Raw genomic sequence first — 123,349 nt, 5'->3', positions numbered from 1 at the left:
TTTTACTTTGCATTGAGTGTTAGACTTCAATAACTTGTGTGGTTACCAGTAAGACTGATTTAACTTGTGTACCAAATCTCGACTGTTTAATATTGCCATTTCGTTTGTATTGCAGGAACAAAAAGCTTTGGCAGAAGTTGTTTAATATTCAATCATCTACTGATTTTTTGTCTTGTTTCGATTTGCAGTCATTAATCATTGTCTTTTTTCTTCTAGATACAGTACCGTGGTTAGCCGAGATAGTACTGGTAGTGTACAGTTTTGGGACGGTGAACAAAAAATTCCTTTCCAGACACATTCTTTGCCGCAAGGGTAATGTCAATGCTTTGGCATCTTCTCCTATTCATAATAAAGTATTTTTTTTGTTGGTTCTGATGGTCAGGTAATGATTAGCAATCAGTGATCAGTTCCAAACTAGCTGTAAATTTGCATGAAGGTGTAACGCATAGGTTGTTACTGAGGGTAGTTAAGTATGCTGATATATTCTTAATTTTTTTTAGCATTTTATGCAACTGGAAATCAAAAATGGGATCAAGGGTGTGTTTCCCCTTGTAGACCATGGTAATTTAATTTACGGCACCACTGTTGATAGCTAACTAGCATGCTGATTGCAAGATTCCAACATACTGTCATCATTTTCTAGTGCAGACAGAATATGCTCTTGTTTTGAGTACATATTTGCTGCACCAATTTTATAAATACATATTATGTGCCCCAATTAAACACAGATTCTTTACATTGCGAATACACTACTCGTGAAGCCCATGAAGCCACTAGCACTACAGTGGAATCTCTCAAGCTACTTTGCAGAGTAGTCATTAAACAGTACATATATGTTGTAGTAACAATTGTGCCTCATTCAATTCCCTGGATTTTGAGTGGTGCCTCATAATGATGAGGTCGCTGCTGACAGTGTTGGTGTAGACTCGAAGAGGACAGGTTGAATTGGATCTGACATTTTCGACATTTCTTATGATGAGGCTGTTGGTGCTTTGGGAGGATAAGGTTCAACGAAAGTGGAGCAGTAGGGAGTGTTTCGGCTAGTAGTGGCTCGTTGGGTGGTAGGGAAAGCTGGAAGGGTGGTAGGGAAAGCTGGAAACTCGTGGCACAAAGCATATTCCACTAAGGTTTGTTTTATGTTATGGGAGGCATGTCCAGATTTACTGCCTACTGTGAGGATTCTTGAAAAAAGAGGATTCCAGTAACTAATGTCAATGGTAAATTTTGTAACTTAGAGGAGGAAAGTGCGAATCTAGTTGTCCAAAAGTTTATGTTATTTCTTTTTCTTTTTATGTTTTTGTTTTACGTCTTGGTCTTGTTAAATGATCATTTTCTTATTTATTTGACACGCTCGACGCCAGGGGCTAAATATGTCTTTTCCATATTTTAAACAAATATGGACCCTAAGCTAAGATTATTCTCCGATTGGACCCTGCTATAACTAATATTTTGGGCCTATGACCAAACAACAAATTTTTCTTAAAACTTTTGTTTAGTGATTAAGTTTTGGGTAGATGAAAAAAGTTTTGTTTAAGCCTACGCTAAGATAATTCAGAATTATAAAGTTTTGGGTAGATGAAAAAATTTGGGGAAAAAAATCAAGTTTTTATTGAGAAGGAGAGAAGGAAAAGGAGAAAGTGAGAAAAAAAATTCTTGATTCAATGGAGGATAGGGTCATTCTTCATCTAAAAAACCTAGGAAAATACATATCAACTACAACAATGATCCAGAAATGGCTGATTTCTTAGACTATGAGAATGATTTTACACAAACTCAAACTCAAGATGATGATTTTTATGAGCCAAATCCAGATGATGAATACATAGATGAGGAACCCAATGCTTCTAACACACATGTACACTTCTATTTTATGTTTAATCTCACTTTTGTAGCTTGAAATCATCAAAAAATTGTATTTTTCATCATGGTTCAGCGAACTAGGACTATGTTCGGCTTCACAATATAAGCTGAACCCACTAAATTGATGAACAGTCCGGCTAGCTGAATTTGTTAACGTTATACGCCGAACCTTCATTTTTCAACTTCCAATCTATTTGCAAGATCCTAGGCTTATATTAAAGTCTAATAACAATCCGAACCTATTCCTGAGAGTTAAGTTCGGTTTTCACTCTAAATATCGTATCAGCCGAATCATATATTTTCCAAGTTCGGCTCATATTCAAAAAATCACATCAGCCGAACATGATACTGATTTTCCATGAAACACTTAAATTCATACACATTTAGGGGTTAGGATTTTTATTACATATGTTTTCTATTGTGCAGCCTTTTCATAGGATGAACCAAACAAAAAAAGTGGAAATTACTAAAGTGTTAAGAAAGTGAAGTCTAATGATGGAGAATACCAAGGTCCATATTAAACTCATTAAAATCAATGAGATCTTATCTTCAACTTCAATAGAATTAAAAGACAAACACAATGCAAAGAGAATGAGGTCATTCCGACATCGGACGAAAAAGTTATGGTCAAAACAAGATCGAAAAACTTGAGTGTGCAAAGAGAAGGTTCGGCTGATAACTCAACAACACGAGCTAGCCGAACCTAAAGCCTGCAAATCAATATTTTCGAAGTGTTTACAGAGAGAGGTTCGACTTGAATGTGATCTAATCGAGTCAGCCGAACCTGACAACCACCTGGGGTAAATTTCACTTCTCAGGTTCGGTCGGGAAGGTTTGCAAGGTATTAGCCGAACCTGACACTGTTCTAGGACGCATTTAATACACATTTTGGGGTTCGGCTAAAACCTGAAATTTACGGTTAAGCCGAACTGTTCATACACACATTCAGGGTGAATTTATAATAACAGTTCGGCTCAAAACTCAACTCAATTATCAGTCGAACCCGCTACTGTAACCGTCAAAAACCCTAAGTTTTTAGAAATTTAACCCATTCAATCCATGAAAAACAACAAATAAAAGATTGGGTTTGTAGGGAATACCTTCTTATCCTCATTTCAGTATTTGGAGCTCCAAATGGTTGAATTTCCGATTCAATTTCTGGTTCAATTATAGTTTTTACACCTTCATCTTCAATTGGTTCTTCTTCTTTAATTCATGGATTGGAAGAGGATTTAGAACACCCGATGTTTGCTTTTTTCTTTGTACGATCCATTATATAGTTCAATTTAACCAATGATCGAATTTTCACGAATCGATAATTAATTACGGTGATGAAAAAAAAATCTGAGAGAAAAGGAAGGTGGTTTGGCTGGAGGAAGAAGAAGAGATGTTTAGGATAGTTTATTTTTTGATTTTAGGTTCAAGGGTATATAGGTAATTGAACTATCCAATAGACACCCCTTATAAGGTCACCTAGGATGGGAAAACTATTTTGTATGTCTTGAAAGTTTTTGATATGCCTAAAAACAGCCTTCTTAAAAATAGGGGTAGTAACTTAAAGATATTTGCTTTCAAATTTTTTGCTTATGGACCCATTAAATACCAATGTGTGTTTAGAAAAGATTAAATTTATGGTTGCATGCGCGGCACAGTTGCACCTTATATAGCTCAGCAGTAGTTTGTTCATTAATGCATATATTTTACCACATTTTTTTTTTGTTCGTAAATGCATATATTTTTAATTTTGTACTCATTTTGTTGGAAATTACTTATACATCGTGTAAAAACTAGTGTCATTTATAAAAATATAATCATACTATTAATTTTCAAGGGATATATAAAAGTGACTATGAATCTACGATGCACAATTCATTATACGATTCGATTCCTTAAACATGAAAACGATTACGTTACGATTTACGATTTCATAACCTTGCTTATGGAGGAAACGAAAGAAATGATATGAAAGAAAAGCATGACTAAAAACCACCATTTTTTCAGAGGGAAGTAAAAGTTGGACGAGAATTCATTTCCTGTAATTTATTAAAAAATAAATTTACTTTCTGTTTCAAAAAAATAAAAAAAGATAAAAAAATTATCTCAATGAAATAAATTTACTTTATGTTTCAAAAAAAAAAATTATTTGCTGGACCCACTTTTGATATTTAAAACAATTAATCCCTTGAAACGAGAAAATATGTTTTGTCATTTTTCCTAAATATCAATCTTTTGTTGTATATCAATTTTTTTCTTAAGTATTTCTTTTTCTTTTCTTATATAGTCTTAAAACTGAATCTTTAAAAAATCTGAGAATTGAATTTCCACTGTAAAAACTACATCAATTTTTGCGCCACCGACATGGACTTTTCTTTAGGCTAGGTTTTAGGTTTTTCTTTTTTTTTTTAGTTTTAGTTTTTGTTTAGTTTAATTTAATTTAATTTTCTTTGATTTTGATTGGGTATGTTCTTGTTTTGATGTGCAGGTAATTTTCTGCGTCTATTGTGGAATTTCCTACCAAAAAAGGTAAGTAATAAGGTGTCCGAAAAATCTAGGCTGGTTTCATATTCAATAGGCATCCCTCCAACTAACGTGTCAGCACTGTTCAGAGGGTATGTTATCTCCTCCATAAGACTCATCCTAATGTGAATGTAGTTTGATAATTGAGAAACAAAAATGTTATTCTCTTTATGCAGAAAACAAGGGATTTTTATTAATTAAGAGATGTCTGGAATAATAACATAGCTAGAGATCAGAATTTCCCTCTTTGCATGCACAAAATTCCAATTGTCATATTTATTTATTTTTAAATACATAATATCTTCAGCAATCCCTCTAAACTCTCATGGAACAACTGATTGTTTGCCGAAAATTGTGTTTATCAAACGTTGATTATCAGTCTCCATATGTATCCTCTTAAAGCCAAAAAATAATTGGTCATTCAACAACTTCCAAAACAATAAGATGCTCTTATCATTCAGATCTCCTGCACCACTGAAGCTTTTACATTTTGAGACTATATAGGTGCCTGCAAAATTTCAAATTATTAGACTATTGCTTTAGGATAACATTAATATTGTGAAAAGTAAGGGGTAAGTCGAAATTGTAATGAGCACGAGAGATTAAAATTGAACAAGACATCCAAACCAAGAAATGGTCGTTTGAGTATTTCTTAGGTCACAAAAGGAGAAGAAAGGTTGATCTACTATATTAGACTTGTCGGTGTAAGTCTGAAATGATTTTTGAATAGGTTGGGGAACCTATTTATAGTAGTAACCATACACACTGATCTCGTCATAAGTAAAAGTTATGGAGAAGTTGAGACTATGGAGAACGTGGTGAAGTCATGTCCGCATCGGTTGGAAGACTGACAATTTCATGCCTACTTAGTCACTTTCTCATTGTGAGTGTGTTGCTGCACCGCACATGTTGTAGAACGCCAAATCAAAATCCTAAAGAATATCCTCTCGTGTAACATAGTTAATATCTCATAGTAAACTAACAATAGATTTAAATATTTATACTGCTAAGTTGATTAAGTTTTTTTTTTTTTTGAAAAAACTATAAATTCATTCAAAGGAAAGATGAGTACAAACTCTTGTACTAAGCAGAAGGACACAAACCAACACTAAAATTCTAAACATTCAAACACATAAGCATTTAACATGGATTCCGCATTGATATATATATATATGATAAGGATACGATTTACAAAAGCAGGAGGATTCAACTTCCATATTTTGTTACAGCTATTGACTCTGCCATGCTTTGCAAGCGCATCAGTGGCCTTGTTACTTTATCTAGGACTAAATTGGACTTTGACATCTTTTGGACTCCTAATTAACGATTTACAATCTGAAATAAGATGATGACCTTCACGTCCGCCATTACTCTTGCCTCTTAACTTTGACCTCTTCATTGACTTCTCTATTATTTTCTTCAATGTTGATTTTACTTTTGTAATTTTTTCTGACGCACTTGATATCATGGTTTTTAAAATCGCACGATTAGAACTTAAAAAATTCGAACTCGGTTCACATCGTAACATTGAATCGTATGACAGTAAAATCGTGTTTATTCCTTTTTAAATATACGAATATGACTGTTTTATCTTGGTTAACTTATAAAACAAGGTGTAATAATTGATGTCCCCTCGTACTTTTGTGTCCTCACGGACCCATCAACCATCTACATATATAGGGGTAGTACTTAAAGATAGGGGTAGTAACTTAAAGATATTTGTGTTCAAATTTTTTTCTTATGGACTCATCAAATACCAATATGTTTTTAAAAAAGATTAAAATTATGGTTGATGCACGGCACAACTCCACCTTATATAGCTCAGCAGTAGTTTGTTCATTAATGCATATATTTTACCACAATTTTTGTTTGTTTGTTTGTAAATGCATATATTTTTAATTTTGTACTCATTTTGTTGAAATTACTTATACGTCCTGTAAAAACTAGTGTCATTTATAAAAATATAATCATACTATTAATTTTCAAGGTATATATAAAAGTGAGTACGAGTCTACAATTCACGATTCATTATACGATTTGATTCCTTAAAATACGAAAATGATTCACGTTACGATTTACGATTTCACAACCTTGCTTATGGAGGAAACGAAAGAAATGATATGAAAGAAAAGCATGGCTAAACCCACCATTCGTTCGGTGGGAAGTAAAAGTTGGACGAGAATTCATTTCCTGTAATTTAATATAATGAAAATTTATTTGTTGGACCCACTTTTGATATTTAAAACTATTAATCCCTTAAAACGAGAAAACATATTTTGTCTTTTCCCTAAATATCAATCTTTTGGTGTATAGAAATTTTTTGTTAAGTATTTTTTTTCTTAATTAGTCTTAAAACTGAATCTTTACAAAGTCCGAGATTCGAATTCTACTTCCATTATAAAAACTACATCAGTTTTTGCGCCACCGACGTGGACTTTCCTTTAGGCTAGGTTTTAGGGTGTTTTTTTTTTAGTTTTAGTTTTAGTTTAATTTAATTTAATTTAATTTTCTTTGATTTTACTTGGGTATGTTATTATTTTGATGTGCAGGTAATTTTCTGCATTTATTGTGGAATTGCCTACCAAAAAAGGTAAGTAATAAAGTGTCAGAAAACTAGGCTGGTTTCATGTACAATAGGCATCCCTCCAACTAACGTGTCAACACTGTTCAGAGGGTATATTCTCTCCTCCATAAGCCTCAGCCTAATGTGAATGTAGTTTTGATAGTTGAGAACAAAATGTTATTCTCTTTATGCAGAAAACAAGAGACTTTTATTAATTAAGAGATGTCTGACATGATAACATAGCTAGAGAGCTTGGATAATCGCTTAGCTAATCAGAATTTCCCTCTTTGCATGCACACAATTTCAATTGTCATATTTTTTTTAAAAAAAATACATAATATCCTCAGTAATCCCTCTAAACTCTCATGGAACAACTGATTGTAGTGGTAAATTATTTCATACTTTGTTCCCAGTCAGGCAAACTTCTAGGTCGCCACTGGGACCAGTTTTGTTAGTTTTTGGAATTATAGAAGCATCTATATTTATTTTTAACAAGTAACAAGAGGGGTTTTCCATTTCCGATTTTTGCTCTTCCTATTGGCATGACTATTGTTACCATTATGCATTTTGTGTATATTAATGCTAATATGATTAGAAAACAAAAAATAAATATATGTTGAATGATGTCTCCAGAATAATTGGTGGACGTAATCATGGTTGGGCAACCATTTATGTTACCAAATTTGTTTTCCATCACCTAAGGGCCAGCAAATAAACTCAACATTTATTCATTACTAATAATTTCCCAATACCAAGTAAAATATGATTTCTTGGAAGTATGGATGTTTTCTTGAAATACTTAGTCTTAGGGGAGGTGGCCCAGAGATTGTTTTGGACCGTGCGTAATCTCTAAGCATCCTTAGATAGTGGCGAAAACATCTTAAATCTCTTAAACTTAAGCCCACCATCTAAAATAGACGTACATACAGTGTTCCAAGAAGTAATAAGAAATCTCTTCTTTTTAGGTTTATCCCACCAGAATGTCAGTTGTATAAATTTCATCTTCCTAATATTATCTTATGGTGGCTTCAAGGAGTTCACCTGATGCAATGGAATAATGTTAAGTACAATCTTAACAGATTTCTCTGCTTGAGACCGCATTTTATCCAACTATTTTGACAATCTTGTCTGTATTTTACCAATAATGTGATTGAAAGAAATGTCCATACTCTTTGTGAGAATCAATGGTACACCAAGGTATTCTTCATTAGGATCCATCTTCTTAACCTGTAACACATTTTGTATATGATTACAAGCGGAATCACTTAAATTCTTACCAAAATAAATGTAAGAGTTTTGATAGTTCAATAGCTGACAGAAGAAGTACTAAATCATCTTTCAGAAAGATTAAATAGTCATCTACTTTTGCAGATGACTAATCGGTGGGGCTCTTTTAGCAATTTTGATACCCTTGATTTCTAAAGAATATTTTCCTGCACCCATAGCTCCAGAAAAAGCCTTCATAGATTTTGACAAGGTGTGATGTGATCCTATTGCATAGTTTACCTTGTGAACCATTTCGAAGGACATGTAAAATAAATAGGTTACTTGTGAAGGACTAAATTCCAATTTTACACATTTAAAGGTCAAATTATTAAATTGAATTGCTGGGAAAAAATATTATTAGTCCTATATAACATAAAGTTTATTAGGCGCGTTAGCAAAGAAAATAGGTCAATAATATAATTGATTATAGAAGGCCTTGTGATCTTAAATTCGTGTTCAAGCCGTAGAATATTGAAGACTTTGTCACAATTATTTTTGAATCACTTAAATGAGTCAAAACTGATGCCCAGAACTAGGGGATAACTATGGATTGGATCCTATAGGTTTTATCCCATTTTCATTCAGTCAAACCTTATGATGATATCAAGATTGTCATATACATCAAATCTATTAGGTTTAGTGGATAGGGGCAAAAAACTGTAACCTATGCTATTTACACATATATAAAGAGATTTCAATTTCAACCTACCTACATCGACATATGAGCCAAACATCCACCTTTCACCAGTTAATCAAAGCCGAAATTCTTACCCATATCTTCTTATTGCTTTATTTTGGTCTCTGTGAACAACTAAAATTGAGCTTACTTACTAGAGAAAACCATAACAACCAAATAACATTGTGAAAATGACAAATCAGTTGTAAAGCGAGTTCACCTAGACTAACATAATACTACCGCCCACTTGTTAAATATTAAACTAATTTTAAAGGCCATTGTCACCCAAAAAATAAGACAACAATATATATGGTTTGTTTGTCTCATTTTAGCAATTTTTTGTTGCATGGTAATGTACGTAAGATTAAAAGACCCATGATATGCATGCACGTTAGTACATGCACATGAACGCTCCTGTGTAGATATCATTATCACCTGAGAAAAACAAGTTATGGTGAATGTGAATCGCTAAGAAAACGAAGGATCCACAATACGCTCCTGTGTAGATATCATTATCAAGAGGCGTGTGTTGTATCATTTTTTAGATCAGATTTATTCCCGGGTGACTAGAGTATAATATATTATGCTTTGTGATTGCTTTGTCATTGAAAATCTACGTATTTATTTTTATATATGATTGAGATATTTTTGAGAACAAAAGAGGATATATTTAAAAGGGATTCAACTATTCTAGATTCTAGTTTCGTGGTTGCCCTTATATTGGGACCCTTAAGGTGGTTGTACCTGTAAGATTAGTGGTTATACAAGAAAGTGTTCGTTGTTAAATAATACATAACTTACTGTGGATGGTGAAATTTAGATGAAGGTGAAAAAGCGGGGGTCTAACAACCACACCCAATTTTCATTTAGGCAATCTGTATGGACTAACTCCAATATAATTCCAAGAGAATCAACTAGACAGTCAGACTCAATCAAGGAAAATATATCCAAGAGTTATATCTTTGTTTCTCAATGTAATCAGCAAATCAAACAGATAGAATCCGCGAGCCTGATTATTATGAGAAACAAATTGAACGGTACCAAAGACCAATGTTCAAGTGTCAATCAATTTCAATCAACAACCAAAGGTTGGATTTACTGATTGATTGAACTACGCACAACCTGTGATATTTCAATTATATAGAAAATATAATGCGGAAAAGAAATAACACAGACACCAGAAGTTTAGTTAACGAGGAAACCACAAATGCAGAAAAACCCTGGAACCTAGTCCAGATTTGAACACCACACTGTATTAAGCCGCTATAGACTCTAGCCTACTACTCTCTCCGTCCTAGTTTACTTGCCTAAATTGGATTTTGCAAAAACTTGAAAGAAATTCAAATTACTTCCACATACACCATTAATCTTCCAAATTACTTGTTTAATATACTAATTTTCACATCCTAGTTTTTGTTTCTTTCTTGATAATTAGAAAATTTTAGTGGGAAACATAGAAATTTTCTGGTACACTTTGCTAAAAAAAACTCAATTTAGGAAAGTAAACTAGGACGGAGGAAGTACAAGTTAACTTCGGACTGGAATGTAGTTGAGCCCTAACCAATGCCACACTGATTAAGGTACAGTCGTGTTCCTTACGTCTCTGAATCCCAGCAGGACTCTACGCACTTGATTCCCTTAGATGATCTCACCCACAACTAAGAGTTGCTACGACCCAAAGTCGAAGACCTGATAAACAAATCAGTCTCCCAAAAAAAAGTCCATTCTGATTGATAAATCTGTCTCCCATAGAAATACCTATGAAGTTTGTTCTGTCTTTCGATAAATCAAGGTGAACATGAACCAATTGATAATCCGGTCTTATATTCCCGAAGAACAGCCTAGAAATATCAATCACCTCACAATAACATAACTATATGGTAGTAGAACAAGTTATTGTGGAATCACAAAGAATGAGACGAAGAGCTTTGTGATTACTTTTTATATCTTACCTATCGAAGATAAATCTCGATCAAATCTTAGAGAAGATAGTACTTAATACGATAGAACAAGTAAGATCAGAACACGCAAGACAGAGAAAATAGTTGGGTCTGGCTTTAGAATCCCAATTAAGTATTTAAGTCGTTAACTTGTAATGGTTTTAGGAAAAAAACCTAGGTTAAAGGAGAATCGACTCTAGTCGCAACTAGTATCACACATGAGGTGTGGGGATTAGGTTTCCCAATTGCTAGAGTTCTCCCTGATATAATCTTCAAATCAGGGTTTGATAACTTTGGAACAAACCAATCAATATTCACCATTAGATGAAACCTGATTTAAGATTCAGGATAATATCTTTCCACAGTTAAATGGTCTTAGCTTGTTACACACAAATGAAATATACCTTCATTTAGATATGGGTAATCGTACCTAAACGTGTATATTGAGTTGGCTCAACAGTTAATCGAAGTTAGCCATATAAACACTTTTGTATTAAACATGTTCATCGTAACACTTCTAGATCAATTGATAATCAAATGAATCTAATTGTGCCACTCATAGAGTTGTTCAATTGTTTATATTCTCATAGAAGTAAACAAGACACAATTGAAGCAAAATCAGATTGATTCAAAAGAATCAGTTCATGAACATTTTAGCCACGGTTTGCAAAGATTGCATCCTTAATATATATAAATGTATTTTTTCATGAGTATGAAATCATACTTAACCGATTTTAGAACTTGAACCACTTAAGTTTGCAAACGGGTACGCAAACTTAAGTTCCTGACATTGGTCACAAGCCAACAGTTTACAAACGGGTACGCAAACGTTAGTTCCGGACCAAACTCAATTGAAACCGCTTGCGAACGGGTACGCAAACTTGGTTCCCGGACTTCAACAATTAAATCGGTTTGCGAACGGGTATGCAAACTTAACTTTCGGTCATGAATTCCAACAAAACAGTTCGCACACTTAGTACACAAACCGTAATGTATCCAGACATGGGTTTTAGTTCTTAACTCCCATTTCAACAATTGAAACATTCTTAGAAGACGACAATAGCTGTCTCACACAAACTATTAGCTTATAAGCAATTTTCAAGTGATCGAATGATCAATACGAAACATTCCGAGTCTACATCAAATGACTGTCTCACACAAATCATGTAAGATGTTACCAGGTGATTTTCACATGACCATCTTTTGACTTTCGTCAAGAATAATAATGAACGTATTTACAGCAAAAATCTTTCCAATACATATTTCGAGAAAGATATAAACGAGTTAAACTCAGCTCGAAATATCAAATGTGTATGATGTAAAGTCTATATAGCTATACGACTTTGTCTCAATAGGAAATAGAATCGAATAGACTTCTGAGTGATAGATGAGTTCAAGTCTGCACATACCTTTTGTTGATGAAGTTCCACAATCTCCCCTTAGTAGTTATTCGTCTTCAATCGATGAATGTCGTGAAGTCTAAAGCTCAACTACACATTCTATCATAATCCGAGACATAGCTATAAGTATACTAGAAATCAAGACTTATATTTTTGACAACTAAACTTGACAAACAAGCTTGAGATAGCAACGCTTGCGAGTTCGACCGAGCAGTGTTCTAACAGAAGGGCAGAATTGTCATTTCAAGACCAAAGGTAAAATGGATATTCCATAATTATGGGGTACATCATTCAAAGCCAATAGTTGTATTCGAAGTTCAGCCAAAGCTAAAATGAGAGAGAATTGGACGTGAAATGGGAGCTTTAGAGACAAGTTAGATCTTCATTGCCAAAAGAAAAGCTCAGCCCTATAGAACAAAACTTAACTCTAACATGAGAGACTCAGTCCTTGGTCTTCAAGGCACACATAGCCCGGATTTCTAGTATATGTTTCCGTGAGACACTGTTGGTCGTGATGTCGTGACTCCTAGAATACATCCTCAACGAGATACTGTTGATCATATAGGTTTTGTAGAGCGTAAAAACGTCCACGGCTGACTTATGAACCAGAACAATGATAAGCACGTAAGTGCTACATTTTATACCCATATTTATATTAGTTAGGACTCGATATTTTGGCTAATGACACTGTTTTAGTGCTTTTGTAGAAAATACACGCGAATTCAATCATCCGAAGATAAATGACTAAATGAGAAGCTAGTTTGGCGTTTGCGATGATAATAAAAGTGGTTGGCCTGGTATTTTTATATATCAGCACCACTAAAGCTTTTATAGCACCAAAAGAGACATCTGAGGATTGTGGACTTCTTTATCAACTTGTTATGCACGGGGATCACTTCACCTTTCACGGCACTAGAAACATATGGAGCTTTATTCTTCATGATACGTTTTGTGGATCTCCCAAGCAGCTGCTGCTACTTTCCACTGAGTGTTGCGAGATGAAAAAGTCATCGGGAGATAATCAAGAATCAAGTTATTGATGAGAGAAGAGTAAGAACGAAGTGATGATTCGAATCAGTCGAGTAATGATGGGTTTGTGCTAAAATAGTTGTTGTTGGTGTTCATCTGCAGAACACGATTTCCGAGTAGCAAATTTGCGATAATTGTTCGCGTGGGTTAGTGATGCTCAATAAGTCTTGGGACTGTGAACAAAACTGATGGTTCATCTGTAGTATGGCTATGGCCTGAAATTGGGTTACGTTGAGAGTTATCAATAAAGATAATGAGTAGCAGCGAGACAAGGAGATGTTCGTTGGCAGGAAGTGATGACTGTAATCTGTAGAAGGCAGTAGAGATTGGGTCTCATGGTGTTTGAAGCTGGCTGTGAATGTTAACGGCAAGGTGCAGTACTACACCAATTGGAAGAGTGATTACAGGGGTGGTTTGTAGCATGGAATTGTTGGTTATGTTGGTTTCTTTGCATGGACTGAAACTTGCGTCATTTTGAGATGCGAGTTGGACGTAGCACTCTTGACGGTAGTGGATGACTGAGACATAGATGGATAGTGGCAGAGGAGATGCAAGTTCTGGATCGAATGTGGTCTTAATATGTTGCTGCTGATCGTGATTGATTGGCAGTGATAAGAAGATGAAGAAAGGGAGTTGTTGTCATTGTTGGTGATTAATCATGACGGTGAGACTGTTAGCTGGTAATTGATATGCAGCTGAGCTATAATGACAATGGTGATTGACGGAGGAGTTTCGAAGCTGCTGTTGATATGGAGCAGGATAATCACCCGGCTGTTGAGGCCGGAATTAGGAAGGAGTGGCCGAGATTGAGATGGTTGCAGTCGGGTTTAGACGGATAGATAGAAGTTGGGGTCTGTATGTTGGCTGAGTTGGTCCTAGTGGAGTGAAGGTTTGCCGGACCTTGTACAGCCAGTGGTGACAAGTTTCAGAAGTCCATGGAGAAGAAAAATTGGTGGTCGAAGTCCCGTGGAGTTGGATTTTGGAAATTATTTGTTCGTATTTGGACTGGGCCTTGGCTGAGTCTTGCTAGGTCCGACTCCTCAAACCACTTATATATATGTTTCTTTCGACACAAAACAAAGGGAGGCGTGCCGCTACGGCCGTGAACAGAGAATACTAGGATTCGGAGTTTCTTCTTCTCCGGATCCATTTTTGCTTAGCTAGTTTGATTTGAATATGTTTATGGCTTTTGAGAAAGTCATGTCTAGGTAGAGCCATGTTAAGGTTTAGGTAGAAACCAATTTAATTGTGTGAACTTTTTATCTGTATGCTAAATAATGATTTGATTGATTAATAGTTTTTCTTCATATAGCTTGGTGTTTAATCGTTTATGTGATTTTCTTGATTATTTATGCTTTTGAATTGATATTTCGTGCTTCGATTAAATCCCTAGACGTGGTATGCAAGGATTGATAGGTAATGCTTTAGAATCACTACCCATGAAGCGAAGAAAACTATCGCGGAGAAACAATATTTGTCAATGCATGGAATATATTTTTAACGATTAGTAGAGTTTGCATAATTAATTGGTGGAAACCGAAAACCTTAATAACCCATTTTTATATTATATCATTTTCTTCCAAACTCCTGAAAAATCGTTAAAACATCATCTTGTCGATTAGTTACTTTTGATATTAGTTGGTTGAGTATTTCACACTCCTCGAGGGAACGACCTGTACTTGTCATTTTTCTACTAGTTAGACACTGTGCACTTGCAGTATTATTATTGTAGGTTTTCGAGCCTACCAAGTTTTTGGCGCCGCTGCCGGGGATTGGTTGCATGATACACTCTGATTGATATTAATTTTTGTATATAACTTATTTTATTTTTTTGTATATAATTTATTTTCCTTTTTCTTTTAGATTTCTTTTAGTTCTTTTTACGCAGTTCGTTTGAATATTTTCCAGGTACCTTAGTCTGAAGTGCTACAGACGAAAAGATGCACTCGCAAAGTTTTTGCAAGAGTCACTTGGAAGATTCACTAGAGGTTTGCTTAGCTCATTTTGGGTATGATTTTGATGATGATGTGTTATTTGTGAAGTCAGTGCCTTATTAGACTCCACACCACTGCTAGACACTAATAAATGGAAACTCAAACTAGAACCTCTAGTTTTGCCCGAGCTTCGACTAGTTCCATCAGTCGAGAAAGCTCCGACTTTGACCCTTAAGCTATCAAGTTATGATTTTTTTCATCTTGGTGATATTAATAATGAAACTGTTGTGGATGAGAATGGGTCTATTACTCATGATATTATTGCTCCATTGAGCCCTTGTTCCGCAGATGAATTTGAGACAACATATGTTCATGTGTCTCATTTTGTTGAATTTCAACCAATATCCGTGGAAGTTATTTGTGCTGATTTAAAGTCTGATTTAGGGCACGCACCTCAGCAAGATGTTATTGAACAGTTTATATCTCATTGTGTGAATGATTTACATATCCCGACAATGCATGGCTTGATTACTAAAGATTATTTTATAAGGGGAATGGATTCACATATATTTTTGGACGAATATAGTGTTTGCAGGTGCATATTTTCAGCTGACCGGACTAGTTGGGTTGATCCCCAACTTTTCAGACTCTATATATATGATTGACAGCTTACTTTGGGATTCCAACCTCACCTTGTTTGAGACTACGTGCTAATGGCAAGCAGTGAAACAAATACCTTTCGCTTCATGGGAGTCAACCCATCAGATTTGTTCCCTGCACTCTATCTTTTACTTTTATTGTATCTTAAAATTTCCCGCCTTAATCTTTACACTGGATGACTCAATTACATTGAGGACAATGTAATGTTTAAGTGTGGTGGTGTGACACTTTCGTTGGGAATTTTTAATAATAAAAAAAATGTTATGACCAGCTGTGTAGTGGGTCTAAAAAATAAAAAAAAAGATGATCAGCTGTGTAGCGGGTCTTAAAAAAATATATCATTATGATTTTTAGGGTTATGACCAGCTGTGTAGCGGGTCTCGTGTATGGTATTTGTCATGACCAGCTGTGTAGCGGGTCTTGGTATGGTATTTCAAATTTTCATTTTATGACCAGCTGTGTAGCGGGTCTAACTCTCTCTTATGATATGACCAGCTGTATAGCGGGTCAATTCTTTATTTTGGTCGAGGACTAGCAAAATATAAGTGTGGGGGTGTTGATAAGCACGTAAGTGTTACATTTTATACCATATGTATATTAGCTAGGACTCAATATTTTGGCTAATAACAGTGTTTTAGTGCTTTTGTAGAAAGTACACGCGAATTCAATCATCCGAAGATAAATGACTAAATGAGAAGCTAGTTTGGCGTTTGCGATCATAATAAAAATGGCTGGCCTGGTATTTTTATATATCAGCACCACTAAAGCTGCTCATAGCACCAAAAGAGATATCTGAGGATCGTGGACTTCTTTATCAACCTGTTATGCACGTGGATCACTTCACCTTTCACGGCACTAGAAACATATGGAGCTTTATTCTTCATGATACGTTTTGTGGATCTCCCAAGGAGCTGCTGCTACTTTCCACTGAGTGTTGCGAGATAAAGAAGTCATCGGGAGATAATCAAGAATCAAGTTATTGATGAGAGAAGAGTAAGAACGGAGTGATGATTCGAATCAGTCGAGTAATGATGGGTTTGTGCTAAAACAGTTGCTGTTGTTGGTGTTCATCTGCAGAACACGATTTCCGAGTAGCAAATTTGCGATAATTGTTCGCGTGGGTTAGTGATGCTCAATAAGTCTTGGGACTGTGAACAAAACTGATGGTTCATCTGTAATATGGCTATGGCCTGAAATTGGGTTACGTTGAGAGTTCTCAATAAAGAGAATGAGTAGCAGCGAGACAAGGAGTTGTTCGTTGGCAGGCAGTGATGACTGTAATCTGTAGAAGGCAGTAGAGATTGGGTCTCATGGTGTTTGAAGCTGGCTGTGAATGTTAACGGCAAGGTGCAGTACTACACCAATTGGAAGAGTGATTACAGGGGTGGTTTGTAGCATGGAATTGTCGGTTTTGTTGGTTTCTTTGCATGGATTGAAACTTGCGTCATTTTGAGATGTGAGTTGGCCGTAGCACTCTTAACGGTAGTGGATGACTGAGACATAGATGGATAGTGGCTGAGGAGATGCAAGTTCTGGATCGAATGTGGTCTTAATATGTTGCTGCTGATCGTGATTGATTGGCAGTGATAAGAAGATGAAGAAAGGGAGTTGTTGTCATTGTTGGTGATTAATCATGACGGTGAGACTGTTAGCTGGTAATTGATATGCAGCTGAGCTATAATGAAAATGGTGATTGACGGAGGAGTTTCGAAGCTGCTGTTGATATGGAGCAGGATAATCACCCGGCTGTTGAGGCCGGAATTAGGAAGGAGTGGCCGAGATTGAGATGGTTGCAGTCGGGTTTAGACGGACAGATAGAAGTTGGGGTCCGTATGTTGGCTGAGTTGGTCCCAGTGGAGTGAAGGTTTGCCGGACCTTGTACAGCCAGTGGTGACAAGTTTCAGAAGTCCAGGGAGAAGAAAAATTGGTGGTCGAAGTCCCGTGGAGTTGGATTTTGGAAATTATTTGTTCGTGTTTGGACTGGGCCTTGGCTGAGTCTTGCTAGGTCCGACTCCTCAAACCACTTATATATATGTTTCTTTTGACACAAAACAAAGGGAGGCGTGCGGCTACCGCCGTGAACAGAGAATACTAGGGTTTGGAGTTTCTTCTTCTCCGGATCCATTTTTGCTTAGCTGATTTGATTTGAATATGTTTATGGTTTTTGAGAAAGCCATGTCTAGCTAGAGCCATGTTAAGGTTTAGGTAGAAACCAATTTAATTGTGTGAACTCTTTATTTATATGCTAAATAATGATTTGATTGATTAATAGTTTTTCTTCATATAGCTTGGTGTTTAATCGTTTATGTGATTTTCTTGATTATTTATGCTTTTAAATTGATATTTCATGCTTCGGTTAAATTCCTAGACGTGGTATGCAAGGATTGATAGGTAATGCTTTAGAATCACTACCCATGAAGCGAAGAAAGCTATAGCGGAGAAACAATATTTGATAATGCATGGAATATATTTTTAAAGATTAGTAGAGTTTGCGTAATTAATTGGTGGAAACCGAAAACCTTAATAACTCATTTTTATATTATATCATTTTCTTCCAAACTCCTGAAAAATCGTTAAAACATCATCTTGTCGATTAGTTACTTTTGATATTAGTTGGTTGAGTATTTCACACTCCTCGAGGGAATGACCTGTACTTGCCATTGTTCTACTAGTTAGACATTGTGCACTTGCAGTATTATTATTGTAGGTTCTCGAGCCTACCAAACAACCATAATTTCAGCATGTCTTCACAAGACACAGCTGGTTGTGATGCGAAGATTTCTAGTATACATCCTCGACGACATACCACTAGTCATGTAGGCTCCGTAGATGCGTAAAAATGTCCACGACTGACTTATGACCCATAACGGACACATTCATGTCCCCCGTAAGCACGACCAACCCCCTATTTGAGATCAAGGATTAAATCCTAGTACATCATCACGAGATATATTGGGTACGTCTGCTATAGGCCCCAAATTAACTTACTGAGGCTTTCCTAATTCCTGGAACATCCCTGCGAGATACACTGGTTATTCTACCTTCTGGCCCTTTCAACAGATTCCTAGAACATCCTTTCGAGATCTAACCGGTCATGTCATCCCCACTATACGAACACAATTGACTCCTAGCACATATCCGTAAGATATGATGTTCAAAAAAAAATGGGTTAAGGTCTTGCAGATATGCTATAAGGCATACAAGCCTCCCTCATTGTCTCAAACATGTCCTAACTGACTCCAAAAAGATTCAATATCATGACCCAAGCCTCAACTGAACTCATGCTAATCCGAGATGAACCAGCTCGTCTAAAGAGTCTCGTATAAGTACAGTACTCAGACACAAGCCTCAACTACGACAAACGCCTCTTTCTCAGCTTCTCAAATGCACTAACGACTAGTGGATTAAATTTGAACTGTAAATGTTTATCCAAAAACGTGGATAAAATCCCTTAAGCTCCTCATGATCTATAAAAGGACCCACGAGTAAGATTCCTGCCTCAACATGGCATATGTGACTGGGAACAAAGAGATATTCCAATCATAACTCCTCTCACACTCTATACACGATTTCTCAGGTATTCCTAGCCTTTTCATGTGAGTCATCCTAGTCATGCTCACAAATCAGGGAATATCTCCTTTTCTAGGTTAACGTAGGCTATATAGAATAGTTCTCTCTAAGTCTCAATAAATTATCTCAAAAGGCTGACTCAGCCACACACAAATGGGGGGATACCAATTAGGGTTTTGGTCTGGCGGTCGTGTAAAAAATACCTAACATATTTTTCACCATAGAATAGAGTAAAGGGAGTGGAATAAGAGGATAAACTCAACCTAGTTTATCTTTAGTTATTCATGAAAATATGGGAAAAGTGCTCTGCACGGCAAGCAATCCCTATTTTTACCGACCTGAGATTAGAGAATTCAACTATAAATATGTCATCTATTTCTCCAAGCTAAGACAAAACTTTCTCAAAACTCTCAGAGCAGTTCTTCTTCAAACCCTAGAATTTTATTATCTCTCTCTTCATTTCTGCTTTTCCCCCTATAACCGGCCCAAAACCTATCTTGTGACTGAAGCAGCCTTTGAACTGCCATTATATGTGGTTTAGATGAAGACTGTTTGTGCTCAACCTCCCGTAACTCACTTTTGAAACCCTAAAATCCCACTTTTATCCTCTCATCAATTTTATGTAACTACACTTACATATGTCAAAGTTAACTCTATGATTATGAAGCTTAATGCTTGCTCCTCTCAGGGCTGAGAAGTAGTTTTGTTTCTTTCTTAGGAAAAATATAAGTTGTGCTATTTGCATATCTGTGACTGAACTTGAGTCCCAAAAGTAATGAAGTTTGGTAAATATTTTATTTGCCTAATCCAGAATTTCTTGGGATAACCATTTAATTGAGTTGTTGTTCCTTGCACATACCTAATGATTGATTAACAGTCCCCTTTCACGAATAGAGGTTGAATTTGTTTTTGTTTAGCCCACATAGTTACCTGTGTAAAAGCTAAAGCTAAAGCTTTTACTTTTACTTCTTTAGAAGAAGTTTCCTCAGCTAGATCGTTTGAAGGTACCTGTGTGATTTTATATAATCAAACCAAAACCCAAATAAGTATTACGGGGTGTCCAAGATGCGTCATAATTTAGTTTCAGAATGTTTATAGCCATTTTTACTCAATGTTGACTTTGATCTTTATATTTTATTATACATGATTGTTTTTGATCCCTCATTGGATTCCAGCACATGCAATGCCTCAAGTCGTATCCAGCAAACAAGATCGGATGTCTCTACTATTATTGATCAATGCAAAACCTGTGATATTTAAATTATAAAGACAAACAATATAATGCGGAAAAAATAAATAACACAGACACCAGAAGTTTTGTTAACGAGGAAACCACAAATGTAGAAAAACCCCGGGACTAGTCTAGATTGAACACCAAATTGTATTAAGCCGCTACAGACACTAGCTGAAAAAGCGTGGGTCTAACAACCACACCCAATATTCCGATTAGCAATCTGTATGGACTAACTCCAATATACTTTTAGAGAATCAACTAGATAGTCAGACTCAATCTAGAGAAAAGTATATCGAGGAGTTAATATCTCTCTCACTTGATTTGATCTTTACTCAAGCAAATAAGAATTTGCGAGTCTTTATCAAATACAAAGATAATAAACTTGTATGGTACCAAAGACCAATATCCAAGGATCAATCAATTTCCAATCAACAACCAAAGGTTGGATTTCACAATTGATCGATACAACGCACAACCTGTGATATTTCAATTATATAACAAAATATAATACGTAATATAAATAACACAGACACCAGAAATTTTGTTAACGAGGAAACCGCAAATGCAGAAAAACCCCGGGACCTAGTCCAGATTGAACACCACACTGTATTAAGCCGCTACAGACACTAGCCTACTACAAACTAACTTCGGTCTGGACTGTAGTTGAACCCTAATCAATATCACACTGATTCAAGATACAGTTGCGCTCCTTGTGTCTCTGATCCCAACAGGATACTACGCACTTGATTCCCTTAGCTGATCTCACCCACAACCAAGAGTTACTACGACCCAAAGTCGAAGACATCAATAAACAAATTTGTATCACACAGAAAAGTCTACGATGATAGATAAATTTGCCTCCCACAGATGAACCTATGAGTTTTGTTCCGTCTTTTGATAAATGAAAGTGAACAGGAACCAATTGATAAACCGGACTTATATTCCCGAAGAACAGCCTAGTATTATCAATCACCTAACAATAATCTAAATTATATGGTGGCGAAACTAGATATTGTGGAATAACAAACGATGAGATGAAGATGTTTGTGATTTCTTTTTATCTTGCCCTATCGGAGATATAATCTCAAGTCAATTATTCAATTGAACTCGTACGACAGAAAATGGCAAGATCAGATCGCTCAACTACAAGAGAAGTAGTTTCGTCTGGCTTCACAATCCCAATGAAGTCTTTAAGTTGTTAACCGACGGGGTCTCGAGAAGAAACCTACGGTTAAAGGAGAATCGACTCTAGCAAAACCAACTAGTATCACACAGGAGGTGTGGGGATTAGTTTTTCCAGTTGCTAGACGTCTCCCTTATATAGTTTTCAATTCAGGGTTTGCAATCTTAGTTACCTTGGTAACAAAGCATTCAATATTCACCGTTAGATGAAAAACCTGATTTATCCAAGCTAATATCTTTCAGCCGTTAGATCGAAACTTAGCTTGTCTCACACACAAATGAAATGTATTTCATTTATGTTTGAGTAACCGTACCTAAACGTGTACATTGGGTTAGTTCACAAATAGTTAGCCAATGGTTAGACATATGAGCACTTTCATATTAACCGTATTCATCTTTCTCATAACTAGTTCAAATGACTCATAAGAACTAGGTCAAGAGTTGTTCAATTGCTTAGGTCTTTATACATAAACACAATAGAAACAAAATCGGTTTGATTCACTTGAATCAATTCATGAACAATATAGCCACGGTTTGCAAAGATTGCATTTCTTATTGATTTATTGTTTAAGTTCATGAAACTACCGATTTGAGAAATAACCAGCTTAGGTACACGTACGGGTATGCGTATCTTAGCTACCGGATTTGAGTTTACAAACTCAGCAGAAATTTTCGGTTCGAAAACTTCTGTGGATACGCATACGGGTATGCGTACCTAAGGTGATTGGTTTACTAGTTTGCAAACTTAAAACTCAGCAGAAATTTTCGGTACGAAAACTTCCGCCAGTACGCGTACCTCACCTGTCTCCTTCACCAATACCGCATGCACGCATATGCACGCACTTGGTTTCCGGCACATGGATTTATAAACTAATGTGCGAACACACTATATGCTTATATCCATAGTTGGTAATCTCAACTCTACATTTCAATCATTGAAACATTCTTCTATAATGTTATAATAGTCGTTAGACAAATAGAATCGACTATCGTTATCAAGGCTATTTTCAAGATTGAAACGTCATCATGACTTTAGTCATGTGTAAAGATGAAAATGGTTAAAGCAAAAGCTTACCAACATATATTTCGATAAAAAGATAGGCGAGTAAACTCGGCTCGAAATAGCAAATGTGTATGTATGAAAACTATCATGCTTATACGACTTTTGTCTCAAGAGTAGGATATAGAGTAGATAGACTTTTAAGTGACATATGAGTTCAAGTCTCCGCATACCTTTTGGTCGGATGAATTTCCACTGGTTCCTTGAGTAGTTCTTCGTCTTCGTAAGATAATCGCCATGGAGTCTGGAGCTCAACTATACCTTATTATCCTAGACCGAGACTTAGTCATAAGTAAACCAGAAATCAAGACATATAGTTTTGATCACTAACATTGACAAACATGCTTGACATAGCAACGCATGCGAGTTTGACCGAGCAATGCTCTAACAATCTCCCTATTTGTCAATTTTAGGTACAAAATTATCAATACATATGGATTACAAAATAGATAAAACTTTGTAGCTTCTCGTCCACATGCTTGATCTCCTTGGTGCTTCAACATTACTCGAAAACTTCGTCTTTTCCAAGTACTCCCATGATTCCATAGATGTTCAATTCAGCATCATAGTTGTTGAAGTTCCGTAGCCATAACAATGAGAAAAAAAAGCTCTCGATCATTGTTATACAGTGTCATAGTATTATTACACAACACCAAAGTTCTTATATCACAACTTCGACAACAATATTATGGTGATATGTATCACTCCCCCTTAGTCAATACTTTCGTCTCAACATGAAAATCACTCCCCCTTACATAATGACCCGTAAAACACGTAAATCATAAGTATTTGTAGTGTGAACTACATATTAATTCTCCCCCTTTTTGTCAATAAAATTGGCAAAGGTACGAAAACGGGATCCTAATGAAATTTCCACGAAGACGCTTCAACATCATAGAAAATTACATATCAACTTATTTAGATGCAATCATAAAGCCGAAGCTAAATGCATTCATCAAGGAGTTTATAAAGATACAAGATAACCCCTAAATAATTCCACAGCCGCACTCCCCACAAAGATATGGAAATTAAGCGCAAGTTCAAAAGAACTCTCCCCCATTTGATGTCATTCCCGAAAGAACAACAAGAGCGACCTTACTTTTACAAGAAAAGAAGGATTTTAGTGGACACCAAAAACCATAATGAAATGATTTTCTATATCCAAAATTCTCAATTAAACTAACCACAAGTAAGCCCATGATTAATTTAATCGGAATACTCGATCAAATTAAAGACAAAAGTGATCAATTTAATTGAACATGCTCGGCATAAGAGAACTTACGGAGCTACGACTATGTTAACCATAAAAGAATGATTAACTCAATCGTTTTATGCTCAACACAAGAAATCCTTATGGAGCATTGCAGTATACACATAAAATATGGATCAGGGAAAGATCAATACTGCGGCATATATAAAGATTCATTCCATTTTCATCACTATTTGCATAACGACTTATAATAGACATAATCTTTTTAACAAAAGATTTTAACCTATCTTCCATCAATAAATGACATAATAGGCTTAATTTTTATTTTTCAAAAGTTCATCGATCTTGCATCAATACTTGCATATCGACATATAAAAGAGATAACTTTTGACAATATATGGGACAATAATAGTTCACAGACGCAAACACACATATCCCATAACATATTGCAATATATAAAACCATAAAAATTAATACTGCAATCATCATCTTCCAAAATAACTTTATAATTTAAAAAAAAAAAAATCTAAAAACATTGCAAGATGAAAACGTTGGACATAGTTATGTGTACTCACAATAATGGCTATTCCAAACCCTAGTTATCCTTCTTAAACAAAAACAAGAATAAAACTCTTTTAAGAAGTTTCCTAGATATAAATAGCATTTCACTGAATTTCCGGATTCTTCTCGTATTCCCTATAATCTCCAAGCTCATCTTCAATCAGGTCAATCCTTGATTCGAGGTTTTCAATCTTCTCTTCCAATCTTTTGGAAGATAGAATCAGTTCGTTTTTCAGAGCACTCACTTGTTCCAAAACGAGATTCATGATTAAAAAGAGCTTCTCAAACTAGGATACAGACGAATTTCCATCAAAGGAATCATCACGTTTGTCGGAGCACAACTCATTATCAGATGAGTCGAAACGAATCTTCTTAGATGGAAATAGAACAGTCCACACATCACTTTCTTTGCTTGAAAGACTGAATGAAGACATGATGGAAGAGAGAAATGAAATGCTCAGTCTTTGAAAAAGACTTCTTAAAAAGATAATATTCCAACAAGATCTTTTGACTGAAACCCTAGACCAAGGGTAGGCAAGACATAACGGTTTTAAAGAAGAAACCGTTTATGAACACTCATCAGAAGAGACTATTAATCAAACCCAACAGACTAAGAATAGATATACAACCCTCTCAGTTGGATATGGTCCTTGTTTGAAAAGAGGGTACAAGAACCATCTCTAACTCTTATTACAGAATAAGTTCCTTCCTATCCAGACTAGGATCAGAAGGTCTCCATCTCAAAGATGTACTTTGATTTTGTTCTGCCTTTAAAAGAACAGAATTAAGCGTTTTATCCATTCTTCTCAGAACTGATTGGAGTGTTCTGTTTGTTGATTTTAGTGGGCTATGAGTAGCCTTGGAATTCTCTTCTGTACTATTAATAGTACCAATGAAAGATTTCTTTTTCCTCTTTGACAAGCGTTTTTTGATAGAGGAAACAATTTCTTGATTTCTTATGCTCAGATTTTCAGGATGATCCGGTTTTTCACACAAGGTATCAAATTTTTTTGAAAAAATCTTGTGGTTTTCTATATCATTCCTTTCATTGGAAATAGAGTCAGGAGTAATTTGCTGAGAAGAGATCATCGAGTGATGGTATTTCTTATATGAATCACGATTGCAAGTTGCAATTTCTTGTCTTAGAGCAGCCAGTTGATCTTCCAAAAATTCAATCCTTTTCATTAGACTTTTTTCCTTTGAAGTGACAGGATTGAGTGATTTGGAGAGGACTGGATTGTTTGGAGAACATGTGCGATTGTCAGCAAAGAGGTTAATGGAACTTATACAGACTTCTTCCTCTGGACAGTAGTCAAGAGTAGCCATCCAAGCCTCTGTTAACTCATTAACTGTCTCATCAGAATTTTTTGAAGTGTGAACACTTCTGTAGCACTTTAAGCAAGACTTATTTTTATAACTCTTTTGATCTTTATTATTCTCCTTATTGATTGAGTTATTTTTCTTATGAGACTTTATTTTATTCTGTATGAGTGTCTTCTTCGACTGTTGTATGAACAATGAAAGAGATTAACTAAAGCTATTCTCATTTTCTTCAATCATTTTTGAGCGGCGAGATTTCTTATTAGTTGTGGTAACAGAGTTTACTACCAATTAATGTTTCTCTCGTTGTTGTAATTCAAGATAAAAAATCTATAACTTTCTGACCAGAGTATTTCCGGCGAGAGTAACCAGGTTATTTACCTCAACGATGACATGCTTCTTAGATCGTATCTAGATGGAAGCGATCTGAGAATTTTCATCACAATGTCCTTTTCAGGAATAGTCTTACCTAATGCAAAAGATACATTAACAATTTCAGACACTTTGTGATTAAACTCATCAGATGAATCTTCATCTGCCATACGAAGGTTTTTCCAATCGGAATTAAGGTTTTGAAGCCTAGCTTCCTTTTCACTGGTATTTCCTTCGAATACGGTTTCTAAGATATCCCGCGCATCTTTAGACCTAGCGCAATATGACACATGGTGCTGAAGATTTGGGGTAATGGCATGTATGATGGCGTTCAAACCGTCGGAGTTTTGCTTTGCAGCAAGTATCTCAGCAGCATCGTATTCGCCAATATTTTTTGGAACATTAACATTACCTACTGCAACAACGGGAGCATCATATCCATTAACAAAGATATACCCATGATTGAAAATTACGCGCTTGAAGAAAGGCTCGCATTTCCACCATAAGTAATTGGAGCCATCGAAGACTGGTGGTACGTTAATAGAGATAACACCTCTGTCCATAGAGTCATATCGCTACGAACACATACTTGTAAGGTCTTGAACGTGTTTGCCTGCTCTGATACCGATTGAAAAGGCGGGGGTCTAACAACCACACCCAATATTCTCATTAGCAATCTGTATGGACTAACTCCAATATACTTTCTAGAGAATCAACTAGACAGTCAAACTCAATCTAGAGAAAAGTATATTAATATCTCTCTCACTTGATTTGATCTTTACTCAAGCAAATAATAATTTGCGAGTCTTTATCAAATACAAGGATAATAAACTTGGATGGTACCAAAGACCAATATCCAAGGATCAATCAATTTCCAATCAACAACCAAAGGTTGGATTTCACAATTGATCGATACAAGGCACAACCTGTGATATTTCAATTATATAACAAAATATAATGCGGAATTGAAATAACACATACACCAGAAATTTTGTTAACGAGGAAACCGCAAATGCAGAAAAATCACGGGACCTAGTCCAGATTGAACACCACATTGTATTAAGTCGCTACAGACACTAGCCTACTACAAACTAACTTCTGTATGGACTGTAGTTGAACCCTAATCAATATCACACTGATTCAAGGTACAGTTGTGATCCTTACGTCTCTGATCCCACTAGGATATTACGCACTTGATTCCCTTAGCTGATCTCACCCACAACCAAGAGTTGCTACGACCCAAAGTCAAAGACTTCGATAAAAAAATCTGTATCACACAGAAAAGTCTACGATGATAGATAAATCTGTCTCCCACAGATAAACCTATGAGTTTTGTTCCGTCTTTTGATAAATCAAGTTGAACAGGAACCAATTGATAAACCAGACTTATATTCTCGAAGAACAGGCTAGTATTATCAATCACCTCACAATAATCTAAATCGTATGGTAGCGAAACTAGATATTGTGGAATCACAAACGATGAGACGAAGATGTTTGTGATTTCTTTTTATCTTGCCCTATCGAAGATATAATCTCAAGTCAATTATTCAATTCAACTTGTACGATAGAAAATGGCAAGATAAGATCGCTTAACTACAAGAGAAGTAGTTTCGTCTGGCTTCACAATCCCAATGAAGTCTTTAAGTCGTTAACCGACAGGGTCTCGAGAAGAAACCTACGGTTAAAGGAGAATCGACTCTAGCAAAACCAACTAGTATGACACAGGAGGTGTGGGGATTAGTTTTCCAGTTGCTAGACGTCTCCCTTATATAATTTTCAAATCAGGGTTTGCAATCTTAGTTACCTTAGTAACAAAGCATTCAATATTCACCGTTAGATGAAAAACCTTACTTATCCAAGCTAATATCTTTCAACCGTTAGATCGAAACTTAGCTTGTCTCACACACAAATGAAATGTATTTCATTTAGGTTTGAGTAACCGTACCTAAACGTGTATATTGGGTTGGTTCATAAATAGTTAACCAATGGTTAGCCATATGAGCACTTTCATATTAACCGTATTCATCTTTCTCATAACTAGTTCAAATGACTCATAAGAACTAGTTCAAGAGTTGTTCAATTGCTTAGGTCTTTATACATAGACACAATTGAAACAAAATCGGTTTTTGATTCACTTGAATCAATTCATGAACAATATAGCTATGGTTTGCAAAGAGTGCATTCCTTATTGATTTATTGTTTAAGTTCATGAAACTATCGATTTGAGAAATAACCAGCTTGGGTACGCGAACGGATATGCGTACCTTAGCTATCGGATTTGAGTTTACAAACTCAACAGAAATTTTCGGTTCGAAAACTTCTGTGGGTACGCGTACGGGTATGCGTACCTAAGGTGACTGGTTTGCTAGTTTTCAAACTTACAAACTCAGCAGAAACTTTTCGGTATGAAAACTTCTGCCAGTACGTGTACGAGTACGCGTACCTAACCTGTCTCCTTCACCAATACCGCATGCACACATATGCACGCACTTGGTTTCCGGAACATGGATTTATACGCTAATGTGCAAACACACTATATGCTTATATCCATAGTTGGTAATCTCAACTCTACTTTTCAATCATTGAAACATTCTTTTATAATGTTATAATAGTCGTTAGACAAAAAGAATCGACTATCGTCATCAAAGCTATTTTCAAGATTGAAACGTCATCATGACTTTCGTCACGGGTAAAGATGAAAATGGCTAAAGCAAAAGCTTACCAACACATATTTCGAGAAAAAGATAGGCGAGTAAACTCGTCTCGAAATAATAAATGTGTATGTATGAAAACTATATACGACTTTTGTATCAAGAGTAGGAGATAGAGTAGATAGACTTTTAAGTGACAAATGAGTTCAAGTCTCCACATGCCTTTTGGTCGGATGAAGTTCCATTGGTTCCTTGAGTAGTTCTTCGTCTTCGTAAGATAATCGCCATGGAGTCTAGAGCTCAACTATACCTAACTATCCTACACCGAGACTTAGTCATAAGTAAATTAGAAATCAAGACATATAGTTTTGATCACTAACATTGACAAACATGCTTGAGATAGCAACACATGCGAGTTTTACCGAGAAATGCTCTAACAATAGCCTACTACCAATTAACTTCGGACTGGAATGTAGTTGAGCCCTAAAAGGTATCCCACCGATTAAGGTATAGTCGCGCTCCTTACGCCTCTTGAATCCCAGCAGGACTCCACGCAATTGATTCCCTTAGATGACATCACACCAACTAAGAGTTGATTCAACTCAATTGAAGACTTTAAATCAAATCTGGCTCCCACAGATTAAGCCTATATAATTGATTCCCTGATTACGATCAAACGTATGATCAAGGTGATGGAAATCGATAGCAATTCGACAAAGTCTAGCTATCCTAAAAATCCAGACTTATGCAACCTGAAGTGCAACCTAGATTATTATTCACCTCACAAGTATAAAATTTTTGGAATTAACAAAGTCTTGGACGAAGATAATTTTGATGATCATTATCTATCTTGATGTTTGGAGAAAGCTCTACAAACAATCAAGATCAGGATACTCGAGTTATCAAGGAAAAATGACTGGACCTGGCTTCATGTATCCCAATGAAGTCTTTATTGTCGCAAAACCCTAAAAAGTTTTCTGGAGAGGACGACTCTATATACAACTAGGACACACCAAAAAGTAGTGTCAGGATTCAAAAATCCCAGTTGCTTGGAGTTCCCCTTTTATATATATTCAAACCATGGGTTGCTTTAGGTTTAAGCTAAGATAGCTTTGGAACCAAGCAAACAATATCCACCGTTGGATGAATCTTTGAATGTGATTTACATAAGCAATATATACACTCTGGTTAGGTGAGACCGTAACCGAACCGTGTACAAAGACTATGTTCAATATGGTTAGCCGAAACTAGCCAGTTTGAACTTAAAAGCTTAATCTTCATTTTCATGAACGCATAAGACATTAACTTTGAGTCACAAACATGTGATAAATTTAGTCTAGTGTTTATAGAGAATTAATCAAATGTTAATTATCTCGAAGAAATAATTTAAACACGCTTGAAAATATAATCGACATGATTAGTAGATGTATGAGTACAAATACATAGTAGTTCGTGAGTCGGTTCAGTCACAGTTCGCATACCAGTTTGGAAACTTTAAACCAAAACCGAGTTCCGGAGTTCACAAAACTTTTTAGGTTTGCGTACCAATTTGCAAACTTTCTAAGAAACCTAATTTCCGGAGTTCACATAACTTTTAAGGTTTGCATACCGGTTTGGAAACTCAAAGACTGTCGTCGGTTCCGGAGTTCAATAACTGAATCAGTTTACGTACCGGTTTTGAAACGCTATCGAGTTCAAGAACACATAACTTTTTAAGTTTGCGTGCCAGTTTGGATACTCACCCCTGGTTCCGTAACCACAGTTCAATAATGGTTTGCATACGAGTATGCATACCGATCTGGTTCATGAGTCACACAGATTTTCAGTATGATATGCGTAAGAATATGTTTACCACTAATCTGTAAGTCGATATGTATATAACTACTCCTCTACTTGTACAAATACATGTAATACAGGTTCAGACTTATAACAGTTTTCCCCAGTAAAACTGATACCACTGTCTTGTATCTGAAGCAATAGTAGTTCTGTATTTCTCTAAATTAATTCGAAATATTCCTGAATACCATCAATGACACATATTACTGTTTCAGGCTATTTCCAAATGATAAACTTGAATCATTTTGATTCCGAACAATAAATTTTCCTTAACCGAAATTCATAAAGTATAAACAAATATTCACTAAGCTTAGTCATTATATTTCGAGAAATTACCGAGATAAACTTGACTCGAAATTCTTGCCTATGCATACTAGTCTAAATAGTTATGCGACATCACCTCAAATGATAGAAAGTGAATATAACTTGAGATATAGTTGGTTCAGTCTTTACTTACCTTTCTTTGATGATGTTCTCCAAAAGCTTCGGTTGATCTTCGCATTCAAACGGTAGACGCAATTATGACTGATGTAATCCTCTATTTCTCAACTACGTTTATATCCTAGTCCGAGACTTAACTAATTGTAGAATAGAAATCAAGATATAGTTTTGACAACAAGCTTGAGATAGCGACACTCGTGAGTTCGATCGAGCAATGCTCTAACAGTTAACTTGCGTAAAAAGAATAACTATTAAGAGTCTAATATATAAAAACTCTTTAAGAAATTCACCATTTTTGTTCAAACTCAGTCTGAGTTTATCTTATTTAATATTGTCATTGTAAGATCATTAAAGCCATATGCTCAGGGTGTTAAGGACCACTTTTACAAGAGAGGTTGTAAACAAGATATCTTGTTTCACTTCATAGTAACTGGATTTAATATCAGTCACGAGTATTAGAAGTGTACTGAAATTTGTTCAACTTTGTGGGTGGAGTTGCTTCATGGGTTCAATATAACTTATAATGCATTTGTTTATCCAAATATCAATAGAATTTTCATCTTCTGCCTCCCAAGTGCTATATTGTTTGATATGACTCAAACTTTATCTTATCCCAAGCGCCTTTAGGTAGTCTGGGTTTTTTTTCCTTGTAAATTGCAGTTGAGTTTGGAAATGTTTTTCCTGAAATATGGTAGTCCAGAAATCATTTGGTTTATCAACTAGTCACTGAATAATCCTGCTTATCACGACCCGATTAGCCTTATTAACTTTATCGAATCCTAACCCTTTTATGTTTAATGATTTGCACGTGCCATCTCAAGATTTGAGATGTAATTTTTTAAAATTAACGTCTTTCCACAATCGAAAATCCTTTTAGGTTACATCCAACTTGTTAGTAAAAATAAAATTAATATAAATGAATAACTCATTTGAAATATAGACAAGCTGGAAAAACACTTATTCTTTATGTTTTTGGAAAATATATATTATTAAAATTTTCATTTTGACCCATTTTTAGGCTAAAATGAAGAAAATAATAGGTACCATTTTCCAAGCTTGGGAAACGTTCGATGTTTATGCTTGAAATTCGTTTATAAACAATTTTTTTTTGTTTAGTAATTAATTTGTCATTATTAAGAATTAGAAGAATAGTTTACATCGACGTATGGGGTAAGCGCGCAACAAGCTGCGCCGCAAGCCCTTTTTGAATTGCAAATCCTATTCTTTTAAAAACAAACTCTCTCGAACTAGGAGTCATGACATTACTGTGCATGACTTTCTGGGACCAAAAAACCAAATGTGTCAAAAGCAAAGGGAGTAAAGACATGTCCGTTATCATGACATGCTTTCTCATGTTTCTCTATCTTACCTGAGGCAGCCCTCAATGCTGCTTGTCCCACTGTAAACGAGTCATGTCCAGTACCTACTAAAGGGAACACCCCAGTGAGGTTAACACATGCGTGTTTTTCGTTTGCCCACCCAAAAATAAGAACATCGGCTGGCCTAAGTGTTGATCTCCCTTCGAGTGGATCTGTCAAAAAGTTGACAGCCGCTTCTTTCTTCGCTGAAATACCGGCTCTCCATAATATATCATAAAAAGTATCCCTCACATAATCATGTCTATGTTTAAAATCTGGATCTACCTTGCAATAAACTGTGTGTTCCCCGTAAATATCGAGACACCCTGTGAAACAAGCATGACAACGTGTATCCGAATTGTATAAAGGGATCATCAACCTGTATTTAAGGATGGCGCGATACTCGAAAGGCGACATCTTCTGTCCAAGGCCTTCAATCGGAGTAGCAACGAGCAATTTTATTTGTAATAAATCGGCACAACTCGCGAATTATTGACGGAGGTGCCAGACTGCTGGGGCTCCCAGATGTACTAGGTAGAATACATACAGTGTATTCTCACTTTATCTGAAACGGACCGACCAACCGCATCAAAAGAGGATCGTAAAAAAGAATCGCCCAGAATTCCTCTCTCTCTGTCTGGTGAGAGATTTCTCCCTTAAAATCCCCTTCCACCGAATTCATGTCCGAGTGACCACAACTTGTTGTTCTTCTTCTTTTTTCTTCTTGGTCCTCTCTATTTATCTTACTTCATCTTTCCTCCATATTTATCAAATCCCCATAATCTTTATGGAGACTGCAAATCAATCCATTACAATTTCTGAAAAGGTAATTTCTTTACAATAATTTTTTTTCTCTATCATCTCATTGATTTGATTTGATTTGATTATTTACTAACCATCTCTGGGTAATTTTAGTTTTTGGTTTGTTAATTAGGGTTTCTTTGAATGTGTGTAGGAGGAGGAATCATCAGCATCATCATTGGTTGATGAGTGTGTGATGATGTCTGAAGCTGAAGGAATATGTTCAATTTGTATGGACAACATAGTTCTTCAAGAAACTGCCCTAATAAAAGGTTGCGAGCATGCCTACTGGTTTGTCTGACCCTAAACATCTCTTCTTCCTTTTCTATTTTGTTCATTATCTTTTATTCTATCTTTATGATTTCAAGAATTTTAGATTCAAATGTTGTGAAAGTTTAGGAATTTACAGATTACATATCACGGTTGTTGATCTTGGGGTAGTTGAATGAACTGATATGAGAAGTGGAATAGTATTGGAAAAAAAAAAAAAGAAGAGAAGAAGTCTTAATGAAAGAGTTTTAAAGTTTTAGATCACCTTAATATAGTTTAGGTTCAGTTCAATTCAATCATACCTTGTGAGATGGTATTTCACACCATGTTATCAATCTTTTATCGACTCTTTGGTCCCTTCTGTGTTTGTTGTGTACTAACATAGTTGTTTGTTGTGGATGTTTCGAACCAAGTTTTACAATTGCTGTAATCTGATATCATCAGCATGACTAATGTGATTCTTACTGTTCAATTATTTCTACTGTTTAGGTGGTGAATTAAGTCTCTCAACTGTCAAGAAAGCTCATAAGTTCACCAACTCATATTCTCATAAGTTCACCAACTCATATTGGGGTATTCAAACTTCACCCAAATGGGCTGTTATGTCCATGTCTTAGTTTATCAAGCTACACAGAAGCTCATTAGTTCACCATTATCGGTTGAGAGGATATTGATCTGCATTTTTATTGTTATTGCTACCATTTCTTCTTGTTAATTTCTTCATATGACTGGAAATCTGACAGACAAAAGTCGACTACCTATCAAATACGATATGTATAGATTTAAACACCTCACCAAATATATGCAATAACAACTTCTACTTTCATAACGGACAACAGTCAAAAATATTTCCATCTAAGTATTTTTTTTTTCTTGCTTTCTGTTCACAGTTTCATTGTAAATGATGTTAGAGATGGAATATCAATTTATGTTACTCTATTGGTCATATTAAAAAAAGAAAGAAAGAGTATATGAGATTCTTTTTCCAATATCAGTTCACCATCTTATTGTCACGAGATGCTGGTGATTTACTTATCATTGTTTTTACCATGTAGTGTGACTTGCATTCTGAGGTGGGCCACATACACCAAGGATCCTTGTTGCCCGCAGTGTAAGCAGTCATTCGAGTTCCTTCTTCTTCATCGATCTATTGATGGCAGGTTTAAAACCTAAAGACTACTTTTGGATGTTTACATGTATAGCCAACAAAGTTATCATGATTCTATTGTCTCACCAAGATGCTTTATTTGCTTCCACTTGTGCCAGTATTCATGACTACATGTTTGAGGAAAGTATATGTCTGCTTCTTAGAGCACCGTGGTTTAAGCCTTTGGAGGTGGATTCCCATGAAGAAGAGGCACATGAACAGCATATAGATATTTATGATTACCAGATTGAGTATGACGACGACGAAGATGATGATGAATACCTAGAGACTATGAGGGTGAGAAGCTCATCGAATCTTCGTATTGGTAACCGAATGTGGGGTGATAATGGTTTTGTTAGGGGAGGGCGTGTTGAAGCAAGACCCGTAAATCGTAGCAACTTTCCCAACCTTGATGCAGGTCCTTCTCGTGCTTCTAACCATAAAAGCAAAGAGACTACCCCAACTGGGCGAAGAGCAAAGAGAGCATTGAAGCGTGAAGCTGCAGATAGGGCCGCTGCTGCAAAAAACCTTCAGTCATTAAAGTTATCAGGGAATTGATTTCCTTTGCAGAGAAAGTTAAGATTATCTTCTCTCCTCTGGAACTCCTGTGAAATAATGAAAAACATTGTAGCTCTTTCCTTCTAATGTGGCCAACTATTCTGGTTCATGTGATCATGGAATAATTTGACGCTCTTGTTTATTTTTCATTAGGAATTTAATTTTTCTTTTCTCAGATCAGTGGGATAGCACATTGGTTTAAAAATGTATAAAGATTTAGTTTAATCATGGATGTACACTTTGTTGTAAACATTACTGTGTGGGTTTCATTAGTGCGCTAATAGCTGATATGTAGGTCTTTGGTACCAACCTTCAATTCTTTCAGTGGGATCACACAGCTATAGGTACAATATTTTTAAAATCTGCTGCTTCATTTTATTAATCTTGTTCTTTTTTCTTTTTCCTTAGCCAGTGGACCACTTTGAATTATAGGACTTCAAAAACAGGCGCAGCTGGAAATAGTTCAGGAGGAATCCGTTCTCATTACAGAACCCGATGTCTATTTACTACAGACATATTTTGCACAATCCAGAGAGGAAATTTCGTGTGGTCAGCAGCACACAACTGAGTACACCGACACACTCAGGTGTCATTGACGCACTTGACTTGACAAGAATAACAAATATTACAGTTCAGTGGATTCTTACATTACAATTCAGTGGATTCTTACACTAGTAAACAGTAAACTTCCCTTGCGCTGTCAAGTTGGCCGGGAGTAGGCACATTGAGCTTGTAGCAGAAAGAAAGAAAATCTGGAGTCTTGGACCATAAAACTTGTATGAAAGATCGCTACAAGCAGTAGAGCATATGCACATTCTTCAAAGTGGTGTCACCACTGTAAGTTGTGGTGTAACCCTTTGGGAAGATATTAACAGCTGGTCATATTTTGGACCAAGAATCTAAAATCATACTATATATATATATAGAGAGAGAGAGAGAGAGAGAGAGAGTAAAAGTTCTCTATCATTACAGATCTGATAATTGATCAACAAAATTATCGACTTATTGAGGTGCCTATACACATTTGTGCATCCGGCTTTTTTGCCTCCAGTATTTTATGAATGAGAGCTTCTTTTCGATAGTCCTTCCAACCTCTCAGACCTAGTGACATCCCATGTTTCTGCAACTGTTTTAATTTGAGGTTATTCAAATCATCGTAAGTTGTAGGCTCCGGCAGACTCAGGGTTTCATTAGAAGCAACCATAGGCATTTTCACTCTCTCTCCATCTTTCTGAATTATGCGGCTCTTCTGTTTCTCCCGTGACGTCAAGCTGGCATCATCTAGAACTTTCTGAGGTGCACTTCTTCTGTAGGATTTCTGGCCTTCCACTTGATCCTGCTTTCGTTTCTGTGTCCCTCTTGATTTGGAAGATGAAGCAGAACCGGTCATGCTTCCTGTAAGAGCTGCAGCAGATTTTTCAGTACCCAACGGAAACAATTGAGCTTTACTCTCCACACTCTGACTTATCTTCCTTTGAGAGTTCAAGGATGAATCCCGATGAACTGAAACACCAGTGATACTTTTAGGCTCTTCGACAACATGGATCTCTGATTTGATTCTTACCTTTCGTTGGATAGCCGAAGATGGTAAAAGTTGAACAGGTTCATAAGTAACAGAAGTCAAGGGTTCTGTGTTGAACTGCATTACTTGTTTATCCATCTGTTCTTGCAACATCAAAGATGAATTAGAACTTGAAATGTCGCTAGTAGAATTGTGTCTAAGTGACACTGGCATACATCGTCCATTCACGTGATTCTGCATGTGTTTCTTTGTCCCTTTTGAATTCCAGTACGACGTAGATCTCTTCCTGTTTTCAGTAACAGTTGGACCAGATTTTTGGGTACCTGATCGATTTGATTGAGCAATACTCTCTGGTTTTAGTGCCACCTCCCCTTTTGAATTTACGGATGGATTTGAGAGAACGAAAGAAGATTTACTGGCCATATTCTTTTCTTGTCGCTGCTGTAACTCCAAAGAAGGTACTAAACTGAGAGTCTTTTCAGTAACAGAAATCATGGGTTCTTGGCCATGAAATTTCAATGGCTGGATTGCAGTTTCATTCATATGTCCTGGAACCATCAGGGATGAAACTATACTAGTAGTGCCAGAAGTAACCGTGTCACCAAATACCTGGATGTTCACTGCTGCTGAGACATCTGGATTCGGCTTCAAACACAAGCTTGACTCAGTAAAGGAAGTAAACTTCGATTTGGCCTTTTCTGTTTCTGCTGTAGTTGAGTCAGACGGTCCACTAGAATGACTTAAAGTATCCGTTCTCAAATCTTCAGTAACAATCTTAGAAGGTTGTTCATCTGATCCCAAATCTCTGGAAAGAATGTCTGCAGGCAGCTCACTCGATCTCAAATCTTCAGAAAAAATGCCTGCAGGCTGCTGATCAGATCTCACCTCTTCCGGGATGCTATCTGCAGGCTGACCCATCTAGAGCAAAAAAATAGCAACAGATTAGAGAACATAGAATTTAGTCATCAAAACAACTTGTATTTTAACATGAAAACCAACTTAGTTTGTGAGGTTTCGGTGAAATAGAAATCCCTAAGCATGTTACAACTTACATATCTATTTTATTCACTTAATTATTCTTAAAAAACAACCATGGGACTGTAAAATCTAAGACATGCACGGTTGACTAGAGGAATCCCAGGCAATCAAGTAGTTTGGAGTTGCTACCAATTAAAGAAGGACAGTTATAATATAAGTTCTTCAGGTGCGAACCTGCTCGTGTTTATTTTGTAACTCTTTGCTAAGTAAAGCTTTTATAACCTCATGGACTCTCCTCGCAGGCTCTCTAAGCACTTTTGTGTGATTATCATCAATATCTCCATGTCCCACATCCTTCAAACTGCATATTGACAACTCGAGCTTTTGGATATTTTCTTTCAATCCTTTGTAGCATGTGTCAAACCATTCATCATGTTTATTTTTTTCTGCCCACTCCAGCTGTGTTTGAAGGATGAACAGGTCTTCTTCCAGTTCTTCCAGTTCATGATCTGCCTTCTTTATCAGCTTTCTGAGTACTTTCTTACAATACTTTTCGTTTACAGCATCTTCCTCGATCACATCTACAGCATGTGTGGAACCAGGTCATCAGAAATTCAAGTCTAATTCTACTAAATAAATTTGAGAGATACAACATCAAATTACCAGGCCAGTAGTCAACGTAGTCAATACACTTCACGCCATCTTCCATGTATTTTTTTCCATCTGGTGCACAGATGTAGATATTCAGGAATAAGGTAGGTAACTTGTTAAACCATAATGACTAAATTAAATTTAACTACCCTCGTGCAGAAACAAATTGTATCAATGGAACTTGAGCGAAGCATGAAGGTAAAGAAGAACCTTGGCTATATAATTGACCACAGATACCCCAGTCCATAACTTCTTGTATAACCTACAATCTAAAACATGAAAATATTACTACTTCGATTAACGAAAATACGGAGGCAGCGCGGAATTTGCATTGAATTTTTAATGAAACATATATACATGTAGCATATCCATTTCCATCAACTGGCCTGAAGTGGCGGTTGCTTAAGCATACTGACAAAACTGAAACACCTGATTATATTAAGATAGGCTCCGTAAAAGACAGACAGCAACAGAATAAATAAAAACATAACAGCAAACTGAATTATATAGATATGTGTCAATTAAGAATGAATTATCCGAATAACCTGTTAGTGAGAGATATGGAACATGCATTGCAAATCTCATGAAATGTGAAGTTGGATGAGTCACGGAGATGAGGCTACATTTTGGATATAAAATGAATTGCATCAATGATTCGTTGTCAGAAAACCTTTTCAAGTATGTGGTGCACAAACTCTCAAAGGTATTATGAGTCCGTCATCAAATAATCCGGTGACTAAAACTCACCAGAATCATCAAAAGCAATTTCAAAGCAATAATTTGTTAATGAGAAACTCCAATCGCAATCAAGCCCCGTCTAGAGGTTTTAAAACATCTTAAGCAGATGAAGAAAAAGTTTAGTCCAATACATAAAATTAGAGAGAGTGGCATATGTTCAACCAATTTTTGTTACTTCAGAAAAATGTTCCTATTCATTATAGCAGTCTTTGATGAGATGAGAACAGCAAAATTACCAGTCACACAACTATACCCCTTAACCTAATTTCTAGATGAAATGACAGAATCTAAATGAAGGAACAGTATGGAAGCAACAATTTACACTAAACACAAACAAAGATAAAATCATGTATCAAAAATTCAAGAAACAATAATTTTATATCAATGAAAGTTCCGATTAACAATAAAAAACTAGGGCATTACAGATACACTCAGAAATGAACAAAAACAAAACGAAACAAAAGAAAAGAAAAATATATGAAAACTCAAATCTGACGAGTAAATGAAACAACAAGGGTAAATTTATAGGGTAAACAACATGATATGAACAACAAACATGAAATTAAGCTTTACAGTAAGAGTCAGAGAGAATGTACCTTAGAAGAATCCAAACAGAAAAATCAAAAATGTAATATGAATGGCAGATGTAGATTTATTTTACGCCATTCCTTTCTCCTAGGTCAAAATTTCTAGGGTTTCGTAGTAGAAAAAGAAGAAGAGAAAGAGACCTGATGGATTCACTTTAGTGGGTTGGAGAAAACGCGGGTAGAGAAAGTATGCGACGAGTTTTCAGAGAGTGCCCAGAATGAGCAGAGGGAGACAGAGACTGATGGTAAAAATGAGCAGAGAGTGACAGAGACTGATGGTAAAAAAACGTGAACATGGTAAGAATGGTAAATAATAGTCAACAGCAGGGGTAATTTAACTATACGAAACACTGGTGGAGAATCTTTTACCATTTACCTTTTTTGATGTTGGAAAATTTTAGGGGCATTTTGACTATGTCCCCGGTTTAAAAAGGAGGGTTATTATTGGGGCGTCACATTTCATTAGAGGGGCGTCACTTAATATGACAAAAAACGGATCATCCATAAGTAATATCAAAAACTCCTTATCTCAATAATTTTATAATGACTAAACAATCCTTATTTAGTTAATTTTAATTTAATATAATTAGATAAAAATTAAATTAATGAATTTTGTTGTATACTTGATGAATTCTGGGACAAGGTTTTTATGGGAAGAAAAACTGGTCGTAAAATAAACTTCTACGGTTGGAAATAATCCAAATCTAGACGTAAAATCACTTTTACGGTTGGAAATATTCCAAACCTGGACGTAAAATCATATTCTACGGTTGGAATTAAAAGGAACGTGGACGTAAAATGAGCTTCTAGGGTTGGAACTAATTCAAACCCAGACGTAAAACTACATGCAAATAAAATTCTACGGTTGGAAATAATCCAAACCTGGACGTAAAATCACTTTTACGGTTGGAATTAAAAGAAAATTGGACGTAAAATCGGATTCTACGGTTGGAATTAAAAGAAACCTGGACTAAAATGAGCTTCTACGTTGGAACTAATCCAAACCTGGACGTAAAATTACATGCAAATAAAATTCTACGGTTGGAATTAATCCAAACCTGGACGTAAAATCACTTCTAGTTAAAGGGTAATCTAGACATTTTGTATATGTGTTAGGATATCCCACAACCACTTTTTTGGACATTAAGAATCCAAGTGAAGCCCCTCTATTGGAATGTGACGCCCCAATAATAGCCTTCTTAAAAAGACACCTCAGAGTTACTTATACTAACGGTGGGTTTGTTTGTAGAATTTCACAATTTCCAGGATTTATAATTCCATGGGATTACAAATTCCGGGATTCAAGTAAATCCCTCATGTGTTTGGTAACTCAGTTAAAAATATTACGATTCATAATATTATCTTGTTTTAAAGTCCATATACAGTTTGACATTATTTTAAAATCTTAAAATTGCATATATATGGCATTTAGAGATTAAAAAAGTGGATCCATAAATCCCTTGAGAAATTTCCCAGCAAATCTTAGGGGGAGGGGTGGGACTCCATATGGAGGATTTGCTGGAAAAGTAATTCCCATGGGAAACGTGATTCCAGGGATTTGGGCAACCAAACGTACCGAGGGAAACGTAATTCCACCAAATCCCCTCGACCCATAAATCCCACCTTTAAAATTCTACATCCAAACCCACCATAATATTATTTTTATCGTGGTTGATATAAGCATATTTAAGAGGGATCAAGCTCACTATTAAGCTTTTTTTTTCATAAAAGAGGCAAGCCCTCGTATACATTGATCATTAAACTGTGATTCAAAATCAACAGTGATTACAGGACTGACTCGGACTTCAGCTATTACAACGAATTCAAAGATTTCAAATAGACAACAAGAACATTCATATCATTTTACACCATAGTCCCAGACCCTAGTTTGGAAAAGGCTTCCCACCAATCCTAACCAATTCTAACATATTGTGACAAGTTTAAATGGTCTTGTTCGGATCAAAAGTAACGCATCTGAATCATAGAACAAATCTACATACAATAGAGATGTTCGGATCCAAAGATCCAACCATTTCTCAAAGTTTTTTTCAAAATCATAGTAACATAGACAACAAAGGTATAACAGGATCTATAAATCCATCCTTTCGCCAATGAGTTTTTCATAGTAACAGTAACACAGGTAGCAAGTGTAATCAATAATCTTCTTGTTGAAACTGTCTTGATGGGTACGGGTCTTCTTCTTCCAAATAGGTACTGGTGTTTTAGGTGTATTTGAATCGATCTGTATCTGAGTCTTTGGTGTCTTTGAAACGGTTTGTGCCTGAGTCTTTAGTGAAGTTGCAGCTGTTGGAGTGTTGAAGGAACCGGGTGTCATGGAACCTTTTGAAGATGCCGCTGGTAGAATCTTTGTTGCTGCAGCTACCAAATAAGTTTGTTGAAGATGACAGTCTTCTTTGAAGAGAAGAACTTAAGCAGCTGGATCAAAAATCAATCAAAAAGGACTTGAAAGCAAACTTGATGAAAAATCCCAACCCAATCTCTTTAATCAACAAACAATAGCAGATTTAAAATTTCAGCAAAGATAAAAGAAAATCCTAAGCAGCAGATTTCTGGAAAAAAAACTTCAAATATAAAAACAAACAAGGGAAATCTTATACTAAATTAACTCGATTGAAAGTGAGAGAGACTAGTAGATGTTGTAAAAACAGAACCCAAATTAAATACTCAGATATCAACAAAGGCCAAAGGTCAATTACAAAGGAGGAGATCGGAAGATTCAGTAGATGAGGGAGATGAGTTGAGGTTCTCCTGCTCGGATCTGCTCCAAAAGAGCCGATTTGAGCAAGAAAAACTCCAAGACGGCTAGGGTTTCAGTGGATTTGGGGAGAAAATGTTTTTGGGACTTGGGAGTGAAGGAGAGTGAAAGGAGAAAGTTCACCAATGATTTTTCTTGCTCACTATTAAGCTAAGTGAATGTATTAATGTTATGGATTTATGGAAGCTCTGCTAAGTCATCATGATGTAAGCAAGTTCTTTGTTTTTATTTTATTGGATATGTAATTTCCCGGTTACGAAATATTCATAAATTCATCTCATCTATAGTTAAATCAGCCGGTTGTTAACCCAATTTCTCAATTGCATAATTTCATCTCATTTATAGTTAAATCAGCCGGTTGTTAACCCTATTTCTCAATTTCATAACAAGATTTACAAACCCAATCATCCAAACTTTTCATAATTAACCCTCAAAATTATCTTAGCAACACCAACTACAAATTCATTAACAAAACATTTTCTTTTACATCTAGTCTATGTTCAAGCAAAAAAGGACCCTTACCTGCAACTTTCTCATCCAAGATTACCATTTGCAGAAAATAACTTACCAAAGCACTAAACTTTCAGATCCGAAAAACACAAAGCAAAATTATATTTACATCATAACCATCATAAACACTACTATCACACACATTTTACCGACTGAGCATCACCAGCAACAAATAAACCAGTCTTCTGCTATTCATCTTCCACAAAAAAAAACTTTTTAAATAAACCATAAACACACCATACTCCGTTTCAAAAGATGACAGAAAATGGAAGACTAGTTACCTCCTTCAACCCCAGCAACGATAAGCACCAGCAAAACCCCTACATATTTTCACGAAGAAGCACAGGAAATCTGTATGATCTTAATCTCCAAGATTCTCCTCCAAGGTTCCTCTGATGCTCTCCAAATGATCGGCACTGATCATTAGCATTGTCGCTTCCAAATTCATCTTCCTCATAGTAAAAGTCACGGCCACTTTCGTTGATGGAAGAAGCAGAAGTGTCATAACCCTCGTTATCCTCATCATCTTCTTTCAAATCGCCATGTCTCTCATCTCTTGCAACTGGGTTGCTGTTAGAGTATAACTCAGTTGAACCGGCCAAGGTTGGTATGTTAAGTTTGGTTGTCATATTTTTGTTCTAAAACTCAAGACCGCTTGATTAGATTACTAGAGTCAACTTCGTTAGGTTAGACTAGGATGTCTAAATATGTTGAGACGTACAAGTATTACTTTAAAGAACCTGGAGAACCTGAAGATGTATCGACATCAACGAACATTTCATCTTTCTGTTCGAGGTTAGTAATACAAGACTTGACATGATTTCATTTATATCTACGTTAATTTCAAGTCGTTTAGATTGAAAACATAACATGCAAAGTTATATATATGAAAATATAATATTATAGACTTGATCATTTTATTATGATCAAAGTGTTAAGGAAGAATATACAAGTTGTGTCACAACTTCTGTTTATTGAATTACGAAGTATAACACTTATCTTTTGAACTTCCTAATTACGACATAGACACTATCTTTATAACTTGTTACTATATTATGTAATGAACATGAGATTGATTCCATGCCTAGAAAACTATATTTAACTACATGAGTTTAAGGAAGTTAACTTACGGAACTTGTTTCGTAGTTGAAAGGAATCAATGGGATTAGTGGTCCGATTTTTTTTTGGGATCCATAGTATGACTGATTCATGCCTTTGGGATCTATGGAAGGAACGATTCCTATTGGGGATCTTTTGCAGGACCGGTCCAAATAGCAAAACTTATATTTCCGGTTTTACATATACATTAGGGTTTTGTGAATATCGGGATATGAGTTGCTATTAAGGAAAGTTCAAGATGTCAACATAGTGATTAATTTGAACATGTGCTAAAATCTTATGTTTCATTGTTCAAAGATATTCCTTGATACTCAAGGTGAGATCCCGAAACCGAAATATTTGAGAATCTTTTAATTAGGGTTTTCAAACTTATATGTTTTATTTTTCCATGAAGAAAAATATATATATGGAAGATATATTAGTCAAGTATACTTGTAAACTATCTAATATTGAGTTATTATCCATGAGGGATTTCCATTTATTAGTTGGATTAGACAAAACTGAAAATTGATGTTTATTGCATATCTTTAGATATTTTCGGTTATGAAAATTCACCGGTGTTCAAACTACCTTGGTCTATAAATAGTGAAGTTTGTTCTTCTTACAAACTTATCATGATACAAGCACTTTATTATGTAGTCACTATGGTAGTCGACTAATAGTATTACTTGTAATATTATCTTGGAGAGGAGAGTAACTTAATTAGGCGAAATTTCTTACGTCCACTGGTTTAAAGACTTTGGTGGGATCAGGAAGCGTCTTGATAGTATCGTTGGTGGGAAAGTATAATTTGCAATATTTTTAGTTTTCGATTATTAATTTGAGTGACTAATGGTGGTTAAACCTTGATTGCACTAGTTTGATTATTCTTGGGAGCCTTCTCTCCTGGCATTAGGTCACTCCGACTAGATCAAGGATTGACGATAGTTCAGATATGTCTTTAGATCTGACGATAGATTTTTTATCATCCATTATTAATAGACTATGTTCTGTGCATGATCGATCACAAGTGGAATCAAGTTTGTTTGTGCAGGTACTTTGAAGACATTGAAGATCCGAAGACAAAATTTTTTTATTGGTTTCTGATTTTTTGTGATTTATTTCGTGTACATGCTGGATCGGATGGGATCCTACTTAGCTTTGTTTATCTTTTGATAAACATCTTATTCCTAGTCGTATAAATCGGTAATTTATCATTTAATGGTCTTCTTCAGGATCCGAATTTGATAGTTTGTAAACCTAGATCTGATTATCTTGATAATCTATGTCTTGGTTGATCTAAACCGAAAAAGGGAGTTTATTAGATTAAACGGGAGAACCTTTTTTTTAACTCAAAAAAATCTCTGATTTATTTCTTGACATTGACAGAGTAGTTACCAAATACATATTAGTCATTTATTGTTTCGGAATACAATTCAAAAGAGTTGAGTGCAAGAAGTTTTCACAGCTGGTGAAGCAACTTAAGATGGCGGACTCTCTCTTAGGAATCACGTGAGTTGGCCACATTGGATTTAGGCGCAGAGAGACTGAAATAGCAGGGTAATTAGGGTTAGTTTACTTGGTCTCAACTATATGAAGTTGGTAGTAGTCTTTGTATAGCGGTTTAATTCTGAGAATATTCATAACTGGACTAAGATCTCGGGTTTTTTGTGCATTTGCAGTTTCCTCGTTAACAAAATCTTGTTGTGTGATTTTACTTTACTTTTCGCAGTATAATTGTTTAGTTATAATAAAGTAATTGCACTTGTATGTTAATCAAAACAATTGGGTTGATCTTTATAGTTAAGTTTGGTTGTGATACCTATTTTATATACCAAGTGTATACCTTGTAGTTGTTATATTCTTGATAGTCTCTGTCTATATTAAGATCACGCAAGGTATTTGTCATATAGGTTGATATCGAAAAGATTGTGGTGTACTTGGTACCCTCATCATTTGAATTGGTATCAGAGCAGGTAAACACGAAAAGGTATAATAATCCGTGTTTGGTGCGATCCAACCTATAAGACAATGAGTTTGAGTTTACATGAATCAAGTCCAGTTAACATACCTCCAAGATTTGATGGTACTAACTATATGTGGTGGAAGTCCGCTGTGAGATCCTTTTTTCAGTCACGCGATATTAAAATAATTGGATATTAGTCGTTGATGGGTATGATTGTCCTAAAATAGGAAATTCAGAAACTGAGTTTAAATGCTTAGTGTTTTATATGAAGAAGAGGCTATCGCCCAACAAAATTCAAATGGTTTAAATACTATAATAGACGCAGTAATTAAGTCGAGATCTTCAGCATCATGTCTCTACGTGTGAAACTTCCAAGGAAGCTTATGATACCATTGAACTGTATTCAGAGGTAACACATCAAAAAATGAAGCTAGATTTCAGTCTCTCATTTCTAATTGGGAAAACCTTCGGATGGATGATAACGATACCTTAGAGGAGTTCCATGTAAAACTCTCTAAGATTCTCAATGTTTCTTTCTCTCTTGGAAAGACTATTTCTGAAAAAGGATATAATATGCAAGATTCTCCGATCGTTACAATCTAGATACGAGTCCAAGAAACATGCTATCATGGAAGCCAATTATCTTTCAACATTTTCTCAAAGCTACCTTGTTGGAAAGTTAAAGACCTTTGATCATCAGGTCTGAAAGACAAGAATGTTGCATTGGAAGCTTCGAAAAAGTAAGTATAAAGTGGGTTGAGGAATGTTGTAAAGAAGATAAGTCACTTGTTGAAGATGAGCTTGATTCAACAATAGTACTTCTAACACAATGTGTTAAAGATCTTCTTAAAAAAAGGAGAGAAAAACTAATCCTTAACAAGTCATCATCCGGACAACATTTTTCTTCAACCAAGAAAGAAGTTGTGTCCAAAGACGATGAAGAAATCCAATGCTTCAAATATCACGATTTTAGAAACATGGATAAGATCTATCCCAGTAAAAGAGCATATAGAGGAAGCAGGGAATAACACACTACTCTTGATGATATTCCTGAGGACAAAACCTATGAAGGAGCGTCATGTTGTGATGCATTCTTTATTGAAGCTAGCAGTATCCACATGGAAGAGTCTGATCAACTTCTTAAGGACTGTATAGCTAATCTTGATGTAATCAGCAAAGATAATCTAGAATTGAAAAGGGAACTTGACAACCTAAGAAGTTTGTCTAATAAAACTCAAGAGGCAAAAATGAGCAGGAAAAACTTTCCAACACGATTGTTCTAAAAGATAAAGAGATTGAAATCTTAAAAGGTGACTTACAACGTCTCTCAGGGATTTCTAACAAAGTTTCGTCTGTGCTATTTGGACAAAAGACCTTCGGGAAAATGTGTGGTATTAGTTATACTGGAAACACCTATACCAGAAACAATAAGTTTATCCTTACAAAGCCTGCTCTGTGAGAAAGCATTGAAAACAAAGACGTTATCTTGACTGTTATAAATTCCCGAAAAGATCCAGATCTCATGCTATGTTCCTTTTGTGGAAGAAATGGCCACACTGTCAATTTTTGTTGGTATTCCAAACGGAATAACAAATTCATAAAGAAACTCCAAATGAGCATGAAAAAGATGGAGCCATATCTTAGTGAATTTACCAAACCAAGAGAAGAGATTGTAGGTTCCTATAAGTTCAAATGAAAGGAACAAAATAAGTTGAGAACACAAGCCACTGTGTTTATTGATCATCCTCAGGTTGTTTAGGTCACATGTGGTGATATTAATTCTCACCCCAACACAACTTGATTGTGTTGGAAAAATGCATCCCCACTCATTGTCTAATTCGTGTTTGTGGGGAGGTATAAATACGTATAGTATTTGGAGATCTGTGTATAAAAACAAGATTATGAATCAATCATGAATGAAACAAAAGACGACAATAACTTAAGGTTTAGCAAGATTCTCTAAGAAAACAGATCTTCTCTGCCAAAAAGAGCATTAAGCATCATGAACATATGCTCAAGGATTCAAAAGAGATGCTCATCGATCTTCAATCTCAACTGCTTGAGATATACAATCATACAACTGAAAAGAAATATGCTTGTAAGAAATTGAATCTTACTAGTATACTTTACCAGTATATCTTCCAGAGATATGTTTTATTAGATGGAAAATGAAATATATAAATTCGAAAACCCTAATTAGAAGATTCTCAAATACTTCGGTTTTAGAATCTCACCTCGAGTATCAAGGTTAGGAATATCTTTGAAAAATGAAAGATAAGATTCTATCACATGTTCAAATTACTCACTACATTGACATCTTGAACTTTCCTTAATAGCAACTCATATTCTGATATTTACAAAACCCTAACGTATATGTAAAACCGGAAATATAAGTTTTTCTATTTGACCGGTCTGGCAAGAGATCCCCAATACGGATCGGTCCTTCTATAGATCCCCAAGGAAGGGATCAGTCCTGCTATAGATCCCAAAAAAGAGTCCGACCACCAATCCTATTGATTCCTTTCAAATAAAAAAAATATTTTGTTAGTTTACTTCCTTAAACTCATAGTATTCTAGGCATGGAATCAATCCCAAGTTCATTACACACAATATAGTAACAAGTTACAGAGATAATGTCTGCTTCGCAATTACGAAGTTCAAAAAATAAGCATTATACTTCGTAATTCAATATACAAATGTTGTGACATAACTTGTATATTCTTCATTGACACTTTGATCATACTAAAATGGTCAAGTCTCTAATAACAAAGTTTTATATATACAAGGTCGGCCCTGAACTTGAGGATTCCCAAAGCGTCATTATGAATACTGCCCTCTAAAAGTTTGACCACAGTCAACATACATTGACTATGAGAAGAAAAATGTTTATATTAATTTTTTCCCTCCTAATTGCTACGCCAGAAATAACATCAGTGGTGGAGTATAAAATTTATCCACGGTCCGATTAAAACCTTTTTTTTCTTATGGATGTAGAGTAGAATATCCAATGGTATACTGAATGATTTTTACAACTATAAATATATGTGTGTGTGTATGAACCTATCGTAAAGGAAAAAACACGATAAAGGGGATATTTAAGTAAATCCGGGAGTGTTGACTGGACAAAATGCATTTTACCTTTAGCTTTTTACGACCAAGGTCTAAGATGACCGATCAGACAAAAAGCAAACCTATGGTATTTTCTTTTTAAGCACACATGGTATAAGACGTGTTAAAACGGTAAACAAACGGCTAATGATTGATTTACTAGATCATCACCCTAACAAAAGAATTATATATGAATTATGAATCTTTGATGCCCTCCTTGGCCTTGCTGCCCAAAGTTGAACTTCGTCAACTTTGGCCCAAGGCCGACCTTGCATATATATAACTTCACATGTTATGACGACTTGAAATTAACGTAGATATAAATGGAAAAAATTCATGTCTTATATTAATAACCTCAAACAAAAGGATGATATGTATGTTGATGTCGATACATCTTCAGGTTCACCAAGTTCTTGAGAGTAATACTTGTATGTCTCAACATTTCTAGACTTCCTAGTCTAACCTAATGAAGTTGACTCTAGTAATCTACTCAAGGGATCTTCAGTTTTGGAACAAAAATATGACAACCAAACTTGACATACCAATACTTGGCGGGTTCAACCGAGCAATGCTCTGAAAATAGTAAATAGTGGGATTATAAACTATTATGAAAAGAATGTAAGTAATGACTAAGGGGAGAACATATCACCGTAGTATTGCTTCAAAGTTTTGGTACAATTTAACTTTGAGCAAGGTAACAATACTATGCTTCAAGAAGATTGCCAAGTTGGTGTATAATCTCTCATAAAAACCATTGAGTTGAGTAAATACTTGTTTTCTTGTAATTTGTTATCGTTACGGGTCTTCAACAACAAAGGTGCTGAACTAATCATATGCATAACCATAGAAGAACTTGAAGAACGAAGAATTCAAGACGATGTTGAAGAACCAAGGAAATAAAGCATGATGAATTTTGAGCTGAAAGATCTATTTATTGAATCCATTGTATTGACAGTTTTGTAACTAAAATTGACAAAGGGGGGATTGTTAGAGCACTGCTCGGTCGAACTCGCAAGTTTTGTTTTCTCAAGCTTTTTGTCAATGTTAATTGCACAAAACTATATCTTGATTTTCTAGTTTACTAAAGTCGAGTCTCAGACTAGGATTAGAGTATGGTAGTTGAGTATCACACACCACATGATCTAGTTTACTAAAGATCATACAAAGACATTTGGAACTTCATCGACAAAGAGGCATGTGAGACTGAACCATCCTATTTACTCATGACATTACCATTCTATATTTATGAGACTATGTCATATGATTTTAGTAGATTTAATACTGTAAAGTAGAAGTTTCGAGTCAAGCTTGTCTTGTTGAATATCTCGAAATATGATTCAAGCAATGAATGTTCATTGATCCTTAATAATCTTAGTTTAAGGCAATTTATTTATTCAAGAATTATTTTTATTTCAAGTTGATAATTTGAGAATTTCCTAAGCAATTCTATGGTAATTATATCTATGGCGATTGGAAATGTTTCAAAATATGAAAAGAGAGTTTTTAAAGCTTGATTAAAATTTAGACAAAGGGTAGGTATGCATACCCAGTATACATACCCAGTATACATACCCAGTATACATACCCTAGATATTGAAGTTCCGGAATGCAGGTAGGCAGGCATACCCAGTGTGCATACCCCAAAAGTTCTGAATTCGTTAATAGGGGGTGGATGTATACCAATTATGCGCACCCCAAAGGTCCTGGGTGAACGGTTTAAGGTATGCATACCCAGTACGCGTAATCCAAGATCCTGAATTCACGAACTGGTTCATAGGTGCATGTACCCGTACACATACTTACCTAGTACGAATTCTGCAGATGCTTACAAACCATTTTCACATATATGTTAGGCATAGCAACAACTCTCATAAACGCTTCTAAGACATCTTTGATAACTAATCACTCTTTGTTTGTGATTCATGATTTAAGTCTTGAGTGTTAAATGAACACGAATATATTTATATGTCCATATATCATACTTGTCATGAACGTATCATTGTACACGGTTCCAATACCCTGGACCATAATGTATATTCTTTTATGTAATTTTTACATGAACTTCTTACATGCTTACATAAACTCCTTACAAGAGTTTCATCTAAACTGAGAAAGTGTGTACTTGAATCTCAAGTTATCTTAGCTTGAACTCAAAGCTAACTATAATCTTGAAAGTCTATAAATAGATAGACTCAAACGACAGGGAATTTTAATCCATGCCACTTTTGTGTCCTAGTTGTATGCTAAAGTCGTCGTTTATTTACCTAGGTTCCCCTGAGAAATATAATTAGGTTTATGACTTAAAGACTTCACTTACGGATCCATGAATCCAGATCCGACTATCTCCACCTTGATAGTTCGTGTATCATGATCTTGTTGTTATTGATCTTTTAGGTTATAGTTATTTCAGATTAAGAATGATGTTGATAAAAATAAAGTTCTATGCGTCTCAGACTTTGTGATTCCTCAAGATAGATATCTAAAACTCTTCTTTGTTGAGCGGTTTAAGATTGGTCTTGGGAGGTGGTTAGTAATCCAGTTTTCTCAGCTAACTTTGTCTATTGCAAACAACTTAATTTCTAAGCCTGATCTGAACGATCTAAAAGAAAATCAAATAGGATTATCTGTTGGAGGCAGATTGGTACCAAAAGTATTCACTTAGGTTGAAGCAACTCTTAGGCTGTAAAGGACGTCAATTAAGGGAATCAATTTCGTAGAGGCTTGCGAGGTTCAATAGACATATGGAGCACGACTGCAGCTGAATTTCTTGGAGGGTTAATCCGGTTTCAACCACACTCCAGTCTGAAGTCTGATAGTAGGCTAGCATCTGTAGCGAATTAATACAGTTCGGTGTTTAAATTTGGACTAGGTCCCGGGGGTTTCTGCAACTGCATTTTTCCTCCTTAACAAAACTTTTGGTGTCTCGTGTTTTTCCCTTCTCACATTATATTATTTTATCTTTATGATAGGATTACGCAAGTAGTACGCAATCAATCTAGGTAGTTTGAGTTCTTATTAATTATAATCGATTACAAGACTAGTTCTTTTAGAATTTGTATCTTGAAATACAAATAACAAGTTTCATACTTGGAAGAATTCAGATCCTCTTGATTTGGATACAACTAGATTGATCTTGGATATTGATTTATGAGATCGTCCAAGAACTCTTCCATACAATCAAGTTCATGGATTTTATTGTCTGGATATATTGGTTGTAGAAGAGATAAGAGAAAACTATATATACATATTGTTCAAGGATCTTTAATTAGATCTACTTGAGGTTTTGTCCATACAGGTTGCCGAACGGAAAAGTTGGTGGTATACTTGGTACCCTCTTATTTTCGGGATCCCCTGTAGCATTCAACCAAAATGAATGGGTGTTAAATAAAAGATGGAAGACGTTTCTCCCACCGGTTTTGGAATCCCGTATATGGGAAGATCATAAACAGTTGAAATATTTCCTACTATCTAAGATGGGATCAAATAATGGAGCGGGATATGATGAAATCGATAGAATGTTTGTGTTATGGATATTGGATCAAACGTTCTTTCCTATCTCAACCATTGTTTCTCACATTGGTCGGCTCGACGTGTTAGAAGATCTTCATGGTGCACCATATCATATTAGGTGTATGCAATTTTAGCAGAAATGTACAACAGTCTCGATGCAACATCCATAGGGGATGCAAACTTCACTGGTATCTAGGGTATCATAGAGGTAAATATTCAAATTCTTCTTTTTAAATTGAACATTTTTGTGAACAAAAACATGTCCGAGATATTAAATTATGAATTTGTTCTAGTATTGGTGTATACTAACTTCCATGTTAGCAAGTTCTTAAAGACAAAACCCAGAGGGCTCCAATAATAGACATGTACTATAAGAGAAACTGGGATAAGAGCACTGGTGACCGATGGAATGATTTTCACTTTTGTTCAAAGGTATCAAAAAGTGAAACAGAGCTCCCGAAATATTTTTGTTTATTTTTTACTACAATTTTGCTTAGTTTGGAGAACCTGAGGTACCAGAAATTCCAGATTACACTCCGAATAGTTGTTTTTTTCACCCCAGCTATGCAAATGGGTGTTTGGTATTTGAGAGAACCAATACTTTTATAGTTACAAAATACTTTTGCAAAGATGATTAACCCACAAGGCATATCAAAGTATTTGCATCAGATTTTGATAGGTCGCGATAGATGTCATGGGAAAGGTTTGAATTAAACGTTGAAATAAATATTACTGAAACACGATATCTCAAATGGTACTAGAGAATTGTGAAGTCGGTAATTGGTGTTCACAAAATGCACATCTATGGGTTTGAATCCCGGTGTTAGCTCGTATGGGTCGTGATAAGTTTATCATTCCTAACCAGACACCTGTTGAAGAACCATGCTGAATGACCCACTCCATGGATGGAAGTTCTTCATCATCTTCATCAATTAGATTTGGAGTTGCTAAGTATAATTTCAAAAGGGGATCCAACCATGATCCCAATAGTTTCGACAATTATGGAACATACATATCCTTGTTACAATGTAGATGCCACTGAAGATCAATTGAAGACAAAACTTAACAATTTATGGTGGATAAGTCAATAAATGAAGTCTTTGCACTTGCAGACGGTTCGAAAATGGCAGGTAAAATAACACACTATTGGACTGAGTCCATCTATAAAAGCCAATGGTCGTGAAAATTATGGCAGTACTTTTAGGAGCAATTCATCATGGCAAGAGAATGTCGGAAATACACACAAGTACCACAACTGAACCACAAACTATGCCTACTTCCCAATATCAAATATTTCAACCAAATTCGAGACGCTTTTTTTTGGTCATTTCCGCCTGGAATTAGAATGAAACTTATCATCCCACTACACCACAAAAAACCTCTTCTACGTTTCTACCAATCACTACTTTTCAACAATATTGATATATAAGTCAATTCACGAATTTGTTGACAAGTGGGGATATTCTGGGTCTTGAGAATGAAATCAAGGTGAAGAAGACGATGATGAATGACATTAGAAGACTTGTAACTTTTATTTATGTTATTAACGTAATTCTTATTTTAATTAATGAAAAATATTGCTTTCTATCGAAATGAAATTACATATGATTAAATTAAGCTTTACATTACTTGATAAGCATTCACTTCTAATTAGAAATAACTATTGTACTCAATACATCTTCATATAGATGTATTTGGTGTAACAACATCCAACAAAAATGGGTTGAATTTTTCCAACACCTTAAGGATTTCGAAACAACCTTCGAAGTGGGATACTACCATTTTCTATCTTTTCCATTCCTCTACATATCTTCTTACCAGCTCAACATCAGTTTCATCCCTCACTTTTAATCGATTGAGTTGCATGATTATGGCTACAAATTCACTTACTTCTCTACTAATTGTCTCAAAACGAGATTGGAGGTCACATATATCAAGATGCCTCAGATTACATATGTCACTGCAGAACTTTTCGTAAATAGTCTGCCATAAATTCACACGCGGTTTTTGTGGTCTAGCAAGCTGAGTTTCTAACACATACTTTCTGCAAATAGCTAAACCTTCTTCTCAAGTATACTGAGCTCGACGAACTAACAAGGGTCAAGACATATTTCAACAAATATTAAAATTGTAAGATATTTTCTGTGATATTTGAGGTTTAAAGGAAATCTCTCCTCCTTTATAACACTAAGTCATATAAGCTCCCACGTCGCACGGCGAGTGTGACATCCCCCTCAAATTAAATGAGATAAAAGCTTTGACATAGAGCAATTCTGGAGAGGACAAGTGGCATGACTCTATTGGTCGGAGCATTAAAACATGAATAACACTCTGTTTACACCCTGTATTTAACTGCCCGTTCGTAACACCGTTAACAAAAACGTGGGTATATAACACTTATGTGAGGATTTACACCTAACTAAAAACTTACACTTGGTTTACACCAAAAACTTAACTGTACGTTATTGACGTCCGTTAAGTGTACAATACACCCGTGAAATTATCATCATCTAAAACCCTTTTTTTATTATTTTCTTCTTCGGTTACGTGTTTTTGGGTACCATTAGGTTTAGGGTTGTTCATGGTCGGTTTTCGTTCGGTTTCTAGCCAAACCAAAACCGAAACCAATACTATTGGTTTCTAAAAATCTAAACCAAACCAATCCATTAACCATTGGTTTGGTTTCCAAATGGTTCCAGTTGGTTTCGGTTTGTCCCAGTGGTTTTTGGTTAACCAATAATTATGTCAAACCAAAAAAAAAACACACAAATTTACAGATAAAAAAATCGTAGTTGCCGATAGTATTGGTTTACATAAATTTACAGACAAAAAAAATACAAAAAATATCAAGAATAGTTAAAGCTTACTCTAATTCTAGAGATCAAAAGAAGATATATAATATATCTTAATTTAGTTATTGACAAATAAAAAAGAAGGAAGACGGGAAGAAAAAAGTCGAGTAGCAGCGGCTGTAGTTGGGGGTGGAGAAGGGAGGCGACTGAGAGAAGGAGAAAGAGAAAGAGGGAGAGTATCATAATGAAATATTAGATTTATGGTTTCTATTTATCCTCTAAATCAATGGGTAGAATCTAATACTTGTAAATTAACGGTAGAAACTAAGTTTAAAAATTAATCGGTTTTCTAATGGTTTTTGGTTCGGTTTTAGAGGTCAAACCAAACCAAAACCAACACTATCGGTTTTCCACTTTCTACACCGTAACCAAACCATTAATAAATGGTTCGGTTTGGTTTCTTTCTAATTGGTCTGGTTCGGTCCGGTTCCAGCGAAAAACCGAAACCATGTTCAGCCCTAATTTAGGTTTGATTTATCCTGCCTTATTCAGCTCTTCCATTACAAATACAGTTATCACAAAAAAGGAAAAAAATCTCTCCTCCAAAAAATATTCCTTTCTCCTTTTCAATTACCAATACCAGTATTTGCTCTGACTTCAATCCCTTTGATTCAGGGTAATCTCTTAATTGTTTGATTAACTTATCATCCAAATACAGTAGCTTGGTTGGCCAAATAGGAACTGTCTTTGCACTGTGTTCCTATTGTTGATTTTTTTTCCTTCTAATTATTGTTTGTTCGGTTTATTTACAGGTGCGATTTCGGCTGAATCTGGAAAAGGTTTATTTACATGATTGTTAAGTCTAACCCTTTGAATTCTTCCCCATTCTCCACTCTGGAGGCTTCTTCTTTAAATTTTTAGATATGGGTTTCTGTGATTTGCTGTTCATTATATTATTTTGATATTTGAATTCGTATTTCCCAACTATACAGAGAATAGGGTTTGCTCTTCTTTTTTTTTGTTATTGATTTTTTGATTTTGGTTTTGCTCTCTAATCTATAGATTCACTATCCATGTAACCCTACTCATTGCCTGTATCTTTTTTCTTTAATATTACAATCTCTTGATAATATTCAAATATCACTTCAAAACATAGAAAAAGGATTGAATTTACAATGCCTATAATAAGTGATTTTTGCTGCTGGCTTTTTGGGTCGTATCCTATGGATTAAGAGTCATGTTTAGCAACTTATGCCATCTGGGAACTTAATTTATGTTTTGTGCTTATAGATGTTAGTCATGATCATGATAGGAAAGTCATGGTTCAAAGCCATCCCATGGTAGAAAAGGAACTTCTGGAGCATGTGATTGACGCTGATACAGAATGAGTCTTTAGAGCTCCTTTAGTGCATTTATGCTTGGACCGATATATCATGATTGCTATAACAAAGTCTTAATTTTGATTTTGCAGAGGAAACAAAAATGATGAAAGAAATAGGGGAAAAGAAAGATATATTTACAACTGTACGAAGCTATGGAGGCTCTAGATGCCATGGCCCGAGCATTTTCAAAGAATAAGATGTATACTTTGAAATAAAAGGTAAAAATACACATGGAATTATGTATCATTACTTAACTTAAAAGAATTATTTGGTTTCAGATACGAAAAAAGACCAAAAAAAAAACTTAGAAGAAAGTAATGGGAGTGGTTTGCATATTTGGAAGTGGGGAATAATTGGAATTGGAGTTTTTTGTTCCATTTGGATTGTGTACAATAATGTTTTCAGTGAAGGAGGCTTCATTGATTCGGATTAAGTTGAGGGTTTTTCAAGGTGGATGAAATTCGTTCTATTTGAATAGCACGCGTTGTAGCTGTGACATGCCCGGCGTTGTAACTCATTTCCTGAAAACAACAATAATAAATTATTTTGAGTTTCAGTTTCAACTAATTGAAAATTTTTCCCTTTTGGTTGCTAAATTTATTCATCCTTTTTCAGGTCCCGGATTTTGCTTACGCTCCCGCTGCTGACAGTAAGGATTTCGGCCTAAACCCGGGTCTATATGTTGAGATTATTTGAGAAAGCATTAAACATGGTTTATGATACTGATTCTAAATTTCGGGTGCAATTGGTTGGCATATTCAGGAATACCAATCTTTCTAAAGGTGGCTAAGAATCGTCATCGTCGAAAAGGAATGAGAGTACCAATTGTGATAATCAGATTATTGAGGAATAATTAAGCTCGAGAAACTTCTTTTTAGTGTAAAATTATGTAAGAATGGTGGCGAGGTCATTGCTAACTGCTGCCTTACTTGATAGGTTCAATGTCGATGATCACTATGGTTTGTGGTCTAATGGCATTTTTGCTCTGTAGGATCCAGAAATATACTTGGATGTTCGTGAGGCATTGTTGCTGACCAAAGTGTCGGCGTAAAGTGAGCCAAATTTTCGGCTACAACAGGTGCTAACTATAACCCAAATTACTCTCTTGGTCTCTTTACATGATAACTCTGACTCTGTAATACTTGGATGTATCTAGCTAACCTAATTTTGATAAAAATATTAGTTCTGTGTTGTTATGCAGGACCCAATTAGGAGTCTAGATCACACTTATTTGGACCAATTACAGGGACCATTTAAAGAGACCAAGAGTTTAATCAAGAGGTGTTAATTTTGTGAACAGGCATTGCGGAGGAGTATTGAGCCCTATGGTTAAGATCTATTGGTGGTCTCCGTTTCTTGGTTCAAATATCATTTTTAGGCAAACAATTCAGCTCATGGAAATAATTATACATCATATTTACGAATGGTAATGGATTATCAACTGTGGTGAAGTTTAATATGCCCGGTGCTCAGCACAGGCACAAATCTAATTAATGTGTCATTAGATGAATGTTAGGAATTTCCGTGCTCAGCACAGGCACAAATCTAATTAATGTGTCATTAGATGAAAGTGTCTATTTGGCAGGAAAAATAGACAAAACTTGGCCGGATTTCTGTTCAACCGAGTCAACTCAGTAATTCAGACCTCTAAGACGATTCAGACCGTTGAGTTGACTGTCTATTCCGACGATGAATGTAAGCGACCCAAGTGTCTGGACCGCATAATTCAGGCGGTTTTCTTGCCGGATTCCGGTAACTCCAAAGATTTTCCGGCAACCCAATTTTATGTAGAAACTTGACGTCACCAAATAAATAATGCATCAGGACGGGGAGGCAAAGCCGAGACACACCAAATAAAAAATCTTAAGCGACGGGCGAGGCGAACCAGCCACACCAAATAAAAATACATCGCGATGGGATTAGGCGAAGTTGAGCTACACCAAATCAAAAATATTAAGTGACAGGCACGAGGAGAAGCCAAGCCACACCAAATCAAAATCTGAAGCCACGGGCGAGGCGAAGTCGAGCCACACCAAATAAAAAATGTAACGCGAGCCACATCAGCTCACAAATGCACGACAAGCGTGGCGAAGCCACATCACGCCCAAACTAAAAATATGGTTAAAAGAAAATAAATAAATATGGCACGGGTGGATGGTTTTCAGGTCAGACCGGTGCGTAGCACGGACACAAAATCTAGTGCAACTTGATATGATGTTAGAAATTAGTATTTATAGAGAATTCAAAGATAATCTTTGGATCTAGCCATTGGATGGAGCTGTTGGACGACGAAACTTTGGCCGCTCGACTGAACTTCCAAAGCCAAAAAACATGTGTTGTGCATGTCTTATTAGGCCATAATAGGCAAACCCACAGATTATTGGTTTGCTTAGGGCTGTCAATGGGTACCCATTACCCGGAACCGGAACCAGACCCGTTAGATTCGGGTCCGATTTTGGGTCTTAAAGTTGGACCCATTAACAACTTAGGACCGGGGGGCAATTACCCGATTTGACCTGAATGTTAACGGGTCCAAACAGGTAATACCCGTCGGGTACCCGGTTATTTATCCTTTTATTCATCTTTTTTAGCAAAATTATTGGTATTTTGCTAGTTTCGGCTTTGAATTTTTTTTTCATTTTTCATTTTTTTTCTTACATTTAATCTTTATTTAGTACATTAATAAAGAAATAATAATAATTTGTATAAAAATAAATTAGAATGAAGTTAAAAAGAAAAAGAAATTAAGTTTTAAAAAATTTCTTTATAGTTTTTAATACCCAACGGATATCCGAGATTTTAAACGGGTCCGATTCTAGGTCCACAAATTTGAAAATCGAACCCGTTAGGAATCAGACCCGACCTTTATAAATAGGATCCGGGTCTGGTTCTAGTGATATGCGGGAGAACCCGGAATTAACAGCCCTCGGTTTGCCCATTCATTTTTGATGTTAGCGACAGCAACGCCGAAAAATCTAAAATTTGTCAATTGCATAAGAATTGTCCCAAGGCAACTAAGGACAGTGAATGGGACTAGTCCATGTTTTAATCCTAATAAAACTCTTCAAATATAATGAACAAACGCCAAGTAGCAACGTAGCAAAACTCTCCCTAATTCTCACCGCTCCCTCTTTTATACAAACTCACAAAAAAAACTGACCCGAAAACAGTAAAACACACAAAAAAAAAAAGTAAGAGAGAGAGAAAGAAACAAAAACCAGGATCAAAATCAAACCAAATCAAAAACAAACAATTTTTGTTAAAGAAGAAGAGGAAGAAGAAGAAAAACACCAAACAAAAATTCTATCTTCTTCCTTTAGAGGAATTTCAATGCGAAACTCCTCTACAAATCTCTGAAGAAGAAGACATCCATAATAATAATGGCATTATCATCAGGATCAAAAAAACAAACCCTATTCATATCATCTCTTATATTATTATGGTATTCATCAAACATTGGTGTTCTTCTTCTAAATAAATATTTATTATCAAATTATGGATTCAAATTTCCAATATTTCTCACAATGTGTCATATGTCAGCTTGTGCATTACTTAGTTACATTTCCATTGTTATATTGAAAATTGTTCCTCTTCAGATGATCAATTCAAGAAAACAGTTCTTCAAAATCTCAACATTAAGTGTTGTTTTTTGTTGTTCTGTTGTTGGTGGTAATATTTCTCTCAGATATCTTCCTGTTTCTTTTAATCAAGCTGTTGGAGCTACAACTCCATTTTTTACAGCTTTTTTTGCTTATTTAATGACTTTCAAAAGAGAAGCCTGGGTTACTTATGCTGCTCTCGTTCCTGTTGTTACTGGTGTTGTCATCGCAAGTGGGGTAAGAATTTATACAGATCTCTAGTTTTTTTTATTTATTTATAATTAATTCTGATCTAAGTATATATTTATGATTTAATAATGGCTGGTTTTTGGCAATTCTCTGTTGTTTCTTAAAATGTTGTTTGTTTCTGTGTTAATTATACAATGTCACTCAAGATGTGGTTCATAAATCTAGTTTTTTTCTTCTTAATTAATGTGTAAAAAAAAAATCACATCGGATGAGATTTTCCAGCTGAATTTTAGGGGTTTATGTCGGTTGTTGTGTGGTAATGTGTAATGTTGAATACCATCAGAATGCGGTCGATTAATCAGTCACAGTTTTAGGGCAATGGTGATAAAAATCATGAATTTTTTCGATATCGCAAAGGGTTTGGATCTTTTACCATTTATTTATCTTGAGATGATGAAGAAAAATATATCATGATGTGGTTACTCTACTGAAGAGAATGTAGATGCTTTGATTTTGGGTAATCCCATTGTCATTTTAAATTTTCTCGATAAAACCTTGCTAGTTCTTCCCTGCAACGGAAGGAATGGCTGGAAACACAAGGATCAGAAGTGTGGATTCTCTGATTCTGTAGGAATTTCTTTGGTTGAACCTCCAAAGAGATATTTAAGTAACAGCTTGTCTGAAGGATGAAAGGGATTTTTCACAGAGATGGTTAAATTTTTACATGGTCTATGATACTGGTTGAGTCTTTGCACTTTCCGTGGTGTTGAGATATCAATCGTTTGAAAATTCCCTTCAGCTTCAATATAGCTTGCCATCAGCCTCGACTCTTCAACTTGGCAGTTCTTTGCTCCTTATTTTGGGAATTTGCGTAATTAATACAATAGGATCAATCTGAAATATTATTTTTGTATTTTTGGTTCCTTTCCGAAGTAGCAAAGATTTTGGCTTTCTTTCGTAAATGGAGTTGTAATTATGGTGCTCTCTTGTGGGTTGCAGGGTGAACCGAGTTTTCACTTGTATGGCTTCATAATGTGCATCAGTGCAACAGCTGCTAGGGCGTTCAAGTCTGTACTCCAGGGCGTCTTACTTTCTTCTGAAGGGTAAAATTTTCAATTATTCTTTTTGTTTTTGAAGGATATTTTCAGTTGTTCTGCTTATTACCTAGTTGGTAGTCAATCGTTAACTCTCATTTCTGAAATTATGGAAGCAATATTATTGCCTTGTAGCAAGATGTGCCACATGCAACTATCATTCATTTAGTTTAGACATAAAAATTAAAATTCTGTCCGGTTGTTGATATGCTTACTCGACTTTTTTATGCTTCATTTCAAAAAGAAACAAGTTCTGCCTTGTATTAGGCGTATCGAGATGTCCGCTTATGGGCTAAATTAAATGTGTAAGAGCATGGATGCATCAAGGAGATAACTATTATGAAAGCTGCTTGCGAGATCAAATACCCTTATATTTGATCTGTCTCAAACCCAAAATCAAACAGACATGGTTAGGTGGGTTAGAAGTTAGAACCCTTGAATGTTGAACACGTCGAAAACTGTAGACTGCAGATAGTTGTTCGGAATTCTTTTGACCTCATTTATAAACATTGGATGATTTTTGAATTCTAAACGCTTACCAAATAGACTTGTGCACTTGTGTTTTGGTGAAGTTCTTCCTTTTCAAGTCCTACTGCTTTGTTATAGCATCATTTTTAAGTTGTTCAGTGTAACATTCAATTGTTTTTGCAGGGAAAAGTTGAACTCCATGAATTTGATGCTGTACATGTCTCCTATTGCTGTTCTTGTTCTATTGCCTGCAACAATACTAATGGAACCTAACATGTTGGATACCATTTTCTTGCTTGGGAGAAAGCATAAGTTCATGTGGCTACTTCTCTTAGTGAACTCTGTAATGGCATACGCTGCGAACTTGTCCAACTTTTTGGTGACCAAGCATACAAGTGCATTAACACTGCAGGTGCTATATCCCTTCCGTTTGATTTGTGTATCCTTTACTATCCGGATGTTTATAATTAATCTTAAGTTGATAGACCATGTTAAACTTTCATAAACCGCAAAAACGATAGGTGTTTTTACATAATGTGTCCTTCTCATGGTAAAATAAAATTTGATTTTAGGTTTGTGGGTGATTAAGTATTATTATCTTAGCTCCAATGTACAAACATAATTGGGATTACAAGAGGAAAATTTCACAATATGTGGTTAGTATCTCACATTTGTTTCTATTTCTCTATTGGTGCCACCAGGTGCTGGGAAATGCAAAGGGTGCCGTGGCTGTTGTCATCTCGATACTTCTGTTCCGCAATCCTGTCACTTTTATTGGAATAGCTGGATACTCCCTGACAGTTATTGGTGTAATTGTTTATGGAGAAACAAAGCGGCGTTTTAAGTAAATGAAGCACTCTCCACCTTCAACATTTATTCAAATTTTGTTACATCACGAAGAAGTTAGCGGCAAGGAGGTACAAGCTGAAGTTTCTAGAAGGAAGATTTTGACAACAATTGGGTTGCTTATCATATTTCATATTTTCAGCGAAAACCTGGTTGGATTTCTTTCCATTTAATTTTTTGGGTCCATATATAACGTATTGATCGATAGTAGATCCTGATTAGATTAAGATGTCTCATTAGCTATTAGAGCCGGAATCTTTGTCAAATTCAAATTCATGGAAAGATGGAAATATTCTATATCTTTTTTCTTCTTAATTAGCTATTCCATTTGTCTCATTAGCTATTAGAGCCGGAATCTTTGTCAAATTCAAATTCATGGAAAGATGGAGATATTCTATATCTTTTTTCTTCTTAATTCTATACACATCCATGTTTTTCGAACTTGTGAAAACAGAATTCTGGGGAGCTTTCATGATGTAAGCCCAGGGATTTCAAGGGCCAAGCACCCATTTTCCCTTTTTTGCATCTTTTATGGTCTTGTGAAACCATGTTCTTTTCCTAAAAATGCATCTCAGAAATTAGAACGTGAGTCTCTCATTGAGCTTGCATGTACTTCTTGAAGAATTTCAGTACGCTTAAGCAGTAGTCCAACAACACCCATCTAACAAATTGCTGAAGAAAACAAATCAAGAATGTCCATGTGTTTTTTCTGCTGCCTGGCAGACTTTGGTGAAAAGAACAATGATTGCAAGTGTTTCCTTCATAACAAGTACTCCCTCCGTCCCAAATTAGATGAACTAGTTGGTTTTAAATTTTGTCCCAAAATAGATGAGCTATTTCTTTAATCAAGTGGATATTTCTAAAATCACCATTTTAATTAGTTATTGTTACTATAAGAAATATGTAGTCATGTTTTTATTCGTAACGTAGATGTTTTAAAATGTTTTTCAACGGTATTAAAATTTACGAAAAATCGTGGTACAATTTAAGAGATAAATACGGGGGTTTACTCAATAAATACTTTTCTAGATTTGTATAGATTTAAAAAGAGTCATGAAAAATAATAATTTTTTGGAGAGTTCTACAGAGTTGGAAAAATACTTGCAGAGTTTTGTAGAGTCGGCCTAATTCTTATAGAGATTTGTAGAGTTCTAAAACGTTATGAAAACAAGATTTCTAGAGAATTGTATAAAAATCAAGCATGACAAATCTCGATATTTGTAGAATTCAATAATATTTATCCTACCAAAAACAATTCTTGAAAAACGTTGATTGCAAATTAAATTGAGTAGCAATCATAATGTATACACTTTAGCCATTAACAGAAATTTTCATTTCAACAAAAATAACAAAACCAAAAAAGATTGATCGTATCATATGTATCACATATATCGCATTTAGGATATAATTAAAAAATAGAGAGAGAGAAATGGATCTAGAGTATACATGCAAGCTCGTGCATCAACTTGAAAAAAAAACAAATAATATCAAAAAAAAGTAAAAGATAATAATGAAGTTTTAAATTTTTGTAGAAGTCTCCCAAAATCTTTCATATTTTGCAAGACTTTCTCTAAGGCAAAAATACATATAAATATCATTCAAAGTCTTAAAAATTGGTAAGTATGCAAAGTCTTTAAATTTTCTTATTTATAACGAGTAACACAAACTTTGAACGAGATTTTACAAGTATATAACGAGTAACATATACTTACAAGGAGTTTTCTAAAGTATACAACCAGTAATACAATACTTTGGAAATCTATTAAAGTCTCTGGAAATCAGAAAAAGTATTTACTGAGTAAATCCCTGTAAGTTTTATTAGTTATTATCCATAAGGGTATAATTGTAAAAAAATACTTAAACATACTCCCCTTTCCTCCCTGCCTTAAGAATTGTGCAAACTACAACTAGCTCATCTAATTTGGGACGGAGGGATTACTTTTTAGTTTTTGCACTATTATACCAGCAATCGTAGAGATAAGCACCTTTTATAGAGGACTAGTGGATAACCCGTGCCATGATGGTACGGCGAATTTTAGGAATAGAATCACAAAAGCTAATGGATCAGAAATCGAAACTTAATGTAAACTACGGTAAAAGGTTAATTTCATTAATGAAATTTATTTATGAAATCATATTACATTGCAATCCAAATTTTGTTTCCAAAACCAGTTTATACATAAACCATGATCAGGCTTGACTGGGACTTTTATACTTGCATGGAAGGTTATGAGATAGAGACTTTTACACTTTACATGAAAGGTCTATAAGAAATAAAATACTCACTGAGGTATCCAAGTCCCAACATTTTTTTTGCGGGGTTCATTCATGGCAATTTCTTGGTTTGTTAAAGTGGCGAAGGCAACTGCACTTTTATAGTCAAGATGTCTCTGCTGCTAATATTTCAGCTGAGAAGTTGTTACATATGCTCACAAATAAACAACCAACCTTTGATGATAATCTAATGATCTCTGTACATAATGACAGCCCCGCTTTTTACGCAATTACACTTTTTGTAGAAGTGTGAATAGCTCCTAGAAATGCGGAATTATGGAAGTCCACCATATTGTTTCACATGGTTAGTTGAAAACTTACAAGCGGATAGTATGAAAAGTAAAATGCATGCTCAACTATCTCTCATACTCGGCTCTTCGATTTACCTCTTCTTCTATATAATTTTTCAAAACTCATAACAAATCTATCTACGCACCACCAGAATTATGGAAGTCCACCATATTGTTTCAAGGGACAAGACTACTTTTTTGGCGAAACTATAGGTGCCAGAACTTTGTTCAGCACCACCGGAATTTTCTCTTTGATTTGCCATTTCAAAATAAAATTGACCTGTTAATTGTTTTTTCTATTTTTGGTTTCATCTTCCGTGGTTTAGATATCTTTTCTCTAACCCCTTTTTATAACTTTTCAAAAATGTTATTAATAACAATTTTTGGCGTTCGATGAAATGTCATGTCTCTTGGCAGTTCACGCCTATTCAAGGCCATGAGCACCTTCTCCAGAATCATCATTACTCCCTAAAAACCTATTTTCAAAACCTAATTCTAGACATTTCATTTGCCTTAAATCGCTTCAGAATTTCCATTAAAAGGTGCATTGGTAGACCACCTAGTTCAGATAAGTTTATTTGGGTATTAATTGGAATCTTTGATTTTGTCAGATCTAGAAACAGACAACACCTGTTAAGAGGCACTATTGCTAGTTGGAGTGTATCAGATATGCATTTGATCAAATATCATGTCATATGGACTACCACCAAAAATTTCAAAATCCATTCTTTACCTTTGGCTAGCCTAATACAATAATACTTCTGCTAAACAAAATGTAACCAAATTTCAGACCAACATACAAATCCAATTTTCTCCCTCCCAATTTCTATTTCATACTACCATTAAACTTACCCGTTCTATATTTATCATATTTGGAAGTACTTGGAGACAACACCAACCTAGTTGTGGAAAAAACAAAGACAATTATTATTCAACAACCACAATTGGTGAGGTGATCATGTACGTGCTTTACGTCATGATACGCTATCAAAAGTTTATCATTAGTAGGGTTGTCTTATTGTATCTTTTACACCAAACTCATGTGATCAAAGTGTTAGAAGTTGTCGATGTTTTAAGAAGATTCTAGAATATTCTAGACTTGTCTAGGTGTTTCCTTATTTCGGTATAGCTAGAGGTTTCCTGATTTAGTTAAACTCAAGGTTTCCTTTCTTAGTTATGTTTAGGTTTCCTAATATAACTCATATACTTGGAAGACAAGTTTGTAACCTATATAAATAGGCGTATAAGTCCTAGGGAAACACACACAACACAATTTAGAAAAGAGTTCTCATAACTAGAGAATTTTAGGGTTTAGAACGTTTTGTTCATAGAGAATTGTTTGGGGTTTGTGAACAACATTATGCTGGTCATAGTTTGTTGATTGATTCATCAATCGTTAAGGTTTAATTCTCTGTAAATTTGTTCTATAATAAGAGTTGATCGTAGCCGTTTGTGGACGTAGGCATATTGCCGAACCGCGTTAAATATTGTGTCTTTGCTTCTGTTTCGTGCATCTTGTTTTTTGTTTTCTTTAGTTCTACGTGATCCAAAGAACTGGTGTCTTGTGAAGAGGTTAATTCTAAGGTCTTAATCCTAAAATAAAGATGCTCCTTTCTGTCATGATCTTATGAACTGTGATAGTAAAGTGAAAACCTTGCGAACCAACAGAGTCTTTCATCCTAGTCATGACAAAATAATTCCAAGACTTTCATCTATTTTATTCCCCTTTATCTGCAGCGACCAAGTTCAACTATCAAACCTTTCCCATTTTGAGGTTCAGTCTCCTATACAGAACAAGATCTCTTTCCACCTGGAGATATCTGTGTTATGTATTTATCATAACACATGCTCTACTATCTATTGGCATTATCATTTCCAGATATATGTGTATAAGCTTTCCCTAACCACTCATTTCAACACATATTCTAGTTCATTCCTCTTCATCTCTCTTGGTTATTTTATTTATATGGAGAGCTCTAATACTACTGATGCTCCTAAATCCACAGTTGTGGTATCCAAAATATTTCCTCTCAAATGGCGAAAAAATTAACCTTACCTACAAATCTTTTCTTTAGTCTTACTGAACCAATTTTTATTAACAAATAAGCAGTTGTGTTAGCTGAAAATGATAACAACTGGAAATGGTGTAAGGTTGGTTATGTCAACTCTTGTTGCTACACCCTCTATCAGATATCACATCTGTTACCAATGGCCTCTTGCTCAACCTCTAACAGTTACAACATTCAGTAGCTTAAGAAAGAAGGTGTTTATCAGATTTTTAGCATAAAATGATTTCAATAGGGTTAATTATCAACGCCCTTGGTTCTCTTGTGGTTTTCTAATTGTTCATAAAGTTGTTCCTCTTACTGGTTGGCCACCACCAGATTTCATTTACAGAAGAGTTAATGTGGCTAATCTTGTGTAATGTTCCTAAAGAGTGTACTGAATTTTAAGATCTTAAAAGAATTACTCTCAAACTTGGAGAAATCATTGAAGCAAAAAAACCTTATGGGAACCACCTTCTAAAGAATGTTAAAGTCTATGTTCGTATCTCTGTTTAACATGCTCTACCAGCAGGCATCCTCTGGTTACTAGAGGAAGAATTGATCCCTTTCTCACCGAATATAGATATATTAGGATACCAAGAATTTTTTGTTACTCTTGTCGTATCATCGATCACAAAGATGCAGTTTGTCCTAACTGTTTATCTAAATAGAAGATTATAAAAGAAGCAGGTTCATCTGGTCCAAATATACTTTACCAAGAGTTCCAAAACTCATGATGCCTCCACCACCTCCAGATCATCTTTCTGACTCTACTCCAACAATGGTTTTGGGTGAATCTATAATGACCCAAGCAGAAGTTATTCTAGAGACTCAGATTGATACTCTTAATCGAGATGATAAAGAAAGAGGCAAAGCAGTTGTAGTCACTCAAAATGGTAAAGTTTTTGATCATGAGTTTTTGAAAAATAAACTTAATATGGGCTCTTTTGGTAACAGATTAACTACTCTAAATATTCCTGACATGGATATTATTCAAACTCAACACCTCATTCCTGTGGTCAATGGTCTTCCAGTTATCCTAAAGCAAATCTCCAATCAGATTAATAATCTGTTGATTCGAATCCGACTCCCGATCTGGTCAATGCGGGTCCAATTCGTACTTCTAACTCGACAGAAGATTCAAAACTGCTGCTACTCCTACTTAGAAGACTAGTATTTCTAGAGAAGAAATAGTCTCTATTGTTACTGAGCATGATGCTCTTTCAAATATCAAAAGGAAAATTAATCCCAGAACTGATCTTCGCAAGCGTATTAGAGCAAGTTCTGCTACTTTGGCTAGTATTGTGGTCATTCCGGAAAATGTTGATTATTCTGAGCCAGATTATAGTAATCCTCATTGCTTTAAGAATTGTGCAAACTACAACTAGCTCATCTAATTTGGGACGGACGGAGTATATGTCAAGAACCTGGACCACTGCTGGGGTGCTGCCTCATATTTTGCATATCAAATGGCTCACCTATTTTACATGCTAGTACCCGACGCACGAATTTGATCCATTTACTGCGTATCCCGATTAGACGTACCGGGCTTTCAGAGAGAGAGAGAGAAGAGAGGAGAAGAAGAAAGATGTCGCTGGTTGATTATGCTTCCAGTTCAGATGATGAAGATGGAAATATTAAAGATAAACAACACGACGTAGCAGAAGATGGAAACTCTCAGCCTTCTACTGTTCTTGAAGCTCATCATCATAACCAGTAAACATTCTCCTTCTCTTTAGTTTTATTATCATTAGTTTAGCAGAGGTTAAATTGAATTAGGGTTTTTGTTTAATGTCTTACTTGTTTCATCTTTGCCCATGTATAATTATTTTTATTCATTATCATTGTTTTTTATTTTGAAAATATCCCAAATTAATCAATTTATTTTGGAAAAACTGTATTACACCATTATTTAGGGTTTGTGGATTTCTTTCTTAATAGAAAGAAGCAATTATTAACAGGTACATAACGTTGTTGACGGTTCTCATCTTGCCTAGGAACATATAGTAACTATTGGATAATAATACTGTTAACACCACCACGAATTTGAATTTTGAACTAGATATGTCACCAAAGATAGCTGCAAATTGGTCACTTTTAGACTAGTATACTTGAGTATAAGAATATATTTCGGCCCATTATGTGTTGTTTATAGTGCCATGCCTATAACTAGATATCTGAAACTGATATTGTGGAATTGGAATAATAAATTATAACCAAGTCCCAGCTTAGTAATTGTACCAATATGCGATTGACCATAAGAAGAAGGTGATGGAAGATGAACCTAAAACTTGCTTTCACCGCAGATGGCGGAGGCTACTCACTTGTACTTCTATATTATATGAAAATTCATTTGGGTGTTTGAAAAAGTACAACCGCGACTGCTACCTCAACTTTAACTGAGAAACTGACCTAATATGCATCATTAGACAAAGAAGAAAAAGGCTAGGGTGGTTAAACAACAAACATATCCGAGGATAGCTGTTTTGATGTCGTACATCATACTCTGCTACAATGAGATTAGTGTTTGCATGCGTAAGTGGGTATACCTGATTTATACCATGAGTGTTGTTTGTTTTTCCAAATAAGATTAGTAGATATGCTATCTAGTATTTACCAGTGTGAAGTGATAACTTTGTGCTGAGCAATATCAGGAGTGTAGATGAACTTCTCTTTGTGCTGTTTGAATGATGAAGAAATTGAAGTGTTTGGCTTAATTTTGTTTCTTCTCAAAAATTGCGCTCAGTTCCGCCAAGATCTCTTGGTTAGCTGGGGAAGAATCCAAACAAGTGGATTTTTGAGGAACACATCTTTGGATTTGGATATAGTATAATGTTCAGTCATTCTGAGGGTTATCTCAAGTTTCAAAAGTGTTCTAGGATCCTCTATACTAAAGACTTGATACAGGTTAGTGGTTGGAGAGAGTATCACTTTTGTGCACCAAAACTCTTGCCGACTTTGAATTCTACCTAATTTCACTGCTTGATTTGTGGATTCTTTTTGTAGATCAATTTATCATTATATGTGAAGTCACATCCAGGGAATCAGAAATTAGAATTGAGATCTGGATTTTGCGAGTTCAACAGCCTTAAAGTTGGCAACTTGGCCACTTTGCTGAGTTGGATACAACTATTAATAAATAGCAATCTGTGTTTGTAATCCTAGGGGTGACTATCTCGTCATACATGTTCTGCTAGTTAGAGGACCTGACATTCTCTAAGGGGCATAAAGGGCCAGTATTCTAATATGGGTTGTTTTTTTCTATTGTTTCTTCGTTTAAGTGGACACAGAAGCAGGAACCAGTCTTGTTTTTTTTCATCGCTTGCTGGCTTCTGAATTTTCTGATATTCATAAGATATGTTTGATGTAGGAGATCGATTACTTCGTCACACCAACCACCCGAAAGTTCTTCACAGTCATTAACACGTCCTATCGAGAAACTTCCAGATGCCTCACTACTTCTAGATTCACCCGCCTTCTCATCTCATCAAATGAGTGGCAATGATCACTCGTCTAGAGTTGCAGCTGCTATGGCAGAGAGTTCATCACGCAAGAGAGAATCAAAGGGCTCAGCTTCCACCAATCCACGAAGTAAGTTTCCCAGAGGGAACTTGCCTAATACAAAAAGTTTTCCGGATACTGTTGGCGGTGTGCTAGTTCCCCCTCAGCTCAAAGGAAGGTTAGCATACAAATTCCACCTTTTCCTTTTTTTTTTTAGTTTGCTGAACAGAAGTAAAAAACGCGAATATGTTTCCTAGGTTTCTGTTCTTAATGTTTCTCGAAAAGTATGTCAAATAGTAGTCCTTGTTTTCACCTTTCATCTTTCAAACTCTATAGTCAATCATGGAGTCAAGCATTAACAGTTCTTTGTACTGTTTGGATATAATCATATCAAACGGTCCAAAAGTTAACATAAACATAACAGGAGAGGAATGAGTCGAATGACACGAAAGTATTCCTCTTCTTTTTTTCACACTGATATAATGTACATCAGAGGGATGGGGAGTTCTATAAGATGAGGGAGATAGGGATGTAGGTGAGTTGATGGTGAAAGAGTCTAACAGATGGTTCAGTGGTGGATAAAAAGTTTCATAAGAAAAGTCTAATGCAGATATGAAAATTAATGAAGGGTCTGCTTATTGTCAAATGATGGCTTTACTGAACTGATCACGATCTCTTTTCTTTTCTCAATTATCAAACACAGAAAGGTGATAACTTGGCATTTCCTTACAGCTGAAGTTAATTTGTTCTATTGTTCATCAGTCAAAACATGCTCATGAGTCTTGCACGACCCCGTAGCCTCAAGGCTTACATCACTTGCATCATTCATTGATGTCTCCTCATTTTGGAGGATTTTAAATAGGGTGAGAAAGAAGTAAAACAGGTACAGCCCTTTCGTGGCTTAAGAAGAATTCGATTCAGAATTCATGTCAGTGTCCAGAAGCTTTGACATTTATTACGAGTTTGTGCAACCTATAACATAAGTTGAAGTCACATATATGTAGTGTTCAACAGCTTAGCTCTTTGATCTTTTATCATTGTAGTGAGAGAGAAGATAATATGCCTTCCTTTTTTTAAATTGTTTTTTGTCAAGTGAGAGAATCTACATATTTTGAATAGGCAGTTTTGGCTGATGCAGAAATCAGAACGTAAGAGTTATTTGAAATCCAAATTGACTTTATGGAGCAACATACATGTTATATTCCACTTTGCTATTTGGGCTACAATTTATAAGTCTATAGGCATCACACCTGAAGTTATTTGTCATTCAACACATGTTCATGGAGTTCATCCTAATTTCCTTAATTTTGAATACTCCTCATCAGTGTTCATGTTTGATCTGATGTTTAAAGTGTCATTTTTGCAGGAGCAATGTCGTTACAGAAGATATAGGAAAGCTTTTTGTGAAAACTAAGAAGACATGCTAATGGCCCCTCTCATTAAGGGGTGGTGGTGATCTCTGAAGTCTGGCTTTCTTTTTGTTCGTTCTGATGATAATAGACATAGAAAAAGTGTCACAGGTACTCAGACTTCAACTAACATAATACACCTGGACTTGAGAAAAATGGCAGACAAACCTTTTGGTACTTCATACGTCTGTTAAATGGTTAGGATCTGTTTCATTGTTTAGTTATTGTCTGATGTTAACATGTATGAAGAAAAATCTAGTGCTATTTAGCAGTTCATTGTCTCGCCAATCATGTGCGTAAATTGTAAATGATTGCCTGCTGGGATGTATCCAAATGAAACATGTGTGAACTTCTGCAAACATCCAAAAAAACTAGAAGCTGCAGCATTTTTTTTTTTTTGAAACTGGAAATTGAATTGATTAGAGTTTACATAGCTTGCCTCCTCCTGAAGTTTATGAATAATTTCAACCGGAGGATACAACAGCCAAACACCACTCATTCTTTGAGTTCTAGCTAATTTAGAAAGACAATCAGCTACTTTATTTTTTTCTTTTGGAACATAAGAGCATTTCCAAAAGACACGACTACGAAGTAAAAGTTTTATGTCTAAAGTTAAATTATGCAATCTCCAATCGATATTCAGAGTACCGCCATTGACAGCATCCGCTACAAGCTTAGCGTTCAGCTCAAAAACCACCTTTTCTAGATTCTTTTCCGATGCCCATTTCATTGCTTCCCATAAAGCCTTGCTCTCAGCTTGTTCCGGACTTGATACTGCAGCTAAGTAGATGCATTTCGTGCCTTGGTGCGTACCTGCAAAATCACGACAGATCAGTCAAATTCCTTCAGAGTTATTAGATGCCAAATAAGAACCATCAGAATTCTGTAGCAGGAGACTGTCAGTGTTGATTAATTCTATTCTGAGGTGCAGGAAGCATGGGATTAGTTACTGGCTTCTATCAAGAACTGCAAATTCCCTTCTACAATTTTGAATAATAACTAGAAGCTGCAGCATGGTCTGAAAAAATTCTCAACCAAATATTTCTTTGAAACGACGTGCAGAAAATAAGATTCTGCATATGCAGAATAAATTTTTATAACCGTATGAATTTCTAGGAGGTGCCTGAAATGTATATAAAATGAGAAGCCAACATGTTAGGTCCCCATAACTTAACCCCATACGATTTCTTTAGTGGGCTAGCAGTGAACGGTTTCTTTGACCAAGACTATCCCCAACTCTTAGCGTTAACGGGGAGTAAATCATAGAATTAATTCGGTCAATGTTTAAGTTAGGGATACAATTAACTAAATGGCTCCATGGTCTGCCCCAGGGACTGATGGATTTCCACCAGGCTTTTACAAACAGAACATGGAGCTTGTGGAAAATGAAGTGTTTAAAATGGTTCAAAGCTTCTTCCATTCTAAACATTTGTTAAAAGAAATGAACCACACATTTCTATCTCTAATTCCTAAAGTCAGCAATCCGGTCAGCCTGCTGACTTAAGACCAATCTCTTTATGCAATTCTAGTTATAAAATAATCTCTAAGATTATAGTCAATAGAATGAAACCACTTCTAGGCAAAATTATATCACCTTTCCAATCTGCATATGTTCCCAACAAGAATATACAAAATAATGTGATCATTGCCCATGAGTTGGTGCATTTTATGAGGAGGAAGAGAAAAAAAGATAAATGCGGGATTATGGGGCTCAAATTAGATATGTCGAAAGCATTTGACAGGGTTGAATGGCCTTTTTTGATTGTTATACTCAAATGCTTTGGGTTTTCATATTCTTGGTGTGATATTATCTTTCAATGTGTTAGCACCACTAGTATTTCTATTCTTCTTAATGGATCACCTTGTCCTGCATATAAACCTAGTAGAGGTCTTCGTCAGGGTGGTCCATTATCCCCATACCTATTTATTCTATGTATGGAATCTTTTTCTAGATATTTGTTGCATGTTGAACAATGTCATCTCATCATGGGTTTAAAGTCAGCAAAGAGGCTCCTAGTATTTCTCACTTACTCTTTGCTGATGATTGCCTCTTATTCACTAAAGCCACTCATGATGAGGCTAGTAACTTAATGTCGCTAATTAAGGACTTTAGTCTCATTTCTGGCCAAGTGATAAATTTTCAAAAATCTGGATGCTTCTTTAGCAAGAATGTTCATCCGGATCATTGTGATTCCCTCATTAGATCACTTAATGTCAAGAAAATTGATCCTAATGATAAACACTTAGGCATCCCTCTTTTCCCCAAAAGATAAAAAAACGAGACTTTCTCACATCTTGCTGAGCATTTTGAAAAAGGAGTGGCCAAGTGGATGGGTAAGCATTTGTCTCAATTTGGTAGGTCTGTCATGGTTAATAATGTCTTGAATTCTTCTCCCATCTATCATATGAATTCTTTCCTTCTACCTGCTAATCTTGTCCACAAAATGGAGCAATCTCAACGGGATTTCTGGTGGGGGAAAGGTTCAAATGGTGGTTCTTATCCTAAAAGATGGGATAGAGTCTGCACTCATAAAATGAGAGGGGGCCTAGGTTTTCAGAGTCTTAAGTTAACTAATTCTGCCCTTCTTGCTAAAACTGCGTGGTTGTTAATTCATTCAGAAGATGAACTCTGGTTTAGAATTTTGAAATGCAAATATTTCAAAAATTGTCACCCGTTGCATCATAAAGAAATTAAGGATTCTTCTTGGATGTGGAAGAGTATATGTCATCGTCTTTACATCATTCAGCATAATTCGATTTGGAAAGTTAGAAATGGTGATAGTATTCATACTTTTCTAGATAATTGGGTGCCTAATATGTCTTCCCCTTTATGCATATCTTATCTTAATCCCAATATATGCGTGAATAGCTTGATTGATAAAGACACTAGATCTTGGAATTCAAACCTAGTGTAGGCCTTTTTCACTGAAGATAATTGTCAGAAAATAATGAGTATTAGGATCCCCATGTCAGGTAAAGACAGATTGGTTTGGCCATTTACTAAAAATGGTAGTTTCACTGTTAAGTCCGCTTATAAGCTTTTGGCTGGAGATTTTTCTGCTGTGAACCATAATACTCAAGCTAATCTTATCTATAAAAATCTCTAGAAGGCTTCACTATTGTCTAAAGTTCAACTGTTTTTGTGGAAGCGCATTGAAGATATTCTGCCAACCAAATATAGATTGTCTGTTTTTAAACCTAATCTAGATAACACCTGTAGCATGTGTGATTCTAATACACCTGAAACAGTTGAGCATCTCATTCTTCATTGCTCTTTTTCTAAATCTGTTTGGGCTTCATTACCTTTTGGAAACTTGGTGCTTCAAGATTATGACTTTGATGTTGGCATTCATGATTGGATTAACAAATATCTCTCATCCAACAATGATCTTTGCAGCTCTGTTTTAACCACTTCCTGGTGTTTGTGGAGGGACAAATGTTTTCATATTTTTCAACAAAAATCCCTTAATACTTTGAGTACTGTCAGATTTTCTTCTAAGATGATTTGTGATACTAGTAAATTCTTAGTACATAGTCATTCAAATAATCATTCTGTTGTTGTTCAAGAACATGTTCCTCCTTCTAATGAAGATCTCCCTTCAGATTATGATATTGTTTACTGCGATGCTTCCTATGATAAATATACTAATAAATATGATGTGGGTATTGTCATTTTCAACCAAACAGGAGAATGCAAAGGATGCAAGACAGTCGCATGACAAGCCTTGAATCCGGAAGAAGCTGAATGCCTAGCCTTGTTTGAAGCTGCAAAGTGGGCGAAAGAAAGAGGCTATACCAAAATTTGTTTGCCGAGTGATGCTAAGAATGCTATTTCTTTCCTAAATAAAAGATTGAATCATATTAGATGGTTCAATAACTCTATCTTGGAAGATTGTCTCTTTATTCTAAGTGATTTTATGATTAAGATTTTTGATTGTGGTTGTTGTAGTATTAAAGATTTGAACTCTAATACTTGTTAAAATTAATTTTAAAGGAATAAAATAGAGAGTTACTGGGTCTAGGATTCGGCCAAACTCATATCAATAGGTTCAATTATTCATTCTCAAACAATTATCGCTCGACAAATAAAACAACATCGACTCTTATTCTTGCCAAGGTAGATTCTCCAAACAGTAATTATAAATCGTAAGCATGGGACATCAAACATCTAAGCAAGCATGACCCATCTAATAAAATAATAACTAATTTTTTCAAATCATAATTCTATTTTAATTAAGTGCAAAAGTCAAATAGAAAATAAAACAAATTCACCCAAGTATGAAGTCCGGCTTCCTCCGTCGACCCAGTGTTGGGGTTTAGCTCCACATGGTGAAAACACTCTCAAAATAATATTTCATTGCTCTAAAAGGTGTTTACAAGGAGAAAAGGTATAAAAACAGGGCTTTTGTAACAGTTATAATTGTTACAGATACAACAATAAACTGTTACTGACGTTGTAGCTTCTACGACTGTCACTATGTGTCAGATATACGACCCACGGCTAAGTGTCGTTGTCACTGTTGGAAAACGACTGTCTTTGCAAGCCTGTTCTTCGTTTTTCACTGTTTTTCTGCTGCTGCTGCAGATTTCTCTGTAGCAATTCTCTCGACTCTGTAGCCTCCCCAATCACTCGATGCCCTTTTTCACTGCCCCAGAAGACTATTTATGCCCGACAACCTCCAAATAATCAACAATAACTCCAAAATCTTCCGCAATCACTCTCTCCATTTTTCCGAGATATTATTCCCTTATATTTTTCTTCTCTCCATTCTCACGCCTCTGCTCGTGGTTTTCATACTCCAAACTTGTTGCCAACACGTACTAGATAGATTCAAACATTCTTTCACCTCATGCAACTCCCAAAAACAGCTCAACCATCTCGTGGAGAAATAACAGATAACCCGAGATATTTGTTTCCATTACGCGTCTTCTTTCTTGCTCGAAAATCTTTCCAAACTCTTCTAATCAACTCAGAATATACTCCCACTACAAATATCCTCCAAATCAGCACGTATCTTCTAAGATAACACAAACAGAGTCTCTGTATATCTTCAAACTCTGTTTTTTAAAATCCACGTACACAGCCCATTGTTTCCCATATTAATGCACCCACCAATCCTATTTAAGTGTAACAGGATATTTCCAAACAAATATCAGAGAATCTTCACGACAAAATCTCTCAAATCACTGCCAGACTATCGAGTATCTCTCGAGCATTTAACACTTTCCCTGTTTATCAAATCATGAGAAAATCCTTCCTTTTTTATGTGCATGGAACATATACCTCCCCTGTTTAACTCTAACTGTCTCAAATCTATCCAAACACGGCAACAAATCTGAGCAAATCTCTACAGGCATCAATCCAAAATAATACGCAGGTGAGAGTTATACTTTCCCGCCAAAACTGTTCTTCCTTGTTTACATCAATCCGTGATTATCCAGCCTAAATTAACTGATTCAGAGCACATTACCGTCCCTGTTTAGGTTCTAGGAGCAAACCCATTTGATTTCAGCTATTTAGTCTCAACCAAACACCTCTAAAACTGAAACCCTAATTATGTTGCCATTTTCCCGCCAAATTTCAAAGATTCAAAAGGTTGAAGATGACCTCCCCTTATCCATTTTCGGTGTCCCTTTAGAAATAGGTGTTGAATAGTAAAGAAGGTGCCCCTTAGTAATTGAGTACCCCTTAACCAATAGTGAGAGTCTGAATAACACGTGTCCTCTGGGGTGTAAAAACCACTTTTCAAGCAACTTTCTCCATAAGAGCTTATTTCCTTGAAAAGACTTAAAGCAAGTTTATTAGAGAAATAATGAGTCCTAGCCAATGTATTTATGGGTTAAAATGCGTCGCACTTTCGTGCTTATCATTTTACTTATGTCAAAACAGAGTATGTTCATAGAAATTTTAATAGTTGGGCTGATAAAGCAGCAAAATATAGTAGAAGATTCAATGTTTCAGGAGAATGGTTGGACATGAATCCTCCATTTGGCCTAAACCTCATGTAATGTTTTTCTATATCAATATATCTTCCTTTTCTAGCAAAAAAAAATCGGTGGATGTTTATACCGAATATATAAAAGCCAATAAAATAAGAATTCATACGCAAAAGGAAATCAAATATGATATACTCCCTCAATCCAGAATTAATTGCTTATTATATACTCTTTAAGTCCCGATTATTTCCATAATATAGACTCGTTTTTAGTTCCTCTTTGATGATTATGAACTCTTTTAAGGAAAGATATGAAATAAATTTGGTACATTTTTTACTAAAAAAACCTCATTTGAAGTGGAATGTAGGGATTTAGAGGAATAATATATTCACACACAATCTTCTTCATCAACCATATTGCATTCCTGTACTTTACTGGTTAATAATGTTTAAAATCGTCGACCTAACACGTTGGCTTCCCATATTAACAATATTTGTTAATGAAGGATTAGTCGAAGGAAGAACGGTGATTATGAAAGCAGTGAACAAAGCAATAATAAAAACCATTAAGGTGAAGTATTGTCTTTACGTTGATTCATACGTTTAATTTCATGATTCTTGACGTATTTATCTTGTTGTTTTTTTGTCTTGTAGGTTGAAAACGATGAGATCATCGATTGTTATGATATTTACAGATAACCTAGTCTTAATCATCCCTTGCTTCATAATCATACAATACAGGTTAGTACACGTTTTTACATTTTTTCCTGATAATATATATGTTTTTAAACGCCTAAGAAATTACTTGAGCTTTTTTGTTATGAAACAGATGCGACCAAGTTCGTACCCAAAAGGAATGAAAATGGATAATCTTGGGACACTTCAACTTACACAAACTTGGCATAAGTATGGATCATGTCCGGCAGGAACTATCCCTATTCGGAGGAAAGGAAAAAATTACAATCCCGCACTTTTGCGTAAACATAATTATCCAAGATTATCACCTTATAAGAGTTCTGTTACATCGCGCTCAAACGACACTGCAGACGACTCTACGGAAGATTCTGGGGTCCATGAGGTATATATAATCACATATCATTGTTATTATTAGTTTAATTTCATCGTTATTGTTAATTTATTTTCCATACGTGAAAATATATTATTATAGTGATCAAAATATGTATCTTTTACAGTACGCGACAATTAAAGTGGTAGGTAATTTTCTAGGAGCACAAGCAAAGATGAATCTTTGGAATCCATATGTTGAAAAAAATGATTAAGTATATCCTAAATTTGGGTTGTAAACGAAGAAAAAGATACCAATACTATTGAAGTTGGATGGGAGGTAAGTTATTCGTCCGAAGTTATATGTAAACAAATTTCTATCCTCTTGTAATGTATAACTAAATTTCCGAATTCATTTTTAATTAGGTGTGCCGAAACCTATATGGTGATGATCGAACCAGATTTTTTGTACTTTGGACAGTTAGCATTATTTCCCTTTTTATTATATTTAATGGCCTTGTGATGAAGATGTCTTGAGTTGCCATTATTTAGTCAAGATTCAAGTAAATCAAACAATTTCATTATTTTTTCTTGTTAGGCGGACGAATACACGGGTACGGGGTGCTACAACCTCCTTTGTGATGGTTTTGTGCACACAACGTCAAATGTCTCTGTTGGTTGCAGTTTTAGTGATGTGTCCACTTTCAATGGGAGCCAAAAAGATGTCACATTCAGTATTCACAAGGTAAGGATACATAAGTGATTAAATTTTCATACTCATTATCAACTTTGATCTAAACATAAACATTGACTAATTTGGTAGGACCAAAGTAGTGGACATTGGTGGGTGCAATTACAAGGTATTCCGACCGGTTATTATCCAAGTTCTCTTTTCGATGGATTATCAAAGGAAGCAACAAGAGTAGATTGGGGTGGACAAATCATTGATAGGAATGAAGAACGACATACTTCGACTCAAATGGGTAGCGGTCATTTCCCTTCTGAGGGTGGTTTGAAAACATCGAGTTATTTTAATTGGGTTCAAGTAGTTGATGAAACTAACATGATGAAGGACCCTGAAAATGTTAAAACATACATCATGAATCCAAACTGTTATGATTTGAAAATTGACAACGGAAATTACGATACAAATGGTTATACTTTTTATTATGGAGGTCCCGGTTATAATGATATATGTCAATGATTGAAAATACATACAATCTAAAAATAATTTCTTTCGGTTTTTGAAAATTTCATATCTACAATGGATGAAGGGTTGATGACAACCTATATCAATAGATTTGTTGTGTGAGTTTTATTTTTTATTTTCGAAAAAGAGGAAATCCTCATTGTATTGACAGAAAAGAACCGTATCTTCCGTATGGAGAGTTACGGTAAATCATTACATCTTCATTCCAATTTTGGATGTTTAAAAAGGTTAAAATAGCCCATAGGATTTGGTCTAGCCAGTTGTGCTTAATAGCATATTTGTTACAAAACACGGCTATCTTAGCTGCCCAGATAATTTGGGATCGCACAACTAAATTGAAGTCCTTAACTATAAAATTTATATCAAATTTGGTGTTGTTGCCAAAGTCCGTACTGATCTTGTATCTTTGTTGTCTAGCTTCGGCATACTTTCCAATTAACAGCAATAGAATTGGCTGAGAATCACTTATGAAAGAGATGTTGTGACCACTCCATTCTGTTGCCCATCAGAAAGCCGCATCCGCTCCAACTATTCTAGCTCATCTCTGGCAGAACAGTCTACGTGTAGTCCTCTGGCTTCTTTAATTCTCCATGTATGATCAAACAAAGTTAGACCAATTCCAGCCTTAGCTACAGATTTCATCATTGTTAGTGCAATATTAATTTTCAGGTTCATGGATCCTGCAGACTCATTCAATTGATCATTATTGACCTTAAGCAACTCGTCATTCTTAGGGTTGTAATACAGTGATTGCATAACATTATAACATGTTTGATTTACAGACTTATATCCATTGATGAATTTAATTATGTTGTTTGCAGTAATGGCACTGTTTTGGATTTTCTTTTGGAAGGTAATATCACACCTAGCCTTCCGTATATGCCAAATGATAACACTGCACAAGACGTGCCAATCAATATCATACCCTCCTCTATCGGGATTTTCAAAACAGTTGTTTAACCAATCATGAAAATTTTCTGTTCCATTTGTAACATATTGCATGTCATAGTTAAAATGCATCTAAACTTATTGAGCATAATTACATTGCAGAAACAAATGGGTGAGTGTTTCTTCACCATCATTACATAAATTGCACTTCGTGTTTATATTTGGGATGACAACTGCCACCCTCATACTATTGGGAAGTATGGCGTGAGCTGCTTTCCAAATAAAATTCTTAACAGATGGTGATGTTTCCATCTGCCAAATCTTTTCCCAGTAGATGTTCGTAGTATCATCAGAGTTTATATGACTATATAAAGAGTTCACAGTGAACGTACCTTTTTTGCTTAGAGTCCAGTGAGGTATACCTGCTTTGTCATCTGCAAAAATTCTTATATTCCTAACTTTCTCTACAGTTTGACTATCAAAACATGTTACCAATTTTTCAATATCTCAAGTTTTGTGAGGAGTGAACAAGTCGCTAACCTTATTTAATCCCTGAATTTGTATTTCTGGTTTCCGAAGGGGAGGCTCCGTTTCTGGGATCCATAAATCATCACAAATGTCAATACTAGAGCCATTCCCAACTTCCTAGAAGCAATATTTTTTTATTTGATTAATGCCAGTTAACATGCCTTTCCAAATCCAACTATCATTTCTATTAGGGGTATTATTTATATGGAGAATATCATTATTAGGGTAATATTTTGCTTTGAGAACGGAGGCACAAAGAGAATCAGGATTCTCTTGCAATATCCCTTCCATCTTAGAAATCATAGCTAAATTAAATTTCTGCACATGTTTTATCCCTAGCCCCCCTTCCTCAAGAGATCTACTAATAGAATACCAGTTTTTTAAAAAACACCCTTCTTACCTTTCTCATTTAACCCATTTTCATCCTTTCCCACCAGTAATCTCTCTGCAACTTTGTTAGTTTATTACAAATCTTTACAGGCAACTTAAAGCAATTCATTTGGTAAACATACAAAGAAGTAGTTATATTCTTGATCATTGCAGTCTTGTCAGCATTACTTAAGTCAATTCCTTTCGAACTAGCCAGTCTAGTTTTCATTTTTTTCGACCAATGGTTCGAAAAATTCAATCTTAGATATATTTGTAAACAAAAGAGATATTAAATACTTATCTTTGAAAGGTATAGCGGTAACTCCTATAATTTCTTTAACTCTGTTTCTTATGCTTGTTTCAGTTTTAGGGCTAAAGAAGACACCCGATTTACTTAGATTAATAAGTTGCCCTGAAGCTAAATCAAAGTTCTTGAACATGTTGACTAGTTTGTGACAAGTTTTTTCATTTATTGTGTGAGTTAAGTTTCATTATTAACGCTATTACTTATCTGCGTTAAATGAACTAGTTCCCTTACTAAGGGGAGGCCAAAACGTGGTAAAGTTACTTTAGTACCTCTGCACTAATTAACCTAAAACTAAATCCTAAACTTAAAAACTAAAAACTGTTTAATCTTCCTCTAATCTATCTTCTTTAATCCCTCTCCTCTTCTCCTTCCTTCATCTTATTCCATCCAACCAAAAATTTTGATTTTGATTTTCTACAAAAAATGGTTGATTCTAAACGATCCAGTAGCAAGAGAGATTCAACAGGTAACATGAAAAAGATCCAAATCAGAGGGAAAAGGTAAGGAAAAAATTGGAATGAGTAAACCCAAGAATGCAATCCTTGAAGATGCTGAAAAGAAACCTCTACAGGCGAAAAGAGGATTGTAAGTGATTTCTAAACTCAAACCCGTTATTCTGATGTGTTGTATGATTGTTATATTAGGTTAGATTATCAAAAATTATGATTTATGTGTTTTCAGTCGGCAAGGTCGATAATTAACAACCACGTCGACTGTTGATATTTTGTAAGAGCCGGCATGGTCTCAGGATGAATAACCTGCCGACTTTTCATAGCAGCCATGGCGACTGTTAGACAATAAACAGGGACGACAGGGTATAATAACAAACCCTGTCGACTTACAGCTAGTCGACATTGTCTTAGACTTGTATCATGCCGACTTTAGGTCACAGAAACTTCAATTTCCTTAGTTAATAGTCGGCATATTTATTGAATAAGACCATGCCGACTATGTATTAGTCGGCGTGGTATATGATTACAACCCCTCCGACCATTATTTAGTCGGCAGTGTTTATATTATCGACCATGCCGGTTGTATTACCAGAACCATGTTTCAATGTTTAGAATTTTCATATCTCTTATTTGTGTATTGTTTAGGTTCCCAGAGGCAAAAATAGAAGATACCTCTTGTATTGCAGCAAAGCTATTAGAATTTATTGACAGGAATTATCCTGGTTTAGAAGATCCTAAAGATGAAACTGAAAAGAATTTCCCTGTAAGAAAGTTACTTCTGATGGGTAAGGAAGATCCTGAAGAATTTCTAAGGTTTATGGATAGTCCTAGCAATCCCCACAACTATGAAGAATGCACATCATCAGAGGAGGAAGAAGAGGAGGTTGATCCAAGAACTTTTTTCAGGGCATGTGACTTTTCTGGAGTGACCCCTATTACAATGAAGCCGGTGACTACATAGGTCCAGATAAGGGAAAAGCAAAAGCTGATGCTGGTGAAAAAGCTAGTGATGATGAAAAGCTAGTGATGTGGAGGAAGATAACAACAACAAGAAGGATCCATGAAATTCTTAAATTTTATTATGTTTCACTTGGTTTAGAAACTTAGATTGTGGTTTGAACTCGTACATTATGTTTTGAACTTTTAAATTGTGGTTTTAGACTTATTAAACTTATGTTAATTTTCAGTTTCAGTTGCTTTAGAACTTATTCTTTTTTGTGCAGTTTTAAAAAATATTAGATTTGCAGTAAGTCGGTATGGTTTGTAAGCTCTACGTTTCCGATCATCCCATGCTATATGTTATAGTGCTGTCAGGGATAGGTAGTCGGCATGGTTTGAAATCTCGACCCTGCCGACGTAAATGTTAGTAATACAAAAATATTACTTTTTAGGTAGAAAGTACAAGCCATTGAATGCTCAACGGCTATAAATTTCAAAATCAAGATATTAGGTGTGTTGTTATTATAAAAGCATTCTCAACTTCATCTTCAACCTTGCATAAAGAATGGAAGTTTCAAGTGCAACACAACCAAATATTTGTAGTCTTTGTACAGTAAGTGGTCATTTTGCAAACGATTGTCCCTTTGAAGGAAGCAAATGCACAATTGAAGATTGTAAGGGATTCTTATTTCTCATGAAAGCTGCAGTAGGAGATGTATATCAGTCGTATGCTTCAAAATGCATTTGTTGTGGGTTTTTCTATTGGATAGATGAACGCCTAGCTCCGTATGAAGATGAAGTTGCTAAAATCAACCTTCTACCATGCACAGATCCATGTTGCGACGGTAAGATGAAGCTAATTACCTCTCCTAAGAAATTGTGTACCAGAAAAAGATACTAACCATTGTGATTCTTCCATCACCTTTCTTCCATCCCATTCAATTCTTTTGATAGTTGCCTTGGCCGCATAAATTGTAGACAATGAAGAGAGGTTATTCTTGTCATCCCTCTTGAACTTACTAAGGAACTTGCTTAGTTTAATTCCCCAACTTGTTCTTGCTTGTTCGAACTCGTGCGGGTTCAACTTGGCAACTTGACAATGCCCAACAAGAGTTTCCGGATCTTAATGGTTATGCCAACCAACATCAACCCTATTCATTCTCCACACGTTATCGGTTTATTTGTTCCTCCAAAATACAATCTTGAATGGGCATCCCCACTTCTTTGACTTCGTCTTGTACACCCTAGTCGTCTTTTTATCATACATATAACCCTTTCTCTTGTGACTTGCATCCGGCGAACCATAACACTCTCATACCATTTCAAACCGTGTATCTTTTTGGTCGGTATTTTTCACTAGAACGCACATCTTCTCTTTTGCTTTCTCAACAATCCAATTGACTGCATCGTTTTTTTCCTCCCATTCCAAATCATTAGCGTAATGTGCGGAAGTATCATGACCCCTAATATTGTGAGCTTGAGGCTAATCCGTCATCGGTACCAATGCAACAATCTACAAAACATCAAAATTTAGTTGATATGTATTACCAAAGTCAGCAGGGTCGACATATAAAACAATACCGACTACAAAATACCCTGCATGGTAGAAAAATTCAACAGTGCCGACCGAACTATAGTCGACAGGGTTTACGTATCCACTACAATGTCGGCGTAAGCATTTTCAAATCACGACTCCTGTGTTGCAAAAAAACTGGAAGTCGGCAGGGTTCAAATTTTCTACCTTGCCGACACGGGTACTGCTCATGAAAAGTCGGCACGTTGTTCAAATATAAACCACGCCGGCGCTTATGGTCGGCATGATCGACAAGCGTCGACCTTGCCGACCCTCGGGAGCAAAAGTGAAAAAAAAAATCAATCATTTGCATGGAAAAATCACAATCTTCACCACGTAGGTTGTCTACCTGATTACTTGCAGCTCCATTCTCTTCTTCTGGGTCATTGGATTCTACGTTTGGCTCAAGATATTCATCACTTCCATAGCCATCTTGAGTTTGAGGAAAATAAAAGTGAGGATCATGCATGTAATCCATTTGATCATGATTTGGTAGGTCATCATACAAGTACTCATCTGTAGGAGGAAAGTTAGAAGACTCCCCCCACTTCAAAATCAGGATTAGAATCACTCATATCACAAATTTCACAAAAACCCTAACTTTCCCCCCAAAAAACTTCCTCTGCTACTTCATTCTCTTTCTTACTCTCAATTATTTTCAAATCCACTCGTATAAATCAACTAACTAATCTAACTAATCTAATCATTTCAATTAAATTAGTGTTAATCATTGCAGGGTCAATTTTTACATATAAAAAATACAAGGATAAGGGATGGCTTCTTTTACTTCATAATGACCTAACTTTTGTCTCATTAGGTATACCCCAATTAATTTGGGTATACCCCAATCAAGCCGGGTTATATAGACTCTCATGTTTTTTTATTTATAATAATTAGTTTTCTTTTACTATAACAACATACTCTGCTACAGTGAGGTTAGTGTTTGCCTGGTCATGCATAAGTGGTATATCTGATTTATACTGTAATAATTAGTGTTGTTTGTCGTTCCAAATAAGATTGGTAGATGTGCTATCTAGTAATCACCAGTATGAAGTGATAACTCTGTGCTGAGCAATATCGGGAATGTAGATGTATTCAATCAAGTTTTTTCTAAACTGAACCACAATTTGATACAACAGTCTCTGCTTATTGAAACAATAGATTATGAATTTTCAAATTCTAGTAGACATGAATGAAATACAGTTTACAAGGTCTTATAAAGCATAATTACAAACCATGCTGCTGATAACTTGTGACTTGTGAGTGGATGCATAACCAAGAACTAGAAACTACTCCTTGAAGTGAACTAATATAAACTTTCCAATTTTAGTAGACGCAAATGAAAATAAAGTTCTTACAACGCATACCATTCTATTGATAATTTATGATCGATTACATAACCAAGAACCATAAAAAGTTCCTCCCTAAAGTAAACGGTTGGTATAGACTCACTTTCATTTGCAATACATATCTATAACTTAAATGAAGATAGTTGGCCATGGGATGTGAGCATCTAGTGACTTAGGGTTTACCAAGAAGTGAAGCTCTGTAGAAGGCTTGGCTTTGTGCTATTTCAATTCGATCCCGGGGATCATTCATGGTTTCATCCCTTAATGCTTGAAGTATTCCCTCTGACGGAAGCTCTCTGTATTGTAAATCAAACAAAACCAAAACAAGTGGATATTAGCTTGGTTCTAAACCAACATGATTAATGTTAAGTTTGCAGTTTGATTAGTTATGCGACTTATCCCCTAAACTTTCTTTGTCTCAAAAAAGATTGTTCAACTGGTCTCAACACATCTGATTAGTTTTTCTTCTGTTGTTTTACAGAATGAAAACTTAGCGCTTTTAAAGAAAACACAAAATTAAATTGTTCCGGAACATATATCAAATGGATAATACCACTTTGGAGAAGAGACCATCCACGACAAAGGTCATAATGCCTCAAGACTGTTTTTCTACCAAAATGGAATTTTTGTACTCGTAAAGTGAGACTAATTCCACAATTGCAGGCTAGAGCGGTTAGGCCCCAACTTTTCTCGTTCATAATGAATGGACAACCAAGCACTATACGTAAAAAAACAAGAGAGTTATGAACACTGATGAGGAATACCTTTTAATTAGAATTTTGTATAGTGTCTTCAAGATAGGACAAAGCTCAACTGGAGCTACAGGCTTATTATCTACAGGAAGCAACAGGCTTAAACAAGACTGGCTAAGCAGCTCATAAAATGCTCCAACAGCAGAAACTCCCTGTAAAGTATTTTGCAAGTACGACTTAGGTTAATTAACTGAAAACCTTAAGAAAAATGTGAAACTCATGGATGGAACACTTTCTGTTAGACTCACCAATATGTTACAATTTTGGACTACTTGCCAGAATTTTGAAACTAATTCATTACTGGTATATTGACAATGACATCCCAAAACTAGGTCAGAATCTATGTTCAAACTGTTCGCAAGAAAATTGCAACTTAAGCCACATCAAATGAGTCAGTCGGTAAAATTTATAAAAAAAGAAAAGAAAAAGGTTCCTGAATCGTTAACAGATGATGTTTTTAAACAGCATGTTGTAAGGTACTTATATTCGTTTCATTTTCCTTTCCTTTTTCTTGTCAGGGAAGACCTGTTCATGACAATATCAATGTTTATTTGTGTAGACATGTCCAAGGATAAAGATTGGTACCTGAATCATTCCCTTTCCCTTGATGCTATCACCCATATCTAGGCTTAATTCTCCCTTGGCAAGCATTTGTCCGTACCAAGCATTACGACCTTTTAATAAGGTAACGTAAGTGTCAGCAAGTAAAGGCCCAGCAAGCCTCTCAGGTTCTTCCGCCAAAAAATGAGTTATGAATATCATTTCAGATGTACAGTGCGCAAAGTAAACTGATTTGCTGGTAGCACTTTCATTCGTTAGTGCTGCTACCATTCCTGTGGAAAAACAACTGAAGTTTATAGATTTTAAAATCGAAAAAGTTATACAAAAGTAACCGAATAAAAATTCATTTACCAGAAAACATTTGAATTGTTTTAACTAGCTTGTAAATTAAGTACTGTTTAGTGAGTTCCACCACATATGCACGACACAATTCTTTCTCTTTCTTACATAGAGAAAAGAATTACCATTTGAAGTTAAAAAGACAACATATAGGAACCAACTAAAACAGTAACTGTGACATTGTTGCTTCGAATATGAGAATTACAGACACCTATAGTGGCCTCTACACAAACATATTGAACTATGGGCATCATACACAGTAGACAAAGACATTCAAAACCACTGAACTATGTTAAACAGAATACAACCAATAGAACAATCTCTAATCCATGTTAGATAACTACCAAACGATGACACAAAGAACATGACAGAACTTTGTTGTCTAGGTAACCTTATTTCTTTCATAAACGAAATTGCAGTAAACTCAACATTAGCATTCTAGTAACCAATGATAGTGACAAATTCCGCTAGAGAAACACCAATTTTCTTCGTGAACATGCATCAAATTGAAGTGAAGGGATGATGACTGTAGCCTAGCCCTAGTTTTGACAACCAAAGTAATTACAACCTCTATCTTAAATTTACTTGTTATTTCAGTTACAACTGACAGGTTAAATAACAACTATATAGCAAAAACTTACCAGCTCCAATAGCATAAACATTTTTCAAACCACCCATTACTTCATGTGTAACGAGATCACTGTTATCCCACACAGTGAAATGGGGTTGCCTTAAAAAGCTTGCAAGAGGTTTTCTCCACTTCTCCGCACCACATATTCGAGCATTAGCATACTCCTTATTGTAAATTTCTGAAGCAATGTTTGGTCCTCCAAGATAAAGAATGTTTTCCTTTGCAATCCCAGCTGCGAGTGTAGATTATTAGTCTAACAGGGGAGACGAAAAGTAAACAGCTGTTCAACAATCAACAGACCACGAGAACGGAAAAATACAATGTTCCGAACATGAAATATATTGGAAGCAGAAGGTGGTGTACATGCACCATCTCAGGATGTCGATACGTACACTACTGGTATTTGATTTCAGTGCTAATTAAGAATGAAAATGAATGGAAAAGAAAGTTTAAAATACTTGCAAGATGAAATTCTATAGGGAAGGTAAGAATAATGAAATGTAAGGTCCCGAAGAACCTCCGACTTTTTATTTAACTTTTTGGTGCGAACACCTAGTTTCTCCGGGATTCCAAAATAATAAATAAATGGGATGTATCTGATTTTGGTTTCTGGAATACAGAATCCTACATGAATGTTTTGGAGCAAACACCTGATTTCTAAAATAACGAGTATAAAGATAGGATGTACTTCTAATTCAAGAAAAAATTTCAAAAATTTGGATCCTGCAGTAAATAGCTAGAAGGTTTGAAGGAATAATCACTGCTACTGCCGAAGTACATTAATTTTATGATGGAGATTCTAAAGCTAGTTTCCATCGTTTCTGAACGGGTCTCTTTAAGCAAAATGCAATTACAGTCACTGACTAAATACACCAGAATTACTGAAATCATACAATTATATTTGAATTTGATTTTCTTAACCTAGCACTTTAAGTTTCTTTTATCTGTATCCATAGTTCTATATCACCTGCGATATGCGTCCTATAAGAAAACTCTTGAGCTAATTACATAAATTCAAAATTCGTCAACTATATTTATCCATATAATGATCAACCATCACCAAATTACTAGATTTTGTAGCCCTCTACTATGGATCACAACTAAACCAAAAAAAAAAAACAGATAACTAAATTAAGAAAAGTAAAATAATTTTGTAATTACAGAATAAATTCAATATATCCTGCTAAATCTTACTAATTTCTTCAAGAAACCCACATTTATCTTAACAAAAGAAACCGAAAAGTCGGAAAAGCATAAACCAAAAACACTTACTTGCACTCATAATCATCTGAGTAGGAGTTACTATATGAGGAACAGGCTCCAATGCAGTTTCTATACCCTTAGCAAGAGAGATTATGATAGGTTCTGTAACCCTTTCCTTCCAGTACTTACTAATTTCTTCAAACACTTGATATGTCTCAGTTGATGGTAATCCATTAATAACAATATCAGCATCCCAAACAGCTTCTTGCAAATTTGTAACAACTTTCATAGGACAAAGTGGTGTATCAATCATGTTTAAACAAAACCCATCTTTTAAAATCTCATCTGCATACAAAGTTCTATCACCTAATCTAGCTTCAACATACTTTAAATAAGCACATCTTCTAATTAACCTTCTTAATATATCTTCTCTTGAATTGATAACTTCAAAGAGATGTTCAGCTGTAACTTTATCTACAGATCTTCCTGCTCTTCTCCATATTCTGATCTGAACTTTTTCTCTAAAATGTCCATAGCTATCTTGTAATAGAGCTGCAAATACACTCCCCCAAGCACCAGCACCAACCCCAACAATTTTCAACAAATCTCCATCAGATTTTCCAACTAGCTTTCTAAATTCATCAAGCTTTAACTCTGTAGCATTTCCATTTGACATCATCTGAACATTACCACCATTTGAAGTAATGGTGTTTGCAGCTACTTGAGCACCAACCATCTTCTTACAAATTCAAAGTATTTTCACTAGAATTCAACAAATTAAACAAAACCAAATACTGAGATTTTATAATCTGGGTTCTTCTTGAAACTAAAAACAACTCTGTCACTCCCATCGAATTTCCATTATAATGCTTATCTAGATGGTTCTGTTCTGCAGGTTTTAGCAACCCAAGATTGTTTTTTTATTTAATGGGTTATCTTATTCACCAAAACCTGAACTAATCTCTACCAGTATTGACAGATTTTAATGAACCCCTCCTCCCTACTAACTTCAGATTTTGATTTTCATCAAGAAAAAAAAGGGTTTTACTCTTTCACTCTGTCACACTAAATGCTTAAGAAAATTGTTTGAAAATTCAACAAATCATAGAAATCTCAGACTGGTGTTTGGTAATCTACCAAACCGAACAAAATATTGAAAACAACGACAGCAGGAAAAGAGATAGATTAAAAGGTGGAAGACTTTAGATTTCGTAACGGATACAACAAAGTGATCTTCAATTGATCAATTCAATGTGTGTATATCTTTGATTAATACTATCTTTTTTTTTCTTGTTGCGAGTGATTGATTATTGATATTTATGACTCATGGGTAGAGCAGATGGTTAGTAGTTGGGTCTGTCATCGCTCCTTTCGACCTTTTTTTTAAGTGCAATTAAAAAAGAGATGACAGATGCACAAGTTAAGGGGGAAGCTTGTGTGATGTCGGCCCCAGAGTGACCATCCTTTCCGTCCTTCATCTCGAGCGCAAGCAGCCGGTCCGGTGATAGTGATACTGATTCTAGCCGTCATTTAATGTCGCTTAAAATCAATTTCACTTAGGAAAAGAGCCCAGCCTCAAATATTTTAGTTTTCCCGTTCAACATCAACGGCGATACAGGAAACCGGGAGCAAACAATTGGGTTGACTAAGACTAACATACTCGAGAGAGCTATGCAACGTCACCCTGACGTGAGCATCATTTTCTTTGTTCATGTTTTCAAAATCATTCTATCTGGGAGTTAATCTTAGTAGTATTCATCAATCTTTTATTCTCATTGTGATTCTGGTTAGCAGTTATATCATTTACGGATCTTTATTACTTATTACTATTTTCATAGACAGAAAATCATTCCAAAATAGAATTGATTCCAACATAAACAAATACAAGTTTTACTCAAACAACCTTGAAACTAACAACAAACAGTTCATAAATTCCCATACAAAGAAGTTCCAATTCTATATTAAGCATTACATCCCAATTTTTTTATCAAACCTTCAGAAGATCAAAGTTTCAAAATACCAAAATATCAAACCTGAATCAAAATACCACATTACTACATCCCAAATCCTATCCACTGTCGAACAATCCAACATACCTGAAAAAACTATAAACACTTCAAACTTTACACCTTTTAACCAAAACCTTCCCCTGAACTACATCACCGTTCCACTTCATCAACACCACCAAAAAAGGATCAAAACCGACCGATTTCACAACCAAAAAAAGAAGAAGCTTAACACCTTCAGCACCAACATCAAAAAAGGAAGGAAGAAGGAAAATTACCAGAAAAACTGTTTTGTTAAAAACTTGTTGATCGTTTTCAAGCTTTATGCAAAACCTGAAAAGCTAGTCTTTCCTGGTAATTCTGAAGAGATTACCAGGAATCATCTTCATCAGTTTCCCATCCCTCATCTTCATAACACTCACTGTCCTCACTGTCAGATGGTGCAGGTGAAGTTCCACTGGAAGATTCTTCTTCACTGTCATCCCCTTCCTCTTTATCTTCATCATCACTTTCCTCATAATCCAAATCGGCAATACGTATGCTTACCTTTACCCTGCTTGGCTCACCTTCACTCATGGTGCGTGCAAAGATCTTGGGGTTGGCGAGTTCGTAAGCGAATCGGCTTCTCAACTTCCCATCGTGATACGCATTCATCTTGCGTTTATCCTCTGCAGCCTCAGAATCAAGGTCACTGGTGTTCACCTCCTCCATATCATATTCAAAGCCATCAGAAACCTCAGAATCACTCTCTGTTGCACTTCATATTTTGGGGTCTTGGCATGTTTCTCTGCCCATTCCTCATCTTTTCTTTCTCGCCATTCTAATAACTTGGGTTGCCATGCTAAATAGAGAGTCTCAACCTTCGCTCCATTCGGATACGAGCAACGTCTTTTTCATCTCGTTGGCGTTCTTGTTCTTGAATACGACGAGTAATTTCTGATTGTGCTACATCTCTCAATCTCTGCAACTCATTCAGACTCAATGAAGGGAGAAGTGATTTGGCTTGGGTATATTCAGGCGTTTCTGGTGGAACAACGAGATGATTACCATCGGAGTGTGATGGATTTTGGCGAGGAAAATCAGCCATTCTCTCAAATTTGTTTGCTAAATCTAAACCTAAACCTTTCCTCTTCTGTAAAGATTTATCTTGAAGATAATAATCTCTCTGCTAATTACCCCCTTAAATACCCATTTGCGTCTATTCAATTTCATTTATGGCGCTTACTTAACCGTCATGTCTCTTTGTTTACCACGCCCATTCAAAGCCATGCGTACCCCCTTCATCCTAATGAACATCATTACCTTGTCAAGACCTATTTTCAACACCTAATCCCCATTATTACTTCTATCTCCCTCAGAATTGCTATTAAGAGAGGTGTTGGTAGCTCACCAAACTTTGAGATTGCTAATTGGGGTCTAATTGACATTTTTTGTTTTATGAAGACTAAATATGTGGAGACTTGAACTTATCTGTCACTCAAAAGTCTATCTATTCTATCTCCTACTCTTTGAGACAAAAGTCGTATGTTATATATATAGACTAGATCATACACATTTGGTATTTCGAGTCGAGTATACCTCGCCTATCTATATCTCGAAATATGTGTTGGTAAGCTTTTCGCTTCGACCAAGTTTATCTTTACCTAGTGACGAAAGTCATGAATGTTTCAATCACTTTGAAAATTACTTTGACGAGAAATAGTGTAACAACTATATAACGTCCTCTAAGAATGTTTCAATGATTGGAATGAGAGTTTAGATTACATAACCAATGGATTCCTTGAACCGAAGTTTTCGAACTTTGTTGATCAAGAGAACCGGAAGTATGGCAAGTGCCAAGTCCGCGAACTCAGTCCGCGAACCGCCGAGGTTCTCAAACCCGAGAATTTCTGTTGGAGTTGACAAACTACTTGCGTGAGCCAAGTCCGCGAACCGGCGTAGTTCTCGAACCCGGGAATTTCTGCTGGAGTTTGTAAACTCTATCCGGTGTCTTAAGTCCGCAAACCTAGTCTGCGAACTTGAGAAGGTTATATATCTAAAGATGATTTCTGAACTTAATCTTAAAAGACTAAGGAATGCATTTGCAAACCGTGGCTATTAAAGTTCATGAACCGATTCGAGTGAATCAAATCATCTTTGCTTCAATTGTGTCTTGTGTAGTTACATAAGATTTCCTTGCAATTGAACAACTCTCTTAACTAGTTCATTTGAGTCAATTGAACTAGTTATGGTGAAGAAGAACATGGTTGGTATGAAACGCTCATATGGTTAACCTCTTTGGGTAGACTATTGTTGAACCAACAATGTACATGTTTGGGTGCGGTTAACAAACCTAGAAGCGTACAGTCATTTGTGTATGACAAGCTAAGTTTTCGATCTAACAATTGAGAAATATTAACTTAAATCTAAATCAGGTTTTCATCTAACGGCGGATATTGATTGCTTTGTAACTAAGGCAAAACCCTGATTTGAAAGGCTATATAAAGGAGACATCTAGTATTGTGCAAAACTAATCCCCACACCTTACTTGTGATACTAGTTTGCGTGCTAGCGTCGATTCTCCTTTAACCTTTGGTTTTCTTCTTCTAAAACCAGGTTAACGACTTAAAGACTTCATTGGGATTGTGAAGCCAGACCGATACTATTTTTATCGTAGTATTGTGATATGATCTTGCATCTTCTATCGTAACAGTATAATCATATTGATTGGATTGAGATCGTGAGAGTTCTCTGATAGGCAAGATATAAAAAGTAATCACAAACACCTTCGTCTCATCGTTTGTGATTCCACGACATCTTGTTTCGCTACCATACGATTAAGATTGTTGTGAGGTGATTGATTAATCTAGGTTGTTCTTCGGGAATATAAGACCGGATTATCAATTGGTTCCTGTTCACCTTGATTATTATCAAAAGACGGAACAAAAACGCTTAGGGTTTTTCTGTGGGAGACAGATTGATCCTTTGATAGACTTGTCCGTGTGAGACAAATTTGTTTATTGTTAAAGCATGCGATTTTGGGTCGTAGAAACTCTTAGTTGTGGATGAGATCAGCTAAGGGAATCAAGTGCGCAGTATCCTGCTGGGATCAGAGGCGTAGGGAGTACAACTGTACCTTGGATCAGTGTGAGACTGATTGGGGTTCAACTATAGTCCAGTCCGAAGTTAGCTTGAAGTAGGCTAGTGTATGTAGCGGCTTAATACAGTGTGTATTCAATCTGGACTAGGTCTCGGGGTTTTTCTACATTTGCGGTTTCCTCGTTAACAAAATTCTGGTGTCTGTGTTATTTTTATTTCCGCATTATATTTGTTTATCTAATTGAAATAATACAGGTTGTGCGTTTGAATCAATAAATTGGAAATCCGACCTTTGGTTGTTGATTGATATTGATTGATCCTTGGACATTGGTCTTTGGTATCGTCCAAGTTATTCCTTGTGTTTGATTATAGACTCGCTGATTTCTATTAGCTTGAGTGAATCAAAACAAGAGAGAGATATTAACTCCTTGAGATACTTTTATCTAGATTGAGTCTGACTGTCTAGTTGATTCTCTAGTAAGTGTTTCGGAGTTAGTCCATACAGATTGCTAATCGAAATATTGGGTGGTGTTATTAGACCCCCGCTTTTTCAATTGGTATCAGAGCAGGCAAACACGTTCAAGACCTTACAAGTCTGTGTTTGTAGCGATCTGACTCTATGGACATAAGTGCTATCTCTATTAACGTACCACCAGTCTTCGATGGCTCTAATTACTTATGGTGGAAAATTGTTATGCGAGCTTTTCTTCAAGCACATGATTTTCAATCATGGGTATATGTTGTTAATGGCTATGATACTCCCGTTGTGGCAGTTGGATATGTAAACGTTCCCAAACCTATTGGTAAATACACCCCTGCTGAGATAAATGTTGCAAAGCAAAATTCCGACGGTTTGAATGTTATCATACATGCCATTAACCTAAATATTCAGCACCATGTGTCTAATTGCACTCGGTCTAAAGATGCTTGGGATATCTTAGAAACCGTATTTGAAGGTAACTCCAGTGAAAAGGAAGCCAGGCTTCAAAACCTTAATTCTGATTGGGAGAACCTTCGTATGGCAGATGAAGATACGTTTGATGAGTTTAATCACAAAGTGTCTGAGATTGTTAATGCATCATTGCATTGGGTAAGACTATTCCTGAAAAGGACATTGTGATGAAAATTCTCAGATCACTGCCATCTGGATACGAGTCTAAGAAGCATGCCATCTGAAAAAGCGGGGGTCTAACAACACCACCCAATATTTCGCTTAGCAATCTGTATGGACAAACTCCAATATACTTTTTATGAGAACCAACCAGACAGTTAGACTCCATCAATAAAAAGATATATCAAAGAGTTTATATCTCAATCTCTCGATTTGATATTTACTCAAGCAAATGCAAATCTGCGAGTCTTTATCAAAGAGAGATAACTTGGACGGTACCAAAAACCAATGTCCAAGGATCAATCAATATCAATCAACAACCAAAGGTCGGATTTCCAATTGATGATCTTTAACGCACAACCTGTATTATTTCAATTATATAAAAATATAATGCGGAAAATAAATAACACAGACACCATAAATTTTGTTAACGAGGAAAACGCAAATGCAAAAAAACCCCGGGACCTAGTCCAGATTGAATACACATTGTATTAAGCCGCTACAGAAACTAGCCTACTCCAAGCTAACTTCGGACTGGACTATAGTTGAACCCCAATCAGTCTCCCACTAATTCAAGGTACAGTTGTACTCCTACGCCTCTGATCCCAGCAGGATACTGCACACTTGATTCCCTTAGCTGATCTCACCCACAACTAAGAGTTGTTGCAACCCAAAATTGCAGACTTGATAATAAAAAAATTTGTCTCTCACAGAAAAGTCTATCAAAGGATAAATTTGTCTCCCACAGAAAAACCCTAGGTTTTGTTCCGTCTTAAGATATAAAATCAAGGTGAACAGGAACCAATTGATAATCCGGTCTTATATTCCCGAAGAACAGCCTAGATTAATCAATCACCTCTCAACAATCCTTCTTGACTACACAAGCGGTTTGTCGAGGAATCACAAACAGTGAGACGAAGATGTTTGTGACTTCTTTATCTTTCCTATCGGAGAACTCTCACGATCTCAAGACAATCAAAGATTGTACTCGTACTATAGAAGATGCAAGATCAGATCACACAACTACGAGAAAAGTAGTATCGGTCTGGCTTCACAATCCCAATGAAGTCTTTAAGTCGTTAACCTGGTTTTAGAGAAGAAAACCAAAGGTTAAAGGAGAATCGACTTTAGCGAGCGCACTAGTATCACACAGACGTGTGGGGATTAGTTTTTCACAATGCTAGATGTCTCCTTTATATAGCCTTCAAATCATGGTTTTGCCTTAGTTACAAAGCAATCCATTTTCACCGTTAGATGAAAACCTGATTTAAATTCAAGCTAATATTTCTCAACCGTTAGATCGAAAACTTATCTTGTCACACACACTTGGGTATACGTTTACTAGGTTTGTGAAAACCATGCCCAAACGTGTACGTGTATGTTGGTTCAACATAGTAACCCAAAAGGTTAACCATATGAGCAATTCATATTAACCTAGTTCTTCTTCACCATAACTAGTTCAATTGACTCAAATGAACTAGTTAGAGAGTTGTTCAATTGCTATGAGATCTTATGTAACTACACAAGACACAATTGAAACAAAGATGATTCGATTCGATGAATCGGCTCCTGAACTTTATAGCCACGGTTTGCATAAAGCATTCCTTAGTAATTTAAGTTTCATGTTCAGAGTACATCTTTAGATCATGACCACTTAAGCTCACAAACAATTTCGCGGACTTAAGGAAAGCGGCAGAGTTTTCCAAACTCAGCAGAAAATCTCGGCAAAGAGACTTCCGCCAGTTCGCTGACTAGGTTCGCGGACTGAGTTCGCGGACTAAACACGCAAACGAGGTTTTGGAAGATCCCATCAGAAATTCTCGGCAAGAGAACTTCCTTCAGTTCGCGGACTGAGTTCGCAAACTGAGTTTGCGGACTTGGCAAAGCCAATTCCTCCGATTTCTCTCAATCAACAAAGTTCGAAAACTTCGGATTAAGGAATACATGGTTATGTAATCTAAACTCTCATTCCAATCATTGAGACATTCTCAGAGAACGTTATATAGCCGTTATTCACAGACCGTTTCACGTCAGAGCAATTCTCAAAGTAATTGAAACTTTTCATGACATTCGTCACTAGGTGAAAATAAACTTGATCAAAGCGAAACGCTTTACCAACACACGATTTCGAGAAAAATATAAGTAGTGAATACTCATCTCGAAATGTCAAATGTGTATGATTCAGTCTATATAGCATACGATTTTTTGTCTCATAGGAAGTAGGAGATAGAATAGATAGACTTTTGAGTGATAGATAAGTTCAAGTCTCCACATACATTTTTGTTGATGAAGTTCCACGGTTCCTTGAGTATATCTTCGTCGTTGTATGATGAATCGCCATGAAGTCCTTGAGCTCAATTACACTTTTCTATCCTAGTCCGAGACTTAGCTATAATAGACTAGAAATCAAGACTCATAGTTTTGATCACTAACATTGACAAACATGCTTGATATAGCAACGCATGCGAGGTTGACCGATCTATGCTATAACACCATCGTTGAGGGAAATAACCTTAATAATCTTTCCAGAAATACATTGGTTGGAAAGCTAAAGATCTTTGATCATGAGCATACATCCAAAATCGGAAAGGATATTGCCTTTAAAGCACAAAGGAACACTAAATTACTTGATAAAAGTAAAAGTGTTTATGTCTCTGAGGATGATCAGTTTGAGGATGATTTTTCGGATGAAGATCTTGACAAATCAGTTTCCTTGATCACAAGACAGTTTAGGGATCTTCTTTTGAAGAGAAGTAAACGGTTTTCAAGAGACAAGCCTAGATCGTCAAATAAACCTCACAATCGCGTCCCTCCTAAAAACAGGGATGCTGACGAGGCTGATGACGAGGATATGCCACAGTGCTTTAAGTGTAAAGGTTTTGGTCATTTTGCAAACGAGTGCCCAAATCGTAGAAAATACACTGGGAACAAAGGTCTTGCTGTAACACTTGATGAGATGTCTGAGATCTATGATTCTGATGAAGATAGGAAATCAAGTGTCGGTCTTCTGTGTGAAAACATTGATTTTGATAACTGGAGCAATACATATATCAATCTTGATGGTTTCGGTGAAGATTAGAAGCCAATCATGATGGAAGAATCAATTGAACCAACCTTTGGAAACTCTGTCTGTAATGTTTCAGGATCTACCGTGTGTTTAGTTGTTGTTGCACCACAAATGCCTGATTATTATCCAAGATTGACGTGCTCGTTTTGTTCTCAGAAGGGTCATGAACTATCAAGATGTTACAAGTACAAACATCAATTGAGGCACGCCAACAAACTTCAACGAAGAGCAAATTAGTTAGCAAGGAAGCTTAAACTTGCTCAGAAGACCGCTGAGGTATGTAGGATTTTATCTTCGTTTAAGAAGTTAGTTTCCAAATACAAAACAAGACCATTTAAGAAGAAAGTATGGTCAAATCGTTTTGATAGACAGAAGTCAGAGGATTCCTCTCATGAGGAAAATGGTGGACAAATCATTGTTCACCACAACACAAACTAATTGTGTTGTTTGGTAAATCTTGTCTCATGTGCCTGTTCAAAAGAGACAAGGTTGTGAACGCACGGGATTTAGGAAAAGTATTCTTAGGTTTATTCTTTTTTGTACATCAAATAAAAGGAAGGGTTAATTTCGACAATTCTACTCTTTATAGAGTTTAGAGTTGGACGTCCACGAACCTGTTTAAATGTTTCGAACCCTACATTCCTTTTTCCTATTTGATATTCTTTATATTCCAAGACTTCTTGTAGAGATTGTGAATTCCAATCACAAAAATCAGTTGGTTATAGCTGTTCTTATAAGCATCATGTCTTTGGATGGAAAGTATGTCAACATGATTGTTAAGTCATCAATCAAGGAAAAAGAAAAATCTCCAGTAATTCCGTCCTTGAAAAGAAAAAGGAGGAATACAAGAAAGCCAAGGGCTGTCCCTTCTAACTCTCAGAAATTTCCCGATGTTCTTGATGAGTTGAAGGAGGTAAGAAAGGAGATTCGTGATATAAAAGCTTGCGTTTTAAAATCTTTGGAAATTCAGAAAGCCCAGGTTCGACATCATCAACCAAGAAGGTTTGTTGATATTAACTCCTATCTTCACGAACCTTATGTACCAATGGATGTTGACGACAAGGAGTTCGGGAATGATGAAGAATTTCTCAAAGACATTGTTGCCTAGTATGTATTCTTTTTGGCTTAGTTGGAAGAATAACTAGTGCTTTGAATAGCGATGATTGTGACTACAGATAGCTATTATTTCCATCTTCTTGTTTTTAGGTTTTTTGATTTAAAATTCTAAAACTATTTGGAGGATGATGGTTTGCAATATTTTTGATTTTGTTATATTGCAACTTGTTATGAGATATTTGTGTTTACGTCCGTGAACTTTGTTGTCCCATATTTTTGTCAAAAGTAAAGTCGTTCATGATCGATATTCATGTATTGGTTTAAGAATGAATAGACTTTTGACATATACAAAAGTTAAGCCTATATTATCAACCCTTGACGGAAGATAAGTTAAAATATTTTGTATCCAAGGATTATTGCTATTGTATATGCTTGTGCAAAAGAATGAATCCTTGTGTATTCCACTGTATAGATCTTCATTGATCCATCCTTTTTGTATTACCATGAGGCTCCTTAATGTGTCTTATGTTGAGCACGATACGACTAAGTTGATTAATTTTTGATTAGCTTGGTTGGTTGTTCCGTAAGATACTTTATGTTGAGCATTTGTGAACTAAATTAATCATCTTGTTTGGTTATTTAGTTATTGCTCCATAAGCTCTCTTATGTCGAGAAAAACAAATTACAATTAAATTAATTACGTTTGTGATTAGTTTGATTGTGTATTCCAATTAGATTAATTATGGGATCTCTTGTAATTAGTCTAGTTGAGTTTTCATATATTCCATGAGTTTTTATTGTGTTGAGTATATGAACGGCTATCTTAATCATTTTCTAATGGTTATGTTAGTCGTTGCTCCATAAGTTTACTTATGTTGAGCACAATGAATTAAATTGATCACTTTTGTGGTTAATTTGATTATGTATTCCGATTAAATTAATCATGGGTTTAGTTATGATTAATTTGATTGAGTTTTGGATATAAAAATCATTCTCATGGTTTTTGGTGTCCAATAAAATCCTTCGTTTCTCTTGAAAATAAGGTCGCTCGTTGTTGTTCCCTTGGGAATGACATCAAATGGGGGAAAGTTCTTTTGAACTTATGCTTAATTGTCATATCTTGAGGGGTGTGCGGCTGTGGAATTTTAGAGGGGTTATCTTGTATCTTTAAACTCCTTGATGAATGTTGTTAGCTTCGGCTATATGATTGCATCTAAATAAGATGATGTGTGTTTCCTTCTCTCAGTCATGAAATGTCTCTTACGGAAATTTCATTATGATCCCGTTCTTGTACCTTTGCCAATTTTATTGACAAAAAGGGGGAGAATTAATATGTAGTTCACACTACAAATACATATGGTTTTCGGATCATTGTGTAAGGGGGAGTGGTTTTCATGTGAGATGGAGTATTGACTAAGGGGGAGTGATACATATCACCATAGTATTATTGTTGAAGTTGTGATACAATTGGAATTTGACACTGTATAATAATACTATGACACTGTATAACAATGATCGAGACCGATGCTTTCTCATTGTTATAGCTACGGATCTTCAACAACGGTGATGCTAAACTTACAACCTTTGGGATCATTGGAGTACTTGGAAGTGACGAAGATTTCGAGGAATGTTAAAGATTAGACACGTGGAATATGAGCTACTAAAGTTTCATTATCTTTTCTGTATTCCATATGTATTGATAGTTTTGTCACTAAAAATGACAAAGGGGGAGATTGTTAGAGCACTGCTCGGTCAAACTCGCATGCGTTGCTATCTCAAGCATGTTTGTCAATGTTAGTGATCAAAACTATAAGTCTTGATTTCTAGTCTCTTATATATAAGCCTCGGACTAGGATAATAAATGTAGTTGAGCTCAAGGACTTCATGGTGATTCATCATACAAGTAGAAGATCTACTCAAGGAACCGGTGGAACTTCTCGACAAAAAGGTACGTGGAGACTTGAACTTATCTGTCACTCAAAAGTCTATCTATTCTATCTTATACTCTTTGAGACAAAAGTCGTATGCTATATATATAGACTAGATCATACACATTTGGTATTTTGAGCCGAGTATACCTCGCCTATCTATATCTCGAAATATGTGTTGTAAGCTTTTCGCTTCGACCAAGTTTATCTTTACCTAGTGACGAAAGTCATGAATGTTTCAATCACTTTGAAAATTGCTTTGACGAAAAATAGTGTAACAACTATATAACGTCCTCTAAGAATGTTTCAATGATCAGAATGAGAGTTTAGATTACATAACCAATGGATTCCTTGAACCGAAGTTTTCGAACTTTGTTGATCAAGAGAACCAGAAGTATGGCAAGTGCCAAGTCCGCGAACTGCCGAAGTTCTCAAATACGAGAATTTCTGCTGGAGTTGACAAACTACTTGCGTGAGCCAAGTCCGCGAACCCAGTCTGCGAACCGACGTAGTTCTCGAACCCGAGAATTTCTGCTGGAGTTTGTAAACTCTATCCGGTATCTTAAGTCCGCGAACCTAGTCTGCGAACTTGAGAAGGTTATATATCTAAAGATGATTTCTGAACTTAATCTTAAAATACTAAGGAATGCATTTGCAAACCGTGGCTATTAAAGTTCATGAACCGATTCGAGTGAATCAAATCATCTTTGCTTCAATTGTGTCTTGTGTAGTTACATAAGATTTCCTTGCAATTGAACAACTCTCTTAACTAGTTCATTTGAGTCAATTGTACTAGTTATGGTGAAGAAGAACATGGTTGGTATGAAACGCTCATATGGTTAAACTTTTTGGGTAGACTATTGTTGAACCAACAATGTACACGTGTGGGTGCGGTTAACAAACCTAGAAGCGTACAATCATTTGTGTATGACAAGCTAAGTTTTCGATCTAACGGTTGAGAAATATTAGCTTGAATCTAAATCAGGTTTTCATCTAAAGGTGGATATTGATTTCTTTGTAACTAATGCAAAACCCTGATTTGAAAGTCTATATAAAGGAGACATCTAGTATTGTGCAAAACTAATCCTCACACCTTACGTGTGATACTAGTTTGCGTGCTAGAGTCGATTCTCCTTTAACCTTTGGTTTTCTTCTTCTAAAACCAGGTTAACGACTTAAAGACTTCATTGGGATTGTGAAGCCAGACTGATATTACTTTTATCGTAGTTGTGTGATCTAACCTTGCATCTTCTATCGTAACAGTACAACCATATTGATTGGCTTGAGATCGTGAGAGTTCTACGATAGGCAAGATATAAAAAGTAATCACAAACACCTTTGTCTCATCGTTTGTGACTCCACGACATCTTGTTTCGCTACCATACGATTAAGATTGTTGTGAGGTGATTGATTAATCTAGGCTGTTCTTCGGGAATATAAGACTGGATTATCAATTGGTTCCTGTTCACCTTGATTATTATCAAAAGACGGAACAAAAATGTCTAGGGTTTTTCTGTGGGAGATAGATTGATCATTTGATAGACTTGTCTGTGTGAGACAGATTTGTTTATTGTTAAAGCCTACAATTTTGGGTCGTAGCAACTCTTAGTTGTGGGTGAGATCAGCTAAGGGAATCAAGTGCGCAGTATCCTGCTGGGATCAGAGGCGTAGGGAGTACAACTGTACCTTGGATCAGTGGGAGACTGATTGGGGTTCAACTATAGTCCAGTCCGAAGTTAGCTTGGAGTAGGCTAGTGTCTATAGCGGCTTAATACAATGTGTATTTAATCTGGACTAGGTCCCGGGGTTTTTCTGCATTTGCGGTTTCTTCGTTAACAAAATTCTGGTGTCTGTGTTATTTCTATTTCCGCATTATATTTGTTTATATAATTGAAATAATACAGGTTGTGCGTTTGAATCAATCAATTGGAAATCCTACCTTTTGTTGTTGATTGATATTAATTGATCCTTGGACATTGGTCTTTGGTACCGTCTAAGTTATTCCTTGTGTTTGATTATAGACTCGCTGATTTCTATTAGCTTGAGTGAATCAAAACAAGAGAGAGATATTAACTCCTTGAGATACTTTTATCTAGATTGAGTCTGACTGTCTAGTTGATTCTCTAGTAAGTGTTTCGGAGTTAGTCCATATAGATTGCTAATCGAAATATTGGGTGGTGTTGTTAGACCCCCGCTTTTTCACAACCCATAGCCAACCACTTCAATACAATTTTTCCTTCCAATTTTCTACCATTACTTCATCTGGCTGTTTGCATCATCATACAAATGTCAGCCCAAGAAAGGAAAAATGTGATAAATACCCAACTACCAAAAACTACGTCATGTATCCCCAAGCTTACCTACAAAAAAAGTCCCAACAAAGTATTATTGAGTTTGTCAATATGTCGTTTCTGTCGCATAATGCTCACGTGAATGTTTCTACTGGGATAATGCAAATAAAGCTAAGATATGAAAGGGACATTCCTTATGATATCTCTCTTCCCAAAGTATATCTTGCAGCATAACAACAACTACATTAAACCAAATATATCCTGAAAGCTTTCCAATCCATAGTCAACAATTTTCACATTCCTTTTTTAAGGTTCAAACTCATAAACAAACAAACTCCCCCTGTCTCTCCCTTACCTACATTGTCTGTATCCAATATCAGAATAGTCCTTATAAGAGATTCCTTTCCCTGCAGCTGCACTTTATATTAGTTATTTGGAAAACTGAGGTCCATCATCCCATTTTCATATATATCTATCTCTCCTTGATGATGGAATTCCCACAATACTCTGAAGATACTCAAAGCCTAAACCAAGAAATTCAACCCCTTTCTGTCCAAATGTCTGAGAAATTAACCTTACCATTTTCACTTGCTAAACTAGTTTTTATTGATAAAAAAGTAGTCCTTGCTGAAGCTGATACCAATTGGAAATGGTGTATGGCGGGATATGTTTGCTGCGAGACTTTGATCCCAACTTCTTCAATCAGGTTCTACATCTGTAATAACTGGCCTTTAGCTCAAAACCCAACCATAACTACCTTCAATGGTCAACGAACAAAGTTCTCATCCGTTACTTATCTGAAGAGGATTTTAATAGAATCAATTCTCAGAAACCTTGGTTTTTATACGGTTATCTAATGGTACTAAGAGTTGTTCCGGTAGATAGTTGGCCTCCAAATCATCAACTCACTGTTGATGAGGAAATCATGTGGTTCATCTTATGCAACATTCCGAACGAATGCACGGAGTTTGAGGATCTCCAAAAACTAACTCTCAGCATGGGGGAACTGCTTGAAGCTCAAAATCCCTTTGGAAAACACCCTCTCAGGAAGAATGCCAAAGTTTGTATTAGAATCCAAGTCCAACAAGCTTTACCAACAGGCATTCCTCTTTTCACAAGTGGTAGAAGGGAACCGTTTCTGATTGAATGCAGGCATATCAAAGTTCCTAGGTATTTCTTCAGCTCTTGTCGCATTCTGGATCACAATGATCGTAACTGCCCTACTTGGCAGTTAAAGCAAAAAAAGATCAAAGAGCTTGACGCGTCTTGCAACAACTATACTCTCCCAACTGTCTCAAAGTTAATGATGCCTTCTACAATCAAGTAAGTAATTCTGTCAGCTGCTGCCATCAATGATACTGTTATGCAACAATCTGAAGTTATACCAGAAACACAAATTGAATCTACTGCTATTGAAGTGTGCAACAAAGGAAAAGCAGAAGCTATTGATCAAAGAATGGAAAACTCTATTCAAAAGAGCTTATCTAACACATTCCAAATGGTCCCGTTTATCAACAGATCTACTACTTTGAAGATCTTTGATGTTGGTCTGGTTCAAAAACATTTGACCCAGTTGGAAAATGGTTCGCCAATTGTGCTAAAACAAGTTACTACTCAAAATGTTACAGTTGCTGCTTCTATTTCTGGATTAGAGTCAACTCCCAGTGGTCTGATTCGTACCTCTAACTCCTCAAGAAGATTCAAAACTGTTGCTCTGCCAAATACCAGTCCAATCATCACTAGAGGAACAACTAATACTGCTGATCAAGATGCTCTAACAAACCTCAAAAGGAAGATTAACCCCAGAGCTGATTTACGAAAACGAACAAGAGTTAATTCAAGTGTGGCTAGTATAGTGGTAATCCATTAAGAACAAACTTCTACTGAACCTGATTATGCTCAACTCTGTCCTCCAATCACCAAATTGGGAGAACTACCAACCATTGACCTTTCTACTTGCTCGTTCAATACCCAACCAGTGTTTAACTCGTTTGGAAGCTACAATGTACCTGCTGACAATTCCCCAAGCAACAATGGTGTCTGCAATAATTCTCCTCTCAATGCTGCTAGTTCTAGTCTCGATTCCTCCCAATTTGACTCTCAAAGTGGCGTCGGTACCAATACTTCTCTTGGTGGTGGATCTGACTCTACCGCTCAGGTAAATCAAACCCTTCCATCTCCTTTAATTGAAACTGCTCATAATACCATAAATCTTTTTCCTGTCAATAATATCAACATGATTGCTTGGAATCTTAGGGGCTTTGGTAAAAATCTGCTAACAAGGAGCTTAGTCTTCTATGTAAGAATGTCAACCCAGATATTATTTTCCTCTCTGAGACCAAAATGAACAAAGACATGGCAGCTAGGAAACTAAGAAATATGAGATTTCCCTGTACATTTAATGTCCCAAGTGTTTGTAGAAGTGGTGGTCTTGCCCTTGCTTGGAAAAAGGAAGTACACCTCAACATTATTTCCTCCATTCTGAGGGGCATCTATGTTAGTACTACTGATATAATCCATTCTAAGACCTGTCATATTCATTTCATGTATGGTGGGTGAACCTAACAGTAGTCTAAGACAAGCCTTTTGGGAACAACAATGTCAACAAATAAATGTCCTTTTAGATGAACCTGTTTTCTTTATAGGAGACTTTAATGCTCTCTTAGGTACTGAAGATAAAAATGGTGGCCTAAAAATAGATGACCCTAATTTTGAAAATCTTAGAAATTTTTGTTCTGTCTTTAATCTCCATGATCCTGGTTTTTCTGGACCAAGGTTCACTTGGTCTAATATTCAACAAGGTCCTGATTTGATTCTTGAAAGATTAGATAGATGTCTTATTAATCAAACAGCTGAGGATCTGTTTCCTAAACTTTGTGTCAATAACGTTCCTAGGGATTCTTCTAACCATTGTCCCATGCATATAGGGTTTCACTATGAGGATATTAGTATGCTCAGACCCTTTCATTTTATGGCCATGTGGATAGAGGATCCTACTTGTAGAGATATTATAGCTAATGCTTGGTCTGTTAATGTGGTAGGTTCCCCTGCCTGCAAACTTAAAGCTAAGCCCTTAAGCACCAAGAAAGGCCTAAGAGATTGGAATAAGTCTTCTTTTGGTAATATACATACTAATATCTCTACCATTAGAAAAGAATTAGCTGACCTTCAAACTCTTAATCCTAATGATACTAGTAATACTTCTAGACCGAAAGCCAGGTTGGAATATCTGTACAACCTGGAGGAGTTATATTGGAAGGACAAATCTAGAGAAGTCTGGCTCTTGGAAGGTGACAAAAATTCACCATATTTTCATAGAGTAACTCTCTTTAGAAGAAAAAGAAATGCTATTAGCTGGATAAAGAACTACTTGAATACTATTCTAACTGATAGAGATAGTATTGGAAATTCTTTCATGGATTATTTCAAAAACCTCTATTCCACCCATCCTCAGCAATTTCAAGATGAAATTCTTGCTGATCTTCCTGTTAAATTCTCTGAAGAAGATAATGCTTCCTTAAACATACCTCTGACTCCAGAGGAAATTAAGAATGTTGTTTTCTAAATGGGGGGGAAAAGGCTCCTGGTCCTGATGGTTTTACAAGACTTTTTTATCAAAAGCATTGGGACATTGTGGGGGAAGCTGTTGTTGATATGACTCAAACCTGCTTTAGAACTGGTAACATTTCCAAGGTGTTTAATCATACCAACATAGCCCTCATCCCAAAAGTCCCTCTTGCTGAATTGGCAACCCAGTATACGCCTATTGGCTTATGTAATTTTATTTATAAAATTCTTTCAAAAACTCTAGCTAATAGACTGAAACCTTTTATGAACAATATTATTTCCCAAAATCAGAGTGCTTTTATCCCTAAGAGGAGTATCTCTGATAAATTTTGCTTGCTAATGAGGTCATTTATGCTGTCAATCACAATGATAAAGTTGAGGGCATAGCTGCCATCAAATTTGACATGTCTAAAGCCTATGATAAGCTTGAGTGGGATTTTCTTGAGAAAGTCTTAACCAAAATGAGTTTGTCTAGTCATTGGGTTAAACTGATAAACCAGTGTGTCTCCACTATGTCTTATTTTGTCCTTCTTAATGGTACCCCTACAGGTTTCTTCCAACCTGAAAGAGGTCTAAGACAAGGAGACCCTCTATCTCCCTATCTTTACATCATTTGTTCTGAAGCCCTTTCTTCTTACATTGACAACCTCCAAAAAAAGGGTACTTTAGAAGGCATAGGAGTCTGTAAAGAGGCTCCTGAAATGACCCATCTTATGTTTGCTGATGATTCTCTCTTGTTTTCAAAAGCTACTGAAAAAACTTCCATGTCATAAAAGACTATCTTCAAAAATACTTCCTTGCCTCTGGGCAAGAAATCAATTTTGAAAAATCTGGTATTCTGTTTAGTAGGAAGATTCCTGAACATAGGAAAGCCATTTTGGCTAACATTTTCGATATCTAAAGCAGGGATTTAGGAGAAAAATATCTTGGAACACCTACTGTTTTCCAAGCTTCAAAAATCCAGACACATATGGGTATTCTCCAAGCTATTGATATCAGGATCTCTATCTGGATTCACAAGATTTTATCCCAAGCTGCTAGGACTACTCTGATCAAGCACATTGTCAAGCTATCCCCCTTTTTCAAATGAGAGCCTTTCTTATCCCTAAACACCTTTGTAAACAGATGGACTCTCACCTATGTAAATTTTGGTGGGGTGAAACTTTAGATCCCAAAGATAGAAAGTTGCACCTTCTAGGCTGGGACATTTAATGTTCCCCTAAAGCTGAAGGGGGTTTGGGGTTCAGGAAGGCTGAGTTAAACAACCTAGAAATGCTTGCTAGGAATACCTGGAGAATACTGGAAAATCCAATCTGTCTTCTGGCCACTGTTCTTAAGGCCAAGTATTTTCCCAAAACTGATTTTTTGAATGCTAAGTGTACTGCTAAATGTTCTTGGACTTGGAAGTGCCTGCATGCTATTAAGGAGCTTATAAAACCCTTTATTTCTTGGATTGTTGGGGATGGTCAATTTATTGATACTTGGTGTGATAGATGGATTCCCTCTCAGGGTTCTGCCACACCCAACCCTCTGATCCCTCCTGATCCTAGTATTAAAGTTGCTTATTTCATTGATCCCCAATCCAGAAGTTGGGATGTGTCTAGGCTAAATACCCATTTTGATAATACTTTTGTTCAGAAGATTATCTCCATTCCCTTAAGACAGCTTTGCACTCCTGATAGGAGGGCTTGGGATCTTTCAAAGAATGACAAATTTTCCTCTAAATCTGCCTACTTGGGGCTCAGAGGCCTTAGGCCTTCCCCTTGTAAAAACCTTTGGAAGTGCATTTGGAAAGTTAAAATGCCTTACAAAATTCAGTTTTTTATGGAGAGCAGCTAGAAATGCCTTTCCATCCAGAACCATTCTCCATACTAGAATGCCTATCCGTAGTGTGGATTGTCCTAGGTGTTATGATCCTCAAGAAACTATTATGCATGCTTTGTTCACTTGCCCCTTTGCTAGTAGATTTTGGTTCATTTCTGATTTCAACATTAATACTTATTTTTTCAGAATAAATCTTTTTTAGATTGGCTTCTTTTCTGGTTAACTGACCATCAGTCTAATAATCAATGTCTCTTTGTGGCTATGTTCCCTCTGGACCAGTAGAAACAACTTCGTTTTCCAAGGCATTAGAGAAAACTACATTGTTGTCTTAGCTAGAGATAGAGCTATGATTCTCACTAGGAATTCTATAAATCCTAGTTTGACTACTCCCTCCACCATACATGTCAGTATTAGTGATAAATGGATGCCTCCTTCTTTTGGTTGGATTAAATGTAATACTGATGGTGCCTTTGATGATATCTCTGGATCTAATGGTGCAGGGTATGTGATGCATGATTTTTCAATAAAAGCAACTTTTGTGCCTCTCTATTCTTTGATGTTTGATAAGTGCATAATTCATATGATTTTAGTACCCATTCCATACTTGTTTTAGCTATTATTCTTGCATGTATTCGTATTATTACTCTTGTTTTCTCTTATTTGCCTCTAATAGGTGAATCATCCAAAAAGGATCTACAAAGTGCTGAAAAGAGCTAAGAATAGAAGTATCCCAAGTATCCAAGTGCCCAAGTCCAAGAGAAGTGGAGAAGCGATGAAAAGGAGCAAAACGCTCAAAGTCAAGAGAAGGGCCAAAGATCGATCTTAACTCATATAAATTAAGGATTTATCATCATCATCTTGAAAAGAATTGAAAGATAAAAATAAATCAAAAAGAATGAGGTCATTCCGAGTTCGGATGAAGAAGTTGTGGCCAAAACAGTATTCATTGAATACCGAAGACAGTGAAGTCCGCGAACTGGGTTTGCGAACCGAGTTCGCAGACTTATTTCCGAAAACTTCTGCTGGAATTTGAAGTTTGCGGACTGGGTACGTGAAATTATGAAATGGGAAACGTGTATTCACACCTTGGAAGGCCTAAGGGCACGTTTGAGAACGTTAATTCGTTATTTTGGGTCGGGTTCTTGAACCGAACCCAATACGTGAACGCCAAGCAATGTAAAACATATAAAAAGGTATTAGGTTATGTGAAATCATATCACATCTTTAGGTAACGAAATTTTTAGGGTTTGGAGAGAAGAAACATCATACGGAGCGATTATCAATCGTGACGTTATCTCTTTACTTTTCTTATATGTATATCATGGATGTTTCTACATCCATGAGTAGCTAAACACCTATTTGTTGAGGATGAATTATAAGTTGTAAACTTGATTTTATTTAATATATGAATCTATTTTGATTTCTTCATATGATTATCGTTTGTGTTTACTATTAAAATATTTATGATTGATTGATAGATTGTTTAGGTGGCCAACTAAATATATTTGTTAGTTAATCTATTGCTAGTAAGGGTTAGGATATCCATAATTGTTGAATAATTCCTTACACAAGTAGAGAACGCGAGACCTTGCAGAGGGATTCTGTAAAGCAATCGTGTGTAGACACAACCCTAGCAAGTAGACCGAGCGTACTGAGTCTAACTACTAGGATCAAACCTAAATTCACAAAACCTAAAGCATTCGGTTGAGTTACACCTTGTAAGCGTACCTCAGGGCGGCTCAGTTGAAAGAATCTGGTAACTAAGTGTATCTGTTATCCAGTGATTTAAGGAATTTTTGGAATAGTTAAGCGTACCTATTATTCTACGGTTGGTGATAATCTATGATTAATGACGAATAGATAAATATATTAACTCATTGACGGTTTATATACGAAGAAGGATTCCTCGATCATATCTCTCTATATTGATTACAATACAATTTTATTTGCTTTGATTATTTATTTTGTTTACAATCTAAAACAAAATCCCCCCTTTGTAACACTTTGAAAACTAAAACTCACTGCTCTTCGTGGGAACGATCCTTACTTCCATTATATTACCAGTTAATTGTGTGGAAATAAGATTATTAATTTGATTGAGCTACGACACCCATCAAATTTTGGCACCGCTGCCGGGAGCAGCCGGTAGCTTTAGTTGTTATTTCTTTTAGCTTTATTATCGTTTTTATAATTTCTTGTTAGTTTTTTTTTAATTTCGTTTTCTAGATTTTTGGTTTCAGGTACTTAATCTCTGGCACCGAAGGATTGGGATTATTTGAGGTGCGGTATTCAAACCCGTAAAGGAACGGTACTACAAGCACGTCAGCAAACACAACAAGAACCGTTAGATGAAATGGTAGACGGAGATAATCCACCACCACCTCCGACGGGGCCTCCTCCAAGGAGGACGCTCAAAGATGTAACATCTCCATCATTTGATCAATAAAAGCTTTTCATCAACTTAGATGATTTTATTGAACTCAAATCTCAGTTGATACATTGGTTTCCGAAGTTTAAAGGGCTACCTGGAGATGATCCTAATAAACACTTGCAACTATTTCAACATAGGTTGACAAGTTTGAAGCCAACTGGAACTGACAAAGGTAGAGCTTTACTTACAACTTTTCCATTTTCTTTGACAGATTATGCGGAAGAATGGTTTTACAACCTTCCACAAGGAAGTATTACATCATGGAATGACATGCAGAAAGTGTTTTTAGAAAAGTATTTTCCCGCTTCCAAAGCAGCAACTATTCGTAAAGCAATAAGTGGAATTGAGCAAATTGTTAGCGAAACTCTTTACGATTACTGGGAACGGTACAAGAAGTTATTGTCTAGCTGTCCATACCACCAAATCAGTGAGAAACTCATAGTGCATTATTTTTATGATGGGATGCTTCAATCGGAGAGAAATCTCATAGATGCGGCTAGTGGTGGTGCATTAACCAACAAACCATTGATGATGCCACAGAATTGATCGAGAACATGGCTGCAAACACGCAAAAATTTAATACAAGAGGCACGCCGATGGCTAGGAAGGTCAACGAAGTCAGTTCTTCTTCACACTTAGAGGAAATAATGGGTAATATGGAGAAGATGATGCAACAAATGGCGGCTGTGATCATTCCTTTTTATGAACAAGAGGTCGAACAGGTGAACGATGTGTTTCCGAATCAGATGCAAATGTATGATCCATACTCTAATACTTATAACCATGGTTGGAAAGATCATCTGAATTTCAGTTATGCCAACAAGCAAGCAGCAGTATCTAATCCATATGCAAGACAAGGTGGTTTTCAACAACAATTCCAGCAACGACAACAACCTAAAGAGCAGAGTTCTTCTATCGATGATAAGTTCAATATATTATTTCAAAGCATGCAGGGTGTTGCATCTACAACACAGAGTTTAAAGGAAACGGTCCACCAAAACCACCAGGAACATGAAATAACCATTAAGGACTTGAGGAATCAGCTGGGGCAAATGGAAACCGATGTGAATCAACTGAAGGCGCAGACATCAACGAAGTTGCCATCTCAACCGTTTGTGAACCCAAGAGAGCACATCAATGCAGTGACTCTAAGAAGTGGGAAACAAAATGAAGAGCCACATCAACAAAAATATGTTAGTAACGACATCGAAAAGGAAGTAGAAGAGGAAACCGTCCCAAAGGAAAATCCAACCTCAAACGGCCAACCTAAGGACACGGTTTCCACTTTTACCATACCACCTCCTTTTCCTAGTCGTTTTGCCAAGTCGAATAAGCAATCTCAAGATAAGGAGATCATGTATATTTTCAGCAAGATACACATCAACATTCCATTTATTGAGGCCATCAAAACCGTACCCAGGTATGCCAAGGTTTTGAAGCATTGGTGTACAAGGAAGGATAGGTTGATTGTTAATGAGATTATTCAAGTGGGCGAAAGTGCTACAGCTATGTTATTAAAAAATATGCCTACAAAGTGTGAAGATCCTGGCGGCTTCACAGTTCCCGTTACCATTGGTAACCGACGATTTAAGCGTGCTTTGCTTGATTTGGGAGCTTCCATAAGTGTTATGTCAGCCGATGTTTATGATTCTTTGAATCTTGGACCTTTAAAAGAGGCGAAGATCACTATTCAATTGGCTAATAAGTCCAATATATATCCTAAGGGAGTCGTTGAGGACGTGTTAGTTCAAGTGAATCAATTAATCTTTCTGGTTGATTTCTATATTGTGGATATGCACAACGGAGATAATTGTTCATCTACTTCGTTACTTCTTGGGAGACCGTTTATGAAGACTGCAAAGACGAAGATTGATGTTGATAGTGGTGCACTCACTATGGAATTTGATAAGGAGATCATACGGTTCAATATTTTTGAAACCATGCGCTATCCTAGTGATGTTCACTCAGCTTTCTCCATTAATGTTATTGGTTCGTTAGCACAACAAATGTTTGAATTGAATGATGAAGACGAACTTGGAGTTGTGTTACACAACAATATTGATTTGGACGTTCATGGACAACCGACCTTGGACGTTAAATTATCTAAAGAGCTAGTGGAGATGTGTGGTGCTTTAACAACACTACAAGAAGCTAAACCGGGTAATATTTCTTATATTTCTTTACCCATAACTAATGAGGTTCTTTTAACTTATATTGTGCAGGCACCGAAACTTGAACTGAAGCCGCTTCCGGATCATTTAAAGTACGCGTACTTGGGTGATAAAGAAGAACTTCCAGTGATTATTGCAAAGAACCTCACACCAATACAAGAAGAACGTCTACTTAGGGTTGTGAAAGAGCACAAAACGGCTATTGGTTGGACAATTGTGATATCAAAGGCATTAGTCCATCCATGTGCATGCATAGAATCCTAATGGAAGATAATTTCAAGTCAGTACGTGATGCTCAGCGTAGGCTTAACCCCCCAATGATGGAGGTCGTGAAGAAAGAGATCCTCAAATTACTAAGTGTGGGGGTGATTTACCCAATTTCTGACAGCAAATGGGTTAGCCCAGTTCAAGTGGTGCCTAAGAAATCAGGTGTCGCTGTTGTTAGAAATCAAGATGATGAACTTGTTCCTACAAGAGTTAAAACAGGATGGAGAGTATGCATAGACTACAGAAAGCTTAATACAGCAACCCGAAAGGATCACTTTCCTTTGCCTTTCATTGATCAGATGTTAGAGAGGTTAGATGGACACTCACATTATTGCTTTTTAGACGGTTATTCGGGCTACAATCAGATTTTTATTGCCCGAAGGATCAGGAGAAGATTACTTTTACTTTCCCTTTTGGTACGTTTTCCTATAGACGAATGTCGTTTGGTCTTTGCAATGCACCTGCAACTTTTTAGAGGTGTATGGTCAATATATTTTCTGACTATGTGGAGTGCATTATTAAGGTATTTATGGATGATTTTAGTGTTTATGGTGATTCATTTGATTTTTGTTTACAAAATCTTGAACTTGTGCTTAAAAGATGCATAAACACTAATCTTGTTCTTAATTGGGAGAAATGTCACTTTATGGTAAACCATGGCATAGTGCTTGGTCACATTATGTCCTCTCGAGGGCTTGAAATTGACAAAGCAAAGATAGACTTAATAAGAAACTTACAATATCCCACTTCGGTGAGGGAAATTCGTTTTTTTCTTGGTCATGCAGGTTTTTACAGGCGGTTTGTCAAGGATTTCTCCAAAATCTCAATGCTGATGTGCAGATTATTGCAAAAAGAGGTTATTTTTGACTTTAACAGGGAGTGCAAGGATGCCTTTGATAAATTGAAAGAATTTTTGACAGCTTCACCAATTATCAAGTCATCAGATTGGAGTTTACCATTTGAATTAATGTGTGATGCAAGTGACTATGCAGTTGGAGCCGTTTTGGGTCAAAGAGTAGATAAGCTGTCTCATGTGATTTATTATGCATCTAGGACCCTAAACGATGCACAAATCAACTATTCTACCACCGAGAAAGAATTTTTGGCTATAGTGTTTGCAATTGAAAAATTTAGATCTTATTTGGTTGGTTCAAAAGTGGTTGTGTATTCCGATCATGCAACACTTCGGTACCTATTAAAGAAGAAAGAAGCTAAGCCAAGACTTTTACGGTGGATACTACTATTACAAGAATTTGATTATGAAATAAAAGATAAAAGAGGTGTTGAAATACTGTTGTTGATCATCCTAGTAGCCTTGTTGTTTCCGAAGAAGAACTTCCTTTACAAGATTGTTTTCCAGACGAACAACTTTTCTCAATTGAAGATTCAACACCTTGGTACGCAGATATAGTGAACTATTTGGTTACAAGACACCTAGTACAATGTCTAATTTTCAAAAGCTTAAGCTTAAGAAAATAGCCAAGCAGTATGTGTGGGATGAGCCATACTTGTGGAAATACGGTGATCAAATCATTCGCAGGTGCGTACCTAATTCTGAATTTCAATCAATTTTTACTTTCTGTCATACTTATGCATGTGGTGGTCACTTTGGTTCTAACGTACCGCTTTCAAAGTACTTGAAAGTGTCTTTTATTGGCCTACCTTATTCGAGGATGCATATATTTTTTGCAAATCTTGTAATAGATGTCAAAGAACGTGCAATCTAGGTGCTCGAAATCAAATGCTACTCACACCAATTCTTTCCGTTGAAGTATTTGACGTGTGGGGAATTGATTTTATGGGTCCTTTTGTTAATTCTAATGGAAAATTTTATATACTTCTTGCTGTGGATTATGTTTCAAAATGGGTGGAAGCTAAAAGCCACCCCTACTAATGATTCTCAAGTTGTTTGTGATTTTGTGAAGGAATATATTTTCTCTAGACATGGTACACCAAGAGTGGTTATCAGTGATGGAGGTTCGCATTTTCAAAAATCCTTCCATGCTCTACTCAAGAAGTATAACATAACACACAAGGTTGGTACGCCGTATCACCCACAAACTAGTGGTCAAGCCGAAATCTCAAACCGTGAGATTTAAATCCATTCTTGAGAAAACCGTTAACACTACACGGAAAGATTGGAGTTATAGGCTTAATGATGCATTTTGGGCGTATAGAACGGCGTACAAGACACTGATTGGTATGTCTCCATATCGGTTGGTTTATGGAAAAGCTTGTCATCTTCCGGTTGAACTTGAACACAAGTCTTATTGGTCGATAAAGATGTGCAACATGGATTATGATAATGCAGGGAAACAAAGGAAGTTACAACTCAATGAGCTAGAAGATATACGTAATGATGCTTACGAGAGTTCTCGTATATACAAGGAGAAGACAAAACTTTTCCATGACAAGATGATTTCTCGAAAGAGTTTTGTTGTGGGTCAAAAAGTTCTTTTATTTAATACTCGTCTTCGATTATTTCCTGGGAAGCTAAGGTCCAGATGGATAGGACCTTATGTTGTTACTAATTTTTTTCCTTACGGTGCAGTTGAAATTACTAGTACGAAAACTGGAACAACTTTCAAAGTCAACGGCCATAGATTGAAGCCTTATTATGAAAATTTCTCTAAGGAGAATGTAGAAGTAATAAGACTTGAAGATTTATTCCCTCTGGAGGAGTAGCATCATTGGAATGCCAAGTCGGGCTGAGGACATTAAACTAAGCACTAAATGGGAGTAAACCCATTGGTTTTGCATCTCTATCTCTTTTGTTTTGATCTTATTAGTTTTGCATATCATATCTTGCATTCCCATCTTAGATTTTACAAGTCCTATTTCTTTAATGAAAGTTTTGACGAATTCTCGTCAGAAAATTCTGACTGCGCACTTGTTACGAAGTCACACCGTTTATCGAAACACTGTGCTCTTTTGACACCTTATAGAAAAGACGTAGGCGAACAACTTTCGTTTAAGATGTTTTTCCTAGTTCCCTACCCATTTGTATAGTTTTCGAGTTTAATTTGCTGTTGCGTCAGAAATCAGAATTTTCGGTTTTGAACATTGAGGACAATGTTGAGTTTAAGTGTAGGGGAGTAGTTAAGCATGTTTGGATTGTATAAAAAATAAATAAAATAAAATAAGATAAATCATACTCTTTGATTTCTTGTATTCTTGAGACTTCATCTTTTGGAGTTAATTATGAGCTATTTAGGATGACACTCTAAACCTTTTAAGGTTGAAACAGTTCTTACGACTATAGATTGAGTTCCATTTTATCATTCTAAAATCCTTAATTATATATATGTTCATAATTGATTGCGAAACTAAGCTATGGTAGTCGTTTGAAAAATTTATCCCCGCAATTAATCATTACTGAATCACTTCTTTTTTATTTTTGCAGTTATATGTGTCTCTAAAGTGATTTGGTGGGATCCTGATACTGCCGTGGATGCTGTAGCAAGGTAATCATTGGTTGAGTTTTTAAAAGCCCCATAAGACAATTGTCTTACACTCATAAAGAGTGAGCCGGAAAAAAAAAAGAGAGAAAAGAAAAAGAAAAAGAAAAATATATATATAAGGCTCCTCTTCATTTATCGACATTTGGATAGCAATACGTGTGAAACGTTGTCCCTGTCTCCGTCGCCTAAGCAAGCGTGGAATGCAGGATCCAAGGCAACTATCACGTATTTGTTGAAAAGGAACATGCTCTTAGAATATCTAATCATGTAGTCGATAAAAATAAAAACCATATCATCATTATATAGAAAGTCAAAAAGACTATTGATGGGGTTCTTGACACTTGGGTGGCAGTATGCGTGAAACGTTGTCCCTGTCTCCGTCGCCTAAGCAAGCGTGGAACGCAGGATCCAAGGCAACTATCGCATACTTGTTGAAAAGGAAACATGCGCTTAGAGTATCTAATCATGTGGTCAAGTTAAATGGGTGCTTCTCTCAACTATTGCGCTATTAATATATATCCTTTGACGACATTCATATAAGTATTATGGGTAACATCTTTCACTTAAGTCAACATTTGCACACTTCACTTTTCTATTTCCATTATCTTGTCTATCCATGTGATTTCAGTATGCGAGTGTTGTGACAAACATTGCAACAAGTACGATGACTATCTTAGTAGAGTTTTGCAATCAGGTTGAATGACACACGTAAGTAATTACTCATGTGTGATGATTGGAACGTATGTGAGATGTTTGTAGCTAGAGAACATATGCGAGCTAATTACTTGGATTTTTTCTTTGTGTCTATCCTTAGTGGTTCTTCCAAGGCGAGAAATTGGAGTAGTTTTTGTGGGTATACCTCTTGTAAGCACTCACGAGACTATAACTCGTCCACTAGGGACACCTAGGGGTTTAACGGCCTGTTATTCATGCTAAGAGTAACCGTTTTCTCAACGACATGGAGTTGTTGTATTTAGGATTAGTTTTATTTAGTTTTCTCGAGGACTAGCAAAAGATAAGTGTGGGGGAATTTGATAAGTGCATAATTCATATGATTTTAGTACCCATTCCATACTTGTTTTAGCTATTATTCTTGCATGTATTCGTATTATTACTCTTGTTTTCTCTTATTTGCCTCTAATAGGTGAATCATCCAAAAAGGATCTACAAAGTTCTGAAAATAGCTAAGAAGAGAAGTATCCCAAGTGCCCAAGTCCAAGAGAAGTGGAAGAAAAACGATGAAAAGAAGCAAAACACTCAAAATCAAGAGAAGGGCCAAAGACCGACCTTAACTCATTCAAATTAAGTATTTATCATCATCATCTTTAAGATAATTGAAATATAAAAATAACTCAAAAAAAATGAGGTCATTCCGAGTTCAGATGATGAAGTTGTGGCCAAAACAGTTTTCACTGAATACCGAAGACAGTGAAGTCCGCGAACTGGGTTTGCGAACCGAGTTCCAAGACTTATTTCCGAAAACTTCTGCTGGAATTTGAATTTTGCGGACTGGGTACGCGAACTTATCAAATGGGAAACGTGTATTCATGGTGGCTCTCTAAAAGAGTCACAAACTAATACCGCAAGTGCACGGCGTCGATGTAGCTAATGTGCAAGTGCGAGTCGATCCACAGGGACAAGGTGTGTGTAGTTGAAGCTTAAGGTTTCACTAAAACTGAGTTGTAACAAAGAGTCTTGGTTGTGTTAAAACACACTTGAGATGATGGCAGTGACTGAACTGAAAAACAGCAGAATGTAAAGCAAGTAAACAGGAACATGCTAGGGCTTTTGAATCCACTTCTTGATCCTAAACTAAGGCAGATCCTAATCAATCATGTTCTTGTTTCATCTCAGGGAAGATTTTGGATGATTTACTTAACTAATCTTACTAACTTACCCCTAGCATCAACTGTCTTCTCACAGTACAGCTGATCACAGGTTTGTTTGCTCAACCAGTTATCTAGCAATCCGCATTAGTGGAAGGTTAATCCCCTAAGTTCTCTAGTTCACCCCTAGCATTGAGTGTCTTCTTACAGCACACTCAATCACAGGTGCATTTGATCACTAAGTTTACTAACTTCCCTACTTCAATTAAGCACATCCCTTCAAATGGACTGAATCCTTAGCTACTCTCACTCTTACACCCCTAGAATCAGCTGTCTTCTTACAGCACAGCTGATCACAGGTGCATTCACTCAACTAGCTAATTATCAATCCTACTTAGTTTCAGCACTACAAGAACAGTGACATGAACAAGGACTATCCTAGCTTACAATTCAAGAGTATCATCTAACCCCTAGCAAATGGAGTTAGAACATAATGAAATTAAATGACAATGGAATTGAAATTGTTTAAAACATTGAACTGAACTTGAACTGAAATTGAAACAACATTAACAGTTGAGGTCCTAGCTATTCCAGGCCTCTTGGTGGTGCTCTGGCTAATCCAGGCCTCCCTATTAAAACATACCCACAGTCTCAATTTATACCCACAGACCCAATTTGGGTTTTCCCCCAAATTACAAAATTAGGGTTCTTCCCCAAAATTATCCCCAATTTAAACAGAAATTAGGTAAATTATTTCTACCTAATTTGACAGTACAAAACAGACCCATATCTTCTCTAATGCTCTCCCTAACAGAACATTAGGGTTCTTTAATAAATTCCCCCAAATCAGAAAATTTAGGGTTTGGTAATTCTTACCCATATTGATGTGATTTGACGAGTTTGTCTTCGACCCATTCTTCCCCTTGGTCCTTTGCTCCATTCCCATGTGTCAATTGCTACTCTAGACTCGCCTAATCGATTGATTTTTCTTCTAGGGTTTCAGAGAAAGGTGAGAAGAAATATCAATCAAATAGGGGGCTAGAAAGAGGGGGTGATGATGTTCGAGCAGGTGGAGTTGGTGGTTTAGGTGGTGGCGGACATGGTGGAGAAGGTGGTGGTACGGCAGACATGGTGTCTGCAGAGGCGGGAGAAGAGAATAAAGAGAAGGGGAGAAGAGAATGAGCGATTTAGGGTTAGGTTTTTTGGGTTATATGTGTTGGGTGTGCTCCGGTGTTGGGCGGGATCAGCAATCTTGATGTCCAGCAAGACGAGAGCGTTGGATGACCACATCTGAAACGAATCGAACGACAAGAAGGGAAACAACTTGTAGCGACCGTTGGATTGCGAGATACAACGAAGCTAACGGTTCCAGATGGGGTTAGGTACTATGATGTTTGACAGGAACTTCAGAGTTTGATGCACGATGATGAGCCGACTGTAGGATGATGTGATGGATCCTATCTGACGGTTCTCATGGAAATGGGTATGGATATTGGAAATGGATTTGGGTAAGGGTTTTGGGCCTTGGGTATGCCAAGCCCATATCTTCTTTAAGAAAAATTCTTCCTCTTCAAGCCCACTTCTAGTTTATCCGGCTCTTGCAAACATCATTCTTTGCTGCCTTCCTGCGGGAGTCTTGACCGTTTCTTTGCTCTTTTCCGCTCCGCAATTCATCCAAACTTTATTTATTACCTAAAAATGCAAAATTAATTAATAAAAATATTTATTCTTGAAAACAATGAAAATACAGAATATGGGATAAAATGTAGAATTAATGCACAGAAGATGAGTTAAATGCCAAGAAAAATATATAGAAATATGCACTTTTTAGCACTCATCAATTCACACCTTGGAAGGCCTAAGGGCACGTTTGGGAACGTTAATTCGTTATTTTGGATCGGGTTCTTGAACCGAACCCAATACGTGAACGCCAAGCAATGTAAAACATATAAAAAGGTATTAGGTTATGTGAAATCATATCACATCTTTAGGTCACGAAATTGTTAGGGTTTGGAGAGAAGAAACATCATACGGAGCGATTATCAATCGTAACGTTATCTCTTTACTTTTCTTATATGTATATCATGGATGTTTCCACATCCATGAGTAGCTAAACACCTATTTATTGAGGATGAATTCTAAGTTGTAAACTTGATTTGATTTAATATATGAATCTATTTTGATTTCTTCATATGATTATCGTTTGTATTTACTATTAAAATACTTATGATTGATTGATAGATTGTTTAGGTGGCCAACTAAATATATTTGTTAGTCTAATCTATTGCTAGTAAGGGTTAGGAAATCCGTAATTGTTGAATTATTCCTTACACAAGTAGAGAACGCGAGACCTTGCAGAGGGATTTTGTAAAGCAATCGTGTGTAGACACAACCCTAGCAAGTAGACCGAGCGTACTGAGTCTAACTACTAGGATCAAACGTAAATTCACAAAACCTAAAGCATTCGGTTGAGT

General features: G+C 36.0%; 6 protein-coding genes and 1 long non-coding RNA gene across 16 annotated transcripts; 5 read left to right on the top strand and 2 right to left on the bottom strand.

Annotated features, from left to right (window-relative positions):
• Positions 1-33,208: 33,208 nt before the first annotated feature.
• LOC113308999 (E3 ubiquitin-protein ligase RHF1A-like) lies at positions 33,209-35,736 on the top strand. 2 transcript variants are annotated; one of them, XM_026557433.1, is made up of 4 exons: positions 33,209-33,466; positions 33,596-33,732; positions 34,767-34,871; positions 34,978-35,736. In XM_026557433.1, the coding sequence occupies exons 1-4, from the start codon at positions 33,428-33,430 to the stop codon at positions 35,414-35,416; spliced, it is 720 nt and encodes a 239-aa protein (XP_026413218.1). In that variant the 5' UTR covers positions 33,209-33,427; the 3' UTR covers positions 35,417-35,736. The 2 variants fall into 2 exon arrangements, with proteins under 2 accessions (XP_026413218.1, XP_026413219.1); XM_026557434.1 differs by lacking the exon at positions 33,209-33,466 and having other exon boundaries at positions 33,596-33,713.
• Positions 35,737-36,179: 443 nt separating this feature from the next.
• LOC113308998 lies at positions 36,180-40,090 on the bottom strand. Of its 3 annotated transcripts, XM_026557431.1 has the most exons (6): positions 39,902-40,090; positions 38,925-38,987; positions 38,778-38,836; positions 38,580-38,639; positions 38,151-38,497; positions 36,180-37,856 (listed from the first exon to the last, which is right to left on the bottom strand). In XM_026557431.1, the coding sequence occupies exons 3-6, from the start codon at positions 38,812-38,814 to the stop codon at positions 36,411-36,413; spliced, it is 1,890 nt and encodes a 629-aa protein (XP_026413216.1). In that variant the 5' UTR covers positions 38,815-38,836; positions 38,925-38,987; positions 39,902-40,090; the 3' UTR covers positions 36,180-36,410. The 3 variants fall into 3 exon arrangements, with proteins under 3 accessions (XP_026413216.1, XP_026413215.1, XP_026413217.1); XM_026557430.1 differs by lacking the exon at positions 38,925-38,987; XM_026557432.1 differs by lacking the exon at positions 38,925-38,987 and having other exon boundaries at positions 38,778-38,829.
• A 16,125-nt stretch (positions 40,091-56,215) lies between these two features.
• LOC113310530 lies at positions 56,216-59,646 on the top strand. Of its 7 annotated transcripts, none has more exons than XR_003341199.1 (7): positions 56,216-56,328; positions 56,465-56,507; positions 57,124-57,252; positions 57,650-57,683; positions 57,797-57,940; positions 58,026-58,112; positions 58,236-59,646. It is a non-coding gene; the product is annotated as an uncharacterized LOC113310530 (long non-coding RNA). The 7 variants fall into 7 exon arrangements; XR_003341197.1 differs by having other exon boundaries at positions 57,797-57,923; positions 58,218-59,644; XR_003341195.1 differs by having other exon boundaries at positions 57,797-57,923; positions 58,236-59,642.
• A 562-nt stretch (positions 59,647-60,208) lies between these two features.
• LOC113310529 (UDP-URONIC ACID TRANSPORTER 1) lies at positions 60,209-63,640 on the top strand. The gene is made up of 4 exons (XM_026559229.1): positions 60,209-60,870; positions 61,822-61,925; positions 62,568-62,796; positions 63,086-63,640. Exons 1-4 carry the CDS (start codon positions 60,415-60,417, stop codon positions 63,230-63,232), a joined length of 936 nt encoding a protein of 311 aa, XP_026415014.1. The 5' UTR covers positions 60,209-60,414; the 3' UTR covers positions 63,233-63,640.
• Positions 63,641-69,329: 5,689 nt separating this feature from the next.
• LOC113308917 lies at positions 69,330-73,159 on the top strand. The gene is made up of 3 exons (XM_026557366.1): positions 69,330-69,555; positions 71,210-71,518; positions 72,707-73,159. The coding sequence occupies exons 1-3, from the start codon at positions 69,428-69,430 to the stop codon at positions 72,765-72,767; spliced, it is 498 nt and encodes a 165-aa protein (XP_026413151.1). The 5' UTR covers positions 69,330-69,427; the 3' UTR covers positions 72,768-73,159.
• A 6,388-nt stretch (positions 73,160-79,547) lies between these two features.
• Positions 79,548-80,894, top strand: LOC113312232. The gene is made up of 3 exons (XM_026560988.1): positions 79,548-79,763; positions 80,289-80,435; positions 80,514-80,894. The coding sequence occupies exons 1-3, from the start codon at positions 79,548-79,550 to the stop codon at positions 80,892-80,894; spliced, it is 744 nt and encodes a 247-aa protein (XP_026416773.1).
• A 6,206-nt stretch (positions 80,895-87,100) lies between these two features.
• On the bottom strand, positions 87,101-92,170 carry LOC113310628 (probable glycerol-3-phosphate dehydrogenase [NAD(+)] 1, cytosolic). Its single transcript, XM_026559352.1, has 5 exons — positions 90,861-92,170; positions 89,599-89,820; positions 88,643-88,890; positions 88,070-88,209; positions 87,101-87,601 (listed from the first exon to the last, which is right to left on the bottom strand). Exons 1-5 carry the CDS (start codon positions 91,525-91,527, stop codon positions 87,478-87,480), a joined length of 1,401 nt encoding a protein of 466 aa, XP_026415137.1. The 5' UTR covers positions 91,528-92,170; the 3' UTR covers positions 87,101-87,477.
• Positions 92,171-123,349: the final 31,179 nt, after the last annotated feature.

This window comes from Papaver somniferum, chromosome 9 (assembly GCF_003573695.1).
Source record: "Papaver somniferum cultivar HN1 chromosome 9, ASM357369v1, whole genome shotgun sequence".
NCBI classification, from domain to species: domain Eukaryota; kingdom Viridiplantae; phylum Streptophyta; class Magnoliopsida; order Ranunculales; family Papaveraceae; genus Papaver; species Papaver somniferum.
The sequence above is the reverse complement of the archived record's forward strand: the minus strand, read 5'-3'. Positions and strand labels throughout refer to the sequence as shown.

What these genes read in the sequence shown, in the direction of transcription:
- LOC113308999 (XM_026557433.1), top strand. Translation starts at nt 33,428, where the DNA reads ATGGAGACTGCAAATCAATCCATTACAATTTCTGAAAAG. An exon ending in CCATTACAATTTCTGAAAAG is followed by an intron (nt 33,467 to 33,595) that starts GTAATTTCTTTA and finishes GAATGTGTGTAG; the next exon opens with GAGGAGGAATCATCAGCATC. An exon ending in CATCGATCTATTGATGGCAG is followed by an intron (nt 34,872 to 34,977) that starts GTTTAAAACCTA and finishes CACTTGTGCCAG; the next exon opens with TATTCATGACTACATGTTTG.
- LOC113308998 (XM_026557431.1), bottom strand. Translation starts at nt 38,814, where the DNA reads ATGGACTGGGGTATCTGTGGTCAATTATATAGCCAAG. An exon ending in TGGTCAATTATATAGCCAAG is followed by an intron (nt 38,640 to 38,777) that starts GTTCTTCTTTAC and finishes TCTGTGCACCAG; the next exon opens with ATGGAAAAAAATACATGGAA. An exon ending in CTACGTTGACTACTGGCCTG is followed by an intron (nt 38,498 to 38,579) that starts GTAATTTGATGT and finishes CACATGCTGTAG; the next exon opens with ATGTGATCGAGGAAGATGCT.
- LOC113310529 (XM_026559229.1), top strand. Translation starts at nt 60,415, where the DNA reads ATGGCATTATCATCAGGATCAAAAAAACAAACCCTATTCATATCATCT. An exon ending in GTGTTGTCATCGCAAGTGGG is followed by an intron (nt 60,871 to 61,821) that starts GTAAGAATTTAT and finishes TGTGGGTTGCAG; the next exon opens with GGTGAACCGAGTTTTCACTT. An exon ending in GTCTTACTTTCTTCTGAAGG is followed by an intron (nt 61,926 to 62,567) that starts GTAAAATTTTCA and finishes TTGTTTTTGCAG; the next exon opens with GGAAAAGTTGAACTCCATGA.
- LOC113308917 (XM_026557366.1), top strand. Translation starts at nt 69,428, where the DNA reads ATGTCGCTGGTTGATTATGCTTCCAGTTCAGATGATGAAGATGGAAAT. An exon ending in GAAGCTCATCATCATAACCA is followed by an intron (nt 69,556 to 71,209) that starts GTAAACATTCTC and finishes TGTTTGATGTAG; the next exon opens with GAGATCGATTACTTCGTCAC. An exon ending in CCCCCTCAGCTCAAAGGAAG is followed by an intron (nt 71,519 to 72,706) that starts GTTAGCATACAA and finishes TCATTTTTGCAG; the next exon opens with GAGCAATGTCGTTACAGAAG.
- LOC113312232 (XM_026560988.1), top strand. Translation starts at nt 79,548, where the DNA reads ATGGATAATCTTGGGACACTTCAACTTACACAAACTTGGCATAAGTAT. An exon ending in AAGATTCTGGGGTCCATGAG is followed by an intron (nt 79,764 to 80,288) that starts GTATATATAATC and finishes TTTTCTTGTTAG; the next exon opens with GCGGACGAATACACGGGTAC. An exon ending in TCACATTCAGTATTCACAAG is followed by an intron (nt 80,436 to 80,513) that starts GTAAGGATACAT and finishes CTAATTTGGTAG; the next exon opens with GACCAAAGTAGTGGACATTG.
- LOC113310628 (XM_026559352.1), bottom strand. Translation starts at nt 91,527, where the DNA reads ATGGTTGGTGCTCAAGTAGCTGCAAACACCATTACTTCAAATGGTGGT. An exon ending in TCAGATGATTATGAGTGCAA is followed by an intron (nt 89,821 to 90,860) that starts GTAAGTGTTTTT and finishes CTACACTCGCAG; the next exon opens with CTGGGATTGCAAAGGAAAAC. An exon ending in TGTTTATGCTATTGGAGCTG is followed by an intron (nt 88,891 to 89,598) that starts GTAAGTTTTTGC and finishes GTTTTTCCACAG; the next exon opens with GAATGGTAGCAGCACTAACG.